Genomic DNA, 144179 nt, shown 5'->3' with positions numbered 1-144179 from the left:
AAACCCATTCTCTTTACATTATCATTTTTGCTCTTTCTTTTTGTGGGAGTTGTAAACCGCCTCACACCACACATAGCCCTTTATCTTCCTATTTTCGTCGCCCTCTTTCTGCCCTGACCCAATGCCTGAACACTTAACTGTGTGTTGCTGATGAAGTTTGACAAGGTGCTAACACACAAGGAAATGTTTTCAAGGGAAAAAAAACGGTGATATGCTGCCATGGAGAGACATTTTTGTCTGTCTGAAACGCAGAGACCATTTTAGCCCACCACTAGGTAAGTGGATTAATTTCCAGGACAGCCAGATGAGGCCAGATGTACCAGAGAACTCCAGTTGGAATTCTCCTAGGTCTCGTCTGCATGCATTGAAATTCAGCCATTGCTTATGAATAAAAAGGGAAGGTAAGTCTAGTACTCCTTTTATTCATTCTACCATATCTCACATTATATACACACATACATATATATATATATATATATATATATATATATATATATATATATATATATATATATATATATATATATATATATATGTAATTGTCTCCAAAACTAATGCTGGTTTTAGTTGACTTTTTCCTCTTGAAGCCAGGATAACCACGTGCTGATAGCAGAAGGCTTTGCTCATGGGTCTAAATGACAGATTTGTAGCTTACAATAAAACTGCCTGCAGGTTTATTACTGCGCTGTCATGCGTTTCAAAAGCTACAGTAGAGTGAACCTGAGCAATGCCCCAGCCACCATTTGCCATATTTACCTGATGATAAATGTCAGGTCTCTGTTGAGTTTCAGCAAGAGAGCAGATAATGGCAAGTAAAAGAGCTTGGGTGTAACAGCATCACCAACAGTCTGACTCCCTGTGACCCATCACATTTTTTATAACGTGAAAAGATTATACATGACATCTACAACCACTCCTATGACAAGAGCTAAAGGAGAACATCTTCCTTCCATTCTTGTGTACTTGTGATCTTCAGAAGAGTTATCAGGATGGGCCCTTTTTGTACTTGCCTTAAATTTGAAGACTTAAGAGTCATAGCTTAAGCCTGTCTGCCAGTGATGGCTCCACAGATGTTCACTAGGATTCTGATGATGGTTTCAGAGGGGCTATATTTTCCTTAGTTTTTGTGCCAAGGAATGTTAACCCTTCTAAGCAAACAGGATGCTGTAAGGGCTGTCCTTTAAAAACAGTAACAAAAGCAAAATGTCTTAGCTATCAGGATGCTCACAGTGAAATCACAGAAGTTAACAACACTGCAAATCCTGCCAACACCAACTCAAATTATCTGAACATTGACTGTCTCTTATGTCTCATTGTGGGTAGCTGCCCAAAGTACCAAGTACCACCAAACTGAAAAAAAAAAATTAAAGACAGCTGCTATTGAAAGAAATACTGCAAAGACTTTTCTAGTGTTTCAGTTTTAAGAAATGACCCCTACATTTTGTGTGTGTGTATTTGTTTGTGTTGTTTGCATGCTTATCACAGGTGCACAAATGCTGCATTTCAGATCCATTACTGCAAAGTTTTTCAGAGAGTCTCAAAGGATTGTCAGTCTCCAATAGCAAAGTAATTCAGTAGTATGATGTCAGTAATCAGTATTAAATCAAGCATTTAAGATTTATATTGCTAAAGCACCCTCTAGTGGGGCAGGGACAGAACAGTTGTTTTTAAGCAGAGATACGATAATAGCTCCACATACTAGAGAATAGACGAGTAAAAGGCTGGATACTGGTGGGATAGGCAAACACACTGAATCTTTAGTTTGCAGAATCACAGAATCATTTAAATTGGAAAAGACCTCCAAGATCACCGAGTCCAGTATTTGACTGATCACCACCATGTCAACCTAGACCAAGGCACTGCCACACTCAGTCATTTCTTGAACACATCCAGGGATAGAGACTCCACCACCTCCCTGGAAGTCAGTTCCAAAGCTTAACAACTCTTTCTGTGAAGAAATTCTTCCTGATGTCCAACCTGCCTCTCCCCTGGTGCAGCTTGTGGCTATGTCCTCTTGCTCTGACAATGTTTGGTCAATGCTCCTGCTATCCATGCAACAGGCGGAAGTCACAATACTGTCTGAGAGGTGGCTATGCAATTTAATTGCACGTAATCACAATAGCATCATTTTATTCAGAGAGCTTTGGAGGTCATCTCATCTAAGCTCCCGCTCAAAGAAAGTTCAAAATGATCAGGTGGTTTGTGACAATTTCCAGCTGAGTTTGGATATATCTCCTCTTCCCAACATATTCCAGTATTTGGCCATCATCATGGTGACAAAAAATTTCCTTGGATCCAAACCAAATTTCTCTTGTTGCAATTTCTCTTTATTGCCTCTCAGCCCACAGCTGTGCACCTCCAAGCATGTCCCATAATTTCTCAGGGTCTTTACAGTGTTGTGATCTTGAAATACTGGAAAAAATATCTGCAGTCACTGAAAGAGCGAAAACTTCTGGGTCAAGGCCTGGCTGAAAATGAGTTGAGGTTTATAGTAAAGAAATTAGTCTTTGTTCACTTGTTCAGGGAAAGAACATTCAAGGCAATTTGTAAAGAAACACAGTAGCTTCAAAGAAGATGACTCATTGTATTTCTCTTTTTAAAGGAAGGAACTGTGAGGTCCTGACTGAGGGTAATCACTTGCTCATGGGTGGGCAGGAGTGGGGACTTCAGAGTGTTTGCACAGCTTTGTGGGCAACAGTTTCCCATCATCAGTACAGTACCTGATGCCTTTAAATAATTAATCTTGAGAGGGAGGAGATGGGTGTGATCAAAAGCAGAAAACAGCTGAGTCTTGGAGAACCAGAAGGTCACCAAAGAGGGTGGTGGACTCCCAACTGGTGGTGATCCCTGCCGATTGCCTGGTCCTGTGTGTTACCTGACTGCAGCAAACAGGTAAAGAGGAGGCACAACGATCTGACCCCTACATTTGAGGGTACACAGCATAGTCTTTGCTATATTTTTGGTGAGAAGGTTGGCCAGCCATGCCATGGCACAACTTTAGGGGCCTAGTTTGTATATTTCTAGGAAATCAGAAGCAGGTCTGCTGATTTCTTTTACTTCCCTGAAACCAGTCTTTGAAGCTGCTGATGTCTGGATAGATGCAGATCCCAGGTGAACAGCTTCTCCAGACCTACCTGAGGCCATGGTCCGTGTCTGTGGATGCAGCACCCACCCTGCCCCTCTGCAGCTTCATTGTCACACTGTGCATGCCTGCTGCCTCCCCTGCAGTGCCCACAGCCTGCCAGCCTTGGGCAGGATGTTTAGAGGAAAGATTAGGCAAAGGGTAATCATGGCTCCTTCAAACTGGGTGGATAAAATTAGGTGTGTATAATTAGTGGTTAGGTGGCTAAAGGAAAGGAGTTTTGTTTGTGAGTGGTCAGTACCTGCCAGCCTTCAAACTCATGGCCTCAGTATTTGTGTGTTTGCCTTTTGGCATCTCAGCATGAAAACACTCACCCAGGCTGGACACAGGGACTGAGCCTCCCCTGGACTTGGGATCCCTGCTGTGTTTTCCATTTTCACCTGCCACTGCTCACCCTACCAAGTTCTGCATTACTGTGACCTTGCTTGGCAGGAGAACCAGAGTCTCTGCAGGTGGCCAGCTGCCAGGGTCATTCATTTTTTCCAATTAGTGGAGAACCAAGGGTCTTACCTCTACCCATGATTTAAAAACAGCACCAGAGCGGAAACCCATGGAGGACATCCAATATCCTGGTTACCATGCCACTTTTGGAAACAAGGAGTGATCTCCTCTGTGCAACAGAAGGCACATCTTTCCCCAGACCTTTTGGAAGAACTCTAGCAATGATGGTTTGAAAAAGGTGGGTGGGGGAGCATGGAGCCCCTGAACCATGGCTGCCTTTGGGCCTCTTCAAGCAGAAGTAGGGAGGCACTGAGCACCTTGTGTAGCTGAACTGTTCAACTTGGTGCACTCACTGCCCCAAGGAACCGCTCTGGGTGCTCCAACAGCCTAAAGACCTGTGTGACTGTGCTCACAGATTATGGTAAAAGATGATCTGTGAAAGCGCATGAAATCATGGTAGACCTCAGGGCACTCAGGAGACTCCCTTTTTCTTCTCTGATGGGTTTCAGGAGTCTTTCTCTAGATTTTTCTCTGACTCTAGCTCTCCTGTTTGGCACCTTTCTGTTACACAATTTGACTTTTCAGATGTCCCCTTTCAAAGCAGTAGTTTGGAACTGGAATTAAAGAGGATGGCAAAAAGCCTTAATCAGAGACTTGGCTTTATAAATAAGACAAGTACTTATTGCACTGTTTAATAATATATTTCTTTTCTATAGCTGCAGTGCTGAGGAGGCAGAGCAGCAGCAGGTAGGACTGTTGTTAATTCTACATATCAGTATAAATTATTAACCTTAAAATGTGTGGAAATGAAATTGCACCTTATTTTAGCATTTATAGCAACATTTTATCAAGTGTGGTTTAAGCCTATATACAATTTCTGACACTAGAGGGAGTACATAATTTATTTTATGAAAATAAACAAGTCTTGTTTTTTGAACAGAAAATATATCAACGGGGAAAAGCAAAAATATTCAAAGAGAACTTTATTCCTTCTCTTCATGTTACACTAAAAAAAAAAAAAAAAAGAAGCTGAGAAGCTGCCTTATCTAAGCAGGTTATGCAACTGTGTCTCTAAAAGCCAGTGTGGGGCAGATAACCAGTCAGCCTGTGCTCAATTTGTGTGTTTGTGTCTATCGAGTCTGAACACATGGGGTGAGTAACTAACCCACGGGATAACACACACACAGACATCTCTGCCCACAGGTTTCTATCTCTGGTGCTGCTGTATTCCCACTGTTCCCCACAAACACCGCAGTGTCTGAACAGCTATGATCTCTCCAGTGCGTTTATCCTCTCAACATTCCTGGGAGGTAGGGAAGAAGTGCTATCCTCTTTTATGGCTTGAAAGTCAGGTGCAGAGATGGTGAAAGATGCGCACAGAGCCTGGTGGGAGGCTGTGGCAGAAATTAAGACCATGGCCTGTCTGTGCACCCTCACTCAGGTTCCCAATTCATCTCTGGGTACAGCAGGTTGTTCAGCTGCAAGGTGCCTTTGCCAGGCTGTTTTTTCCTGACTACAGGTACAAAGGTTGCCCAGTGAACTCTGTGTTGTGTTTATTGTGTAATTGGATAGACGTGTCACCGTGACCCTCTCTCCAGTCCCGGTTAGCAGGAGGTGAGTCAGGCTCAGGCTGACGTGGAGATCATGCCCTTTGCAGGGTGCTGTGGGGAGAAAGCAGCTCCCTCACTCCTGTGGGGGTGAGAGGCCATACAGCAGAGCCCCACTACTGCTGTGACAGTGGCTCTCACATAACCTGAGGCAATTCTTCTTATCCTCATACTAAAATAGTAACAAAATTGAGAGGAATGTACAAATGCAGTAATTCAGAACAGCCTGGATGGTTTTGCAGCCCCAGAGTCTTGGTTATCATATGAGATCAGTCCCTCCCAGCATGTGACAGTGTCTATAACATTACAATGTCATTATCTGTTACAGAGATCTCCTAAAAGTCTCTTTATCACAGGGAGGATTTCTTTTAAGTGGTGGAAAGGTCAGTTCTGAAAATGTTATCACCTTGTTATCACTGTACATGCCAACAACTTCTCAGAGTCCCTTCTGAAGTCTTCCACTGAGCCCTCCTTCAGCCCATCTGGCACTGCACTTGTTAAAACAACAAGTAACTTCAGCAACTCATCCCATTAGGGCTTATTATGCAATGAAATTGCACTGCTTTTAATAGAAGTTCCAATATCTTTAGCAAAGGATTTGGTTTGTTATGGAGTGGTTTGGGGACAGATATTCAAGTGTAAAATACTGTAATGTTTGTAGGTGGCTCTTATCTCCCACCAATCACAGACACCAAATACTAAAGCCTTGGCAATGAAAGGTGCTCTATCACGCTTTGGCCCACCCACAAACACACATGTCCAGGCTAAGAGAGCTCAGTGAATAAAAGCACCAAAATAGATTTTCTTCCCTCTCCCCATTTCTCCTTCAGAGCATTCAGTGCTTCCATCCTTGCTAACGTTTGATTGCTCAGGCTCCAGGGCTTCCTGAGAAAAAATCCTCAGCAGCATTCCACTCCTGGGAAGAACCCTATTTATGCTGAGCTGAGTCTTACTCCCATAAATGTTTTCTAGAACTGGGTAATGATTTGTTACTGAGAAAACAGCCCCTTGGGATCCCGAAAAATCCATATAATGCAGTGCAGCTGCATTTGAAGATTTCTTTTGTTTGCACACACACAACTCACAGAGAGCTTTGTAGGCCTAAGAAAGGCAAGATCTAAGATATGGAGGGGGCACCTATCGTTAAGCATCAGGACCTTCCTGTCTGTTTCGCTCAGATATGAAATATTTCTCTTCCTTTCAACTGCTACCCATTGAAAATACAGGTTTTCTCTCCCTCCTGTGTACATACAGAAAGAACAACAAAAAAAAATCATAAATAGGTGATGAAACAGAGTATTCAGTGTCTACCCAAACACCAGAGCACATAAAATCTATCATCTCCTCAAGTCAAAATTTTACTTGAAATAGGAACCACTATGTGAAGTAAACCATTGTAACCCAGGACCATGGAGGAATTGAGGCCTCATTGACTTCAGCTTTTTCTGCATCTAAACACCCAGATCTTCAGCCCCTCATCTGTCAAATGGGGTTGTTGAGCCTGAGGAAGCAATGGCCCTGGGGACACCTTATAGCACCTTCCAGTACCTAAAGGTGGCTTACAAGAAAGCTGCAGAGGGACTTTTTACAAGGGCCTGTAGTGAAAGGACAAGGGGGAATGGCTTTAAACTGAGAGTGGATATCAGGAGATTAGATCAGGAGATTAAGAGATTAGATATTAGGAAGAAATTCTCAACTGCGAGGCTAATGAGGCAATGGAACAGGTTGCCCAGAGAAGTTGTGGATGACCCATCCCTGGGAGTGTCCAAGGCCAGGTTGGATAGGGCTTGGAACAACTTGATCTGTGGAAGGTGTTGCTGCCCTTTGCTGGGGGTTGGAAACTAAGTGACCTTTAAGGTCCCTTCTGAACCAAACCATTCTATGATTCAAATAGGGGAAATGTCTCTACATGTTGTGAGAATAGACTTATCAAAAGACTGTGAGACTTTTGGGTCAAACGGTGTAGAAAGGGTCACAGAAACAAAACCCAGTTCTTATTAAAAAGAAGCACAGTGGATGGGGGAAGGAATAAAAATCTGAGCAGAGGAACAGAAAGCCTAGGCTAGTTTTAGAAAAAAAATCGAGCAAATAAAAGCGTGGGAAGAGCCAAAGCCTCAGGGACAAAGTGATAAATTTTTTTGTAAAACTGCATGTACAGAATATCATAATGAAAAATACAGCAGCGCTGCCAGGGGACATGGCTGCTTGGAAAGCAGAAGCTGAGAATCCTGGAAGTGAGGAAATAGCACCAGTGTCCCATTTTCATTATTCAAAGGCAGATATGTTTGATTTTAACATTGGTTTAGTACTGTAGAAGCAGAATTTTGCATGGCTTGATGTATTTTCATATGTGATTAGAAATGTGTAAAAGTTTGGTGTTCCGAGGCTGTGGTACGCCTTTGCTGTGCCCATGAAGGCGCATTTATGGCCTCTGGCTGGCAATCCCATATAAAACCACTGCATCTTCCAGCTTTCCCCTTGTTGCAGCAGCTTCCCCCAGTGAAGGAGCCCACCTCCCACTTATACACCTTGCACTGACTTGATCTTCCCCTTAATTTTGTTTAGCTGTTTGCAGGTTCATGTGTCTATAGCTATTGTATCTATGTATCTATGTATCTATGTATCTATCTATCTATCTATCCATCTATCTATCCATCTATCTATCTATCTATCTATCTATCCATCTATCTATGTATCTCTCAGGGTTCCTGGTTTGATTAATCTCTTCTAAATTCTTATTATGTTTTGTGCGTAATTCTGCTGATGAAATTGGTATTTTTATTGGCTCGTACTGCGTTACATGTGTGCACTGACTTTTAAAAAAATCAATTAACTCAAATGGGGGGATGTCAGAATGTTCTAGTCTGTATCACAGCTCAAACAAAGCTGCCAGCCCTGCCAGCAGCTTTCAGTGTTAGAAGCTGAGTAAATGGAATATCTAACTTTTACATTTCCCCCTAGGTACTTGATAAAGGATATCAATGATCCAAAGATATTTAACAGAGACTGATTCCAGACAGCTGTGACTCTTCTCACCATGAGAAATGTAAACATTGAGTGCTTTTTAGACTTGTTGCTGAATTCAGTGCTCACAGGAGGGTTGAAGAGTTAGGGCAGTACCGAGTCAGACCCACAGTGAGGAACACATAACACCAACTCCTTTCTTGGGTCATTGCTGAAGCACTTAGCTTCTTGGCCAAGTGCAACATGCCTGCTATCCTGGTTGGCACCCCTTCAGTAGAAGAGTACATATAAATTTTTAGTGCTTGGAGCACTTAGCATTTAGATTGAAATAGGAGAAAGCAATTTACCTTTGCCTACTATTGCCACATGGTAAAATTACACTGACCTTGACAGCACCTTTTGTTTGCCTGGAGCACTGAATTCAGGGGGACGTTGGCTGCATGATGAACACAAATTAATTGCCATCACAGTTAAAATGAAACACCTGAATGAAAGCTAAGGGAACATCTTTACCTCTAACTGGATTTCTCAAATCAGACTCACAAATGGAGCTCAGTATCTGAGAAGACCCTGGCTTTCAGATAAGATCACTTCAGATAAAAAAAATCCTCTTTCTGGTCGTGGGCTGATCTTCATACAGCATCCAGAAGGACTATTTTGCTCCAGAGGCAGAGCAGCACAGATCTTTTCCTTATATAAATGCAAAAAAAGCGCCAACATATCCAGTGATGTATGGAAATCTGTGTTGTAGAAAGTTAATTTTCAGATAAGAATTTCATTTCCTGTAGTCAGGAACTATTCAATAAGAAGTGAGGGTGAAAGAAATTGAAAGAATTAAAATAATTGCATTAAGCTACTTTCTTCCTCTCCAGATACCCCATTATCTAATCTTTTGCATTTCCAATAAGCAGTGATCAGGCACCTAGTTTGTCCATGGCTGATGTTCTATGGAAAAATTTTAACTAAAAAACAATAAAATAAAACTTCTACCACAAGTTCTTTCAAAATGTGATTCAGTATTTGTGGCTGTGAGAGTCATTTGGTTTTTATGGAAAGGGGTGATGAAAATGTGTGTATCACATCTGAATTAACCCCCTAACAGGTGGACTTTTGCAGACGAAAATCAACCCACCCAAGTTGTTAGCCAAAGATTTTTGCCTGAAAGCTGATATTTCCAAGTTGCCCTTCTAGTAGAAGGAACAAAAAAAAAAAAAAAAAAAAAAGGGAAAAACAAAACAAAAAAAAGCCTGAAGTAGCCTCACCAAGGAAGAAAAGCCCAAGCAGATATTGTGGTCAATAGAACCATGAATGGTAGGATCACTCCTGGTTTCTGTCTTGGTTTGTCGGAATGGGGGTAAAAGCCTGAAGTATGAAGGAGCTTCACCAAGGGAAAAAGCAAGAGCAACTCTTGGAAGATCATCGAATCGTTAAAGTTGGAAAATAATGTTGAGATCATCAAGTCCAACCATCAACCTAGCATTACCACCATGCTCATCATTAAATTATGTTCTCAGGTGTGATTTCTGCATGTTCTTTGAACACTTCCAGGGATGGTGACTCCATCACTTCCCTGGATAGCCTGTTCCAATAAATTACAAACCTTTTCAAAAAAAAAAAAAAAAAAAAAATTCCAGATATCTAGTCTAAACCTCCTCTGGCACAGCCTGAGGTAATTTCCTCTCATCCTGTCACTTGTTACCTGGAGAAGAGGCTGATCCCCACCTGGATCTTCACCCGCATTACAGGTCATTGTAGAGAGTAACAAGGTCTCCTTGAGCCTTCTTCAGCTGCTGCCCATAAGGCCTGTGCTCCAGACCCTTCCCCAGCTCTGTTGCCCTTCTCTGGACAAGCTCCAGCACCTCAATGTCTTTCTTGCAGTGAAAGGCCCAGAACTGAACATGAGATTCAAGGTGTGTCCTCACCAGTGCCACGTGCAGGGGGACAATCACTGCCTTGGTCCTGCTGGCCGCTGTTGGTGATCCAGGCCAGGATGCCATTGGCCTTCCTGGCCACATGGGCACACCCTGGCTCTTGTTCAGCTGCTGTCAACTAACACCCCCAGATCCCTTTCCCCAGGCAGCTTTCCAGCCTCCCTGCCCCCAGCCTGTAGCGCTGCTTGGGGCTGTTGTGACTAAAGTGCAGGACTTGGCACTTTGAGATACTGCTGTGTTTTTACTATTCAGGGAAAGAGAAGAATGCACACACTTTCTCACTGAAAGAATGATTTTCTTCTTTCCAGTCATTTAGAACTATGAATGCACTCCTAAGGAGGAGGAATGACAGGAACATTAAAACTAAAGAATGATTTAAGAAAAACATAACTTTCGGAAGGACAATTTTGGCATTACTAAGTTTATAACATGCTTTTAAATGTAAAAATGGTTAATGAGAAGTTCTCCCTTCTCACTCTATGGAGAGGCATAAAGGAGGTGTACTGTGAAAAAATCCTCAGGAAGTTAGAGTCAGATCAACATACAACCTGCTAGATTTGCATGAGCTAAAGGTTGTAGGTTTTCCCCATCATTTGAAAGAAAGGAGCAATTTTTAACTGAAATTCTAAACAGAGATTCTATCTGGTATACTTTTAAATTTTATTTTAAATGAGAAATCATAACTTTTTAACCAAATAAAAAACAAAAATAAATTACTATTTTCTGGGTTTGTACTCTTAGTTTTATGAAATGTTTCACATTTCCACTGTGAGCTTATATTCCTTCACAAAATGAATGTAACTTTTTATTTTAAAAAAATCCTGTTAAGATACAGAACCTTTAACATTCACCAGCACTTCCAGCAGCATCCATTGCTCTCTCCTTGGCTAAGGAAATCCCCATCTAGGAGACTCTCTTCAACCTTAGGAGCAAGAGCTCTTCTGCCCCCTCTGCCAGGCTTCTAGGGAGAAGAAAGGTAAACAGCCACCTCTGATCCATTGGACATGAAGGGATAAGAGGCTGCTATGGGTTCACAGAAAGTTGGTTCTGCTGTCACAAAGCCTCTTACTCAGCCCACTTGATTATTTACATGAAAAGAGAAAGCTGCAACAGAAGAGAGTTCAAGGATACTTAGCTCAGGAGCTGGCTGCCATAGTGGTTATCATTTAACCTTTTGCAGGAGGATTGCAGTTGATCACCTGCCCACAAATGTGAGGGAACCTAAATCTGGAATTTGTGAATTCATCTGTTGTGTTTTGACAGGAGGGAGGCTTTTGGCAGACAGTGGAAATAAACTCTCTCTCCAGGGCTCAGAGCCATGTTGCAAGTGCTGGAGAGTATTTATGCCCTCTCATCCACTCTTCAGAGAGACTGCAGTTCAACCAGCTGAAGGGCTCTGAAACAGAAGTATTGCTGAGCAAGAGGAAAAAGTCCATCCACCCAATGGACAGAACTGCCAAATATTTTTTTGCTCAGAGAAGTTATGGACATAGGCGCTTCTCAGGTACTTTGGGAAGATGTAGACACAAAACGTCAAAAACTGATGTTAGATCTATTCTAATCCTTGATGCCACCAGTTTTGTTTCTTTCATGGGAAGATTCTATCCTGCTGGAGAAAAAAAACCTAACATAAAAATCAAAGTACTTTTCAGTTTAATTAAATCTGTGAGATACACCCTTAGTACCTGTACCTGTACTGTACCTGTACCTGTACTGATACAGAGCACTATCACTGATGAGGGAACATCAAAAGCTTGCCAAGCTTAGGTCAGCTAGATAAGTATCTCAAGCACAGCTGCTAATCTGAATCACTTAACTAGTTTTAACCACTGGGGATTGAAAATGAAGGTCAGTATTTTATACAAACAGGCATTCCCACATGATTTACCATACTTTTTTCTTCCATGAAGAACAAAAATTCCCATTTCAGCATCTGTTTCCATTAAAATATGAATAATACCTTAAAAAAAAAAAAAAAAAGGAGAGAGAAAGGTTTGGCTCCATTTAAGTTTAAGTTCTAAATAAACTCTTTCTAGGGTGTGGAGCTCTGATGTCCTCAGGAGTTGTTACAGAGAGATATAAGATAGTGCCAATAAAGAACTTCAAGTGTTTAAACTGCACTCTCTATAAGCCCAAAGAGAAACAAAGTGGGAAGGTGGGGTGGATTCAAAAGGCTAAGGCTGGGATTGGCCTAGCTGGCCTTAGAACAAGATATCTAAAGAAAATGTTTAATGGTGGAGTTTGAGTAGCTGGTCTGGGCCCCTTAAAGGGCCTTAAGGCTGTATGCAAGCAAACATTATCTGTTGCTGTTTTAAATCTTCTGATGGGATGAGCACCCTGTGGATTGGGCTGCAACCAATGGGCTGGTTTTCAAGGCTTAATGCTTGCCAGCAGCTCTGGGCAAGGCCAGTTCAGCTTGCTGTAAGGAAAGGTTTCTTTACACTTGACAACAGTATGTTATTCCTGGGTTTATTACATGTTTATTCTCCAGGCTCAGCAGACCCTGGATGGACTTGTTGTGTCCCTGGGTGAGAAGGACCACTCTGTACTCCCAGGCATTTAACTGCTTGCAGAAGAGAGGCACCCCCAAGCCAACACCCACCTGGAGGAAGTTGCCTGCAGCTCACAGCATCAGGCAGGGGGCTGGGGAAGGGAAGGCTGGGGAAGTGCACAGACAATGTTCTCCAGGCAGAATTTGACATTTCAGGAACTCTACAGAGCAGCTGCTCCCTTCTTTTTGTTGTGCTTGCCCAACAGAGCCCCATCTCTCTCTCCTCTGGCTTTATACCCAGAGCCATCCTTTCTGCATGGCAGTGGGAGAGATGGACAGGGATGTCCAGGTGCAGTTGTGTGACTGTGTGCGTGTGGTGTTATGGTCCTGCTGGTGTGGGTGCTCACACAGGAACACCCAGCCTAGGATGGGAATAAACGCCCTGGTTGTGTACATAGCTGACTGCACAAAAACACACAAATGATCACTCCCACTCAAGCCAAAAACTGAGCTAGCTCAGGATAAACTTTCTGTAGGATGCCTAGTGAAGAATAAGAGCAGGATGAAAATACAAGGCATTTCCTCCAGATACCCAGAACTGTACTTTCACAATTTTAAGCTATTTTCTGTCAGGATCTTCCTGGGATAGATGTGTTTTTTGTATTCACTAGCTTCCAAAGGCTTTCCCATCTGTGTGTCTCCAACGTCCACTCCAACTTGGAGTGGCCAGGGAGCCACTCCAACTTCTAGTGGCTCCATGTAGGTCGGTATTAACACCACTCCCCCCACACACATCCCTTTTATTGGAGAAGACAGGCAGTTACTGTTTCTGAGCATCCTCACCACACTCTTCATACTGTATACTTCTTTCACTGAATTGTCTCTCTTCCAGACTGAAACATTCTGTCCTGGTAAAGTCATTGCCTATACTGAAGCTTTCTGTATCCAATCAGATATTGAAGCTGCTTGTACTTTTTACTTTACTCTGAACTTTCTTTGGTTTTGCTATGCCATTTTTGAGATTAAAAGACCATGAGTTTGCACACTAGCATAATGTTCTTCCTTCTTTTATTCTTTATTCCTATCCTACTATGCCCTAATACTGTATATAAGGTTGATTTTTTGACCCCTATTGAGTGCTGATCTGGCATATTCATAGATCTGCAAAATAGGTCCCAAGATCTTGCTCCTGATGGCTGATAGTCGTCTCACAGCATGCCATTTTGGCTGTGAAACTAGGACTGCTTTTTCTACTCTACATATCCCTTTATATTTATCTACTCTGCATCACATCTACCATGTTACTGTCTTGTCACTAAGTCTCATTAAAGTACTACTAAAACCTTACTCCTAAAGTCAGCCCTCGTCCTTAACAATATAAGTATTTTGCTACTGTCAACAAACTTTCTCCTCTGTTCACTGCCTTTTCCGTGTTGCTTATGAGTACCCTGATTGCAATTGTTGCACTATACAGCGCTGCAGAATTACTCTGGTCCCCTCCTCTACTAACTATCTTTTAAATATCTTTCTATTATGCAGTGATTTTCATTCTCTTGACAAGGAAGTCTTTGGACTCCCTCAAAAGCCTGTAGTGGGGGATCAAGAAACAAATTTGCTGAAAGCGTTTAGATATCCAAGTAGACTGTATCAACTGTATTGCTCTTATCTGTATGTACATCGATCTCATCAAACAACTCCAATCTGTAAAAATGGAAAAGGTCATGCTGACTCTTTCCAAGCAAATCAAATTTATTGAAGTGTCAATGAATTTTGTTCTTCATTATATTTTCTACTAATTTGCCTAGCGCCAAGATTTCAGACTTCCAGGTCTGTTCTTTCTCATATCTCCCCCATCTCCCCTGGAACCTTTTCTAAAAAAAGTTGGCCAGACACTTGATATTTGATAACAATTCTTTGGATATCAAGGGAATGTTAAGCATAGAGTTAGAGGCTTCTACTCAGTCATTTAGTTATTTCATCCTTGAGGTCTGTTGAAGCTTCTGGGTGATATCATCTGGGTTTTGGCAACCTGTTGCTCTTCATTTTGTTTCACTGTTCCCAGACCTGGTTCCTGGGCACAGCCATTTCAGACAAACTTGGTAGTAGAGTCACTCCATCCCAAAATGGTTTCTGATGTGAGAATCTAAAGGATTTGTTTAGTTTCTCTAATAGCTGTATTTTCTCTGAATGCTTCCTTCAAACTCTGGTGCTCAATGGGCTCTGCTGATTTGCTGGCAAGGTTCCTGATCCTGATGTTCAGGAAAAAGAGATTTATTGCTAGTTTTGATTCCTTTTGCTAGAAACTCATCAAACCCCTTTTTGGCTGTCAAATTGTCATTGTACATGTAATCTTCCAGAGTGTCAGTTACTTTCTAATTTATTCATTTGGATCCAACTTCAGCTGTTTGAAGGATTTGCAGTTATTCTTCTAATAACCTCCCTTATCTCACCATTTTCAAAGCTACCATGTACTGCCCATTTCCAAGCCTACTTGATGAAAAATGTGCACTGGCCTTGTGCTTTCAGCAGAGCATCCTTTAGCAGATTTCATGTCTTCAGGAAATAATTAATTTTCTTTGTTGTTGCATTTTGTTTCTTTTAAACAAAATTCCTCATTTACATAAGTTTGTCCTCCAAGCCAACTCCATAATTACCTGTTTTCTGATCAATATCCTTAAGCAGTTCCTCCACGCAATAGTTATTAACTGTTTCATATTACATCCTTGCACAATATCTGGACCATTTGCATGAAAATTATTGAAATCTGGTGTTTATTACTGCCCTTCCTGCCTCTCTGGCATCTTGGAATTCCCCCATATTCTGCAGCTGATGTCAACATCCTGGTACAGAGGCAGTATCGTACACAATGTTCTTCCCCCACTATAGTGGTAACACCATATTAGGTCTGTAATTTCAATCCCCACAAATTTTATGTTTCATATTGATGAGGTAATTTGTTAATTTTATTGATTCTAGCAAGGCTTACTCTATATGCTGAATATTTGGTATTAGAGAATCCTACTTACCATTCTCTTTCCACTGTATTTCTGATGCCTGTTATGTTGATGCCTTCACTTTGAATACACATGCCTGTTCTTTTACCTTATTTCTTAATTAGGCATTAAATGTTCTGTCTTTCTGCCTCTCTTTCCCTGGCAGATGTGGGTTCCAGGAGCATTTCAGAGACAGCTTCCATAGCAATCCTGGTTGTCAGTACCTCAGAGCTTCAGTTTCACCTCTAGAACCTTGCATCTCCTCTCTCCCACTCTCCCTTCTCATTGCCTTTCATTTCCTACAGTACTGCTGTCCACGTGGACCACAACCATCTGGTGCTCTGCCACACTTCTTAGGAGCTGGTCAAGGCTCCTCATTATGTCCTCTCCCTTAACGCTGGATGCTATGTCCACACAGAATCTTTGTTTCCCTAAACAGATTTTCTTGTCTGGATGATCCCACTGAACTTCTCTGGCTTTATCCAAGCACTGTGTTGCATCTCCTGTGACCACAGGTGCAGGTGCTGTTTGCACAGTATTCCAACAGCTGCAGAAATAAATGGAGCCAAGTGCATCCCAGGCCAGAGACTTAGCTGCACCCGGGGAGCTTTCAGGAGCCTGCAGGTACTTCAGTGTGGATCTGTCAGTTCAGCATCTCAACATAACTGGGCAGCTCTGACCCCTGAGGGGTTATTCAGGTGTAGAAAATAAAGCAGTTGCATAGGAATTTGCAGGATTTGGGTCTGGATGTGTGAATTTAAGGCAAGGCTTTGCCTTCCTCTCTTCTGTTAATTGAGCAGAACAACTCCAGCAGCTCAAATAAACATGTGGGATTTTAATAAAATGCACAATTACAGAGCTGATTATTGGGATGCTAGCAAATACCATGTAAATCTTTTCACACATTTCTCTGACTCAGTATTTTTCCCTCATTCAGTTTTCTCTGGCAGAGGGACGGGATGTCTAGGCAGGCTGATCATAACAGAAACATTACTAAGAGGGACTGAATGCTTTGCGTAAATTTTCACATGCAATCTCTGTGTAGAAGAGGGGGAGAGACATAAGGAAGTAGTAGTCAGTTTTGTTAGCTCCTTTGCTTTATCTTACATGGATGTCTTGGGTTATGTAATCAAAAAAATGTTTATTCTATTCCATCTGTTGAAACCAGTTGGGGAGGTATTTTTTTTATCTCTTGTAACTCCAGGGGGGAGGGGTGGGTACCTTCTGGTAATGGGCCAGCTGTTAAAACCAGGTGGAGTAATGTTCCTTATCTCTTCCATGACCCATCTTCCTTCCAGGGGCATATCTTCTGTTAATGGGCCATTAAGGTTTACCAACGACATGAAATATTACATCACCCCATTGTGAGATGCTCCACCCCGTGGGGGGAGCCAACCAGTTACTACCTTGATAAAAACTGAGATGTAGGAAAACCAGACATCCTGGTTTTCAACTGGATTCCCAAAGGAAAACCAGACCCATCTCATCATTACTGGACCCTTTCTACAGGACTATCTCTACTCCAACAGAATCACATCTGCCACCCCAGGAGGGTTTACTTTGGACTGCTTCCAACACCTTGACCAACAGGGTGTCAGGCTGTATCTGACTCTGTCAGGGTTTCTAGGATTTTTGTTTGTTTTGTTTGCTTGTTTTTTGTGCTACTACATTTGTATTCTTAATATTCCTAGTAAAGAACTCTTATTCCTATTCCCAAATCTTTGCCTGAAAGCCTTTAATTGCAAAATTATCATAATTTGGAAAGGGGGAGGTGGTTTACATTCTCCATTCCAAGGGAAACTCCAGCTTTACCTGGCAGATACCTGTCTTCCCAAACCAAGACAATGGAGATGCTCATACTGGTAACCTGTGAAATCAGTTTTAAACATGAACTACCAGGCGAGGTGTTGATCCTGAGAGCTGTTGTAATTTGTGTTCATTTAATTAGCTCCGTGTTGGTGTTGTCCTGTGTACACTGCTGGCCAAGCCACGTAATCTCCTCTGTAGGGATGCCGAAGCACTCCTAAGTCCTGTGATGAGATTGCGCAGAAAGCATTAACCTTCTTGTTTGACCCTTTTATTTGCACTCCCCCCAGGCTTTCATTCATCTCCACTGCTAGATCAATTAAAAAAGGAGGGAAAAAAAAAACAAAACATTTCCATTGGCTAGTCTGCCGGCACTTATGTCTGACATGAGAATAAATGCTTATAAATGCACAAGAGCTCCAATACTATGAGTTATATTTTAAAGACAGTGTTCAGAGTTTAGCAGCCTGATTCCCACTGACATTAATGGAAGGCATGAGGCTAAATCATAGTGCATTGCTTTCAGATCTGACCCCAGAAGACATTTCCTGATGGGAAGGGGCACGGCCTGAGAAATAAAAGTTTACAAAACCAGAGAGCTGAAATAATTGGATAAGAACTAGGACACATAGGTGCAAAGCTGAGTGAATTATGATTCTGATAAACTTGCGTGTAAGCAATCAATCCCTAAGATGAGCGGAGAAAAGAGAGAGTTTAATCACAGTGGCAACATTTATGTATTTTTGCTCAGTGGAAAATGTTATAGGCTTGACCTCATTTTTATTTACCAGATCTGAAGATGCTGATGTCCTCTTGACAGCGAACACTGAGTGACAGCCGGCAGAGCCTACAAGCTGCAGAGCACACAACCTCCCAGCAGGTGGCTCGGGCAGAGCAAACCAGGCCGGGACTTCGGTGAAAAAGAACCTAAAATAGCTGCAAAAGAGTATCAGACGGTTCATTCATGGCTTATTGATGCCACAGATCTTAGTTACATTTCATGGTCTGAGGCATAAAGCAAAAGATCTTTCCCAATCCTGAATCCTGCATCATAATTTCATGATGGTTCAGTTTAAACAACAAAAGTTGTTTAAAATTATTAAGATTTTTTGTCTTTTATGATTTCGAATCAGCAGTGTGATGCCAGTTTACACAGCTGGGCATCTAGTCTGCAAGGTTTGGAAGATGAATTTGGCCTCCACTTGGGGAGTGGTGAGTGGGAATGAATTCCACGGAAAGAACAGGCCGCAGAGGATGGATTTTTGTGGCATGCACATCAGTGAAACAAAAGGCATTAGCACACACCTACTGCAGGAGATCTCATGAACTGACACGAGGACAGTTCTTTCAGGCTGACAGCAACATTTTCAAATTGCTGTTGGAAACTATTAGCTCAAGTTTCTCAAGTTCCTTAAGTTCCGCTCCTGTGTCACTTGGAAGGTTTTTAAAATAGAACGCCTTAGGTTTAGGGAGGCAGCCTGATGGAAGAGTGAGACATTAAAAGCAGGCAGGAGACTGGTTTTAGAAAACAAACACAAAATCTTTTCTTCCTTCTGTTCTTCCCACAAAATTTTCTGAAATACTATATTGTTTTGATAATTTGTAATTTACTGCAAACCACAAGAAGCATTGCCAGCATAAAGCAAGCAAAATCCTAGGATTCAAAATATGAGCAAGTCACCATAAAAGTGATGGAGCCAAGAAGAAAAATTGCATTTTGGAAAAGCAACAAAAGAATAATGAAGACCAGACCTAGACTGCTAACATTTGTGACACTGGTGTACAAAGAAAAAGTATCATCAATTGTATAAGTCAGGAAGCAAACAAGAAGTATTCAGAGAAGGACGTACAGAAGAATAGTCAAAATGGTAGTGTTTCTCTCTTCCAGCCTGAATAACAAATGTGACAATGTTCAGCAATACTGAAATCCTGAAACACCCCAGCAATCCTGGGAAAGAGCAGTGCCTTGTACAAGCTCTGCATCAGAGGGAAAGCTGCATGCCACGAAGTGGGCAAAATGCCTGCCAGTTCATAAAACAAACAGTTGTTGCAGAGTTGAATGGTATGAGCCGGAAAATGAAGCTGTTTGATGAGCTTCCTCTTCAGCAAGGGCCCATGCCGCTATGCCCTTCTCTAGTTAGGTGCTTAGGTGGGAACACGCACAGGGTTCATCCATGGTTTCACCTGACAGAATAACTGAGCTTCAAGGACAATGGTACTCACACTTAAAGAAGAATGTACCCTGTCAACTGTGGGAATGTTTAGTAGAATATAAAAATATCCTCTCAAGCTGCAGCCACACAGGCTTGATCCCTATAATTATGGGTAATGGAATGGCTGTGGATCCTGCTTTATGTTTAGTAGTCAGAATCAGGGCATTAATGTTTTTAGACAAAGATAGGATCTGACTTCTCTTCCCAGAGTGGCTCCTCATTCCTCTCAACTGAGCAACCATACCATTCATAGTCATATACTGTATTTCATCTCCAAAATATTGCCCTTGGTCTTGCTTATTTCTATGTGAAAACTGCTTGCAGTCTCCTAACAGCGCCCCAAAATTTCCTACCCTATTTGCAAGTGTGCTCTGGAAAGAGGCACTGCCACAGCAAATGTAAAAAGGGTCAAGGCAGAGCTGAAAAGCAAAAGCGACATACCTAATCAAAAGGGAGACCTCTCTGGTCATAAGCTGTTTGTGGAGCCTCTGCCAAATCCAAGAGCAGTGTGTGATTTGACCTCTTATGTTAATAGCCTTAGCATTTCCAGCCTTTTTCTGACACTTGTCTCTGGTACATCTGCTGTAAGTGGTTATCTATTTAAATGAGCATTTTTTACTTGGAGTGGATTTGGTTTCGTTCTTATATAAAAAAAGTAGCTCTTTCAAAACAACCAGGAAAAAACTCAGGAAAAAAAACCTCTGTGTGGCAGGAGTCCCAAAATTCATCTCTGAAAACACACAGAGCTGCACTCTTTTGAAAGTGCCAGTTCTGTGAAATCCTTGGCAGTCCCTGCAGGGCACCAAGTGCCCTCAGTTCTCAGGATAGTACTTGCAATTTAAAGCTGCTCAGGAGGCTGCAGGATGAAGCTACTAGTGCTAAAAGATATGCCCCACTTCTTGCCCATGCACATACCCAACATGTCAGTACTGCAGTCATTTAAAGAATTACAGGCTTTCACAGAAGGCATGATCTTATATGCTTGGGATTAAATCTGGTGCTTAGCCTTATTTTTCAAACAGAAAGATAACACACATCCATAGTAAAACAGATTAGCAGAGCAAATATGGGGTTTCTAAAATAAGTGACAATGTAAAGCAACAATAAAGCAATGCAGAGCTCACTGGTGGTTTTCCTGCTTCTACAGTGACACCAACCGAGAAATTGCATCTGGTGATGACATCTGTGTATGTTCAGTGGTTATTTATTCCACTGAAGAAAAATTAGCGGTGTAGTCATTCTGAAAATACTTTCTTACCGAGCATGAAGATGTTGCCTTGCTTTCTAGGGATGAAGAACTCAATTTTGCAGGGGCTGAGTGACCTCCTTTCTCCAAGAATTTATCTGATGGCAGCTGAGGATGCTTGGCACATCACAGAAATGCACTTCACTTCCAAGGAGAGAAATCCTGACTCTTTTGAAGTTGATGGGAGTTCTGCCATCAATCTGGCTAAGATTTCTTCCATGGTCTGTAAAACAGATCTATCTGCTGTCTGCATGTGTATTCTTTGACACTCTGCTGGCCTTGCCTACTGTTATGGTGTGTATGAAACCATAGGTCATTTCTTGGACATTACCAACATTTTACAATGATAACAAAGAACTCTTTTTTTTCCTGGGACCTCCTAAAATATACAAACATCCAACAAGCCAAAGCTCATCTTCCATTCACAACCCCCTCTGAAGTGTGGAAAAATGAGGAGGAGAATGTTTGTGATGATTTAGGCAGCTGCTGGCCAGCTCTGATGTGCCTTGCAGAAGGATTGGCCCAGTTGTAGAAAGGATCACATTCATCTGAATATGTATAAACATAAACAGTGCTCAGAAGCTACCACCCATTTTCATATCCTGCCATCCCCCTTCCACATATTGAATTAGTGCATTTATAATGGCATCTCTGTTCATTTAATAAATTTAAATTTCAATTACAGACCACTAACAATTAGTCATACAGACTAGATATGACAGATGGGCCTCATCCATGGTTGATTACACTAAAAAATGTTATGTGAGTCTATTTTTAAAATACTATCATTCTAATATCCTTGCTGCATGCAAATAGCTGAGAAATTCAAAATATATTAACGAGAAATTTGGCTTCCTGACAATATTGCAATTTGCACAGAATATGAAGTTTATATTATAAAAGGGTTTGTTATTGTTTCCTATTATCTCGGATTCTTTAGTAAAAATTATGGAAACGTTTGTGTAGCACAGCGTGATAATTTTGTTAGTCTTATTTCTTTACATGGGCTTGATTTAAAACATCAAACCAGAAAATGTGTCCAAGATAGACAAATACTTGCATGGAATATGGCAGGAGTGTGCCTGAATCGTGCGAGAGGTTTTATGTTTGCCTTTGACTCCCTTGGATATCTGATATTTTAAAATTCAGCCTTGAATGGACAGCTATTAAAAATATATATGTGCTGATGAAAACAAAGGCTCCTCCCTCCCTTCCTCCCCTCCAGCATGAAATGAGTAAGTTGCATATGTTGTTGCCTTTGAAATACTCATGTAGACTCATGTAAACTAAATAAATGGAGGATTTTATATTCCCTCAGAAGGACTTTAACTAAGATTTAGATAGTCAATAATATTTGTATACTCTATCCATATTTTTTAGCCTCTGAGACTCCCGTCTAGTCAAACAGAGGGGGGAAAGTGATCACAAAAATGTTACATAGAGGAGCACGGTTGAATGGCACTAGTCTTCTGATTTCTATTCTCATGTCCTTTCAACCCTATTCACAAATGCTTCTTTTTGTAGATGGCTAGCAAACTGAATTATAATCCGTGCTAGGAGGAATGATTCTCACAGAAAGCAATCTTTCTCTTAAAAAAGCACGTTTTTTAAAAAGATATTTATTTGCTTTTCTTGAAACAATTTAAGGAAAAAAATCCTGTGTTAAAGACAAAAAGGTAGAAGAAAGTCCTATTGAGGAACACTAATGAGAAAATCAGGAAAGACCGTATCAGGTAACACAAAACAACCCGAGAACCACTGACCTTAAAAGATTTAAGTTACAATCAGAAAAAATTATGGAGAAAGGGCAATTTTAAGCTGAGATGTAAAAATAACTTAATTCAATTGTACCCTGTGTTACATATTTATGGCACAAACCTTTGTCCTTTTCATTAATTTGTACCAGTCACACTAAACCTTTTGTATCTGGAGAGCCAGTTTGTCATTGATAGTCTCTGATGGCTGTGAAAGATGAAATGGAGATAGAATACAAATATCAGACCAGAACTTCAGTTTTACAATATATATAGCACTTCTGCAACTCCAGAGTAATAGAAAGGGCCATAAAGCAATTTAAATGATCTTCTGAGGAGCCTTTCCATCCCAGCAGAACCCTGGGTGACAGCTCCTGCCACAGAGCAGCTGGGTGAGGAGGAGGCAGCACGGTGTAAATGTTACTTCAGGCCAGTGACCCCTTGCTGTTCAACAGCCCCCTTAGCTGTGACCACAGCTGAGCTGTTCCTGGAGTCGGTATCTTGAGGGTATCCCTTGGGAACACCAAAAGAAAAGAATCAAGAGACAGTGGAAAGTCCCTCTCTCTGTTCTCTCCGTGCATCTGGTACTGTGCCGAGTGCAGCTTAGCTACAGGGTTGGTGACAGGCCAGTGTGTGTAACCCTATTCAGAAAAAAATCATGGTTGGTAATTCTGTTAAATCACTTTATCCCTGAGTAAAGCAAACATCAGAGCAGATTTTTGTATTCTTATTTTTACAGTTTTCTTGCTTGGCTGACAAAATAAATAAAATTTATATGCCTGTCTGTCCATCTGAGTCTATGTGGGTTTTCATGTTTAAGCTGGCTGCATTCCCTGGAGTAAATGCCACGTTGCCATTAATCACTATGTGATGATGTGCACTAAAAACAGTGTCTGTGTATGTGGCAAGAGAAGAGCTGCATACCACTCTGGAATGATATGCTGAATTCACTTATTTGCATGGCTTGCAAAAACCTCTTTTTCATGAGCGGAAAAAAAGCAGTGTATGAAGGGAGCTCCAGGAGTGTTCCCAGGGCAATGTTTAACCCATGATTTGCTCAAAATCCCTCCGAAGTCCTTCATTCTGCATCAGCAGAAGAATCTGTGCTATTGCATTACTGATTGCAAATTTTAACAAGTTAGAACCAGGGCTCCATGGGCGAAGGTTAAGCCCTAGTAAATGCTGAGGCAGCTTCGGGGCTGACACGCTCCAGTTAGCTGGAGGTCCAGTGCTGTGCTGAGTTCTTGGTGAATAGCTCTCAGCCATTTCAAAGGGCAGAAATCATCGCTCTCACTGCAAAGGGCACAAAGCACCCAGCTAAGGGGTCAGCTGCTCCTGGTTCCTCGACGCCTCTTGGCTAACCCAGGTTCAGAGAAGGGTTCCTTTTTCCAGTCTGAAATGCTATATTCCATATCCAACCTTGAGAAATGCCTGCCTGCTTGCACTCTATTTGATGTCAGACACGTGGACCAGCTGTCCTTGCCTGGGAGGAGGCCCTCATGCCCAGGAAGCCAGTGAGGTTGGGATGCCCTGTGTGTTGTCATCCTGTCACCCCTGTGGGGCACCCGGGGTTCTGTGATGCTGCTTGGGTGATCTGAGGAAATCCCAGGGGCTCCACACCACAACTGTTTCTCTCATGTCTTGGTGCAGAGTTTGGAGCGATTTAACATGATTCTAGATGTAAAAGCTCCTGTTACCATTCTCCACTGGACAGATTTGTGCATGTTAAATTAGCCAATCTACAGAATACTGATTTGCACCGAAAAAGTAAGATGATAAAATGACTGAGGACAAAATCATTGTAATGTTCTTAAGCAGTGCTGAACTGGTTATAACGCATAAAATACTTGCTTCAGCTTGCAATTATAAGAGAGACAGAAAGCAGCGCTACATACATGTTTGAAGTCTGAAAAAGTGATGAAACACAAAGTTTATTTTCTAGTTTCAATCCAAATACACCAGCATGAAAGAAGATACAGAACTCATGCTGCTTTTTGCTGCAGACCATTGTTATTCCTGTGGGCGAGATATGGGAGATATATGATATTTATATAATTTTAAACTATAGACTCTCCCTCAGCCTGTATCCTGTGGGGCTGCAGGATGGATCTTTTAAGGGATTCTTCTTTCACGCTTCTGCTCTGTCTTTCTACTCTTCCTCGCAGTGCAACCCTGTGGGGAGCACACAATCCAACTCAGGTTTTTTTTTTTTTTCTGTGGCAGCTCTGCAGAAGCAAAGAGGAGGCCTTGGGAGAGTTAATTCTGTGTCAAGCAGCATTAGCTGTAGCTCTGATTTCCAGTTGGAAATCCCTGGGGTTGACTGAGGACAGTGCTACAGACAAGAGTTGGTCTCCTGATCTCCCTCCCGCCTCACTGATTATGCCAGGCCCACTGAAATACCTTGGGGCATCTTCTTTTTTATCCAGATGATGGAGGGACAGTGCAATGGAGGAATGATGGTCCCTGCCATTGCCCCAGATAATGTCAAGCCTCCATCCCTCCCACTCCAAGTCAGAGGGAACAGTTTAATGCTGAGGCTCGTAGTACAGTGCTTCTGGAAAAAAAAGTCACTTTTTTTTTCTTTCACATACTTTTTCTAGCTGTCATAGTTTAACCCAAGCTGGCAACTAAACATCATACAACCACTCACTCACTCACTCCCCCTTCCCAGCAGGATGGGGCAAAGACACAAAAGAGTAAATGTGAGGAAACCCTTGGGTAGAGATAAAGACGGTTTAATGGGACAGAGTGAAAGGGAAGAATAATTATGATGATAATAATGATGATAATGATGATGATCATAATAGTAATTATAACGATAATGATGGTGATGACGATGATGATAGCAACAATAGCAAAAATATCAGAATAATTAGGTTATACAAAACAAGTGATGCACAGGGCTATTGCTCACCACCCACAGACCAATGCCCAGCTAGTTCCTGACCAGCTTTCTCCCACAGTTTTTAGGCTGAGCATGTTGTCATATGGTATGGAATATTCCTTTGGCCAGTTTGGGTTGGATGTCTCAGCTGTGTCCCCTTCCAACCTCTTGTCACTTCTGAGTGACAGAGTATGAGAAGCTGAAAAGTCCTTGACTGAGTATAAACACCACCTAGCAACAACTGAAACCATCAGTGTGCCATCTGTGGGTGCTGACACCCTGGTTAGGGAGAAAATCCTAGGCATCAGGCAGCAGAACCTGTGGGAATGCTTACTCTCCCACACTGGCCTATGATTGTGAGGAGGAATCAGAAACAATCCTTGGAAGGTGAAAGACCATTAGCAGGTGGTGTTTTTCTAACTTGTTGTTTACTTGTAAAAAACGGTCGAGGGGTGTTTGTCTGAAATGACCAACCAGATTCACTGTGCCAAAACACTGTATAAAAAGGATGTGCCTTTTAATAAACTTTGCTTTAAGCCCTCCAAGATGATTTGGAATATATCGTCATTGCAGCCGTCCTGAATAATAACGATAGTCATCAACATTATTTTCATACTAAATTCCAGACACTATACCAGCTACTAGGGAGAAAATTAACTGTATCCCAACCAAAACCAGAACACTAATATTTCTTTGGGTCTTTTCAACATTACTAAATATATTGATATGTGAGAAAATCGGAACAGAAATTTTTCCCTCTATGAAGCTTTGTGTCTGGTACTGCATGAGTTGTAAACTCCCTCCTTCCCAATGAAGCTGCATGGCTGCATTAAGCTTTTTCCTCCTGCGGCTCTCTTCTGTTAAAATAGGCACTCCTAAAGAACTATTCCAGCTGAAAAAACCTGAACAATGTTTGCCACAGAAGCAGACAGGAATACAGACATTTCTCTTCAGTCCACTCTGGGGAAGCTGCAGGGCTTTCCAAGCCCTTTCTCTGACCCAGCCTCCGTGAGTTTTACCGCTTTGAGAGCCTGTAGCTCTTGAAGCTCTCACTCACTGATGACAAAAGACATTTCATGGTCACCTGATAACCTTGTTTTTATATGTACATTGCTTTTAAAAGTGATTGACGGTTCAAGCTCAATCCAACGTTTTTAACAGCAGCCTCTTATGATTACTCTAACCACTCTGTTAAATCCCAGGCTTTTCTTAAATCCTGGGAATTGACAGCAATCTAAATACATGAATATTAACCTCGGGTCACTAGGGCTTAAGTTTTTGCAAATGTACAAGTCTTGCATTAATACATTGTTAATTTTACTGATAAATGGCAGCAAAATGTAATCCAATTCTGTTTCATTGCAGTTATTTTTCTTCTGGTCGGGTATGGAGCTTACACAATACAAAAAATACCATTTATAACCCTAGTTTTATTAATGCAAAGTGGGGCACCCCTGTGTCCTAAAAATATGGTGTCTTTTGTATGGTAGGAATTTCTCTACAGAAATGGATAATTTTTTTTCTGAGAAAAAGTGGACACACTCTCTGTTGGAATAACTCTGGTGGAGTCATATAGTGAGGAAACTACTAACATTTTTTTCTCTGAAGGTCATTATCCCCCCCGACCACAGAAATGCATTTCTGACACTTATTCCTTCTATTGTGCCAAGAATGGCCAATGGTTTTGAACCATAGTGATCGTGAGGTAAAATTTATGAGATACTCAGGACAGTCTTTAAAACGCTGAAGTTCTCTTTCTACCTGTTTAGCAAGAAACATTTTCTATCTCTCAGGACAGGAATACAAAGAGATTGAAGTAAACATTGCAGTTTTGATTTTAATATCAAATTAATTGTGAAATTGCTGGTTTTCATTCCCTCCCAGTTATCTTGTTGTGTAGACATGGAAGTTTACAATGTGATATTGAATTTTATTTCCTCCTATAGTAAAATCTATTTCTCAGTTATCTCAGCAATGTACAATTCTATGGGAAAGATTTGTGATCTACATTGGGGACATAAACAGAGCTCTGTCGTGTGCATTTCTTGCTATGTGATAGAAATGGGCAATTAAGTTGCCCTGACAATACCCAGGTGCTTCTTTTCAGGAGCAGAAAATTCTATTCTTCCAGGAACTACTCAGTTTACCTTTCATCAAATGAGAAGGATTTTCACTTTAATTCTCTATTTTAAAATTCACACAGGATTTGTCCTGCAAATGTCAGGTGCTTGATAACAAAAGCACATATTTACTCTGAAGCCAGAAGAAGCTCATATTTTACATAAGACTTGGAATTTCAAGAAAACTGTGATTCCTCTTTGACTGAGCTCTAAGTCAGCTGGTTAATAGTGTTTATATTTGTAAATGGTTTGGTATTTCCATTAATTTATTTTGATCCTGGCTGTGTGTACATGGGAAGTATCACTGCCAGAGTTCAGAGACAATGTATTGTGTTATTCGGATTTCTTTCTTCTGGGTGACCAGAGGAGCATGGCTGGATGTGCCCTTTTGAGTAACACTTTTTTTTTAGTTGTGTACCTTACTTCACTGGCATCATGCCCTACCAGCTGATCATCAGGCCACTCACTAATGTTCTCATTTGATTGGCAAACGTAAAAAAAATTCTGAACAAGCAGTTAAAGCAAATATTGTCAAAAGCAGCCTCTGACCTTGGGGTACAGGTGAATGCAATTTTGGGAACAGGAGTATCAGTGTGGAAAAGCTGCTCTTTAGGCACTGGAGCACGGGCAGTTGGAATCTCCCCACCAACTTCTTGCTATCTCCATAGGTGCAGCTTGAATTAAACAACCCCTCTGTCTACTACAACTGTTGATAAACAAATAAGTGAGAGTTGAATCGGGACCACAACACCACCCAGACTTGTTCAGCTGCAGATACAGATGCCAGAGTCTCAGTCTCAAGCTGATGCTCCTCATATGCACACACTCACACACTTTCTTATTAATGGAAGCTAGGAAGAAATATTCTATATGATTATATATTCAATTGCATATAAGCTGCCATTCATCAGCTGGTTGACTCATTGTCTTTGTTTCAAAATCCTTGCTTGCACTCTGCTACAGCTATTAGGGATTGTCAACAAACTCAATTAAAGCTTCAGATTTGGCATACTTACACTTTCATTTCCTCATTAGAATATTTTCCTTGACAGGAATGTAAACTTAAAGGAAATTTCAAAGAGATTTATAGAGTTCTTAAGGTTTTATTTAACAGCTTAAACTAATAACTTGTGTATGAATCTCCATTTCTCTGTAGACAATTACAATTGCTTGAAAAAAAAAATAGAGCATTAATCTACTACCACCATAATCAATTTCATTTGCATGTTTAGTATTTACTGGAAATTTTGGATTCATTAACATTAAATGATAAAAGTTCTCTTGCTTGTTAGAGTTAGGTCCATGTTCTTTGAGGTGCTTATCACCTTTTTTGAAGTGCTGAGGGCTCTGATGTTCAGAAATGATTCAGCAGTAGAAGCACACCGCCTACAATGCAGTTAGACTTTTAGTTTAAAAAAATGCTTTTAAATTAAATGTAGAGCCACCCTCAACTTTCTATTTAGAATTTGACTTGGGGCTCTTAATGGGTTTGCACATTGCTGTGAATGTAGCCAAATGACTCTATTAATGAATTTAATTCTATTTATGATTCCTGTACATCTAAACTCTAGACTAAATTATTTACATCTTCATACACTTTTCAGCACAGAATTGTTTTTTAAGGTCCCTGAACTATCACACCAGGAAATTAGACTAGTTCTACCAGCTCTACAGTGTGTAACACCAGTCTAATTCAACTGAGTAGCAGATCAGAGAAAGACATTTAACAGCAAGCTGCGTTGTTCCTTTCTCTAGAGAACCGTGCAGTGAATTGGCATGTTCCTAGGCATCCATTGAAAGAGGCATTTTTTAAACATTGTGATCTGGAGTTGAGAGTGTTAAGGAGTGTGATGCTACTTAAATCTATCTGTGATAAGGAAAAGAAAGTGAAATTTTGATAGAGGTCTCCTGGGTACCTTTTGTTTTGCAAACTTAAATTGTTGCATAAGAGTCCAGATTTGTGAGCTCTTCTGTTTCACTCAAATCCTGCACAGTGATTTTAGCGGCCTTTATAAAGGTCATCAAACCCCTTCACATAAATTAATCTGCTCAAAAGTGAGACATGTTACAGATATTTGCATGTTGTACCCTCAGTAGCAGAAGAATTTTAAATGTACTATTTTTAATGATAAACGATTAAATGGTTAAATTTAATGTTTGCATTGGGTTATCTGGTGAAAGTCAGTGATGTGCACAGATGGCAAATACATGCAAATATCCATGTTTGGTATGAAAAATGGGGGAATGCTGCTGCAGTCAAGTCAAAAGCAGATAACCTCCAGCTATATCACTGGTGAATCCCGATTCCACTGAACTCAGTAGCAAAACTCCCATTGCTCTCACCAGAGGCAGCACTTTAGTGACCCTGCTGTAATAGCAAATTTATGTAGCACAGGGATCAAGCATTTGAAAATAACATGGAGTGTCGGAGCAATCTTCTGAAACAGACTGATTAAAATCAGGCAGATCAGTATATTCCCTGCCTCTTAAATCAGTCTGATTTTAATCAGCTGCTTTTGGGAGTTGTTCTGAGGATTTTTCTGTACATGTATAAGTGCTTTGTGGACTTTGGCCCCTATACCAAAGACGATGAAACACAATGAGTTTTATGAAGAGGCAGAAGAATAATACTACTCTTCCATTGACTTTGGGAGAAGGAGAAATGACAATTTATAGAAAAAAAAATGTAAGCATCCTTAATAGCCACATAGCATATCAGCTGAAAAATGTGACCCTGGCTGCACTGCATGCTTTTCAGCTTTATTTTACTGCTTATTATGGTGTAAGAATTAAAACTAATATAAGTCCATAAACTCCATCAGCATAAAAATGTAATTTGAATAGTACAGTCTATAGCAATAAGACTTGTTTATTTAAACTAACAGAAGAGGTACAGGAGGTAGCACATTTTCAGAAGCTAAGCCAGCCCCATTCCCCTTACTACAGAGTGGGCATGAATCTCTCAAAGATCAGTGGCAGAGCAAGCACAAACAAGCAAATAAATACTTGGAAAGGAAACAGACTGAGCATCCAAACCAAAAGGAACGCTATTGTTCTCCACAGGAGTGCTTTTACTCTTATCTGTGCTACATAACCAACCTAAAACTCTTCAGCTAGCAAATAGTCACAGCTTTAGAGGGACTTGGATGGCTTAGGGGATTGCTTTTGGGATACAGAAGCTTTCATCTCTACGTCATTGCTTCTGGCTTTCATCCAAAGGGGGTAGTGATCAAAAGCTGCTGTATGATGAGCCTTTCAATACTGTGCATGAAACAGGCTGAGGGTGTTGTGTCTGCTGACCTGCCCCCACAGTCCCCAGCTGAGATCCCCATCAGCCCTTGCTTGTGACACAGGCTTGGGGTCCCCAGGGACCTGGGGTTCCTGTCCCCACCACCTCTCCAATAAGGATTTGTGTGCCCCTTATAAAGAGGGTTGCACCCCACAGGGTTCAAGGCACAGGGGTACTAGAGCAGGGTGTGCACCAGCACACAGCATTGCTGCCAGTCCAGTCTGAAAAGGGCATGAGGAAGGACATCGTGAGGAAACACACGTCCAGATGGATGTGGCTTCAGGCAGCAGCATGTAGAAGGCTGTCCTTCCTCTCGCAAGTGCAAGCAGTAGCATCAGTCTCACTTCTCATTAGGCAGAAATTGCAAAGAGGGAAGGGGAGGAGAGAGAACACAAACCATTCTGGTTAATGCTAGCACTAACTGCAATTGTGGCTGAACTCCTGGCAGCCCTCAGTAACGAGGTTTTTGTATGAGATGGTGGGTTTTAGAAGCTACACAACATTTTCTAAATCAGATGCAATAGTCTCAGCTTTTTTTTTTTTTTTTTTCCTTGTGTTACAAAGGAGATTTGAGAGCAGACCTGCCTGCTAGGTTCTTCAGGCTGTGTGGAAACAAAATGTAGCTTGGGAAGATAATGCAAAGTACGAAGGACTAGGCTGGGCTGGACAAGGAAACTGAGTTACTCTGATCAAAAAAAAGGTGAAATTCCTGGTGTGATCACCCATAAAACTTACTGCTGGCAACCGTGAAATTGCTGCTATATCAACAGACATCAGAGACACAAATACATGCTTTTAAAAGGGGTTACTATTTTAAGTACCAGAAAGTCTTGAAAAAAAAATAAATGATTGACTTTGCTTTCTATTATAGACTATTATTGGTTAGATCTTGAGAAAACTTAATTTTACAATGAACAGAGTCGTCTGCAAAAAAAAAGGTGCAGGTTTTAGTAAATCATCATTGTTTACATGGGTTAAAAAAATGGTTCTCAGAATTATGATCTTATGAAATGACAGAAATGTTTGGTATTAATTACCTCATGAAGAAGATGTAATTTATGCTAATGAAATCTACTACGTATGAATGCATTTGTTACAAGCTGTCACCCACTAATACGGATGAACAAGAAGTGGAAGAGAAAAATCACCTGAATTACTGCCACTAAATAGGTACAAGAATTCCATGCAGGCCAATGGTTTTTAAGTCTCACATAGAATTCATATGACTGATGAAACTGATATATGGGGAGAAGACAGTTCCTTCTCGACTAGAAAAGTATGTGAGGACACACTGCCTCTGAGGATTATGAGACACAGAAAAACAGAGCAGGAGTTAACCATAAGAGCTGGAAAGGAGTCATGCAAAATAGCAGGCAGTCATGCAAAACAGCAACTTTCAGGTGGCAGATGCTTCCCTCTCCCAGTTGGAAAACACAGTGTTGAGGGATGTGCTTGCATCAGACATGGAACTAAAATTGAAGCATCCCCAGGGGGTCAGGCAGCTGCACAAACCCAGCCCCTTCATTCGTGTCCTTGCTCCTGGTGTATGTGCCTCAGAGCCTCACCAATGGGCTTGCGGTGTGCACCTGGTTTGCAAGACCACATCATCCACTACATTCTACCTGTCAAACAGGGCGTATTGCTTCTCTTCCCATGACATTTTAGCTCTGCTAGAAAGGGCAGAATGGTGGCAAGAACTTGGCTCTTCACCTTTACAAGCTGGTGTGTGCACATAATCACTTGACTCAAGGAGCTGAGACTTTGGGAAAAGAACCAAATGTTTATGTGCCCTGTGATAAAACTGTGAGATTCAGCCGCAATGCTGCTTGGAGTGCCAGGAGCTGGTGGGTTGGGCACAACTAGGTTTCTATTGACGCAGATTAGTGTAATTAAGATGACAAGTTTCATATAACCCCAAATTTAAGCTTCTAACCCGGAACTCCCTCAAACCCCTTGTGAAGTTATGCTAAGGAAAGGGGAGTATGGAGCTGCTGGGCCGGCTCCAAGAGGAATTCTCCTGGGAGACAGATTTTGTGGCAGAGCCAATGTACACAGAGCAATGTACAGGAGTGAAATCAGCCTCATAGATTTTTTTATTTGCTTGGATATCCTCCTGACAGTGGATGGAAATGCACTGCTTTTCAGACACCCGTGGCTCTTGGTGCTCCAGTTAAAACTTCTCACATGAAAACAGCAGATGGAAATGTCTGATTGTCATCAAATGGTACAGTCATGGGTGGGAACTAGCCACAGCCTGCAGAGTGGCTTTGGGAAGTGGCTCTGCTCAAGAAAAGGCTCTCGGCTGCAGGTCCTGTCCAGGGGGCTCAGGACATGGAAAAGCTTAGCATCAAAGAATTCTGCTTGGAGTGGAGCTGGATAGCTCTTGAATTATAAATGCATTAAAAATGCCAAGCATTTTTCAGAATCGTGTTTCAGAATTTTTCAATCTATCAGCAGAGCAGAAGAGGTGAAGAAAGATTTTGCAAGGTGTAGGGTAAAACAGAGCAGAGAGTAATAAAATACTACTTGTAAACGAGCCCAGTTGGAAAGAGAGGCTCTTTATGACAGCTTGCTGAGGCTGTAGTGTTTTGCAAAACTGTGTGATAAACTCCAAATAGCTTCTCTGCAAATCTCTGGAGGCAGAACTGAGCTAAGGCTGGCTGCTGTTGCTGCCACAGCTTTCAATGAATGAGCTCGAAATGGACCCTCTAGTGACAGCTCTGTCAAAGAATAACAATCAGATGCTCTCAACAACAACAACTTCAACATATATATTTTTGTAAGTATAAATGAACCTTAATGTGCTGGCTTCAAACAAAATGAAATGCTCAAAGTTTTTAAGATGTGTGGTTGGACTGTGAACAAAATAAAAACGTACTGCATTTCCCCCCCTATTTAGATTGCAAAGCACGATTCTCACTAGAATTGTGATGAGAATAGAATACAAAAATAGTTGGTGTTGGTGGGGGAAAAGACTGGAAAGGTAGCTCTGCCATCACCTTCAGGAGGAAAATGTCAGGGGCGTCACCCTCACCCAATAGTTCAGGTGAACTGACTTCAGATGGGAGGGCCTGAGTGATTTTGCAAGCTCATAGCTTTGACAAGCAGAATGAAAATCATGTAACAGGGGACACACTTCAAGCTTCAAAAATGAATCACCTAGAAATGGGCTTAATCAGAGTCCAATTAAGTCAAATGATTACCTCATGATATGATTGATGTCTCTACGAACACCTGATTTCATAGCACCAATAAACCCTGCATTTGGAGACTGCATTGTGTCTTCTTTCCCAGCAAAATAAACCAGGAGTGTCTGCCTCTGAAAAGCACAAGGAGCTTTTCAGGAATGGCGTGTGGTGCAGGTGAGGTGAATGTCCACACTGAGTTACGCTGAGTAAAATAAGGAATGTACTGCAAGTGACAGTCACTTTTGCCTGTGTGACTGTCTGGAGGACTGCCCTACCACCAAAGCACTGGGAGCTCTCTCACAGCCACGATGCAAGAGTTAACATTTCTGTGGTGGAGGCAAGGTATCCTTTTTGGATTCTGCTCAGGTGTAGCTGCTTGTGCTGTCTCAAGGAGCTACCGCTATTGGCAAAGGAAAATTAAAACAAATCTGGCTTGGCTAATAAAGGCTATGAGTATTAATGGCTTTCCTCAAATTGCCAGGAAGTTTCAATCTCTGATGTGATAAAGACAGATTATGTACAGACCGGTCTTATCATGCTATTTTTAAATTTTGGTATGCTAGAAATTGCAGTCATTTGCCCATGTCTTTTGGCAGGGACTGTAAGGGTCACAGTAAGAACGTGATTGTTATTTTCAAGAGAGGAAAGAACAATTCTTAGGCATTAAGGTTATTAGTTTGGACAGCAATAAAAACAACACCACTTCACAGACCCAGGTCTCAGAAGTGCTGAACATTCACAGATCAGTAAAATCAATAGCCTCTACTCAGGATTACTTAAATCTAGAACATACCAACATTCAGTGCAATTTAATACTGGTTACCTATTTGCTTTTAATGATTGTATGTATTTTGACAGAACTGTCAAAATATGTTGTTACAAATAGGAAATTCCTAACAGTGCCACACAGTGAAAAATAATCCACCCATACAAGGAAAATTATATTAACAAATGCTGCTAAGAGCAAACATATTTACAAACCAAAGCTGAGCAACAAACACATATACCAGATGTTACTGAGATATAGATAGTCTGAATTGCTCAGCTGAAGTAGCTGAAATTCTGCAGACGACTTTTTTTAGAACATGTATTGCATGATGGATATCCTAGTTCTTGAGCAAGTTGTCATGGAAGTCGGAACACAGCAGTTTTGACGTTGTCTTTAAGATTCAGTGGTAAATAAAAGTTCAACAACTCCAGATAAATTTTCTCCTTCTTCCACATTTGCAGGTAAGAAAGACTCTTCAGTCATACAGATAATAAAATGGAAATGTTGGAAGACACTTCACACTATCAAATAGCCACTTTTCATCAAGAGGCAGGATTTTCTATGAAGTGACAGAGGAGGGCCCTTCTTCCCCTTTTTTTCAGTCCAAGACTAACAAGCTGTTTCCCTTGCCTAAACCCTCTTATCTTTTCCACAGATCCCATGTTTCACAGCAGTTGAACTAGTTGCAAGGCGCACCCACACAGTCATTTTCATTTATTGTTGCTGCACTTGTGCTCCCTGACATTCCCTGCTTACCTACAGTTGTCAGCAATTTTGTCTCATCCTCTGCCTCCAGCTTGGAGGAAGCATCCTGGTTTCCTGGCAGTGAAACCCAAGCACAGAAGCAAGACCAAGCTTTGCTCTCACAGTCCATCCAGCTCCATCAAGCTCAAGGCATTTGGCTCTGGAGGCTCAGCTCTGAAGTGGCACAGCCATTTGCATGGCCTGTATCAGGCAACTTCTACAAATCCTCCTTGCTCAGCTTTTCTGCTTATGGGCTGTTTCTGAGACTATCTCAATATTTCTTGTTGATGCTTCTTTCAATTCTTTGATACCCAAAATGAAAAATAACATTTTTTATTAGAAACAGTGAAAGCAGAGAAACTGAGTCCCCAGACAATTCCTGTAGCATGTAAGGTTTTATTTCTATGACAGGAAGTGTTACTTCAGACCAGCATAAATGTCTCACATGTGCTCAGCAGCTGGGAGCCTGCTGATCTGTCCCTCGACATTGTACACCTCAGTGAACCTGTACAACTCTTCCAGGCTTTTCACTTAACCAGAAAACAACTAAAACTGTAAATTTTTATGATTGCATTCCATATGAGCTGGCAAGGAGTCAGCATCAGTTTGTCTACATCAGCAATACATCCAGAACCATTGTTTTTTTGCATGCATCAAATGTTGTCTTGTTGTATATAAAGGTCCCATCAAAGCAAATAGTGATATTTCTCACAGAAAAGACCTGGTTTTTATTTGTGAGGGAAAAGTTTCTTGTTCAGATGAGTTCACAACTATTTCTACTGTTCTCCTTTGGCAAATCAATGAAATTCAGTACATTTGAAGAATGCTCCTGTCATGAATCAAGCACCACTCCAGGAAGACAGGCATCCCTAGGGATGCCCCTTCCTTGCTGAGCAGAGATTGCCAGCAGAAAGTCACTGTCCCCTGATCACTAGGATGCACAGCATGGAGACAGGGAAGGTGGAAGGTGCAGCAGGTGCTGTGGAGCTGATACAAGTTAACCACTGGAGTTATAACAATCCCTGAGAGTGTCTATGAAAAGCTGTATTTAAAAGAGGATCACTTGTAAAAACTGGGACAAGGCTGACATTGGGGGATACTGGGATGTGTTAACTAAGAACAGAGATGTCAAGGAGGTCAGCTGGCAGCTTTCTTCTCTGACCCCACTGCACAGATACAGAGGTGGTTTTGGATAACTTGCCAGCTAGGTAATATAAGCTGTCACTATTGAAAATACACTAATATTTCTGCTGTAGCTTATCATAAGGTGTTTCTTCAAGGATTCGGCAATGTCCAAACTGAAATGCACCAAAAGAGCAGAAGACCTCAGTGCTGCTGATTTCCCACCCTTGAGCCACAGGGGTCTAAGGGTGGAGAACTGAGGCAGTACTGACACCATTAGCAAATTCTGAAGAAGCTGGGTTGTTTCTTACCCAATTCCCAGCACTGTTGCCTGCCAGCCTTAGCGGGGAGAGCTGCTCAGTGGGGAGTGACTCAGCCATGCTGCTTGGAGCGGCGAGCACAGGCACTCAAGTTCATCGTGCCAATTGGCTTCACACAGTTGTGCAGTGCCTGGTGGGCTCAGCTTTCTTCAGGCCCGCATCTGATGTGCAGCTTCCCATGCCCCTTTGCACTACCACAAAGGTGCTTGAGGTCATTTGTCTCCTGGTTTATCTGCACCACACACTTCTTGTCAGCTTCCAATACACTCAAGTGAGTTCTTCGCATTGCATTCGCTCTGCAAACACTTCGCATGTTACTGGTTGCCACTGCTGCTGACAGGACATGTGATACTACAGCTGGGACTCAGGATAGTTTTCTCTCTGCCTAACAGTGCCACCAGCAGCTGTTAGAGTCCTGCAAGGAAAGGGGAGACTGTGGTGTGGAGTATGTCTCTATAGGTCAAGGTTAAAGGGCACTGCATGCATACATTGTAGTCTCTATGTTCTCAAGCTGTGCTTTTTTCCAGATACCTCAGCCATCTCTTGCCCTGCCTGCTCCTTGTTTCTCTTTTAGAGTCAACAATTCCCTTGAGACTGTATCACAGGAAATGTGCCTCCTTAAGCATCTGTCCTGCCTTCCATGCTCCCTTGCCCAGTACAATATATACTGGGCTTTAAAGTCCTCTAAGTGTCCTGTCCTAAACCTTACAATAACATTTCCATGTCAAGGAGAGCTACTGCAATCTGGCAGTTTCCTTCTCCCTGTGCCCTACATCTGGCCAGGCTTTTCTTTCCACTCTGAGGTACCCCTGTAGTGTAAGTGCAAGCTCCTTGTGTGGAGCCTGCACGTAGTCATCAGAAATCCAATAGAAGCAGATTGCAAGACACCCCAGCTGGGGGCTGGAATGAATGATAAGAAAGCCTTTAAGAATCCAGACAGCATTCAGCTTCAACAGGCTGAATATATTCATTCCCTTAGGAGCATTATAAAATATGGCCAGTCTTGGCTTGCAGTAAGAACACAAGTAATTAGGAAATCTAGTGCCCATAGGTACATTACATGCCAGCAGAGAAAATGGCAGCAGCAGCAAGATGTAACCAATGCAGGCTAACTAGGCTCTCACTGGAGTCCAGAGAATATAATGAATCACTGTGTGTTTGGAGCTGATATAGATCAGCCCCTGGAACTGATATAGATCAGCCCTTTCCACCCAGGCATCCAGGAAACACATTTAATTTTTTGGCCTAATTTAGCACAAAAACATATTCTGGTTTATAGCAGAACAACTTGATTAATAGAATGTAAGTAAGATCTTTTCCTCCTACCCCCTAACACACCCATGCAGACAGCACTCCAAAATACATTCCTTGAGGTTTCTTATCTGCAAGCAGATGTCATTCTGAAGTGAACATGTCAGGCATCCTCATCCTTCTGAGCAAAGCAAAAGATGGCTGGCTGTCACATTCATATCTCCAGGAGCTCAGTTTACAATTCAAACACTCAAACAAACACCCTCACTACATTAGAGCAGTATTGTTACTAAGACTGGGAGGACCCATTGCCCTGTCAAGCTGTACCCACCCAAGAATTGCTTCCCATATACCCATGTGTGCTCTTCCATGCACTGCCTGACTGAAGAAAAGCTGGGCAAAGGCAGATGGGAAGATGCTTCTGTGTTTCTGCACTTGCTGCTTTTACTCCTCAGGGAGGCAGCTGAGGCAGGAGAGCATCCAGCAGGTAAGTGCATGGGAGAGACAGGGGAATACAGTTGTCAGACTGTGGCTACGGGTGCTCCCGAGAGGCTTCTCACCCAAATGCTAACCTGCCATCTCCATTCCCTGAGGTCTGATGAGCTCAAAACTCACAGCTGTATCCTCATCGCTGTTTTGTGCCTCAGGAAAGCAAGTTGTAATTCTGTGGAAGTATTGGTGATAAATCTGCCCCATTACTCCCATTTGCTCTGGTGGTCCTGATGCTTCTTGGCCAGTAGGGCTCAGAAATGCCGTCTCACCAGAGCTCTGCCAGCAGGAGTGGGGAGAGGGACTGTCAGCACGAGCACCCAGTCTGGCAAAGAGCACACTCTGTAACAGATGACTACGGGTTCTTTTACTCTGATAATCATAGTAATACATTTTATTTATATAGTACCTATTTGCATGGCAATAGGCGCAATATGTGTGTTTCAGTGAAATGAGACATGACAGCAAACAGATTAAAAACTACGATTCATCTTGAAATGAGGGAAAACAATCAAATGAATCACAGAGCCAAGCAATGGTAAATCATTCTTAAAACAGCATAATAGCAAAACAAATGAAAAATACAGTGTACAATACTTTTTCTTTGTCTGCTGGCAAATACTGAGTGACATTGCCAAGCTTATTCAGAAACAGAGCCCGGTTCACCATTAAATTTCATGGAAACCCTTAAAGAGGGAATTATGTAAGTGCAACTTCAGCTGTGCATTAGCTATGTGCTAACCCCAGTATACACATGGGTTTGGACCCCTGCAAAAGCTATTATTTTCTAATCCTTGCATTGTTCATCATGTCACAAGAATAAGGAAATGTGTTTTCCCAAACTTTAAGCCCCCTCAAAATTAACGGATTTAAAATTGAAAAATAATAGAGAAGAGCCTATTAATATTCAAACTCCATTTTCTCATATGGAATTCTTGAGCTTCCTCAGCCCTAATTAGTTTTTCTGAGGCTGTCAGTTGCAGGCAATTTCAACACTCTAGTCATCTCTTCTGCTTTCTCCTCCCATGTCCTCACCCATATTCATTATTCCTATCCTCCTCTTGCCAGGGTGTCAAGCCTTCTCCATGTTCATTTCTCCTAATGACTCATCTTCCTGTAAGGCACCAAAAAAAGGACACAACAATCTGTGTACAAATCTGAGATTCTTAACTTCAGGACATGGAAGAATCTGATTTTTTTTTTCCAGTGGAAGGGTCATTCATCTAATGCCCCATAGGGTGCTGGCCTGCAGGACCAGAGCAAGAGAAACTCTTCATTCATTCAAATTTGTAACAATTTGACTTCAGCTGCTCTGTGCTGATCACTTCAGAAGAAAGACAGGCTTTTCCTTAGATTTTGCATCTTTAGATTTGTATGTTCCTGCTTATTATGTTTGTCTACTGACAAAGCTCTTCCCAACTTATTATGAGACATAAATATTTCAAATAAGCAGTGGAGTACAGGAGTAGAAATCCTCCTGGCAGGTCACTGGATCTACCACATATTAAAGAGTAGCAGACCAAGAAACATTTCCGCCAATTTAGAAAAGACATATTAGAACTCAAATTAGCAAAGCTGCCCTTTCCTGGGCTTGTAAGTGTATACATCTGGATGTCATGAAAATGTGTTAACACATGGACAGCTTTTTACCGTTAGCAGCTGTCCAGCTACGGTTTAATCATGCTGCATAAAGCTGATGGCAAAACTCTCCTTGACTTCATGTGTCAAAATGTTTAGTTCTGATTTTAGTGTATATTCTCCAATTCCTTAGAAAGAAGAGAAAATATCAGCATGATTCAGGATATTTTAGGAAAACAATGCAAGTGCCTTAAGCCCCTGGGTGCCCTCTGTTCCTTGCCACTCCACTGCTGTTAAATCAGGTTCTGACATAACAATCAATGGAAATATGTGGAAGCCAATAAATAATGTGCGTAATTAAGCTGAGGCATTGAAATGTCTGTCTTTCCTGAACTTGGCCCAGAGAGTGGGAGGCTGTGCTCTGTGATAAGCACTGTGCTCTGTGATAAACACCTGAGCTCCTAAAGTCAGTGTGGGGGCAGAGACAGCTTGCTAGGAAAGGATTTGCAGCAGTAAACAGAGAGCAGGGAGGCACTGATGGGAAATGCTCTGGCCATACACCAGTCTTTCTCACCACACGCTTGCCCAAGTGTCTCTAGCTGTTTTACAGGGACATGAGCAGCACCTGGAATTTTCCATTAAAACAAGACAGAGGCACCAGGAAGAAAACAATTTGTGGAGAGGAAAGTCTCAGTCGAAAGAACCCAGCTAAAAAAGCTCACTGGAAACTTATCCATGTGAGTTCTCAGACAGGATGTAGGAAGAATTTAATGATCACTTTCAGCAAAGCTGAATCCAAGCCCAAGCTGGCTGAGCTCAGGGGTGCAGTCGTAGAGCTGTCAGTTGGTACCTGTTTGCTCTGGGGCAGATCTACATGTCATCTGCAGATGTTTGTGTGGACCAAGGACCTGCAAACTGTCAAATGCAAGTAGAAGATATTGGCAGTGCTTCTGCACAAACATGATTGCAATGCTTCTCCCTCTCCAGCCCTATAAGCACTGTGATGTTTCCATCTTATCTGAGGAGAGTACATTGCTCTGGTGCAATCGCATTTTTTTCCAGTGTTTTGCAAGCCCAATAGACCCATTTCCTGACAATGTTCAGCAGACCCCCAATTTTGAAAATATTTTTGAAGAATCCTGTAAGAAATACGGTGTGAATAAGGTGGAATCTTAGTTTAAGCATTCTGTTGTGTGATTGTTTTCCAGCATTTTTCAGCACAAAAGCACTCACCATCTGCCTGTAAGCTCCTGCTGAGCCTCAAAGGGTTGTGCTTTGAGGTGTCCTTCAGTAAGGGGCTGCCGTGCTAAAGCAAGGGTTAACTGCTTAAAAGATCAACTGAAGCAAGACACAATTCAAGCTAACCTAATGATCATGCCTGGGTCAAAACCATCATATGTTGCAGGGCTGAAAAAGTAAAAGGAAGAGCATAGTGTATAGAGTGTATTTATAATTCCTCTTTTTGAGTGACATTAATTAACTTGCCAACTGGACTAACTCACAATGAATCAACATCCTGCAGAATTGCAATGTTCCACCCAAAGTGGGAATATACTTTGCTACTGAGCTGTCAAACACATATTTATAAAACACCATGATGCTGGAAAGTGGTTCTGCAGTGTGAAACAGTGCAGATATGAGCTATACATCTCAGCTGCAGTATCATTTTTTTTTACTCATTTGGTTCTTTTTACATAGTCCACTTTTTGCCTTTATATTTGTCTTTCAAAAAGTAGTAAGACACAACAAAAAACACATATTAGAAAAGATTGTGAGGGACATCTTGGTATATGTTTTTTGTCACAGTAATGCTATTTGGTGCTACTGAAATATATAGAGAATAAGTAATGTTACTACTCAAATATGCTGTCTTAGGATACCATAATAGAGAATTAAAAGTTAATATTTTGATCACAAGACTCATTCCACATTTTTCTATTAAAACAACAGAAACATTTTGAAAAATTTCAACAGGCTAATTTGAAAATTAAATATAGGCATTGATCATTCTGTACTTTGCCCATTTTCTATTACCTGAATCTACATATATACTTGTTTAATTGGAATGTCTGTCTTAATCACCAGTAGTTTGATTCCTGAAAGAGAACAGTCAATTGTGTGTTATTAAGATTCAGATTATTTTGGAATGAGCAAGATAATTACAGGCCAGTCCTGCCTTCAGTTTCCTATCACAATTTAAAAGTGTTAATTCTGATTTCCATCAATGCAAAGCAGTTTAAAAAATTTGGAGCAAAATACTTCTTAAATAGGAAAGAATTTTTTTTAGAGCAGATACATTTTACATAAAATATTTCTGGTAGAAATTAATTTCCTGATCCTGAAAAATGGATGGAGTTTGAATCTCCTACTGAATTTAATGAAAGCTGATGGAAATTTTGTGCCTCTGAGTCTATGACTCCATGGATTAGGCCACTAGCATAAGAATTAGAAGGGGAAGACAAGGTGTAGAATCTTTTGGATGCTGTTCATCTCATCATCTACCTTGAATATTTCCAGTTTTCAAGACTCTGTAAGAGGTATGCTAAAATCAGAAGGATTAGAACCATGTTTTGGCTGCCAAATTTATTAGTGAAATTTGATAAAAGACATTTGAAACACAGTAAAAACTATTGCAAGTTATCAATAAAAAAGGCAAGAAACAGATAATGTCCATATGCCATGTTCTTCTTGTCTCAAAAGCTGCTAAGTGCTCTTCTTTCCTTCTTAGGGTAGTTTTCAGCTCTCTAGAGTATAAATGAAGCATTCTCTTGCTGAGAACAGTGTACTATTTTGTCAATTAATAACATCTGTAAACACCCACATTTAATGACAACTGCAATTCATTTTCAGCTTCAAAACAGAATTTGTGATTTTCACTGGGAGAACAATGACAAGAATGTGAAGATGATGAAAAATGCAATCTATTTTGCCCATACATTTTTAATAAATGAAGCACATATTAGAGTGAGCTATTTTTAAAGCTTTTTTGTCTGTGATGTTAAAGTGTGTAGGTACAAAATCCATCAAGATAATACATTAATGTTTAACAGTTAGCACATCAAACTCTGTTCTGAATAAACAGAGATGCTCTTTTACTAACTTGATTCTATTCTCTCCAACATTTCTTTATACTGTCAGAACTTATTTACTTCACTCTATTTTTGAAGCACTAATGTAATCTTTTTTTAATGCACTAGAAAACTCAAAAGCCTTGCCATACTTTTAAGTTATCACAGCATACAAGTTTGGGATAATTTATTGTTATATGCTCATTCAGATCTGATAAAGTACTAAACACAAACATGAACATGTGAAAGTTCATACACTAAACAAAAAAAAGGTATGAGACCAATAGAGTAACAGGCACATTTAGAACATTGCTAAATTAATGTGCTCTGGCTTAATAGTTTTCCCCTTCTTTCCAGTATCCAGAGCAGTTGTGGCAATGTAATTCTGAACTCTGATGAGACTGAATTGACTGAATCATGACTGGACGAGGAAAGCTCAGTGCATTGGAATTGCTATCATTGTTAGATATCCACAGAGAGGACACTTGAGAAGCTTTGTGAGGTGTTAATAGGCAGTAGTTCTTAGTTCTGCCCCTTCTGAAAAAGAGCCAAAGAGCTCAAGGAGAAGGCCTTTTTTGAGGCAGCAGAAGCTCTTGGTGAGAACTGCATCAGCTGACTCAGCAACTCTGAGCAACTCTGTTACTTACTTCCTGTCATCTGGGAAGAAGGAGAATACCTCAACGGCAAAGCTCCATGGAAAGTCTGGAGAGACCTTACCTATCCACCTGTCTATCCATATGTCTCTCTATCCCTAGCTCATGGCTAAAGTATTTATGTAGTAGTCTAGCTGGTTTATTATGGGAGATAGAGGTTGCAATGGCAGTCATTCAGATGCCAAGTAGGCATATGAACTCCACCAGATGACATCAAGTATGTAAGACATCTGTGTAGAAATGACAGTGAAGATGAAGGAAGACCTAGAAGAGGCTGGCACCTTCTGGAGAGACAGCTGGACACCATGCAGGCTGCCTGCAGTGTCAAAAATGTCTTAGTTTAGGCAAGATTCCTACCTCCTATGACTCACAACTTACCATGAAGTTCTGTGTCATCAGGGAGAAATGCCACAATTTGCCAGTTCTCCCAACATGTATGGAACACAGTGTTCTCACCCATTTTTTAGGCCAAAAACAGCCAATATGTTCTCAGTGAAATGCGGTTTGTTTCACTGCATAATATACTGCAGAAAGACACAAGATGCCATGTTGTAATGACCTAATAAAATGTACCTACTGTGCTTCAAAAAGCTCCAGACTGGGAAACATCAGATACCCAAAACTGTACTAATGGTCAAGTAACACATACCTTATTGTGTGCTATTCCTATAGTAATTTGGTTCTGTCATATTTATCAATAAACATCCATTTTAATGAAATCTATTTCAGTGAGTTCATACTCCTATTTATGGAAAAAATAGATTACTATAAAAGGAGAGGGCTTCTAGTACACTCTATAATGATATTTTAAAGCTGTCATTTTTATATAATACGCTGAAAATGTAAGGGTATGATAATCAGAAATCATATTTACTGGGCTAAGATTTCTAAACTAGAAATCAAACTCAAGTGTTTAGTTTAGATGATTGCAAATTTGCACTCGGTGATTAATACAGCACTAAAAAGGTAGGATTTTCTGAACATTCCTTTTTCCTTATGCAGAAGTAAAAAGGTCATGCCACAGAAGATAAATGTACAAAACCATATGCTCCCTTCTGCTTCTCTGAGTGGAAGAGAGAAGACAGCTGCATATTGTGTCAACAGGGTGGATCCCCAGTAGGGACTGACAGCTCTGTGTTGCCTTTTGGTTCAAGGCAGAAACATTTCTCTTACTCTGGAAGGGCTAATTTATGCCATATTCCCTATGATGATTTGACATCCCTTTCTTTCTAAAGTTGGTCTTACCCCTGAGACTGTTAAAGGGCACAGGAAAGGGCTGTGTTTGCTTTAAAGTGCAGAGGTCAGCCTTCACCATTGGGAAAAAAATGTGAACCTTGGATGGATTCAAACTTCTAAGAACTTATTTCAGGTTTTTTTAAGAGCTGATACCTGCATTTGGCATTTGGCATTGTAAGCCTGATTTTGCATTTAATTAAATGCAATTAATTTCCAGCTTGAGGAACGAGCATATTAGCTGTCATACAACCTCAACCACTGGCTTTACCAGTAGTAGGGTGTGTATACATGAAATCTTGTGAGCAATGGTACTGGTGATTTGAGGGTGGATGCATCTGTAGAATGGTTGTACCCGGCCTTGCCATAAGTCACTATTGTCCTGCCTTTGAGCCCTGTCTGGGCATTCTTCAGACACAGATAGGAATCTAGATGAGATATAAATTCAGAAACCTGAAACAACAATTAGATTGTGATTAGAAGAAATCACATGGCCTTGTGACCTGGCCAAACCCTGTATACGCCACCTTCAAAAATTCAGCCTAGAGCTGAATACTTTCTTTACTTCTTCTCTTATATTTTTTCTTAAACAGCTGTGCACTGTTGAATATCAATGGCATCCTCTTTCCTTCTCCCTTCCCCCCTCCAGACTCCAGTGTTTGACTAATAGACAAACAGATAGTATCGCTGTAAAACATGTATGAGTTTATAAAGTAATTTGGTCCTGAGTAGGTTGAAGTCCAATACACTACTAGGTTGCAGGCAGCTACCACTATTATTTACCTTTGTTTTGAGTAATCTTATACCTGGGAAACTACTGCTGCCAACTTCCAATTTTGATTGAAGACTTATTTAATTTTCGTTTGCTTTGGGGTTTTTCCTTTAATGAGTAGAAACCAGATAGAAGTGCTATTAAAAATCCATGGCAGTCTGTTAACAGAAAAAACCCAAGATTTTTACCCTTGTCTGACAGAAGTAACTGAGCTGTGTATTCCAGGTATTGCTGCTTCTAAATTTTGCTTAAACAAGAGTCCTGAACTTCACACCATTTGATTTTTAGTAAAATATTAAAGAAATAGAGAAGAAGCCCTGTGATGTGTGCACAGATTTTTGAAAGGCATAAAATTGCTCCAGAACACCTAGGAGGAGGTCTGCTAAAATACAAAGTCAAAATAAAAATGAAGACCCTGTATGTATGTAATGTTGCTAAAAACTAGAAACCATAATTTACTACTTTTGCTAGTTTTATTCGTGGAAGTGCGTAGGGGCCAACAAGAAGTGGAATTTTAAGAGATTAGGCAATGTGCAGACACAGAATGGAGCTAATCCTTCCTTTATGGATCTTAAATGTAAATAGATGAGTCTGAAAAACAAGAAGGGAAAGAGTTAATAAACACTGTAAAAAATATAGTACTTTTACATATTACAGCTTCTTTAAAATATTTACTTTGTACAGAAGATCATAGAAGATATTTTAATAATCCAGTGCAATGTAAAACACTGCATAAATACAACTTCCATTTGGTTTATAAATTATTCTTTATAAATGACAGAAAACTAGGAATGCAAAGGACCAAACAGCCAAACATCAAACAGTCCTTGTCCCTGTTCTCAAGGCAAGATGAACCATATCTGTGAGGGTCTGGAGGTTTTCAAAGATCGATGACCGATGATGATGGAAATTCTGCTATATTTCCTAGGTAATGTGCAAAAACAAGATCTTGCATGAAAGAGTTTGGCCAATGAACAGAAAATCAACCCTGCCAACAGCTTTTGTCCTGTGAGAAAAATAAAGTAACTAGCCTGTACCTCCTCTTTGGCAGGTGCTGCCCCATGTTAGTCAGCTTGCTCTCAGTTGCCTCCTCTGCCAGAAACTTGTCTGAGGCAAAGGAAATGAGAGCTTTTTCTGTAGCTCCCACAGACAGATTTGTATTGTACAACTCCATACATCTGTATTCGAACCAGCCCCATTCACCAAAATAAGTTGCACAAAGCAGTGCAGGAGGCCATATTTTCCCTTGGCTTTCCAAAATGCACTCCACAGCAAAAATGGTGTTTTGACTGGATGTAAAACTCAGAACAAAAGGATACCATTAGTCCTACAGGACAACTTTTCTCAAATGATAAACAATTTTGTGAAAGAAATTAACTGCTGGAACAAAAATTACAAATCTGGGGTCTGTTTAGACCATGCAGTATAAGTAATTAGTCTTTAAATGGAGATATTGTGTTACATGTGCCTACAGTCAATTATTTTTTTAAAGCCTGGTTTGCTGTCGTGGCCATAATTAGATTTCTTTCAAATACTTTTAGGACTTTTAGGATTGGGTCAATTCTTAAAATTACATGTTACAGTCTTACAAGCATTTGAAAATTAAAGAGGAAAAGGAAGTTATGTAAGATCAATACTGGCAGAACAATTCCTGAAGTGTTCTTCCCATGGTATCATATTTGTCATAAGAATTTGATCCATAATTATGGTTGTAAGTAAAATGAGTCCTTTCTAAAAAGCAAAATACCTAATCAGCAGTTATTTTTCTCTTTGTTCTCCTTTCCAATCCCTGTACCTTTTAAAACCACCTCATATTTTGTTCTTCAGTACTTGGTCTTTATTTCCTCATTCAGACAGCAAAGCATCTTCTGATGCTGCTGTCATCTTTGCCAGACTGAGCTGTGGGTTCCTTTAAATGAATTTGCTATGGCAGATAGCAGGGAACAGGCAGCAGTGCTTCCTACTGACACTGTTTATCTTCTACTAGATTTTCACTGGAGACACAATTTTTTTGCTGGCATCCCATTGAGCTGGAGACATGAATGGCAATGTATTTTGTCTTGAGAAGATTTGCAGCCAAAGGGTTTGGGGAAGAAGCTGTCTTTTGTAGCCAGAGCTACAACAACAATTTAGGGAAGAGGACTTCTCAGTAGAAGCTGCTAATTTAAAGTTCATTTCTGTGTTGTAAGGGATGGTTCTTTCTGCACTCAGCTGACTATTAATTAATTTGGCCTTGAAGCATGAGGATACAGTGTCTCTCTGGCAACACTTTCTGTAAAGAGAACACTGTTAGGAAATGAGCTGAGTCTACTCATGTAGGCTGCTGAGCTGTGGCTTTTCTGATATGGTTAGGTTCACAAATGATTTGATTCCCTGGAGTTTATTTGAAGTTTTTAATTAAAATCCTCTCTATTGGTACTCTGATTTTATTGAATGTGACAAAAATTTCTTGGGACTACTTGATTTTTCTTTAAACTACAGTCCCTTTACAGCTATCACATAGTGTAAAATAATTTTAAGTGTGTGTAAATGACATAATTTTAGCAATGTAAAGAAAACCTTTGGGAAAATGAGAATATCGGTATTCTGTTTTTCTGGAATTTCATCTTTGTGTGCCTGGACTGAAGACAAGATGGTGATATAGGAGAATTTCTACATTTTCTTTCAAGAAATTATTTTCAGATATGAGTATCTTGCCAAGACATCTCATGAGCATTATTTTCACAATCTTGTCATTCTTCTCTTTCACTTTGGGGGCCCCCTTCTCTGGGAAGGAGGCTATGGAAAGGGAAAAAGCCAAGACATTTTCTGGTGGCCAAAAAAGACTCCAAGTATGCAAGCTTTCTTCCTAAACAGGGCAACCAAAAGTGCACAGTTAGTGGGGCCAGGAGGAGAGCAAACAGTGGGGGAACATGGAACTACAGCCAGCTTGTTACTGCATAGCTGGGCAGTTGTGGCTTGGATTCTGGTCCACGCTCCCAGTATAATTTAAGATTTTTCATTATATTGAATAAGCCGTACATACCAGAACTTTATTCACTGTAGAAACAGTTCCTGTGAACTCACTGAGTCACTCTATCATTGAGTAATTCAGATAGCAAGGGAAGTCAGGGGATCTCTAGCTCAACCTAATGGTCCAAGAAAGCACAACTGTGAGAGCACACTGTTGCTCCAGGCTTTGTCCACCTGAGTCCAAGGACGGAGAATGTATGACTTATTTTGGCAAACATTTCTACTGCTTCCTGTTATGAAACAGGTTTTATTTGTCTGCAGACTGAATTCTCGGTTTCATTTATATCTGTTTTTTCTTATCCTTGAGTCATGCACCACTGAGAAGCCTGGCTCCATCTCCCCAGTAACCTCCTTGCAGGCACTGCCAGACTAGTGTCATGTGCCTCTCAAAGCTATCCCTTCTCCAGAATGAGCAAGCCCAGTTCCCTCAGCTTCTCCTTACTGGCCAAGTGCTCCAGCCTCCAACCATCTTGGTGGCCCTCTGCTGAACTTGGTTCTTTTCATTCAATGTCTTTCCCATAGTGGGGGTCCCAAACCCCCCTAAGTGGGTGCAATATTTAAATGTGGTCTAACAAAAGTAATGGGGCAATAATATACTGACTTTCCTCCTAAATTAATAAAGCCTTGTTTTTTGTTGATCTTTTTTGCTGTCAGAGGACACCCCTGGCTCATGTTCAGCTTGCTGTCTACCAGAACCCCCCGGGCCTTTTCAGAACACCTGATGCCCAACTACGCAGACACATTTTCCCTCAGCCTGAATCCGTGCAAGTAGTTGGTCTACCTCTGATGCAGGACTTGACATTTGTCTTTGCTGAGTTCTGTGAGGTTTGTGTTGGCCCATTCCATCAGCATGCAAAGGTCTTCATGGAGGGCAGCCCTCCCAGTCAGCATTTTACCTGTACCTCAGCCTACTCTCATGTGTAAATCCATTGAGCAACCATCACTCTGACATATCCTCCAGGTCATTGTTAATGATGTGAAACAGGACATGTTCCAGAACAGACCCTTGTGGTGCTCCACTTGTTTTTCTTTCTACTGTCCTCATGGTCCACTAACCACTGCCCTCTTGACCTGACCATCCAACCCACCTGGTTTTCTGCTCATCTAGACTGAAACCCGTGAACTCGGGTAAGAGGACATTGTCACAGTCAGTGTCAGAATTCTTGATGTAGTCTATTGAGGTTTTTTCTGCCTTGCTTATGTTTTGACATCCACAAATACAGCCATTTTACCATAAAAATTTTTCAGACTGGTTAGACATGATTTACTTTTTGTAAATCTATGCTGACTGGTTTTGGTCACCTTCTCCATGTGCTTAGAAATATGTTCCAAGAGGACTTGCTCCAGGACTTCCCCAGTTACCTTAATGAGTCTGACCCTCCAGTAGTTTACCAAATCCTCCAGCTGGACTTTTCTGAAGATGGGTGCAAATTTGTCTTTTTTTCTGTTGTCAAGGGCCTTCTTTGATCTCTGTTACTTTACAAACATTGCAGAGAGCAGCCTTGTAAAGACACCAGCCAGCCCACTCAGCTCTTTTAGGTTCAAACCTTCTGGGTTGCATGAGCTGAGTTCTTGCAAGTAATCTCTGTCATGATTTATATCTACTGCTGGTACTTCTCCTTCTCCTTCCACAGAAGGCTGGGAGACCTTGCTAGTGAAGAATGAAAGAAAAAAGGCATTAAGCACCTAAAACAGCTGTGTCTGTCATCACTAAATCACCCCAGCTATTCAGTAACAGAACATTGTCATTGTTCAGCTCTGTGGATTATTTGTGCCTAACTGTATTCAGGAGGATACTGTAGGCAGTAGATTCTTTAGTGAACTTGTTACTGAGACTCAAGGAGGAAACAAAAATTTTATTTTGATTCAATTTCATTTAGTTGAACCTTCTACAGCTCATGGCCACACATTCTAGTGAAAGAAAGGGGTTGGATATTCTTTATATGAGAAAGACAAGCACTTTTGGACCTGTGAAGAGTCTTGAAATGGTCTTCACGTAAGCTCTTCTTATGTTTTTAGATTTCCTCTTCATTTAGCCCAAATTTCAAAATGGGGATGAGGTTGTGTTTTGGTGGATTTTTTCCCTGCTCTGAACAATGTGTGGGCTGAGAGTTGAGAATGCATATGGGTTGTGCACAGGGAAAAAGTATAGGTCACCTGAAAATAATTAGCACTTCTGAAATAACTGTCTTTGTGTTTGAGGTATAGCTCACAAAAAGAGACTTGTTTTCATAATACGGGCTTTTAAAGAATGTTGTTCTGCTGTCATGCTTCCTCCACCTCATAAGGAAAAAAACCACCAACTCATAAAGAGTATCACATTCACAAAAAGAACATAAACTTTTCAGAAAAAAAAGCTAAATATTTTCAATTGCATTTAATATAATTTTTCTGGTGCACACACTGATGGAAAATAAAATACATGTCTAAACACAGAACACCTACAACAATATGTTCAGGCAATTTAAGAAAATGAAGGGTACTTCCCAAACTAAATATTCAAAAACTATGTCATTTAAGCTCCTAGCTAAAAACTCACCGTCATTTGGGACTACATCTTTCTGCCTACACTGCTGCAAAGATGCAAATTCTGTAACGTTGCTGACCTAATGAGAGAGAAATGCGCACTTGCAAGCTGCAACAGCTTAATCAATGCGATTCCCCTGTCCAGTCAGTGACAACTATTTTTGAATTGGGCTAACAGTTACAGGTGGAAGAGTTTTTGACACATTTCTGACAGTAATGTACTTAGGTAATCACGTTCCAGGGATTAAAAAAAAACCCAACAAACCCAAGAACTATAAATCTAAAACTCTGTCAGTGTAGAGGAGCAGAAGTGACACAAGAAAATAATTCTCTTTTCTCTGTTGGGTCAAGTACAGCCTCTGTTCTCTGATAATGGCAAAAGCTTGTTGCTTTAGAAGGCTGTACCTCTGCTCCCCAATAATAACCTTGCTAATTGTATAGTGCTGTATACAGTGGAAAGATTTTTCCTGACCCCGCAGGGAACAAGGGCTGTGAAGCATGAGATTTGATTAGCCTTATTATCTTAGCCTGCCCAGTTACCAATGTTGTAAGCTGCCATGAAATTATCCACCCCTTTTAAAATTAAAGCCATACTATTTGTCTTCATTATCTCCTTCTATGGAGTTGAATTCCACATGCAAACAGACCTCAGTGATGAAAATAGCACAGGAATTACACATGTAGCCTTTTAACTCTGTAGGTACTGTTTTCCTTTATTCTTTCATACCACTTTTTCATGCAAATTAACATTCTCCTAAATGTTGTGGGTTTGATCACCTGCTCCTGAAGGAAAACTGGTTTTATTTTACTGTCAATATTTGTAATTATCTATGAGATCTTTTAATGAGTTACTCTGGAGCAACTCATAGCTTGGAAAATGGGGTAATTTCTTAGAAATTTTGCTGTATTTGCTGGATTTTTTTTTTTTAATGTTCTATGATGTCTTGCATACAGAAATGAAAACAAACTACACACAAAAAAACAATAAATGAAAATAGTAATGATAATTAAAATCCCCTAGCTCATTTCTTTGGCACAAAAAACTTACTAAAATATTTTGGATGGTATATCAATGGATACATAAACAAGTTATCATCATAAGATCTCCAAATAGTGATAATACAGCAAAGAAACTGACACTTCATTGTCTTAATTTTTTCAGGTTATGAAGACAGCGTATTTTGGTAGTTATCAAATAAAGAAGTCTAAAGTTAGATCTGTCTTTAGACTGATCATAATAAATTATTATCCAAGTTAGACACTGGTTAACAGAAGTGTGCAGAACACTGGACTTGCTGAGTTTGCCAGCAATCAGCTTAAAATCTCCTTTAAAAATAGTACACCATCTCCAAGTCCTTCACTCAACACCAGTTTGCCACAAGTATGGAAAGGGAAATGACCTCAAAGAAGCACCTCCTCTGTGGGTACAACTATTCATTTTGTCATTAAAACAGCCATCAGAACAGTGATAGAGAATTTGGAATTCAGACCCAGAGTTCTGCAGAGAATAAGACAAAGAAGATTTTGGCACAGTTGACACTAGCCAGCAGATACTCCCTCCATTATTGTGGCAGTGTTGGTGGTAATTATAGGTTTTGTTTCCCATGTGTTCATCCAGAACTATAACAGGACTGAAAACCACATCCTCCTTTCCCCATTCTGTATACTGGAATGTCTGCTCCTCTAACTGCTCTAACATCAGGGTAGGAGCCCTAGCAAAACCAGAAGACCCTGGAGAAAGACCTCTACCTTGTTACTTGTAGCATCAGCAGAGAACTTTCAGAAAGTTAGCCACCCTGGTCCCTGCAGTTTTACAAAAAGGAGCAGAAGACTTCATAGCAAAAGTGCTCAAGTGAGATCTGTATCATCAAAGACTGAGTTCAAAGCTCTGTGGAGTCATAAACTCCAGTTCTAGTGAATGCAAATCAATCACTGTAAAAATATAAGGGCTGGGGCTGCCCTAACAGACAGTCCTTACGCTGCCTGAATCCCGTGGCTAGACAGAGACTGTGATAATCCCTGGCATAAAGAAACTCGGTTTTGGCACTCTTCTAACCTATGCCTGGCTGACCATGATCACTAGCCAGAAATTGCTGGGACATAAGTCAGCCCTGGCCAGGTCCTGTCTTCTCTGCCACAAACTGGGAACAGGGAGAGGCTTGGCTGAAGTGCAGTAATTGCCCATTAAATGGATAAAAGAGATTTACGGTCGTTTTTGCACTGCGGGAATGGTTCAAAACTCTCAGATTGAGCAGCACCAGCAGGGTCCTAAGGACCATCCTTGCACGGGCACGGGGGATTTCTGCTGTGAGCAGCATGCGAACACAAGTAGCAAAAAGCCCAAAGGATATGATAATTCCTGACAGAGGGTAAACATCAATTTCTAAGTTCTTCTCTAAAACAATACATCTCCATTTCTTCCTTGACCCTAATGGATCAAATGGATTAAACAGTGAGCAAAAAATGGTGTGTGAGCATTTGGGACACATTCCCTAGAGGGCTTTAATAGCCAAATAGCAGCTGCAGAGGCCAGAATGGAAGACGCTCAAAAGACTGTGGAGCAGTCAAAGTACTTCATGTTTAGATATTTCTGTTGCGGCCAAAAATGAGCTCTTGTATTTCAAAGGTTTGGATTCAAGCTTCGAGCTGAACTGTTAGTAGGAACCTCTAAGTTTTGCAGTGAAGCAATTTTCTTTCATTGGCCACGAAGGTAAAGTCAGGGTATCATGAAAGATGTCAGCATAAATTGCTACAAGCCTTTCTCCTTAAGAGAATAATGTTTAATTTTCACAAATGCTGAAACTGTAAGAGAAGAAGTCAACAAGATGTTGAGTTGTGAAATACAGGATGAGATGGCACTTATGCGTTTTGTGGCTCTGGTTCAACTAGAACATCACCAAAAAATAAATAACAAGCAAAGGAGAGAAAATGATCTAAAGTTATTTTTTGGGGAGTGAGGATTTTTTATGCCTGTCAGTTTTTCCATCATAGCTACTGGAGCTCAAACACCGAAAGGGTGGCATAAGTCATTATGTTGCTTAGAATCACTCATGCCATTTTAAGTTTCCTTTCAGTTTAACAAGGAAAAGATAACTGCTTGTGAAGCAATTTACCAAAAATATGTTCAATTTGGACTTTTTTACTGAGAAATTGCAGGAGGGCTGTAAGCTTTTTGGACCTGGGGATGTGTAATTCCACATGCCTATGAAGCTCTCAGCACAGGGTAGCTACTGTAATTTGAAGAGTAAGTAAAAATAATTCCTAAAGGAATTTTACATGCTGTTTTCCTAAGATGAGGTGCACAGGATCTCATTTACTTGATGCAACTTTATTGGACAATCTGAGAGGTTTTTCACCTGCTGGCTGCTGTTCCACAGTTTCTGTAATTATGCCCATCATAAATATCAGCTGCTTTATTTTGATATTGTTGGTGGCACAGCAATCAGTTTCGTCGTTATCTGGTAGGAAAGCAGAATCTGACCCCATTAACAGGAAAATGGGTAACTAGTGGATTTTCTGCTAGAACTCTGCCCCCTCATAGCTCTGACTTTCCCTTTTCCTCAATGGCTCCCAAAGAAAAAGCCAGTGTGAATTGCAGACAGCTTGCTATGAAGGTTTACCTTATGTCACACCGGGCTACCAGGCATTCTTAAAACAACGTAATTATGCAGATTGCAGTTAAAGTGTATGCTTGGATTCAAAAATTTCCAGCAAAGTCGGTATGAGGAGGAATAAGTGAATGAAAACAAGCTGAGCAATGACAGATTGTTTTGGATATGAGCATTTTGTTTCTGGAGCACATTTTACCCTTAGGTGAAAATCAAAAAAAATCTAGCTTTAGTTAGGGAGAATTCTGCATGGAGGACTGGCCGTGTGCAACCCAAATTTCCCTAAGTTCATGAGTATCCAAAGGTGAGAGCCTCCCCTGAAACAAAAAGTGAGAGCTGCTCTATATAATCATTGTTCAAAACAAACGAAATGTTTAAACAGTGACCAGAAGTGCGGGGAAATAGCTTTCCCCAGTGTTACTTCCATTTAAGTGGTCTTGCAGGTTATTGGCATCAGGGCAAACTCCCTATTTTCCCTTTCCCTTCTGAAATGTGTGACTTCTCTGCAGCATTTCTCGCACTCGGCGACTGAGCAGGCAGCGCCACGTATCCCCCTCCGGACTGGGACCGGGGAGAGCCCGAAGCCCGTTCCGGGAGTACCGGCGGGGACACGGCGAGGGGGCACGGGCACGCCCGCACACGGGCCCGCTCTCTCCCTCCTCGCTCGGCGGCGCTCACCACCCACGGCGGCCCTCACGGACGCGTGCTTTGACACGAACACGCGCGTGTCCCCACGCGGCCCCGCGCCGCCCCCCCGCGCCGCCGCACAGACACGCGCTCTCACACAGGCACACGCAGCCCGTGACACGCGGGCACACAGGCGCTCGCACACGCACCCTGTGACACGCGCAGTCACGCGCACTCCCACACACTCGCTCTCTCGCTCTCGCCGCCTCACACTCTCACACTCTCACACTCTCACACTCGCTCACTCGCTCGCTCGCTCAAGCGGGGGAAGGGGGGGGGGGGCGAGGCAAAGCCGCGCGCGCTCCCCCCGGGCGGGAGCGGGAGAGGCGCTCGCGCGCCACTGCCGCGGAGGCCGCGCGCGCGCTCGCCGGGGGTGGGCGGGGCGGAGGAGCGGCGGCGGGAGCGCGTGCCACAGCCACGCCGGCGGCGCGCGCCGAGGCGGGCGCAGAGCGGCGGCGGCACCTCCGGCTCGCGCCGTCCCTCCGGCAGCCCCGCGCGCCCGAGATCGTCCATGGGGCCGAGCGGCGCCCGCTGAGGGAGGAGGGGACGGGGAGCGGCGAGAGTCGGTGCCGGCCGGTGAGTTCCCGTACCGGCGGGGAGATCGCGTGCGCGACGAGGGGGAGGGAGGGAGGGAGTGAGGGAGGGAGGGAGTGTTCGCCTGCCCGGCTGCTCGGTTTTCCCGTCCCTCCCAGCCGGCGGGGACATGGTGGTGGGAGGCGGGGTCCCGCAGCCAACCCGGCCGAGCCTTTCGAGCCGGCGGCGGGAGCGGAGGCGCCCCGTGTGCGTGTGGCGTGAGGCGGGAAGAGCCGTCCGCAGGTAGCGGGGCTGGGCGGGCCTGCAGGGGAGCGAACATGGCAGCGCCGGAGTCCGGGAAGAGGGATTTTTGCCCCCAGAGCGGGGATTAACCCTCCTCCTCCCGCCTCCGGATGCGTCCCCGGGAGACTCGCGCTTCATCTGCCGCTCCGGATTATCCACCCGCCCACCCCCCTTCCCCCACTCCTTTTCCCGGTATTTTCTCTCCTCCTGGAGATTATCAGGTTTCCCGCCCCTCCCTCTCCGGGATCCTCCACCTCCCCGCTCCGAGGCGATTATCTCCCCCCTTCTTTGCCGGATTATCCCCTCCGGTTCGCTGTCCCTGTCCCTCCCTCCGCGTTTATGCTCCTCCGCAGCCTCGCCTCTCGGGGATTATCTCCTCTCCCTTTGGGGTGATTTTTCCTCTCCTGGTCTCTTGCCCCGGCATTTCCCTGCCTATTTTCTACCCGAGAAAGTCAACCCTCCCCTTCCGTCTGCTTCTGACTGGGGAAAGGGGCGAAAATGTGGTTGTGATCAGGTGGGCAGGAGTTTCCAGCAGCGCTGTCATCTCGGTCGTTGTGCGAGTACTACAGGCAAGTGGGTGTAGGTGGAGGAGAGGAGGCACCAGGGATGGATGTGCGGAGCTCGGAGCGGAGTTCAGCCTGTGGCGTTGTGCTCTCTATGCAGGAAGATATCTGCACCCTTCCCGCGATGTGACATCTGATGGAGATGAGGGAGAGCCGACCTGGATCGGTGCTTTAAAAGAACGGTGCATGGTGCATGGCCGGGTGGTAGAGATGCACGGGAAAAAGAGCCAGCAGCCTCTGAGTTTCTTTGAGGAAGGTGCAATGTACAGTAGTAGCGTTGTAGGTGGGAAGGTGCTTGGATGACATTGCTGCTGTCCGGGGGTCAAAGCTGGCTTAGATTGCTTCTGACTTGGCTTGAAAGGCAGCTGGCTTAGGCTGTTGCTCGGTGTTGAGGAGGAAGCAGACTGGTATATTTTGCTGAAGCTCTGATGCTGATGGGGTTCATTACTGGCAACTTGTGTGTGTGCCTGAAACAGAGGGGGAAGGTTTATCCCGTGGGTTTGGCTCCTGTGTAGGTTCCACCAGTCTCTTCTTCTGCCACCTGGGTTCCCTGCCCGTGAGTTTGCTGGGGGAGAGGTGCAGATCTTCTGGCCGTCTTGCAGCACAAGGCCCAGGATTAGATCCATTCAACTTCTTCCACTTGGCTTTGAGAGGAGCAGAGGCTGCAAGAAATTGAACAGAGACTGGGCAGCTATAAATAGATGTCGGACTAGAGGAGGCTTTGAAATCTTAGCATGCTGCTTCTGAACATATAGTGTCTGCTAAACTGGTTGGGTTGACACTAGCATCCTAATGTTTCCTTTTATTTCTGCTGAGGTGGTTGGCTTTTAACAGTTTGACACGAGGCTGGACCATACATCTGCCAAAAAATTATTTGGAAAGGACGTAGAGAAAATTCTCATTTAGCTAAAGTGCTGACAATTGGAGTCTAGTTTAAGCTCGTTTAAATGGGATTTTTAAAGGACCCTTCAGAGAAATCTTTAGTTTCCTCTTCCCTCCCTTGAAATGCTTGGAATTGATGATCTTGTGTCCTTAATTTGTTCTCAAAGTATTGCACTAGATAGATTACCTAAGATCTATGTTGCTGTGAAAAATCTGCAGTACTGAGGTGTGGTATCACAACGCTGGTAGCATTGCTAGGTTTTTACTTTGTTGTTTAGGTTTTGGAGTTTTTTGTTTATTTGCTTGTTTTTTTAATGTAATCTTTGACATCTAACCAAAAGGGTGTGCATTCAGATCTGAAGCAAATGCAAGCACCCAGAATTCAAGGAATTATGGATCACTGCTCTTTCAGCTTGTCTTGTTGAGATCTAATTAATATGGAAATTATTGACAAATATACTGTACTAGCTCTGTGGAATGGTATCTGTTATGCTGCTCTATTAGCGGGCCAACTGCATACTCTAAGTCTAAAATGATTGAAAAGCTGTTGCAACATATGTGCAGTTGGACCTTTTTTGAACTACCTCCTCCTTGTGCCTTTTTTTTCTTTAAAAAAATAGTGAAAGCTATTAAATCATTCTATAATTTCTTTTTTCTTTTTTCTTTTTTTTTTTAATAAAAGAAAAATAAGAAAGGAAGTAATGAAAATGTGCCTGAATAATATGAAAGAGTCTTAACAAAGGCTAATAGGGTGAATATCTGCAAGAGCTCTGACTTTTAGGACATTCCTTATTTAGAGCATAAAATTTTAATCTGATCTTTATTTTCCTTTTTTTTTTTTTTTTTTTTTTTTTTTTTTTGTTTTGTTTTGTTTTTGTTTTTGAATTTGCATGTATGTAAACCTCAGGGAGGTAGAAAAAAACCAGAAATCTTGGCAGTATGTATGACCAGTTTGGGGATTTTTAGTTGATATTTAACCATAGTAAAAGCAGGAAAACCAAGTAATCAATCACATAATTTGACTTTAAGTTGTTACGAGTGTGATCAGAGCATTGTCCTCAAACACTGGGTATCTTCGGTCAGCATCGAGCTCTAGCTTGCTGTTAAGTCCATGTCTTTGGTATTTCTCTGTGCCGGAACAGAGGTCAGTGATCTGGAGAAAACTTCATAGTACTAAAATGATATGCAAAAGACTCTTTAGTGTGAGTCTCTTTGTACAGTGACTCAGTCCCTGAATTCTTGTGTTGTTCTAAACGTATTTGTTTGTAGAAACTGTAGCTTGAATGCCATTTTCTGAAAGTTCAGTGTCCTTCTTTAAACCCATACTTTCTGCAAAGTGATTTAAAGTTCTCACTGGGTGTGACTGTCCCGGGCTTGTGAGTGCCCTTTGATCCTCTGTGCAGGATCTGTGAATCTTTTCTCGCGCTGAAGAAGAAGTGGGAGGAATTTCTTTTTGCTTAAGAGACAGGTATGCACTTGGGATTGTGAATGTCTCCATGCAGATGTGGCAGGAATAATACTCTCAAGATGTGACAGGATGAAAAGCTCACATATGTTAAAATAAAATGTTAAAATAAAATGCCCCGTCATGTTCTGTGCTTAAACTGAAAATGGATAAAACCTGGAAGGGTTGGCCTTGCACATGTGTAAAAACCTGAATTTTTAGCAGCATCCTGCAGCTGGAGTGGTACAGACACTATTTGGCTTATTTGTGGGGGGATATGACATAGAATATGATGGTGGGGTTAAGAGCAAGTCTGTGAGAGGGAAAAGTGGTTTCACTGTCCCCCACAAGAGAAGAAGCTCCTGGAGGCTGCTGGAGAAGAGTGAGTTCAGTTCAGTGTGACATGCAGGGGACAGGCTGAAATACAGATGTGCTGCTCATAGATACTCGTAGAGGGCTCCTGTGATTCCATGGGCATTATAAGCAGCTGCAGTTGGATCTCAGGTTATACTATAGCAAACTTGCAGTACAGCAAAGCATGGGGATGGTAATGTGCTATCCTGTGGCTTCAAATTGCTTTTTTTTCAGAATTAAGCAAGCCTGAGTTATATAGTTATAGCTGATGTCACTCTTACAAGGATGATAGAGACCGAAAAAAAAAAAGATAGAGAGGTTAGGACAGGGTTTTTTTCCATATGTAAACATTTACACTCCTATTTTGGGTTAATTAGAGTCTTTGAAGTTACAGTAATTTCACAACCTTTGATAAATAATAAAAACAAGAATTGAAAAATGGAATGTCTACTCTTATCATCATGTTTTAATTATTTTCAAGGTCTGTGGCTTAAAAGAAAAAGGTGTTTCATACTACCAGTGTTTCATATTAGCAACCATTCCATGCGTTTTACACATCAGTTATTGAAAGAACTCATTCTAGTGTCCAGGTCTCATGAAACCATGGTGGAAATTAGAAAGATTCTGAAATTAGATGACATTTCAGATTTTACTAGCAACAAATGTTATTTAGTAAATTACCTCTACATGTCTTTTAAGAATATTGACTAGTTCTACATTCTGACAAGGAACTGTTTGAGAGTAAGGACTCAGTGAAATCCATGTTTACTGCAGAGAATGACAGTGGTTTCTATGAACTTGTTTTGGGGGGAGAGGGACACAAAACATGACACATGACACACACGAATTCTTTGTATCTTACACAAAAACATTGCTCCTCTTGCAGCTTCTGCTTACCCAGATCCCAAAGGATCAAATTACTGTTTCAGTTAAATTCACTTTTCCAGTAGGTGGAGACACAACTGTTGATTTCAGATAAGCTTAAGGCTTTACATTATGATTGCAAACATTTTGTCAAGATACTGTTGAAATAATGAAAATTAGGATGCAAGAAAAAGTTCAGATTTTTATTTTAAGATCGTTTACTTAAGCCTCTTACTGAAAGAGTCTGGCATTCAAATATTGCTTCTGTAATAAGAGTGGCTTTTCAAATAGTTTGGATTTAATTTTCTCATTATCTCCACCCACTGGTCAAATATGCATTAATGAAAAGTTTAAGTGATACCTTTTCAAATATCCAAACACAGGATGGAGGAAAGTAGATTGAGGGTAAATGGACTGAGGGTAAAAAGATTGGATAAACTTTTTTGTCAAAGCCAGTAACACAAGGTAGGGGAGCCCTCAAGTAAATCAGCAGGAGAATAAAAGAAAGATTTATCAGCCATTCTGACTGTGTTATTCCATTCCATGATAAATTTTTAAAAATATTTGATTCTATGTTCATTCATTAATTGTTCAGAAATCTGACTGCAGTGATCATCTCAGAGGTTTTGTATGTAAAATATATCAACAACTTTTAATGTGATGTTGATTTATTTTTTAACAAGTCATGGGCCAATTGGTAAGTCAGCCTTTACGTGTCGTATTAAAATTCCACCCCATGCCTTTCCTGATGCTCTGTTGAAGTTTACAGAGGTCTTTTTGGCAAGATGGAACTTCTTATGCAGCAGAAGTTCTCAGACGGGGGAAGACAGACTGTATTCTAGCAAATGAAGTGAAAGAAAAGTTTATTTCTCCTCTCCAGGCTATTCTGACTTGCTCTATTGTGAGCTGTTATGCCGTAGCAAAGGACAAGGGTGCTGCACAGAAATTGCTTGAACATGATTAATTTTGCTGGAGTCATACTGCTGCTTACAGCTTCTCACACATTCTTCAGATCATTAGAAGGAGCTGTAATTAACAACTGAAAGTTCAGTTCACGCATTCTTCAGTAAAGAACATGCAGGCAGGGAGAAGTTGGTAAGTGAAACTTAATGTTCATGGAGTGTGTGACAGGAGGGAATTCAGTCATCTGAATTCAAATCAGGCAGACAGTCAGTGCCTCTTCTCAGATCTACTGGCTTACACTAAATTTGGTACTAAACAGCAAAATGGGATGAGCAGTGCTTAATTCTGGTCACTTCTGACCATTGAAGCTTCCTTATACAGATTTAATCTTTGCAGTATTTTAAGAAATTCCAGGAGCTTGTTGCTTGATGTAGTTAGCGTTTGTCTTACACGATCTTCCCTGAGGACAAGCTCTGGGTGTACATTGCTATGTGTGGTATTTAAAGCAGTGTTCAACTGAGGCTTCCTCTCAAGCGAAACACTGGTTTCGGCTTTATGAATTTTGTTTCATTCTTTCATAGCTTTATCCACTTACTTCATGGATAAAGTTCAACCTGGGTGTAAGCCTGTTGTGTGAGAAGAGTTGTCCATCATTAGCTCTGTGATAATCTCACAGGTGTCTTGTCACAAGAGGGATCAAATGGACACCCTGCCTTTGAGTCCCTGTGCTTTGGGAAGCAAGATGAACTGGTGTAACTTGTGTCGCTGGGTTTTAATCAGCCCTTGGGTAACGTTACCTCGTGGCAGAGCGGCGATGGCTGCGCTTGAATTGCTCCGCTTGATGGTTGAGAACCCTCACGGCTGCTTCATGGTCCCGCTGCTGGAGGGCACAAATAAGGTTAATTATAAGGTTTGGGCAGTTTTGAGGACTGGCCATAAATACACAAAGAGAAAGGGGTATGAGAGCACCGAAGAGTTGAATTGTCTCTTGAGTTTGACACATAATTTGATAAGAAAATAAATCCATCCATCCGTCCTTTGTATTCCACACACACACCACTGGCTCCAAATAGATAAGTCTTAGGGATCCAGCCATTGTTAGAAATCGTGCTATTGGAGTGCTCGATGAACTGGGTGTGTACACTGGCGAGAAGGTAAGAGGCTTTGACTGTTGTTAAAAAGGGGCAGGAAAGGGTTTTGTATTTAATGATTTCCGAGTTCCGAGTGCGGAGCCCGAGCGCGCCGGGTCGGCTGGGAAAGGCGGCTCAAGCGCGCCCTCCAGTGGCCACAGCGGGACAGCGGCGCCGGGATGGGCCCGGGGCCGCCGGGGCACCGCACCGGGCAAGTGACAGAAGGCAGGGATGCCTGCTTGCTCAGCTGAGTACACTGATAAATAACCTGGTGCTTCTTAACAAATAAGTGGCTAAATTCGTTAAAAAAAAAAAAAAAAATTGCTGTTGCCAAAAATTGATTCACTTAGAAGTCTTGCTCTTGTAGTTGGATGAAAAAAATGATTCTCCCATCCAGCAGTCTGTTAGCTGGGGAGATTGGTGCAGTCTCTGCTGGGACTGTTTGTGCTGTGGTCGGGAAGCAGGCAGGTTTATTGCTGAACAGAATTTATTAGCTATGAATTGAAGCGTGCACATTTAACTGTGTCAAATCTTGGCAAACAGCTCTGCAAACAGCACATACTGACTAAACAGCAGCAGAAAGAAATGTGTAATTCTTACCAAGTTTAGTACATAGTTCTCCATCTTCCATCGGGTCCCATGCTGTTTAGGAAAGCAGCGGGGGCCTTCAGAAGGAAGAACTTCATTGGTACTAATGAATAGGAGATGGAAAAGAGAAGGGTGGACTGCTCAGCAGGTGGACTTGTCATAAAGTGGAAGGTCTGAAGGGGCATTTTTGTAATTTGAAATTTCTGAGATAACTGCTTCATAGATGATTTTAAGTTTCTGGTATTGTTTTACTTTGTCTCTTTTTAACTGTTCAAACCATGAAATTCTGGCTCTTGGTAGAGTTCTCTTGTAGACAAGACCGAAGTTAGGCCTTGTTTGACCACACTCAACTGTTTTGAGGGTTTTGTATGACAGTGAGACTGTCAGAATGGTACTGTTAGGTCTTGCTATTACTGGAGTCCTGTTAAACTAAGACATTTAAATAAGTTTGAGCTCGTAAGAATGTAGTGTTTGGTTGGGTTTTTTAAAGTAATTATATTTGTAAGGCACTAGATAAAAAACTACATAGAGAAACATTCAGTGAAACTATTAAGAATCCTTTCTTTAGAATTGTAAGAATTAGTTAAATTACAAATTTGTCAAAAAATGCTTGTGTAATAAGTTTGAGAACAATCTGCAACTTAGCTTAGAATGTATGGGCCGTATAGGGAAAAGTGCCACTGTGTGTGTGCTCATGGGACATCTGGTGTGACACAGTTATACCTGTTACACTTACCTGTTTACCCCTTCTGATGAAGGCCATTACACAGAATGTGTGCTTTTGTGCATAAAGCTCTTTTCTCATTATGGATGTCACTATAAAGCTCTTACACATTTCAAATAATAATAAAAAAAATAAAATCCCTTGGGCTTCCCTACCCCAGGCATAAATGATTTTACTTTACAAATATAATTACTGTACTTCCAGGAGGTAATCTCTCTGGACAGCGATAGACTAGTTTGAATTAGATTACTCTGTTTTTTCCTCCAGGGTGAGTTAATACATTGAGTTTTATTTTTCTGTAATTACTTCAAAATTTAGACCACTTTTAATGCTTATTATGCTTCCTTGTAACTAGACTGGGAAAGTTAAGAATACTTGCATTTGAAAGGTTAACATTAACTTTTTTTTTCACCCATAACTTTATTTCCTTCAGGTAGGTATCTGTTCTGCTCCTCAGCTTCACACAGCTCATGCTCTATTTGGTTAGTCTCAGTTGTAGAGTTCCTTAATTTGGAAATACTGGAAATATTTACTTAATAAGCAGAGAGTAAGCACACTTAAATCTTTCAGCTGTGACATTTAACCAAGCCTAGCTAGAGCAATGTTTTTGTTAAATCTGTATTTCCAGAGTTCTGGGTTTGAAATGTTTCCAATAGTTTGGCAGTAAGCTTCATGAATAAAGCAAGTTACTACTTTTACCTCTGTTACAAAATCTTTGGACAGAAAGCCAGTCAGTGTGAAATAAACAGAGGAGCAGAGTTAGTCAGGGGAGATAGTCAGGAAAATGTTTTTCCTATTTTCTTCATGAACTTCAGCAGAAAGGGCAAATCTCTGGGTAGATGTTTGTGAACCACGATTGGATGCAAATGCATTTATATAAATGACCTGTTTGTATTTGGATTTTACTTTAAGAAGCAGCAATGCACTTTAGCAGTAGATCAGAGAAGACTACAGAGATTAATTTGTAAATTAGCCTTATAATAATATGGTGCTCTTTTGAAATAGAAGAAAATCTTTGGTGTTTTGAGGTCTCAGAGTATGACTTCCTGTTAGTGTTGAATACAAACTAGCCAGGATATCTGTGGAGGCAGTAATTTTAGTTCTACAGTTGGCATCTGGTATCAAAGTGCAGGAGTATTATGTACTAATGCAAAAGTAAATACAATGTTAAAGGGTAAAACTTGTTACTTGTGTTGTCAGTGAAGTCCTGCAGCCCAGCTACATAACTCATAAATCCATTGCAAACCTGGAAGTACTTGGGTCCCATGGAATACAGTAGCTTTTCAAATAATAAGAACTATCATTGGGTCAGACTGAAGGTCCATCCAGCTCCTTCTAACATGCAGTACAGCGTTTGAAACCATGCAGAATCTATCAGGAGTTCCTATTGATGTTATTTCTGAGCAGATTTTCAAGAAGACAGAAGACATGGATGTTTCTTGATGAGAAGAAGCTGGGGCCAGAAAAAATCGTGTCTGGGAAGCCTTAAATTCAGCTTCCAGATAGGGATAAAGAAGCATAACGTGGTCCCCAAGTGCTTAGACATCATTATCCAAAAACTGGTGAAGAATTCATTGTGCTTATGTGCAACAGCAGCAGAATCCAAAATTTCATGCGTTATTCATGACTAAAATAACATCTTATATAATTGCCCTGGGCCTGCAAATTAGCAGCTTCCAAAAAGACTTGATAGCTTTGCAGAGGGGATTGAAAACTGAGACAGCAGAATGACTGATAATGCTAAAGGCCTGAGACTTGAAGGTGTCCAGGAAGTCCATCCCTGAGCAGAGAACAGATTACACATTTGCCATTTTTCTTCTTTCTCTGCTCTTCTGCAAGTCATTAGTGAGCCAATATCCATGAGAGAATGCATGTTCCTGAAATGGCAGGCACATGGTAGCAGCTGTGGGTGTGGCTATCTGTAAGAAAAAGATTCCTTCTTTTTAATACTGCACTGAAGAAAGACCCTGCATCAGGAACTTTCTCTTGTTTGATGTGATCTTGCTCTGTGTTAGGACATTGCTCATTTGAACTGGACAGGGTTGTTGCCAGTGATGGATGGGAAGTCATAGTCTGTCTTTTAAATGCCCTTTAAAAATATCTGTATTTTATTTTGTTTGTATGTGTGCACATGACTGCATACATGTATGGTAACATACAGAAAAACTAGAAATTTTTAATAAATTGTAGATTTATATATATATATATGTGTTAAGATGTGTGTGGATGTATATATATGCATACATGTGTATCTTAAAATAAAGAATGCTTGTCTGTAAACAGAAAGCCCAGCATCCATAAACCGCCTAGGAAAGCATAAAAGCAAAGTAAGCATACATAATGTTTTCCCAAGGTAATCTCCCAGAATCTGGCTAATATTTAACCTGAAGATAATTTTAAATTAAATTAGGTTGTGGATTGTTTATGTAATTTGTGTTGGCTGCTTTTACCATTCAAGACACTTCTATTTCAAAATTGGTCTCAACTTCTTAATGGACTAGTATTCATACATAAATTGCTGGAGTGCACTGGAGATCTGTTTGATTAAACATGAGAAACTCTTATCCTTGGATTGGATTACTGTTTAGTTTCTTTAAATAATTGACAATGGATTTTGGCTGAAGTGCTTGATAACTGAGATGTGATATGTGCAGCACTGGAGCCTTCTGTGAAGATTGAACCACTATTAGTTCCTGTTTTGGTAACAGAGCTAGTGGCAAGTTTGCAGCAGATTAATGATTACCCATAATTTGGTTTAGGAAGCATGTCAGACTGACCAGGATACCCACAGGTTGTTCTCTTGTGGGCCATTGCTCCGTTCTGCCTAATGATGTGTCCAGGTGAAAGAGCAGGAATAGATGTTTAGCCTCCAAACACTGGAGCTTGTCTGCCTCTTTACATTTTTACCCGCTCTCCAAAAATCTCGCTGCTCCATGTGACATGTTCCCTCTGATCCTGGCTTCCACACCGGCACCTTATATAAGGTGGGCCTAAGCCTTGGCTAGGTGTGGTGTGGTTTTAAAGGTTCTTCTGCCTTCTGTGTGGGGTTGTAATAAACACAGATAAAGTGTGTTGGGATTAAAGGAAGAACATTCCAATAGTTTGAATTTTGGGGTGTTTGGTTACTGAGTCCTTTGAAGTTACATGTCTGGGCTGATAAAAGGTGGTGGTCTGAAGCCAAGGGGAAGAATTCTCCATTAGCAATAGAAATGCTCTTTCAAGTTTGCCTGACAGTCTGGGGTATCCTGTGCCTGGAAGCATGTTCAGCTGATCTGTGGAAGTGCATAGGTAATAAGGAAACGTCACTGTCTCAATTGCTGTGATTAAAAAGCTCCTTCCTAACGTCTCCCTTCACATTGTCCTGTATCTATCTATACACAGAATTGGGAGCAAGCTGAAGCAGCTGGCTCATCTTTCCCTCACTCACTTCAGTCATTCTACATGTAGCTAGCAGTTTTTTAGATCAGTATCACTTGGAAAACACTTTCAGTTTTACAGCAATAAACAATGACTTTAAAGCTTCTAGGTTCAGTCTTGTGATGTGAGGCACGAGAATGAAGTCAGGCATTCTAGATCGTCCTGTGTTAACAGTGAACTGGAGATTTGTTTTCAAGTGAAATCAGCTTGATATGAGAGCTTAGAATCCAAGCAATGATTTCCATACAGAATAAAGACTTAGTGTTACAGAAATAGTTTCTACTACCTGCTGGAAGTGTGGTGTCAAGGATTGAGAGATGTAAAGAGGTCTTTCCCCTTTACTTTCCAGGCTGTCATAATCTTGTCACTCACTGGTAAAAGTCACAGTTCTCATGTTTGATCCTTTCCTTGGTAAAGGAGGCAGTAACGAAGCAATGTGCCAATACAGTTCTCTAAAAAGATTTTAAAAAATACTTTTTCAAGTGACTTTCGTGTTATCTTTTAATAGAAAGTGTGATCATTGACAAACCCTCAGTTTGGCCTGAGTGGAATGTGGAAGCTCTCAGGCTTGACAGAAGTTGGGAAGCATATAAAAATAAGAGCATTTCCATTACCAAGAGCTTGGTCTAGGCTTTTATAGGTGCTCTTTCTTCTTTGGAGAAGAGATTTTGATAGTGGTAGGTAAAACAAATAATTATGTGAGGGGTTTTTTAATTTATTAAGTAATAATGCAACAGAAATGGAACAGATATAACACAACACAGGTGGAGTTCAGAAAAAATTGACTGACCTTTCTTATCCCGAGTTGCACCAAGAGGGCAGGTTCTCCTCTAATTATTGATACATCTTGCTCAGAGAAGTGACAAAGGTTTATCTAACTTCTACTCTCAAAACCTTGAAAGTGAGGCTTGACCAGGCTTGTGTTTTCTCTTGCTGAAGAAATAGATCCTTAGGAAAAAAAATTAAGAAAGTGCAGCATGAATATGCTTCTTGGATAGAAATAGGAGGAAAAAAAGGAGCAAAATTTACCAGCTGTACATGGAATATTGTCTTTCCAAGTGATGCCCAAAAATACTCTTGTGCATCTGAGGATGTTGAATGCATCATAAAGCTCAGCTAATATTATCTGGAATTGCTCTACTTAGTTATCTGTGACAAAAATTAGAATCCTGCTAAAGATCCTGTTCTGTAGTTTTTAGAGTCCATTGGCAGCTTCTGCATGCGTTAAAAGGATGAAGAAAGGCAAAAGAAGTGAAGAGTCATAAGGAGACTTTTGAGATCTTGGCCATCCTATTTTAATTTGGAATTTAAACATGTCAGAAAGATCTCTGAATTGTCCATACCACAGTTTGCTTTTATTCAAGCTGCTCATTCGTTTTTTTTCAGCTAAGCTGCCATTTTGGTTTTAGTCTCTACTCTGATTCTTAAGCATTTGGGTGTACTTAGGGAACAGGAGGAGTGTTTTCTGGTGTGAACAGAAAGGGGCCTGGAATAGAAAGATGGTGGAAAAACCTTGAGTCTATATGAACCTAATGGATTAATCAAGAGTTATACTGTGGGACATTTCACAGTTTGTACTTAAGGAAGTATATGCAAATACCTCTTGTCAGCCTGTTTTGAGGGGATCTGAACATATAAACCTCTGAATGAGTCTTTCATTCAAGTAGGTCACTTCCTTCCTTTTTGTTCCTTTTTTTTAACATAATTCCCAAATCAACTTTAACAGATGCTTTAATTTTGAAGTCACTGGGGCTGGTTGCCTGCTTGCAGCTAAACTTACACTTAAATCCTTTTCAGTAATATTTTAGCAAATTCTACTTCTCTGGAATATTGTCTAACTAACTTTTTTAAAGGCAGCAGGCTGAAAGAGGGGCACAGTGAGGGACTCAGCATGGGGAACCTCTCTTTCTCATCAATGGAGAAGCATCATGTCAACTTCCAGGAGAAGTGCCAGTCTGTGTACATGGAGACAGGTGGAGCAGGTGACATTGAAACACTACCCCTTCCAGCACACTGTAAGTGCCATGTGGGTAGTGCTAGACTGTGTACAGAAATGGCAGACAAGGTGTGGTTTCCTGGGCCATCAGCTGGAATATGTAAGACATTTCACATTGTTTTTCTTCTCCTACTGAGCTACTCCTTTTGCTGTATGTTCCTTTTGTTTTCATCATAATGTGTTGCCTACTTTCCAGCCATTTTTTCCCTTTTATTCGATAAACTTTCAAACAATTAATTATTTAATAGGTGTTCAGCACTTTTCACTCTCAAACAAAATTTTACTTTTGTGTCTGTGTTGGAGAGATGACCAACTTCTCTCTGTATGGTAGGGTATTTGGCTAAATGATTTGAACTCTGATGTTGGGGTATGTGGGCAGGCCTGTGTTCTGATGGCTGCAAAAACCCCATGAGAGATAATCTGACACTAAGATGATCTTGAATTTGTGCATCTTGGCGGTGATTAAACTCACTGGAATATATTTTCTACCCCTCCCAAGATATAATCCGACAAAAGTCTTCAAAGGATTAAAGTCAGCAAGTTTTTATAGAGGATTATTTGCACATGGTGTTGGAAGTGCTGTGGCTGTGAATTTGTTTGGGAGGCTGTTTTGTTATGTCTGTGTCTTTTATGGAATCTTGAAAGTCACAGGACATTGTGTATTGCATGGCATTGCTCTGCTGTTAGCACAGTAGATTCAAGTAAAAATGTTTGGCAAAAGCAGTCGTGTCTGGGGTGCAGTTGCAGTGATATTTCCACGCTTCAAATTTATGGGGGGGTCTTGCAGCTCTGCTGCATGAAGCAGATTTGTGCTGCACTGTAAACTTCTCATTTTATCAGTTTTTGCATTGTTTTTCTGTATCTGCCATACAGAAAAATCCATATTCACCTGTCATTGGAAATCCCCAGAACTGAAAAATAAGACTAGTAGAATTAATACTTATTTATTCATTTTATTAAGTCTTGAACTTAAGATACTCCTCCTGATAATTTCAAATGAGAGCTCTGATGTGTGCAGATAAAGTACTGTGTGAGTGTTCCTTTCTCACAGAAAGGTACCTTTTCAGGTTCAGGGTGTCTCTCTGGAAAAAGAACTGCCTGCAGAGTGAAGGACTTTATTTAAAGAATTAGGAAAACTAATGAACAGTGTAAGGCTTTGGTAAAAATCCTTCAGGAGAAGGGTTCTACAGTATCCTGTTGGTATTTAGCATGGATAAGAAGCTTTTTCTGTTGATGTTTAAGTTTCTGATTGGCACACAAGACCAGGATATTGCAGATCTTCCTGATGTCCTCTGGTTTAACTTGTTTGACATGCTAACAATTCATTTATTAAGCACAGGAAGATCACAGTTTTGAGCACATGTGAAATTTATGTAACTCTGTAGTGAGTTTCAAGTACTTAGAGTGTGTATCAAAAAATTATCATGAGACTCTTTAATTCTCTACCCTTTCAGCCATAATTTAATCCTATGTTGAGCCAATATAATGCATGCCTGATTGAATCTTTATCCTTCATAGCCCTTGATGTCCATTGTTCTGGACAGAGGCATGGTAATTAATTTGTGAAAAGATTTTTTTCAATACAGAGACTTGGCTTCTTTTTTGATCTACTGGCAGGGGCTCATTCAAAGCAGTCCCTCTGGTATTAAAAAACAAGTGTTGATTCCTTCTGTGTGAAAGTTGGCTTGTCTGGGTCTGAAAACTTACACTGAGAAGTGATGTGGTATTTAAATCCTGACACTGTCTTTGGAAAAACAGAGCCTCTGCCAGATTTTCTGCAGCTGAGAAAGCTTCTTTCACGTTGCAAATGCTTCAGTCATTGAACACAAATTCCTTCTTACAGGATCAAATGTGATTGCTATAAAACCATGGCAAGTTACTGTGCAGGAATACTCAGTGCCATCAGTAAGCTTGATTTATGGAAAGGATGCTAATGAAAATAAAAAGGTCCCTTTCCAAGCAATATGGTGTTAGTACTGCTGAGGTTTCTTCCAAACTGAGTATTCCAAAGGAAGTTTTGGCACAATGATCTGATGTTTCTAAAGGATGTCTCAATGTGCAAACTCATGTCAGTAGGTTGGACCAGCAATTCAGTAAGTGCTTGCCAGGCTGCTGGGCTGGTGCCTTCTTTAGTGTGCCACTAAAAAAGATCTGTCCAGGGACAGGTGTTTGGGAGTCTACCTGCATGTGGTTTACTGTATTAGATATGTTTCTTCAAGCTGTTTTCCCTTCCTGACTGGTCTAAAAAGCAAGCTGAAGTCCAGCATGTGTCCTTGCAGCCCAGGAGTCCGTCCTTACAACTTTGCACACGTGTGTAGCTGACTCTTAGGATGCACGTAGCTGATGTATCAGGATCTGTTGGCTTAGGGAAGTGCAGGCCTGGGCTGCTGCAAAGTGTCAGCTGCTCTTTGAATAGAGACCGGAAACCAGGTTCTGTCCTCAGTCTTGGACTTTTCCTCTACCACTTGACAAGTGGAATGTGTGCAGGTCTTCTGGGGGCCTTGTTTAGAGGGTTTCTGAGAAGTTGAAACAGAATCAAAATTCCACTTGGATGTTGGGCACATCTTCGAGAAAAGCGTAGTGAAAAGTGAAAGAAATGGCGATGATTATTCAAAAAATAAGGAAACAGGTTGATTTTTTTCTGCAAATAGGGAATTTATACTTCTAGAAATGCATTCCTAGACTTTGCTCTGTTTCAGACTTTTCAAAATCCTAAGGAAAAATGGGGCCATTTAACTTCAGTGTCAAGTTTGTAGGAGACAGTGACTACCCATCTATTTCTTACTACCTCTTGTGTTGTATAACCTGTCTGCTGAGATAGGACTAGGTTTGTTTTAATGACATTCATAAGTACTGGCAACAATGTAGTTTTGACCTTGTAACACCCAGAAAGTTATGGAAAAAGACATTTTTGCCTTTTCAAGTTTTCTTGGGAACTTGAAGGTAATTTAATGTTAAATCATTCCGCAATCTTAAGACTAGTTGTGTCCAAAGAACCAATTTATCGATACGGGGTTACATTGATCTTTTTTTGTATTGTTCTCAGGCGCAGTACTCTTCAGGGAAAGAGGAATTCATTGGGGAGTAAGATAGGCAGAAAGAGCCATGGATGGGACTGACTGCTCTGAGAATTTATTTGGTGTGATGAGACAGTCCTCTCAACTGCCATGCTGAAGGTGCTTGGCAAAGCAATTACTCTTTTCCAGGTCAGGACCTGGACTTCATAAAACCTTCTTGGGGAAAGGCTGATACATGGAATTATTATTTATCTATTGCAGTGAAATTCCAAAGCTGGGCGCAGAGACTCATGACCCCTAACCTACCATTTCAGGTGGTACATCGGAGGACTTCAATAGGCTGTTTTGGGAATCCTCTCCTTTTCTGTGGATAGCATTAGAAGTGGTTCTGGCTACTGATACCCAGATAGCTGGGCCTTAAAATTTGCAGATTTGAATGATTTTATAGTCAAAACGCAACAAGGGTTGAACTAGTACTTGCTCGTATACTCGTACTCTTCTCTTTCTGAGACTCCCTAAGCACTGTGGGAAGCAACAGAGCAAAGGAGTTGAGTGAAGCTAAGATAATGTGGCTTTTACTGTTTCAGCAGAAATAGGTTTGAAGAGAGTTAGTGTATTGAGGGAGTGTATGAACTGCTTTTAAGAAACAGCCATCGCAGTTTAAAGTTGAGAAGGACATTATTTTACAACGTTTTGGTTTTTTTCCCCGCTGTAGGCTTTCTCATGGCTCAGATGCAGTCAAAAAGCCAAGCTCCATCATGGTCTCATTTTTAAAAGAGAAGCCATTATAAAAGATGATGTCATATCAGTAAAAGTTGTCGTTTCAAACATCAGTGCTTTTAGATTTACAGCAATTTGCCTGTCTCAGAAAATGAGAAAAGCCTTGACAGATATTATTCTTCACTGAGTTTTGTAGTGGTGTGAACTATTCAAGAAGAAAAGTTCAGCTCTCTTTGCATTTGCCAGTGCTTCTTTGGAAAAAAAACCTCACAAAAATAAAAAACCACCTCCCTCCCCCCAAAGAAAAACCAAAAAAACCCCACCACCAAACAAAAAACAAGCCAAAACATTTGAACAGAAAAATGTGCAAAATTTACTTAAAAGCTCTTTGGTCTTGCTTGAGTTGGAGTGGTAGAGTACGTGACTGAAAACTGAGAAGTTCTTTGCAAAACCTAATGAAACCCAGCTTGGTATTCTGAGGAAATGGAGTAGAAAATTTCAAACATGTCAGTATGCATCACATACAGTTCTGAAGATACCCTTTGCTGTTTCGCTGCCTGTGCCCACCTTATACAACATAGAACACTGTCATTCAGGGTTTACAGCAATAACTTGGAAATTGACTTTAAAGTGAAGGTGGCAAACATTCAAAGAGAGCATTCAAAGTGACAGTTTCCTTAAAAACATGTAATTTTTAATCCAAGCTGCCCCAAGACAATTAAAAATATTTTTTTCTTGATGTTATTGTGCCTAGATATTCTAAAATTGAAATTTGATTTCCCACTTTCCAATAAACACTTGAAATCATGAATAAATCCTGATAACATAGTGTGGGGAAATAGTCCAGGAGGTAAAACACATGACTAAGGGCAGTGTGACTTACTCCATAAAGTTTTTCAGTTCCCTTCAAAATACAAGTGTCAAGCTGATCTTTTTACTCCTTTTCCAGGGTTCTTGAACATACCCTTCAAAGGACTAAAGGAGCGTAACTGTTGAGGGTGGTGAATAGGCAATTGTGTAAATCTTGACTGCATTGAATTGAAAGAAAGGCTTAGAATGGAGTCTTTTCACTAGGGAAGCCACAGAGATGTGTTTTTGAGCATTCTTGAAGATCAAGTAAGCCCTTAATGTGCCATATTTTGCCATTTCTTTATTAAAACACAACGGTTTTGTGGGGTATTTTTCACTGTTTAGAAACATAAACAGTGTTATTCAGCAAACAAATTTGACAAAGCCATTTTCTATCTACTACATCACTATTAACATTCCAACTGTGTTTTGGAAATTTTCTTTGTGGGTGAAGCTTTGACTGTGTCCTTAAAATAAGCAAGAACTGTGTCATATGACAAAGGTAGTTTTTTTTTATTTTCCTGTTGCAAGTCACCCTGAACTAGAACATCATTAATTTAGTGAATTGCTTTTACTGCTTCCTAATAAGTTTGTTTGGGCAGAAATGAGGGTTTGTGCATGAGAGAGATTAGTTTAGTGGACGTGAGAGCATTAGAGTTTAGGGATGAACTTCAAGTGAATTTTTTTGGAAAATGTACTAGGTGATCAGGTAAAATTGAAAACTGAGGTCCTGGGACAGAGATAATTTCATTTAAATGGTACAAAGTTTGCAGATTCACTCCTGTCCTAAATTTTTTGCCTTCAGGCTGGGATGCAGCAGAAAATTAAGTGAAATTAAGCAGATGCTGAATTAACTGAACACTTCCCTGTGGAAGTGTTTCATGGTGGGTCGTTTCCTTTCTATAGGAAAATGGGCTAGATATAATAATAGTGTAATTAAATATCTTTTTCCTTTTTTATTAAGGAATATGTTGACATAGTCTAAGTATTTTCTAAAGTGCTTTAACTTATTTTGTGCTCCAAAAAGCTGTCTTGCTTTTCTGTTTTCTGCATACAATTTTATTGAGCAATTTTCAAATGCTTGTGTAGCATCCATAGTGGCACCTCAAAAATATTTTTAGGCCTGCACTGGTACAGTTCTAATTTAAATACTCCAGTGTTTTAGCTTGGGAGGGATAATTCAATAAATACTTCACAGTGGCAGAGACCTGAAACAGTGCATGCATGAACTGTTAGCATATGGGTGTGATTGTTAAAAGGGCAGAGGTGGTGTTTTTAAAGTGGCTGCATCATAATGGAGCAATCAGAGTTTGAAAGTGCTGAGGTTGAATGCTTTCATTTAAAAAAGCATTCTGGTGTTGTTATAATTCTGAAAATATATTATGATACGGTGTTATTTCACTTGATATCAAAACTCTTTGTCATAAAATTCTTAATTGTTAGAATTCCTCAGTGTCTCCTGCACTTATAAGTATAAAAGGAAGTCATATTTAAAGCAGCAGTATTATCTGGATAATATGTGGTTTCTGGTGCATTTCGTTGTCTAAGCATTTTCACTAAAGCAAAAGAAGACCAAAAAGAAAGTGCCCAAAACTATTTTGAAACCTAGAGTAAAGCAGTGGGACAAAATATACATGTAGTATTTTCACTGAAGAGGACATTTTGTTCAGTCACAAGTTTTAATTTTGGAGGAGAGTGAAGTTTGAAGTGGTCCTTTGTACTGTTTTGTGACAGAGCAATAGACTGAGCTGACAGTGTGACGTCAGAAGGTCAAAATAGATCTCATTATCTCTCTGTGTCACTAGAGAGGGAGGTATTAGTGGTGTCCTGCAAGGCACTCATGAGACTCTAGTCTGATATATTTTTCACACTTCTGTCTGTATTGAAAAAGGATGCAGACTGGAAGAGGTACAGGGCAGTTCTGCCAGGCTTGCTTCTTTTCCAGTTGGTATAGGAGAGAAGAAGCCTTCTGAAGGGCAGAAAATTGCCTTTTTGCATTAGAGTAATGAAAACTGAGACATTGTTTGCTAGATGTAAAAAAAATTGAATTTTTTTACAAAATCAGGGCCCAGAAAGAATTGTTTAATCTAGATTTCCTATTAACCAAGACTAAGGAATTGCCCAGGGATCTGAAGTGTAGATGGTTTTTAATGATCTCTTCCTGATACTCTGTTAGGTGATCAGGTGCTTTCAGACACAAGGATGCAACACCCCTGAGATGGACACTGCAGTGGAACCAGCATCAGCTCTGGTAATCAGATTCATCCTGGGTCTCTGGAGGTGCAGTGTTGTTACTTTGCTACACAGTGGAACATCTGATTTTGTTTATTAAAAGTACCTTGTCTTTTTTGCAGACGTGCACAGACCACGCTCCAGAACAGCTCTGTAACTAGTGTTCTGAACCATGACATTTACACTGACTGTAGAGTAGGTTACAATCCTTGTGAATTTTAGCTTGCTTTGTGAAAATGCCTGCCCACTGTTCCTAGATGAAAATGCAAATGGTTGGAAAAAGATGCTGATGGCCAAGCGTGGACCAGTTGCTGTTGGGGTGCCTGGTCTCAGAAGTGGGGCACAAGATGCAGCTTGCCTGATCCACTATGACAGTGTTGACTGGAGACCAGCAATAAGATGAAAACGTGTTCTGGGAGTGGAAGTCTTCTTTCCCTTTGGAAGCATGTTCATTATTTTCACTTCAGGTCTTAATTTTTTTTACTTGTGTGAAGAAGAGATCTAATTGAGGAAGCAATCTTAATTGATTTCCAGCTGCCCCAAGGCTGAATATGTGAATGGGATAAAACTGTGGATGGTTCTGCATGGTTTCCCCTCAAATGTTTCACCAAGAAAAGTGGTACAGTAAACCCATTCTTATATTTGTTTGGGTTTGTTTGTCTGTTACACATAACTTCTTCCTGTGCTATATAACTGTCCTCTTTACTTAGGTTAGCATTTTTTCAATCCTGCTTTCTTCAGGCTCTGTCTTACTGCAACAGATAAATAATACTGAATCCTGAAATGCAGATACAAAGCTTTGATTCATTTGGAAGAGTGCACATTAGAGAAAGCAATACTTCAAAAGCTGTACCTAAGTTGTTGCATCTCTTTTGCTGGCATTTTCGAATTCATAAAAACTGGCATTAATTACCAGAGGTACTGCAGAGAATGCAGGTATCTTCATCCTGCTACTGTTTGCAAAATACCAGGGAGAATGATGGATGTGTGCAATAAGCTCAGCCTGTTGTATAACTTGAATGGAGTGCAGGATACATACATTCTGAAACTTGAATGGAGTGCAGGATACATTCTGAAATTCTGTTGAATTTCTGCTATAACTTTTGAGTACAAAGTAATATCTTAGACTGCCTATCCGCTGAATGTTTTGCCTTCATTTAGAAACTTGTTTTAATATATTCTCCAGCACCTGAACTACTAAAGTAGTTGAAGAACTAAGGGTAGTACAGTCTGTATTCACCAAAATTGACATTTCTCCTGGGGCATGTCCTAGTATTCATTTAGAGTACAGTAGTCTTTACATGACATCAATGTATGCTTTCCTAATATCCGTAGCTAAAAAGTAAAAACATAAAAAAGCCCTTTAAAATTCAGCCTTTTCAAAAACTTCTTATTGCCTTGCTTGTACATGCTCTGGTTTGTGCTGTATGGTGCTTGAAGATTGTTTTTTCTGGTCTGGTGTGTGCATGTATGTCCTTCCTCAGTTAATCATTTCTGTGCCTGAAGCTTGCATCATTCTTCTTCGAATTAAAAAAGGTCAGAAAACTTGGTAATATGTAGCACTTATATAGGCTTGTCTTCAAAGCATCGAGCTTAGTGAGCATCAAGTTAAGTTAATTGCCTTTGTACTTTATAAAATATTTTTCTTGGCAATCCTTTAAGAAAGAGAAGTCTGACTTACTTTCCTTAATACTAGATTTTAGTGTATCTGTCCTCAATATCTTGTTGTTGGTCATGATATATGTATTTTAATAAGACAGCCTTTTAATTCTGCTGGTTTGGGAGTTTTGATTTTTTTTTCCCTTTTTATCTTTGCTGGAGATAACTTTTAAATAGTGCTTTTTGTCTTTTTTCAAAAGATGCAGCTGTGAGGTCCATCTGTTCGTCAGAAAATTTGTGCTTCATCTTTTTTTAGACAAACTTCGCAGCCTGAAAGAAGTATGTCTGCAGTGTTCAAGCTGGGAAAGGGTTGTTGGCTCTTCCCCATAGCTTTTGTGACCTTCACAGCCATGAAAAATGGGCATGAAAGATATAGTTGAGCCAGGTTTGATAAGGGTAGGGACTGCTTTAGCTTCTATTTATAGCTGTATTAAAATAGCTCCATCTTGGCTTGCTAGTAGACTTGGAGAAAATGAAGTAAAAAAATTAATAAACTTTTCTCAGCACTTACGTTATTTCTTTTCAGTGTGCAAAAATTCAGTGGGCAGAATTTGAATATCCAGAGGAACATTGATTCTTATCAATTAGGCTTTTCCTTCTTCCTTTAAAAATTCATTGCCATATGTGATTCTGCAGTCAGTGAAGTGTTCATGCTGCAGACAACAGCTTTCTTCATTAATCAATCTTACTGCCTTTTTAGAGGAGATGTGCCGTGTTTACTGCCTGAGGAAGAGGTCCCGTTTAGAAAAGGCACCTGAGTGTTGGAATGCTGCCCAGGAATGTCTGAGTTAAGGTGTCTGTCCAGGGCTGGCCCAGCACTCCTGTTTGGCAGTGTGTCCAATAGGAGTTGCAGAGTGTGTGGGTGGGTGGGTGTTTAAAGGCTCCTGTGGCGTCTGGAGTCGGTGGCTGACCTGGGGAGGAGCATGGGGCTGAACTGCAGAGCCCCACCACTGCTGCAGTGCTCATCCTGCTCAGTGCGGGTAGCAGCTGGCTGTGAAAAAACAAACACGGTGTTCTATGTGCTCACTGCACAGTGCTTCCCCAGAGACTTCTATCTTAAAATATGGCTTCTGAAACTTGCTCTAGCAGTAGTAAGACCGCTTTGTCAGTCTGTCATATATTCTTGGTCAATATAGCCTGTTTATGAATGAACTTGGGAAATATTCTCAGAATGTTGACTTGTTCTTGTACTCCTTTTCTCTGTTCTAGACTGCCAAGAATGCTATAATTTGTGACTGGGGAGAGAAGTGGCCAACACAAAATAACTTTTTTTTTTCCTTTGCCTTTTTTACTTAGGCATAATGATCATTACTTAAAAAATCTTAAACACAAATGGGAAAAAGTTACAGAGTTGTCATTGGTTAAGGGCTGGTGAAGTTACAAATTAATCTTATTTTATTTGAGCTTATTGTGTGTCTTGTGAAACTTCAATATACCCCTCTGGAAAGGTTTTAAATCACACAAGAAATTATTTCTGAAGTTTATGTATGTGACAGGATTTTAATCTAACTTTCTAGACTTTGTGTGGAGTACCTGCCTCTCCAGTAGTCCTTGAGGTATTTATTATAACTTTCTACCCAGATGAGTAGGCCATGTGGAAATAAATATGCATGTTTATTTAAATATATTATACATAATTTTATTTTCATTCCTGTTATTTTGTAAGCTTGGAGACTAATAAAATGAAATGGAGCTAAAAAAATCAGTGCAAGGTATTCACTCTGAAAAGCTTTAATTTTCCCTAGTGAGTGACACATTTGTCTTCTGTCTGCAAATCTGGAAAATTTATTTAAATGTATGCTTCCTCCTTCCTCTACATAGAATTAATGTAGACAAGAATTAGGTACTGAAAGAAAGAATAAAATCAAATTTGGTAGAAGAATCACAGCTGAGAACTTGACGGAAACCTGTCTTTTTCTTACAATTACAAGAAGAAAAGAGTTATCAGGGTATCTTTTACGTCTGTTTGATCTGAACTTACTATTGTAAGGTACAGTGTGTAGATTAAACCTTTGAAACATTGTTTGGTTTTCTGAAGAACTCTGTGGGAATTAGGAGGATTTAATTCTGGTTAGTAAATTTTGCTTGAGGAAGAGGGATTTCTATATTCCTATGCCTCAGGATGTGTGCTGTTTGCCACAGAGCTCAATTAACATCCCTTTGCCCCCTTTTCCTTTTTGCAGTGGGGTTCAAATGACAAACTAGTTTCACTGAATGTGGGGTCATATGTATAGTAGGAATGAATTGTTCAGTGCTTGTACACAGCAGACCAGTATGTTCCTGCTGAGTCTTGCTCGAGGCTTTAAACTTGCTGCAGTTATGAAGATGTTCTTTGAAAATTGACTGTGGAAATTAATTCTGTGTGTATTCCCTGTCACGAAAGCTGGGGGCTGCAGTGAAGAGGGGCCTGTTGTAATCTCATTTTCTTTTAGGGGTCCTAGCTCAGACTCAGTTCTGTTGTCACCCTTCCCTAAAAATCCCTTTATTCCAGCACCTTGCCTCAATTGAGCATCTGTTTCTGCTGCCAGGTTCCTCCTGGTGTGTCTGGAGGCTGTTGTCCATGTCTTTCTTGTAATATGCTTGTGTTTCTAGGTGGTTTTCTTACCCGTTACAGTCAGCCATGCCTGTCTCATGGTGTCCTCACAAAAGCAAATCCTCATGTGTTGTGATGAGATTTTAAAGTTTTCCCTAGAAGGAAGGGTCTTTGAATGTAGAAACAGGCTTGTCTTCAGAGCGTGAGGGAGGTGAATGGTGGAGCTCTCAAAGTCAGTATGTTCTTATTATTTTCCTGTAAAAGAGGGGACAAGAGAGGGAAGAGAGACCCAATTAGTTTTCCACTGAAGTAAAAGCACACACTTCCTTTTTATTGTACACCAAAGAGCCCAACAATAAGGAGCACTTCTGACAACCTGGTTTATGCAGTTTATTCATGTAGTCCTTAGTTCTTCAGTATGCCTGACTTAAATGTAAGTTCTACAGGGCTTTCTACCCCCCAGTGAGTAACTTCTATCAACGTTTCAAGGGCAGATTCATCACAAAAGAGATGTGCGGCTCCAAAGGCAGGTTTTCATGGGATATTTAGATTTAGTAGTCTCAAAACTCCTCAGTTCCATCTGTTTCTTGTTTGGTAGGACCTGATCTTTTAAGTAAAACTTTCTTACATAAGTACTTTCATCTTCAGCTTTCATTCCTGCTGCTCAAGAATAAGACAAGATACTTTTCTAAAAGTGCTAAGGTGGCTTTACCCCTGGAAAGAAAAAAGTGAAATTGTTTAAAAGAGTGCTACTTGACATTCCGTGTGTATCTACATTATTCTGAAAGATCGTTATAATTAGGCCTGGAAACAAAGTATCTCCTGTTGTTTGTTGTCTAATAGAGTATTTCTTTCCCTAGAAATGAATAAACAAAAGCCTCTTGAATAGATACAGAAGAAGTTCCATAATACATTTCCCAAAGTGTCTTCCCCTCCTCACACCTCTGCCCTTAGTCTTTAGATAAACCAAATTGTTTGTAAGTGCATGTGTGAATATCTAGGCATATGTAGTCAGTATATTGCTTAGACTTTCAAAGCTATTTTCACATGTGAGCAAATACCAGCCTTTCACATTAAACAGGAACTATATTTGAAAGTGGCCCATGACTTGTATAATACACATAAAACACTGAGGTTAAAATGCTTTGTCTAGTCCATCAAAAAAGTACCCATGTATTTGTGGTCTGTTCTTTTTAGATAAATTTATTGCATATTCTGTTTAAATTTAAACAGACATAACTCCTGTTGGAGAATGCTCTTGATGATTTTTGGCAAATAACATTTGATCACGTTCTGATTTTTTTGCCAGGTGAGTGTAAAGCAGTGAAACATGGTGAAGCATATAAATGTTCCTGTGCCTACCATGTGCTAGGTAACAGCTGCAAAGACTGTTGAAGCTTAACCTTTCTCTCATGATAAAATCTCTTAACATTGTCTGTCATTAAAATAAAGGGGTACTTAAAGGTGTTATTTTTTAAATTAACTTACTAAGAAAGATATTCCCTTTAAGATGGGGAACTATCTACGCTGTCGCAATATTGAGCCTCACATTGTGTTCAAACATAAACACTACAGGATGAGTAAAGGTGCCTTATCCTGCCTTTTTGGTTTGCTTTCTAATACTGAGGCACCACTATTTATGGATAAGAAAACTCTTGCCATTATGGTTGTGCCATGAGAGAAGGCGACCAACACACAACTGTAGGAAGCTGTTCCTGAGAACAACTGGTTTTGGTTTTGATGACCTGGAACTCAAATCTGCCTTTGTGAATTTTTTGAACTCTGCATGTTGATAAAGCTGGCTGCTGTTTTCTAAGAATGCTGAAATATACTTAAGTAGTTCTGATGCTGGATGTTATGAAAATCTTTATTAAATACAGTATTATTTTGAAAATACTCTGACTACTTGCATGAAGACATTCTTCTGAAGCTTAATATTGCTCTTAACATTTTCTTGTTGATAAAATTTTTATGTAGGGACTATATTTTTAAATTTGATCTAGGGCAGAATTCTGAAAGGCTTAAGTAAGAAACAGGATATTATCGTGGAGATAATGTGAAGAATGTGTTTATTATAGATGTTTTTGTCACCATCAGGTGATGGAATTGCAGCTGGTACTTGAGATGCTTACTTTCACTTCAAGGAAGCTTTGCTTTTTCTCTGATTATTTATAGGAGAAAAAGTGCTAACCTGAAATCCCTTAAAAAGAATTTACATGACTGTTAAAAATGTAAAGAAAGCTTATTATTTTAACACTTGCATTATTATGCAGCACCTATGACGTAAATTGACCAGAAACATCTGCCCACTTCTGCAGATATTACAGCTTGCGTGACTACATTAAAAGTCACGAGTCTGAAACTGGGAATTGAGAAAATGTGAAAGAAGGCAGTTGCATCTGCAGCTGAACTAGTCAGGATGTAGGACATACCTTGTCTGGGGAAGCTGTGGACTGTTTACACGATAATTTCTTGACTTTATGTAATGTGTGATTGCTGACAGGATTTTACCTGTTACAAGGTAGAAATAATGCTGCTTCAAAGTCTGAAAACATAAAGTGTCATTTTCCCTCCTACTCATGGTTTCACAGAAAATTCACTTTTTTTGAAACAAAAAGTCTAGTTAAAACATTTAAAATGATGCAGGGCTTTTGACATGCACTGCTGTAATTTAAATGTGGCACATGAGTTGATTTGCTTGTTGAAAAGTCAGTTTCACTTAACAGAAAGAATGGCCAAGATTTTTTTTCTTCAGATGGAATTTTCTAGGAAGAGCTGGAATCAGAAGGTAGGTGTTGAGAAATGCAGTTTGTTCTGTTACTGTGCAGTTTCATAATAGCTGTCATTATAAAGCAGCGAGGAAAGTTAAGGGTAAATTCCTGTGTGGGAGAAGGGGCATATAAGCTTTTCTAATTCTCTTGATATATACTACTCTGCAACATGCAGAGCATTGCAGAACACTGTGGTTATTCCAAGGCTTTTGAATTGTTGGGGATCTCAGCAGGAGATTTTGTTAGTACACCTCTGTGTGTGTGTCTGAGCATGCATATATAACTTGGCAGGAGTTTAAAAGAATAAAGTTAAGGACAAGAACAAATTCTCTTCAGTCACCTCGATGACTTCAGGAGACCAGACAGCTGGGATGGTGACATTTCCTGACATTTCCTTGGGCAGCATTGTTCATTCTCAGCCAAGAGCAATTCCCTCAGCAAGTCTGAGGGTACTGGGCAGGCACAAGTCATTTCTCCTTGCAGGATGTACTTCCATTGCAGTGTGTGTGCGACCAGGTCGGTGTTATCATCTGCACCATGTGCACTTAGTGCCAGAGGGCAGAGGGTCAGGGCTGGCTGCAAAGGACTGCTGGGGGTGGACACAAGTGTCCTCACAGTAAGAGCTGCCTTGGAAGCAGATTTTTGGTTAAAAAAAAAAATTGGTTTGGAACTATGTGTTTGTTTTTAAATCAGTGAATCTGCCTCTACAAGCACTGTAAAACTCGTGGGTTGCTGTATGTATGTATATATGAGGGCTGGAAACTTCTTCTGAAAAAAGATGAAATAAAAGGAGTACTGAATGAGTTGCTTTTATTGTATTTGGGAGATTATGCATACCTTATACATAGTTTATAATTGTTTTTTCAATGCTTAGTAGCAAATCTTGGAAGGAATGTGCTGGGCCTGGATTCAATTGGAAGTTCTTTTTCTGTTCCGTCCCTTTGCTCTCAGTAGATGTATTTGACTGCTTAACATCTTTAAAATTAACGTTGTGGTGTTTCCCAGAGCTTTTGCTCCTTATGGAAGCCTGTTTTGGTCAGTATTTACTTTTTGTTTTTGTTTTGTCAGCAGCCATGCAGCAGGTCTTAGACAACCTTACTGATCTGCCGACATCGACAGGCGCTGAAGAAATAGACCTGATTTTTCTTAAAGGAATTATGGAAAACCCTATCGTAAGATCACTTGCTAAGGTATTTAAATTTGCTGCTTAGAGTGGAATCTGGAAATGTTTTAACTCTTACATTATTGTGTCAACACTGAGTGTGGATTGAGGTATCAACAGCACATTGTTGGTGCATCTTATTAAAAGACTTGAAGGCGAGCTTGAAAGTGAAGAGTTGATATAGTTAATTTCTGTGCATGCTGGTTAATTGTTACATAGAAAAATCTAGAGGAAGGTGAAAAATTCAGAGACTAAAGAAATAATGTGGTTGCATTATTTATGAAGAAAAAAAATCATACTATTTGAAATTAGAAGCAGTTGATTTTAATGTAGTCTTGTAACCACTGTTGTGTACGAAACCCATATGCCTTCTGACTTAGAGCGTTTTTGCCAGAGATGAAAAGTGAGAGCAGTCACCTTCATTATCCCATGGCATAAAAAACTTTTCATCTTTAGCTCAAAACTACTTTCTGATATGCCAGGAAAATATTCTCTCCATGCCCTTTCCTGGATCTCAGCCTAATGCTTTTACTTTTGATTGTCAGCTCTCTAAAACATGGATTATCCTTGGGTTACAAAAATCTTTTATGTATGGGTGGTAGCAATCAATTCTAAATATGTAAGGTGATATTTGCAAAACAAAAATCTTTGGATTCTGTAATTAAAATGTAGCTGGTCTTACCAGTAGGAAATGCAGTCAAATATTGTACATCATTTATATTCGTTCTTAATCTTACTTCATATAAATAAGCTCCATTCATGAGGAAAACTCAGTTAACTTAAATACAGCTGTCTCTTTAATAGGAATAGACATCTGAAAGCAGTGCCCTCTGGGCAGGTATGAAATCGTCTGTAAAGCTAAGGGATTGTTGGCCAGGGATTTTGTTCAGTATAAAAATCTGGAAAGGAAGACTTCTCATGAGAATTTATGTAAGAATTTACTTCTGTTTTGCTGTTCAAAAAATTGGTTTGAAGTTGAAGACAAGGCACAGTAATAGTAAAAGCATTTTTTTACTGACGATGGAAACAACTTAAAGTATCTGCTGCATAGGTCATCTTCAATATTTATCATGAAGAAAAATTTTCATTGGAAAGCTTTTCTTTCTTTTCAAGAATTAGTGCTTTAATGACCAATAAAAATTAGGTGAAATTTAATGACTAGCAGATGTAAAAAAAAAAATGCTTGTAGTGGAAACAGATTCTTAACTGTCCGTGCTTTATCTAGAATACTTAAAGGTTTTAATTGTGTTCACATGGTGTGACTGCACTCGTATTTTCTTTGTAATTATTTTGGAAAAATCCTCAGTCTTAACCAGCAGTGCTAAATAAGGATAAGATCAGAACACATTTGGTGAAGCATGTGTAATTCACATATATATCTATTTGTCCCTAAAAATACATAAACGTGCTTTTCAATTAGAAGAGCTGGTTTTACCAGAATTAGCATTTCTGAGATGGTTACATTATTTAAGCAGAATCATTTCAAAGCAGGCAAGAAATGCAAAAGCTTTTTCATTTTATTTTATTAGCCAGTGTTTAAGACTAATCATTGTGTAAAGTATGCCAAAAAGGACAACAAGATACTTAGGGAAATGTGCCACAAGCTCGATAAACTTATTTTCTCCTTTTGGTCCTTAAATAAATGAAGGCAAACAATAAGCACAGTAGTTGGTTTATAGTATTTTGCAGTGCAGTTTGGCTGATCTTTTAAAACTGGGTTACATTAATTTCACACTTTTCCTGTATAGAATAAAGGCAATAAGGTAGAAATTACAAATTTTTTGGGGATAGGGTTCTTTCACTGGTTCTTTCCTCTCTTCAGTAGGTGGTAGAGGAAAGGAAAGCTAACTGTTACCATTGTAAAATGTTTGTTTTCCTGTCACTGATGTTTATAGAATCATAGAGTAGTTTTGGTTGGAAGTGGCCTTTAAAGGTCACCTTGTCTAACCCCCTTGCAATGAGCAGGGACATCTTCAACTGTACCTGGTTGCTCAGGGGCCCGTCCAGCCTGGCCTTGGTTGTTTCCAGGGATGGAGTGTCTACAACCTTTCTGGGCAACCTACTGCAGTGTTTCACCTCACCCATCCTAAAATTTTTCTTCCTTATACCTAGTCTCAGTCTACCCACTTTTAGTTTAAAATCATTATGTCCATCCTATTGCTAAAAGCTCAAAGTTTGTTCCCGTCTTCTTGTAGGCCCCCTTCAAGTATTGAAAGACTTAAGGTCTTCCCAGAGTCTTCTTTTCTTCAGACTTAATAATCCCAGCTCCATCTCTTTCTTGTGCTGATGTTTGTATTCTATACTAACCAGTCTTTAGAATTAATATGCTTTTTGGAAAACAGTTGTTGAACTTGGAACAAGCATGAATTGTCTGCAGTTTTGCTACTGAACTATGGTGTCAAAATTCTCGTCTCCTGGATTCTTAACTATTCTTTTGAACCTCAAAACTTTATGTTCTTCCTGCTGTCACCCCATTGCTTTTAGCATTGTAGCACATCCTACAGCAGATCAGGTGAATGCCCAGCCCAGGCCAGGGAAACATCTCGGGAGTAATCTATAAGCATTTAGTCCAGTATTTAAGATGTCAAATTGTTGGAGGTAAAGGCCTCACTATTTGAACATTTGGCAGGTATGATAAACACTGAATGCACAGAAAGGCTCAATTCAGTATCAATGTTTCTGAAATGTTCAGTTGAAATGAAAAGAAAAATCGCAGTATCCAAGTTAGGTATTCCTTTTTGTTTGCTTTCTAACTTCTTCCTACCATTCCATATCTTCTTACTCCTCAACATACTACAGGATCAGAGATTCTTCACTGATAAAACTTTTATGTTCCCCAGTATATACATGTCCTTGATTTTGGAGTAAAGGGTGAGGATGTTTGTATTATCACTCAGTGCTAGTGGTGTTTTTTTGAAAACAATGAGTGAGAAAAAAGGTAACCCATATTCTCTAATATTATAAAGGTTTTGAGTTGGGTTATGTTTAAAAATCACTAGATTAGTGTTTTTTCTTGCTGTAAAAGAAGGATATTGTTTACTGTATGTATTCTGTACAAAATAGCATTCCCTTATAAAGGAGAATGTGTGTAGGTGTCGAGCTTCCTATAACTTTGTTGTCACAGTCCTTTGGTTTGTGTGTGTTGGTGTTGGAGAATTTTTGAAATGCTTTCATGTTAAGTTAACCTTTCCAGAGTTTGGTCATCAGGCCTGCAGAAGTAGCATTTTATAGACATAAAGTACAATTTAATGCTCAGATGACTTCAGGAAGCAAAGTTTTCTGCTTTTAGCAAAATTTTATTTTATTATCTGTTTTAAAGCACTAATAAAATGGCAGAAGTGCTCACACACCTTCAGATTCTATCTTTGGGAAGTATATATAGATGACTCTAAATTATACCTGTTATTTTTTATTTTTATACGCCCAAGTAATTGCTCCTTTGTAAATTTCTTGTTGCTACAGTGTTGAAAATAACTTTTAATTGAGAATCTGAGTTATTTTTGGCCTCTTCTTATTCCCTAATTCTATGATAGAGCAGTATCTCTAATAAATAAGTGAAGCATTCAGAGATGCTTCTCTTCCTGCTCAAAGCACCTACCTTTCAATGAATTTCAGTATCTGCAGAGTTCAGGAAAGGATTATGTCTGCAGGAATAGCTCTAGAAATAGATGAAATGTTATCAAAGAATCACAGGGTGTTGGAGGCTGCAAGGGACCTCTGGAGGCCATCTGGTCCAACTCTCCCTACTCAAGCAGCACCACCTGGAGGTGGTTGCCCAGGACCACATCCAGACAACTTTTGAGTATGTCCAAGAAGGGAAACTCCCATCTTCTCTGGGCAACTTGTGCCAGTGCTCAGTCACCCTCACTGTGGAAATAGTGTTTCCTGATGTTCAGACAGAGCTTCCTGAGTTTCATTATTTATGCCCACTGCCTGCTGTCCTGTCACCAGTCACCACTGCACACAGGCTGTCTCTGTCCTCTTTGCACAGTGTACCTTTCATATCCATTGATAAGATTGCCCTGAGCCTTCTCTTTTCCAGGCAAAACAGTCCCAGTTTGATCAGCCTTTCCTCAAATGTGAGGTGCTCCAGACCCTTCATCATATTTGTGGCCCTTCACTGAGCTCTTTCCAGAATGTCCAGAGTGTGACCTCACCAGTGCTGAGCAACACTCACTCTTCATGCAGCCCAGGATACTGCTAGCTACCTTTGACTCCAACTTTTCTTTAGCATTTCCTTCAGTAAGGCAGAATTTTCTGTAGAATGTGCTGTTCAAATAGTGTTTGAATGGGAGGAGTCTGAGGTGTTTTCTTGCAGACTCTGAAAAGATCCCATAGTTCCTTTTTTGCCCTTCTTCTAGAAGATGTACTTGTCCAGGGTTCCAAAGCAGGAAAGGTCCTCCTGAGGTGCTGTACTGTTGATAGAGCAGTGCTTGGTGTATATACCACAGAGAGGAGGAGGAGGACTTAAAAGCCTCTCTGGTATGTGCTGCTCATAAGGTTTGTTGAGTCCTGTAGTTGAGCATGCAGTATCCTTCAGCAGTTAAATCAGGTTATCCTGTATATAATTTTTCTGGCTTTTCTGCTGAAGATTGCACTGAGAAATTACTTGAAAAGTTTATAAATTTGAACCACTTGAAAGTTAATTACATTATAGTCTCCTGTATTTAATCTTACAGGCTCATGAGCGACTGGAAGATTCTAAACTTGAGGCTGTTAGTGACAACAACCTGGAGCTGGTGAATGAAATTCTTGAAGACATCAGTCCTTTAGTAAATAAGGATGAAAATGTTGCAGAATTGGTTGGAATACTCAAGGAGCCTCATTTTCAGGTGCCACCTTTTTACTGTATGTTACCAACTTACTGTACCAGTGTTCACATGCAGATGTAGGAATAATAATGAAACAAAACCTGAACTATAGCAAACTGTAATATGTAGGATTTTACTCGAAATAAAAGGTAAATCACAAGCCATGTTACAAATAAGCATGATTTCATTCTCTGAGATATTTTCAAAAATACCTTTACTTGCTTTATTAAGTTCTGCTGGAATTTCTGTTATAAATCTTGGACAACCTTTTACTTCCTGTATGACTGGAATTTCCATAAAAATTCCCTGAAGGTTTGCTTCATCCTAACATTTCCACGTGATGTCCGTTCCTGATCATGAGCATTGTGCATTTCAGTTCAGCTGTTGACATTCATGCTCATGTGTAAGACGTACGGTTTGTAGAGTGAATTAATGTGATTCTTCTGTGATCTGATCTGCACTGCAGCTGAAGCTTGAGACTCTGCATCCCTCTCACTGTTGCTCTTGTTAAGTGAAGTGTTGACATATGCTTGTCAAAAGCAGATGTTTTTCCATTTTGCTGTTTCTATGACCAGCTTCTGTACTGAGCCTCAATGATCAAGGTTTGAAAATCCTTTGTAGATTCTGGCCTTTCCAGGTAAGAGTTCAGTGGACTTTAGTACTTCAGTGGGCTACTCCTAAGCTAAAGGTATTCTGCAGGAGAACATGAACAGACTTTTGCCACAGTGTAAGTGGACTTCTTTTGGCAGGCAGGTATGAAGTCACAGGCATTTTGGGGATAGATGAGTTTAAACACACTTTTTCCCCAGGTTTTCTGTTACATGTTAGACAAACATAGCAGTGAGATATATTACTGTTTAACGTGGATAAACACTGGAAATGCTGTTGGCTGCATTGCGTTCTGTTGGAGAAGGGATCACTTCAAGAATTCAGCTTTTGGGGCAGTAGCTCTTTTGGGTACTGACAATTCCTCTGCCTCTTCTGTGTTGGCCTCCCTTGTGCTTTTACTTGTCCAGAAAGACATCATAGCTAAGTGATCAAAAACTATGATTCGGAGAATTCCTGGTGCATAAACCTGCAAATCAGTCTTTGTTATCATAAAAGAAATTGGTACTTGAAAAGGACTGGATGAGTTTGGAGGAATTGATAGTTAAAGTGCAAAAGGATTAGAACTGAGGGCCAACTGGTGCACTGACAGACCTGACAATGATCCATTGTGTTAGACAGAGAAAATAAAGTTGAAAGTCAAAGAGGATGGTGAATCAAAAGATGAAAAGGGCATAACAGTTGAAGTGCTGCACTTTGAAAGGCAAGGTAGCAATGTTCTCTGGAGAGAGATGGCAAAGGCCAGAGAGCAGCTTGGGAAAAGAATCTTTGGGGTGGAAACTGGTAGTGGCCTGTAGGGGACAGATCAAATTAGAATTTTTGGGTGAATAAGACTCAAATAAGAATTACTGGGTGAATAGCCAACACTAAGGCAAACCCAGCATTTATTCCTGTTCAGTGGTCAGATCTACAGAGAGGCAGAATGTGATGTTGGTGTCAGATACTTCATTAGTTCAGGCAACTTAAATACGTGATGTAAAAGTTACAAAATAGCTGGTGAAGTAGAGTGTCAGTATTTATTCTCTTTCTCCTACCATTTTTGTTGCTTGATATATAAGGAGCAGACATGAAACTGCATGTATGCTACCTTAATTTACCGTTTTGCTCCGATTTTTTGTTAGTGCTTCCTCATTGCATGTTAAAGGTCCATTTAGCAAACATCTCTTCTGTTTTCCTTCCCTGTCCCAGCAGTCGGTGTTTAGTGAAGGCTGTAAGGCTAGAACAAGCCAGCAGTGATACCTTCCAAAATGTGTGGTAAAGATTTAGTGATTTGTTGCTCAGACTTCTGAGTGAGAAGAAGTGTCATCCACCTGTGGTTCTCTTCTATGAGTTTATTCAGTTGTTTTTTTAACCCATGTGCAAATCTGTCATTCATAGCATCCCCCATCTGAGTGGAGACTGTGCTCATTTGGGTTTGAGACTGTCTCCTGTCAATTTCATTTAATATTCCTGTCTTCTTGTGCAGGAAAAAAGTGAACAGTTTTTCTTAATCAGCTTTTCCATGTTACTTGTGATTTGAGAGACCCCATTGTGTCTGTCTGTGTCAAGTAAATAAAATGAAGGGAAGCAAAGCTGTATACAGCATGGGTTTCTGAAGTGGTGTTGTAATTTCCATTTCCTACTCATGGCCTAAAAGTTTCTAATATTTGGTTTGCCTGTTTAACAGCTGATGAATAGAACAGAAAAAAATCAGTTAGAAGGGACATACAGTGATCATCCAGTCCAGCTGCCTGACCAATTCAGAGCTGACTGAAAATTAAAGCCTGTTATTAAGGGTGTTGTCCAAATGCCTGTTAAACACTGACAGACATGGGGCATCAACCACCTCTTCAGGAGCCTCTTCCAGTGTTTGACCACCCTGTCAATAGAGAAAAGGTTCCTCTAGGCTCAGGGAGAGTAGAGGTGAATTGCTTGTTAGGCTCAGTTTGGTTTTGTAATGTTTACATCTTCGAGATACCATTTCTGAGTCTGTCAGTTAATATATTAAACTAGGATTGTGTTTTCCCTTGCAGTCTGTGTTGAATTTCATTTGCCTTGTTCTCAGTCTATTGCTCATGTGGTGCCTCTGCAGGTTACAGTCAGTTGTTTTAGTCCTTGAATAGTTCATCAGCATCAACAAACTGTCATCTCACTTCTCACCCGCATTTCCTAGGTCATTTACCTGACATGTCAGTATATTGACAGGTGTACAACTGAGCCCAGATGCCTGTGGAAATCAACCTGATTTACATGAACTCTGAAAACTAAAAGCACTATATTACTGGCACCAATTTTCCTGTCTTCTGACCAATATTTTCTTCCACTTGAAAGCCTTACTCCTTATCCTGTTATAGTTTTGTTTCTTTAAAATACTCCTACCAAAGGCCTTATGGAAATATATTAACAGCTCTAACTGCCTTGTTGCCGTGCTTGGTGACTCTTCCAAGGAATCTGACTGGATTTGAGAAGCGTGACTTCCTTTATTAAAGCATGTTGATGCTTTCCCATGATCTGTTTTGTCCAATCATCCTAGGTTTTATGGAAACTTCTGATTTGTTTGGTATCAGTAACACACTTACTGTTTTGCAGTTTGTTGACTCTCCCTTGGAACCCAGTTTAAATAGTCATGTCATGATTATTGCTTATATGCTGCTTCTTTCCCTGTAGTGTTGGGTGAGTCATGGGCATGTAAGAAAAATACAGTGCAGCTTTGCTGCAAAATTTGGATTGTACAGAAAGGACAAAAAATTGTGAAAGGAAGAGAAAGTAGATGGTTAAGATAGTTAAGTTAAGTTAAGTACTGCCCTGGAGAACTGGCCCATTCATTGCTCTATCAGAGTTGGTATTACTTTTAAAAAAAGTCTGAAGAAGCTTTAACTTGTATTTTTGAAATTTATTTTCTATGTGCCTGTTGTGAGGCATTCAGTCTCATTTGCAGAAGCAATGAGCAGTTTTGGCTGCTGTGTATGGGCAAAAGCACCTATCTGCTTACTTCTTTGAAGTTCATCTGCTGTGATTCAATTCTGAAGCCAAAAATTAGGGAGAATTTTCAGCCCTTAATTTTGTACTTCCATTACCCATGTGAAGGCAAGCAAGAAAATCAGCTGAGGCCAAATAACTATTTTTTTATTTAAGTGATATCATAGTTATGACCACTCTAGAAAAACTTCTAGGACAAATTACAAACCAAAACATGGATAAATCTTTTTTAAGGCTTGGGAAAACTATATGTCTCCTTCTCCAAAAAGGAAACAGAAAATTACCTAAATGCTCAAGAAATAAGTGCTCTCATTTCTGCCTCATTTGGTGCAAGGAGACATATTCCAAATTCTGCATGAACGGAAAAAGGAAAAATACAATGTCAATCACATTTATAGAAAATGTCATTTGCATCCTTTCTCCAGTTCAGTAAAAGCGCAAACAGCTCAACCTGACTGTTTAAAAGTTTCATGGACACTACTGTGTAATTGATTTAGAGGCTGACTTTATTTTTACAAATGGTGCCAGTTTATCACAGCATCACCTTACAGTTGTAACCTTCCTTGGCATACAGTTATAAAATGTGATATACAAGACATCAATGCAGTAGTTTGTTTGAATGTATCATTTAGTGCTAACAGGATTTCAGGTTTTCTACGCGTTTTTTGTAGAAGAGCATTGGCATGGCTATATTATTATTCCCTCTCCTCTTTTCTCCTTTCATTTCCTTTTTCTTTTTTTCATCCCTTCCACTTTTTACCTTTTTTAGTTTTAACTGAACTTTTCAGAGGTCAAAGTGTGAAAGTTCTAATGAGTTTCACAGTATTGATGGCTGGCCAGTGGGTCAGTATGTGTTGGAGAGCCAGCTGGCACATGCAGCACATGGAAAAGGCTGTAGCAAATCTTAGCAGACAGTAGCTGGAGAGCAGAAGACAGGAGTGGTAAGAGAGGTTGCCTTGAGGAAAGAAGAAGCAGTTAAAAAATTTCACACTGTTGGAGTGGTTAAACATGCAGAAGAATCACTTCTGCTTCCTCTTCAATGGAATAGTTTGTTCTGTCACTTTCACCTTCCAAGCATTAGCCATAGCATTTATCCTAAATAGATTCTGCTGGTAATAAAATACTTAATCTGAAAAGCAACCAGTGTTATCTTCTAATAGTTAGGTTTATAAGGGCTAATCATACCTTTAAAATGTTTCATTTAGAAAAAGTAATCTTAAATTGCCTCCTAGACAAATATTAATGTATAGGGTTATTTTCCCTACATATTCCTGTATTCTCCCCTGCTCTCCTGATTTTTCTGAGGTCATAAATGATTTCCTCACTTTCCCAGAAGACCCTTTAAAATGTGTTCTTTTCACATAAACATTCGGGGCCTCTAGTCCATATATTAAGTCTGATATTTAAACAAGGTTAGCACACATTTAGTGCATAAAAGAGGAAAGGAAATATTTTAGATCCTTCTAAGCCTAAAGTGTTAGGAAAGGAGTCCTGAATTTAATATAGAGTCATTCTACTCTTGTGTATTCCCTCCCACCACAGCCCCCAGTTTTGTAGCCTAATTGTTCTTTGGGATCAGAATTGGGAAAATAGTTACCATGTTATTTGGGGCAGTGCTTCATAAGATGTTTAGATTGTCTTGAGAATTTTTTTAGGCAAAACAAGTGTTGAGTTTGAACTTGGCTTCAGCACTGTAGTGAGCCTTGAATGCTCCTCTGTTTACTGAAGTTTTAATTACGATTAAAATATTTTTTTTACCTGTCAAATTTATGCAGCCACAGAAAACTACTGTAAAGAGATCAGTATCTTCTAAGTTTATGGATTTTTTGACAGTGTTTTGCATAAAGAGACCATACTGTCTGTCACAGCACTGTGTATCTGTTGTGTGTTTACCTCTTGTGATTTGCAGCAGTTCTTCTAAATGCCTTTTTCTGACAATGTTGGCATTTTTTCATGAGAACTTTACTACAGCTGTCCAGTCTTGGATAGTCAGCTGATCCTGTTTACAGGAGGAAATTTTGTATGGAGCAAACTTTGAACTGTTTTATGGTTGTTGATCAGTCCATGTTGTTTTGCAGACTTTGGCAGTGGTTTTATAAGTGTTCCAGCACCAGTATGGAAAGGTCAGATTCCAGCGGAGCTCTGGAGTTGCAGGAGCACGGGATATCACTTTTTCCTCTATCGCAAGAAAGAAACAAGAGAAGTTCATGTAACTGTATTTCTCAGTCCACTCAGCCATGTTCCCAAATAAGAAAGTAACCTAGCGACATAAAATGTTGCGGAGTAGTCCAGCAGCGGTACAGACGCAAGGCCCCCGTTGCCAGGTGCCTGTACTTAAATGTTCTTCAGGACTGGAGGTCATGACCTGGCTGGAAACAGTGTCATAAAACTGGTACAGATTCTTGAGTTTCAGAACTGAGAGTTAAGTGTGGGACAGTAATAAGTTAACTATGCCTTAAGGAAACCAATGAACTACTTTTCTTAAAGAAACCACTTTAGAGTTGTGGGCAGAAACCACTTTAGAGTTGTGGGCAGTCCCTGATAGTCCTTGCGTGACTCAGGCATTGTGTAAATAGTAGGAAGAAGATCCTTTGACTGAGAGGTGGTTAAGTAGCAGAGCAGTTGTGTGAATTCATGCTTATCCATAAAACTGAGTGGTTAAAGAGGATCAGAATGTGGAATGAGATCAGATTTAAGAACTGAAGAATTTTATGAAGCATGTTAATACAAAAAGGATGACACAGGGTGTTATCTTAGTAGGCTTTTTGGACTGTGGATCAGGTTATAATCCATAAATTGCATTGCCATGAAAGGGCAGAGAGCTGTACAAGCAGCTGTGTGAGGCTTTATGAGAAATAGGGTGGGTTGTAGTCAGAAACTTCAGGGACAGTTTGTTCTAGCATGTGACCAGAAGAAAACTGGAAGTTTCATACTGTTGTATCTACCTGGTTTTGTGAGTGCTAATCTGTAAAAATGCATAGCTGATGCAAATTAGTTTCATTTTGGAAATGTGGAAGATCCAAAAACACGTTGCTTGCAAACATTGGCAGAGATCTATTCTCCTGGTTTCTGGATAGGGTGGGTCTTGGATAGTGAAGAATTAGAAATTGCTACCATCTGACAGCTGCTTGATTTAAATAAATGATTGTTTTTCCTATTTAATTTGATTTGGTTTGTGTCCACAGTATCAGAGCAGCCACAATAAGCAGCTGTCTTTACAGTCTTAATGGAAGGGGCAAAATCGGTGAATTAATACTTCCTTCTAACCTCAAGTTGAAATATCAGCAGGTTCATCGTGTAATGGGCAGATTAAAATGATTGTTCAGGTTTGTGACACTTTGAGGGCTTGCATGCTGAGCTTAGCACTAACCTAATGTGGTTGCACAGCCTTTAGCTTAGAGGTGGCTTACAGAAGGGTGGAGCAGACTGCATAGCAATTCATTACTCTTACCTGCTCACCTGCTCTGCTTTCTGGTAGCTCGCTGTCTTCCTCTGGCATGTGCATGTCTGTATCAGTGACAGTCCCATGGTGTCTTCTCTTTTTAGCTTCTTATGTGACACAGTCAGTAATCTGCCTTAAAACTGTATCTGACCAGTCACTGTTGGAAACAAAGCTGTGTAGCTGGAGGCCCAGTAGGCATCTCTTCTGCTTGCTGCTTCTCTCTCTGTATCCATCAGTGTGACTCCCTGTGCTGCTCTACCTTGGACTACTGTGTATGATGGCTGTAGGGTGTCCCTTTTTCGTCTCATAGAATCACAGAATCTTTTGGGTTGGAAAGGACCTTAAAGATCATCTTGTTCCAGATCCCCCACCACGGGCAGGCTCACCTTACACTAGAAGGTGACAGAAAGACAGAAAGTCTCCACTGTCTTAATGCACAAGTTTGATCTTGGTTTACCTGTATGTATTGTCTTAAACATTTTTCTTTATCTTAATATATCTTTTATGAGAAAATTATGCCTAAATTACATTGTCTTCCAAACATGATTATATTCATTTGGATCTCCTCCTCCTACCTTGTATTTATGTATGTGGACTGGTGAAAATACCATTAACTCTAAGGTCTGAGCTCTTGTCTTCATAAAGGAAATCCTGTCAGCTTGGATTCATTTGGTGCTAGAATTCTGCCTTGGCTTTATGCAGGCGGGAAGCACTCATTCTGCAGATGGCTAGAAATCATTGCATACCTGTCATTATCCAAATTACTGTGAAGGAAAATTTTATTGCATTAAACACAAGTATCTAATGATGAGTTATCTTCATTTTTTGCAGTGGGTTGTTCATTTACTGTAACCATTTGCTCAGATACTATCTCATTAGGTGGAAGACTATTTTAGGTACTCCTTTTTCTGTCTTATTCCCTTGTAACATCACACTTTCCTCCCCAGTTTAGTTACGTTTCTCCTATATTTCCTTAAGAAGCAGCTTTTTTATTTACAGGATAGCATATTTGCCAAGGCAATAGCCTTATCAGTTCCTGTGAGCACTTGTGTCCATTCTTGCTTTATTTCACGTGAAGTAAGAGTATTATAACCTAGTCCCAAAAGGACAGATTCAGTGGTTATTCAGCACTAAATCCTTTCACAAACAGTTATTTCATGACTTTAAAAAAGACTTTTTTTCTGTTCCTTTGCAGTCACTCTTGGAAGCACATGATATTGTGGCTTCAAAATGTTATGATTCCCCTCCTTCTAGCCCAGAAGTCAATAATTCTTCAGTGAACAACCAGGTTGTTCCGGTAGATGCAATTCGTATCCTTGGAATTCACAAAAGAGCAGGAGAACCACTGGTAAGTAAATGAGAATGAGTGTGTCTTTAAAGTGCTAGTGAAAACATTTGCACGTACCTGATTTCTTGCATTATGTTTTAATTATTTCCATTATGTTGTGTAATTTAGTGGGTGATAAGCTCACTATTGAGAGGTTGAAATAGGAAGATACTTTCATGTACTCCGTCCCATTCTCTCCAAGAAGTAATGGGATAGTGATTAGGCAGTCACTGGACTGAATGATCTGCTGGCCTAACTGACTAACACAACATCTGTTTGGTCCTGATACAAGATGACAGGATTGCATGCAAGCAAGAACAAGTCATTTGGTAATCGTATGAAAACCTTGTGTGAAAGCACTTCTGTGTCACCTGATGCTTTCTGTATCAGGAGCTCTTAACACTGTAATAGCTCTAACTGTCTGTTTTCATTGGAGTGGGTGGAATATCCCACGGCTATGTATTGTGCTTGAGATAATGGTAAAATTAAACTGAAATTCAGGCAGTGGTACACTGGGTGTCATGTACCTCTTTCAGGGAGTCACATTTAGAGTGGAGAATAACGATCTGGTAATAGCCCGAATTCTCCATGGAGGAATGATCGATCGGCAAGGTCTTCTGCATGTGGGTGACATTATTAAAGAGGTGAACGGCCACGAGGTTGGAAACAATCCAAAAGAATTGCAAGAACTGCTGAAAAATATCAGTGGAAGTGTCACTTTGAAAATTCTCCCCAGCTACAGAGACACTGTAATTCCTCAACAGGTCAGTAGCACGTTTCTGATGATTCTGTGTAAAGAACTTCAGCTTAGTACTTTATTGTGTAAGATTCTTTTAAGATTCTGGATTAGGCGTATTTTCTAGACATGCTTCTGTTTTGTGAATATAATGCTAGGAGGAACAGTAAAATGTAGATACCTATATTTACCTTTAATTACATTTTAGAAATGGGTTTATTTACCTAATATGCCTGGCTAAAAAACTCGAATTAGTGTCTAAAATTATTAGGCATTTGTATGCTACAAATAAAGCATGCTTCTTTGACCTTAATTGACCTCTGATGACCTGACCACAGTCACACTTTATGCAGTGAAGTGTGCATGTTTATAACATGACTGGTGTTGAAATAATCAGTTTCCTAGAATTCAGAAACTTATTTAATTCAACAGATGAGCTTGAACTCGCTGACTTCAATGGGAACTTGGATGGTGGCTATTCCTTATCCTCCTGTTGTTGCTGTAGGCTGTCAATTTCTCCATGGCAGAAGTGACTTCCTGAGCTAAATCAGTGCCTTTGAAACACTGTATAAGATGTTCTTCTTATAGGTAGTGGGTCTTAATGCCTGTGACTATAACCGGCACTGTTATACTTCCGCTGAGTAGAGGCTGAGGGAATGTGCTGTACTGAGGCAGCTGCAGGGCTTCCTTTGCTCCCCAGCCTGGTACAAAGAGAATCAAAGCTGTTTTCAGTTCAGTCATGCAACCTGCTCTTTCTTGCCCTGCGTCAAATTGGAGTCTTAAGCAGTTGCAACTCCTGCTACTTTTAAAACATTGAGTTCATGGCAAAAATAATTCTTAAGATTCCACAAGCCTTGAATACAGTGCCTCACATTCCAAAAATTTTTGTATTTTTAAGTAATTAAAAGTCAGAATTCTAATTGAGTTATATATATGCTGAAATGCAAAAATGAGCATTTTGTAATACCATGTTCAAATGGAACATTTATTTTTTTTTTATCATGAAGCTACTTCAGCCAAAGTTTCCACCATACATTATTCTGTCCCAGTTGGCATATATATAACTTTTTACCCTCTAGATTGTATTTTACATGCCAAATGCAACTTGGATCATGTCAAGCCTTTTATGCTGTAGGTAAAGACACTACTTCAGTTTGACCGATAGGTTAGTCAGAATGTATTTTATAATGCTTAAGCTTTGTTAATTTTCACACATTTCAGGTTTTTGTGAAGTGTCACTTTGATTATAATCCATATAATGACAACCTCATCCCATGCAAAGAAGCAGGTTTGAAATTTTCTAAAGGAGAAATTCTTCAGATTGTAAACCGGGAAGATCCGAATTGGTGGCAGGTTGGTAAAAAGATTAAAATAAGTAAAATAAAGAACGGAAAAGCATCAGTAGTTGCCTTAATAATAAACCCTTTAAATTATGATCTCCTTCCATTTAACAGTAGATACCTGGAAAAAACATGTACATGGCAATCCAATTTCAAGCTAATATAAAGATATGAAGTTGAAACAGCAAAGAGAATGTTTTAAATTGTATACGTAACACTCATTTTACTGTTAGTGCTGTTTATTTGATTTTGTTCTTGTATCATAAGCCTGGATATTCCCAAATCAGTTGAAGGTGGACAATTTCTAGAAAAAAAGTCTTAGTTTGACTGTAATTGTGGTAAGCCTTCCCTGACAGCAACTGTGGAAGAAGTGGACTCCTTCCTGAGTGCTCAGAGTTGAGGAGAGGGAAATTAATATTGTGGGTTTGAAGGGGGTGAGGATAGCTGTTTAGAGAGGCTGTATGTTTTATTTCTATAGTAGTGGTCAGTGTCTGTGAGCTGTATCATGCATGCTCATAGTCACAGTGTTTGGCACTATTTCAAATATTAACAGTTCATCCTGGTTTAAGGTGGTATTTCTACATTCAGTCCTTCAGCAAAAATGTAATCCAGTGCTTATGCTATGTTTATTGTTTCCAAGACACTATGCACAGAATTAAACATTATCAGTGCCTCTGAAAATGGGACAAGTGAACCTTTAAGACCCTTTTCTCAACCAAGATCCTCAAAACTGGCATTTGAGGATGAGAAAAAAGTTTTGCATTATTAATTTCCCTTTCTACCTCTACATTGCTCACCCTTTGCAAGGTAACAAGCAGAAGAGAACCAGACACTACCTGAGACTAAGATATATGACTTCTTTAAAATCAACAGAAATATTCTAATATATATCAACAGCTGCTGAATTTTGTTGCTTCTCGGTGACAGTAATGACAGAAAGAAAGACAATAAAAAGTGTGAGGAAAGGCTGAACATTTATTGCTGCCAACTTAATTAGATTCAGAAGTAGACACTCCAAAACTCTGGAGGAGTTTGATGTTTCTCTCCCATGCTGACTTCTGTATTGCCTTTCAGACTTTCCAGTTTAACTTGTGGGAGTCCAGGAGAAATAAATCTTTAACACTCAATCCAGCAAAATTGAAATGTATTAAATCAGTATAGTGTATTGCTACACAGATCATGCCCCAGGAAAAGGTTTAGTTTTTCATCATGCTTTCTAGAAATGCTAGACTGTTGATGAAAACTTCATACTGTAAAAAAATCAGTTGGTCATATATAAAAGCATACAAGTTGGAAAGCAAGCATCTCCTGTTAGCAAAAGAAGGATTTATTGCAAGCAAAAGATTTATGGAGAGTTGAACATTTCATAACTGTGTTTGTGTGTGTTAAGCTTGCTGAGAATTGAGCTTGCTATGAAATTATTTTATAGAGAATTTTAGCCAATTCATTACTTGGAATACTTAGGTTACTAAGATTTTAAATCTGTAGTCGCTTAGTGCAAAAAGCTTGAAGGCATGATTAGGGATGCGTTACTGGCATTCACTGGGAAATGACAGTTGATAAACTGCACTGGAACCTGTGTGGAGCAGCTCAAGAATACAAAATAAGTATACTCTATGCTGGAAAATCATGAGTTTTGTCACTGAGACTTCAATGTCTGGAGCCAGAGAATTCCACTTGGGAATTTTATGCCAATAAAAGTTTTATGGCTGCAGGACCTTACTAATGTAATGAGAAACAATAATGAAACTTGCATCTATTTTACTTAAGTTTTCTGAATTTTAATACTCAATAGCAAGACACTGTTCCTGTAAAGGAGAATTTTAATATTTACATCTGACTTTGAATTTCTAAGTCTCAGTAGTAAATGTATCAACACTCACCACTGAGAAACTGGCAGTGAGGACATCAGTTAACAACGTGTTGATGAGAAAAACTCCTCTTGCAAGTTAAATACAATCTTTTTTTTTTTTTTTTTTTTCCCCCAGGCTAGTCATGTCAAAGAAGGAGGAAGTGCAGGTCTAATTCCTAGCCAGTTCCTGGAAGAGAAGAGAAAGGCTTTTGTTAGGAGGGACTGGGACAACTCAGGTGAGGCTTTGTGTATTTCAGGAGTAGATTTTGCTCTGATTCCATTCATTTTGCTTTTCCTTCATAACTAATAGAAAAACCGCTGTGTGAGATTACACAGATTCCTGTGAAATGCTGAATTTTATGTTTTGGCTTTGACTGAAGGACAAAGGGTGAAGTCTCTGTTTAGTGTTCAAAGATACACGAATCAGTTTTGCCACCTGGTGAGGAAAAGCTGAATGAGGTGGGACAGGCAGCGTGCACTTTTAAAAATTTTTTTCTATGGTATGTACTAAAAGTTAATAAGCTAAACATGAATTTTTCAGCTGCTTTCTTTTCTTTTTCTAAAAAGAATATTTTTTTTCTCTGTATTCAGTTCTTTCTGTACCATTTGATGGGTTTGTAAATAAATGTAATTTCTTGCCCTAGGATATATATTCTATTTTATAGATATATATTTTATATATTCTAATTCTAGAATAGTCCTTATAAATTTATTAATCTAAAATTTCATCTATTCATGTAAGCTTTTGAAATCAACAGCAATTGTGACTTCATCTAGTTTTTTTATTTTTAGGGCCTTTTTGTGGAACAATAAGCAGCAAAAAAAAGAAAAAGATGATGTATCTCACTACAAGAAATGCAGGTATCTCTTAATATTACATGAATGTCAAAGTTCTTTAGGCTTCAAAACTTGTGGAGTATAGTGTATCCAAAGCTAAAGATTTGCAGTAAAATATTTGATTATAAGTTCGATAGATTAGCTAGTTTTTATGGTTTAAAAGCAACAGTGACCAGTGCAGACATGACTGTGCTGAATTCAACATTTGGTGGGTGGAAATCAGAGAAAAACTGGGTATTAAGAGAAAACAGTGAAATATTTGTTGCCAGTGGGCTGAGGGGATATGATTTTTCCTTTCTGTTGAGCGTTGGTGAGGCCACACCTAAGTATGCCTCCCCAGTGCAAGAGAGATGTGGACATACAAATGTGTTGAAGGGACTGGAGCATCTCAGCCATGAGAAAAAGTTAAGACAGCTGGGAATGATCAATGTGAAGAAGAGGAGGCTCAGGGACAGATCTCACCAATGGGTACAAATATCTGAAGGGAGGGTGCAAAGAGGATGGAGCTGTGTGGGCTCTTTGCAGAGTAGCCCAGTGACAGGGCAAGAGCCAACAAGCAACACAGGCTCTGAACGGTGGAAAGCACCTTTTCCACTGTGAGGGTGACGGAGCACTGGCACAGGTTGTCCAGAGAGGTTGTGGAGTTGTCCTTGGAGATACTCAACAAGTGTCTGGATGTGGTCCTAGGCATTGGAAGTTCACTAATTGTTAGTCTTGGTTTTTCCCTTCCGATCAAACACAGACTTGCTCCTTGGAAGTAAAAGTGAGAACCTGACCCTATGCTGTCCATGGAGGAATAACTATTCTATTCCCAAACCAATTTAAAGCAAGAAGTCTTGTATCAGGCTTACTGCCCTCTGAGTACTGTTTATATTCACATGGGGTCTGTTGATAAACAGCAGGACTATTTAACTTATTTTCTTGCAGCCCTGAGTGTGTATTAAAGTTTTTTGTACGTTTCTCAATGTAGAATTTGATCGCCATGAAATCCAGATATATGAGGAAGTAGCCAAAATGCCTCCTTTTCAGAGGAAAACCCTGGTCTTGATCGGGGCCCAAGGAGTGGGCCGAAGGAGTTTGAAGAACAGGTTTATTGTTCTGAATCCTACTAGATTTGGAACTACAGTGCCATGTAAGTTGTCAGCATTCCTATGGTAATATCACACTTTGATTAACTGGAAAGTACCTGATGTTAATCCTTGTGAGTCAGTGTAGGAGTGATTTTGTCAGAGCTTCAAAATTGTATGGAGTGGGAAAACAAAAGGCTCTTCCTGTTTTCAAACAACTGAACTAACATATGACCATGAAAATATTTGTAACTAGAACATAAATGTTACTGATGCTGCAGAAAACCAGTTCTTGTCTGTACAGTATTTCAGTCTGGGTTTCCTCAGTGTCAGTCACTATCCATTACTGAGGGGATTCCATAAGTTCCCAGTAGCCTTCTGTAATGAACAGCCAGTGGAGTTTCTCAGGTCTGCCTTCTAGTTTTCCACCTGTGGACTAGGCATTATAAATTTTTGGTTTAGTATTAAAAATGTGGGGAAAAGCTGCAAACTTCCAATAAAACTGAAGTAAGTGTTTGTGATCTCCAAGATTTGTATAACTATTCAGTATTTTAATATATCTAGCCTTAAGCACATGGTCTTTCATTTTTCCCCTATAGACAGCAGAAAAAATCTTTTACCTGGAGCATGTTATTTTCTTTCAGATACTTTGCTCATCCACCTTTGTTTTTTTACCTCCTCCCTCCTGTTTGACTGCTGACCAGAGAAGCCCCTTTTAGCTACATTATTATTCTCCTGCCACGTGCTTTTCAGGATTTCAAAACGAGTCTGTTCCCTTCTGTTCCTGGTGGGCAAGAGATAGATCTGATAATAGTAGAAGGAGGGACAGGTCTGAAAGATGAATTATGCAAGATGAGAGAAGCAGTGTCTCTCATTTGCTGAATCTCTAGCATCAAAAGTGGCCAGGGCACTTAGAATTGGTTTGTGGACCTGATAACAAGATAGACTTTTCAGTGTTACTTTTTAAAGAAATCTTCTCCTGGGAATTTCATTATTTTATATTGGCAAAATAGTAAGTGGTTTTTTATTGCTTCTAAAGTTCTTACTCTATTTCAAAAAAGCCTTCAGAATTACTTACTTCTCTAAAATGCTATATAGATGCTTGAATATGTGAAAGTAATGCAACACAGTTGTTGAACATTCTTCAAAAGCATAAAAGTAAATTTTTCCCAGTCTGATAGTCTAATCATGCACATGCAATGTGCAGTTGATTGTATATAGAACCTCTTCTCTACTTTGAATTTTAAGTGGGATGATCAGTAAACTTAGTTGGTCTTTGATTAGAAGAAAATTCTCCAGGTTATTCATAAACAAATCTGTGTGGGATGTATTTTAAGAGGTGGGAAATGGGTGAAATTTGTGTAGGATGTGTTTTGGGAGATAGGAAATGGGTGAAATTGATCCATTGTGCTATGCATGTTCTTGGTGTTGAGTTCTAATCCAGCACGTGGTGGTGTGGTTTTTCTTCAGTGTGTATAACTGAACTGTTAAATCATCTCCTAGCTGTAAAAGGTTAAAGCTTACTCTCCAAAATTAATTGCAAACTGATATATGATTCTTTTTAATGTACTGTATTAACCTCTATAGTTTTAATCTTTCCATAGAATCGTGACTAAAACCAGGTGTTCTAGTAATATATTTATTCTTAACAGCTTCGGATAATCATTTCTCCTGGCACTTGTGTTTTCTGTAAGATTGAAGGATAGGAATTATTGGGAAGGGAAAGATTGTTTTCCACTTGTCTCAATGAGTTGCACCAAGTGATGATAGTATTACCAAAGGAATGCATGACTGTTACGTTTAATATGTTCTAGAGTTCAAATCTATTTAAATATAAGCAGTGGGTAGTTAATATGGTGATAGGACAGCAAAGCCAATAATAATCTGATGTTATTTTTATTTTACTTTTTTTCAATTTCAGTTTAACTTTTTTTGCTTAAGTAATGTCTGTACTACACGGTGTAGCCTATACCCAAGATAGTTGATAATGATGTACTCAAATAGTGGCTTTAATCTTTCTACAGGGAATTTACCTTGCTTTAAGAGGGAAGTTGTCCTGAAAAGCAGCATTAGCTGGCCTCCACTAAGATTCTGCTACAGGGGCTGGGCTGCTTCTGATACTTAAACTAATTTTCTTTATAGCTAGCTCAGGTAATTCTACCCTGAACAACAGGGCAAATAGAGAGCAAAGGTTTTGGGGGTGGGATGGGGCAGATCTTCTTGTGCTCAGCTATTTTCACAAGTACATTTGGTATTTGAGAGTTAAACTTCCATTTGATTTCCAAGTCACTTAAATAAATATTTATTAAGTGAATAATTAAAAAGATGACATGAATGAGTACTGTATATGGTGTGAAGGAGTAAGACAAAGGAAGTAGGCAAATGTGTGGGAAAGCAACATATAGGAAGGAATATCAATAAAGGGAACAAGAGGGGCTGTGCTCAGTTTTAAAATTTATCTAGAATAATGAATAAACCTGTACATGGAGCAATCACAATTGTAAACAATGTGTTTTACAGTCTCCATAACTTACTAGGCAGTCCAGTCTCATATTTACATTCCAAATATAAAACGAAAACATTCAATTTATATTTTAACTTTTTTGTTCAGTTACTTCACGAAAGCCAAGGGATGATGAAAAAGATGGGCAAGCATACAGATTTGTGTCACGGGCCGAAATGGAGACGGATATTAAAGCCGGCAGATACTTAGAGCATGGGGAATATGAAGGAAATCTTTATGGCACCAAAATTGATTCCATCCTTGAAGTTGTTCAGACAGGAAGGACCTGCATCTTGGACGTAAATCCACAGGTATATGATTTGTAATGTTATTATTATAACAAGTGTGGGATTATAATGTTGAAGAGGTGAAGAGAGAGGCCTTCAAATTTGAAGGCTTCCTATCTGGTTTGAAGGTTACAATTATCACCAGGATTCTTGTGTTTGTGACACTTACATGGAATGAGTTAGAAGGATGGAAAAAACCCAACTTAAATTCTGCATGAAAGAGGAGTCTTGCAGAGTAGTAAATAATCTTTTAAGCCAAGGAAAGAACATTTCCTGGGCATTTCAAAAGGCAGTGCAGGTATTTCTAAAATAGAAATAAGAATCTTCCCTTAGTGTTGCTGCCCATTGTAACAGATGAGTTTTGTGGTGTCCCTTAAGTAACAGAGAGATGTGGTGAGTCATTCTCAAACTTTGGTGGTTTTTTTTTCCTTTTTCTTTGCTTTTAGGCCCTAAAAATACTGAGGACTTCAGAATTCATGCCCTATGTGGTGTTTATTGCTGCTCCAGAGTTGGAGACTTTGCGAGCTATGCACAAGGCTGTGGTAGATGCTGGGATTACAACCAAACTTCTCACTGTAAGCAGATAATTCATTTCGTTTGCTTTGAACAAATTGTTCTTAGGTTTTTTACAGATTCTTCACCATTCATTTTAGATGGGGTTTGTTCTGAAATGAATGTCTCTAAGAAAAGTTAGGCAAGACTTTTGCTGATTACCTAGTAGAAGTTAATCAAATACTATAAGGAAGATTGCTTCTTTCTTAGAGATAGACCTCTTACAGAGTAAGTGTTGATTACAAAAATGACTTGTAACGTGTACCTTGGGAACTGTCACCTTTGATTATTTGCAGCAAATGGTAGATATTTCATGGTGGCAATTGTTCCTATATGCAGATGTCTTTCCTTGACTTTCCCATCTCCCTCCCCACCCAAATTTTTGTTCCTGTTTGTCTTAATAGTACATGCATGTTTCAAAAATGGAATCTGCAATGCTTGGGAAAGATACTGCAGCTTGTGTCATAAAAGGAAATAGCAAAAACCCCCACTAACCAACAAACCCAACAAAAAACTCCCCAAAATAAAACACAAAAAACTCCCAAGAATGCAGGTAGTCCTTGTATTTCACTGCTGCAGCAGCATGTGCTGCACTGCGAATGGCTGAGAGCTGCCAGAATAAGAAGTGCTGAACATCTTCCTCTGAAGTTCCTTGGATTTGTCATATAAAGTGAAGCGGCATGTTTTGTTCATTAGATCTTCCCTCCTCTTCTGAGACACTATGTGTTGCAGAGGTAAATAAGACGTTTCCTCCAATGCAGGAAAGTATAAATACTCTGTGTGGATATGAACTTTCCCAGCTGCAGGAGCAAAGGGACAAGAGTCAGATCGAACAGTTCAACTTCCCCAAGAAAAGCCATGTTTTGCTGATGGCTCATAATGATAGCACTGCAGCTTCTTAGGAATATCTTGAATAAATGCTGACAGGGCATTCAAAGATATAAAATGGAGAGGGGGGGTGGATTAGTATTTCTACTAAATGAGCATATGATTTTTAGTCATGGGTTCTGGTTATTATGCATTCTAGTATCTCTGTAGATGCTCAGTCATTCCTGTTTCCTGCTCCAAATGAACCCTGAATTTTATGGTGCATATGCAAGAAGGCAAGGTTAAAACTGTCCAGATAAGTATAAAAATAATTTCCTGCACTTCCTAATAGTTGATTCCCTAAGGGACATCCTTGCCTCATATTACTTCCTAGGAATAATAAAGAGCGTCATTAAATTTCAAATATGCATTTATGTGTCTTCACAGATTCTGCATCACATCCCTGCACATCTATATAGAGTGTGATTTGCTATTTCATATTCTTGTGCACCCTGAACAAATGAAAAACAAATGTCATTTAAAGTATTATGGTTTGCTTGTTAGTGGACCTGGCTGTATTATTTCTAGCATCCTAACCCATTCCATTACAAAAAGTCTGACTCTTGTGGTCATACATTTACTTGTTTCCTCCATTCACTGTGAAGGAAAGGTTATTGACAAACTTAGTTTTCCATTTTGGCTTTTGTATTGACAGCTGTATCAGGACTTGAAAATACTGAAATAAATAGTGAAATAAATACTGTAAAGGGGGACAAATCTCATAACTGCTTACAAAAAAAATTGCTGTTGTGCAAAAATGGAGAAGAATTTTAAAAGAATGTAGGACTAGCAAAACACAAAAACATGCTCAGAGGCACTTTATAAAGGCTTCATAATGTAGGAATATAAATTTCCCGCATATTTTGCAGCTCATTTCAGGACTACAGTAATGCAGCAGTAGTTTACAAATGAGGGACTGGTGTCAGGTGAGCTAGGCTGAAATGTTGTCTCTAAGAGTCATAAGGTATTCTAGAGCCTTATTCTGCTAGAAATGGCCTTTATTTCGTACTCATTTAAAATCTTGGATTTTTTTGTGCCAGCTGTGGAAATAAAAGCGGCACAAATAAATTTGCAAAACTGACTCAGTCATTTCTAAAGCATTAGTTTTATTCTGGTTGGATCATCCGTTGCCCGTACAAAGCGATTAACTACTCATTGTGCACCCCAGCCCAACTTCACGTGCTTCAGTTGATTCTCTTCAAAATTGCAAGATTGGCAAACCTTTGCTTGCTATATTTAACGTTATTGACACAGCTCAGAAACTTTTTCAGCCCTTTCAATGTATTTAAGCTAAATTTCTGTACGAATTGATAATAAGTGAAAACTTTCCTTATTTTTAAAATATATTCGGTATCTACCTTTAAATAGTTGCAGTATGTACTGGAGAGATTTTCTTCTGCATCTCTAAGGATTTGCTAAATCTTTGTCTTTAAATCTTTCGTAAGATTTAGATTCACTAATCCTTAAAAATCTCTTGCACAGGACACAGATCTGAAGAAAACGGTGGATGAGAGCGCGCGGATCCAGCGAGCCTACAACCACTACTTTGACCTGACCATTGTCAACGACAACCTGGACAAAGCCTTTGAGAAGCTGCAGACGGCCATCGAGAGGCTGAGGCTGGAGCCACAGTGGGTCCCAATCAGCTGGGTCTATTGAGCTGTTCCACTGAGAGCTTAAGTAACAAATAAAGGCAGCAGCAGCAAATGTGACGTGTAGATACTGATGATAACCTACAGCACCTGTGCATTTTTACTCTGTGTATATTCAAAAGTACACTGTTCTGAATTTTTATAAAAATGTTGAAGAGAAAGTGTACTTAAATATGTAATTTATTTTAATTTTTCTAACTTTTTACAGATAACCTTTCTATTCATATCACATGAAGGAAATGCGTTTAAGCATTTTTCTATGTTTTGATTTAGTACCTTTGCCTTTTTCATCTAAGAAACTTTCATTCACTTCAACATCTACATCTTGGTCTTACATTTTCACTGTGATTAAAAAAAGGATACTTGAAACAATTTTTGTAAAATTTGTTAATGTCAGTGTTTAACTGATCAAAAGTCTATAGCTCTTATTAGGAAAGAACACTAATTTCTTTGGGGGTTTTTTTCTTCTTTAAAAAAGAATAATTCCATGGGAGCAGAATTTTAAATATTAAAAGCAGTAACAAAAACACAGGTCCATTGCTCCAGCTGCTTTCAGCTTAATGTTGGTGCATTCCTGATGTCTCACAAGTTCTTGATATCTCTTGATTTAGATAACTTTTGTGTAGGTTCCCTTATATCTGTCTCCTAAAATAACATAGAGCAATACCTTGCAAGCTGCTTATTAGGCTTTCTTGGGTGCCAACCTGTTAGCCCGTTACAGTTGAAGTACTGACATTAGAAAGTCATATGCAAGGTAATTCAGTGCAATTTGAATAATGGTGAAGTAGCTTGAGAGAGAACCTGATAATGTGGAGCCTTTTCGGTGACACCTAATGTTTAAGACTATTTATTCACACTTGTGAAAACACATTGCTTAACAAAAAAAAAGAAAAAGGCATTTTCTTTTCTTAGGACATTGTTCTGTATTTGTATAGTGATCTGTGGCTTCATTTCCTGCGATGTCTAGCTGGGTTCTAAATTATCATTTAAATATTTGTGTATGATCAACTGCTGTATTTTATGAGTGTTGTGTAATGGCATTTCTGTGCTTTTTCTTACATTGTTTTTAATTGCATTTTTCATTAGATAGCTTGTGAATTGGAAGCTTACTGCTAAAAAGCAATGTTGTTTATAAGTTTTTTTCGTTTACAGTGTATTTCTTTTTTAGTGACAATTCTCCCCTCAATAGGCCCATTGATAAAAATTGTATTAGGTTCAGGTTCGTTGATCAAAACTTAAGCTGATGTGGATTTCTACTTAATGAGAATAGAAGGAAAATACAGCTTGTTGCTCAGATGATCTCTTTTTGTGGCCATGTTTTATGTAACACTCAGCTGTTGTATATAGTCACCTTCACCATCACATACCAGGTTGGGTGTCTAAACTGAAGTCATCTGTTTAATTCCTCTTCCATCTGGTGACAGGCACCTGGCTTCTGGATTATTTTTCAACAACAAAGTGTGACCCAGAATGCTATCAAAAGGCATCTTCCTCAGAACTATTTCTGGAGGAATAGAGGCTTAGACACTGTAAAACGGCATTGCTTCCTGGGGCTCTCAAAAGACTTCTGTGTGCACAAGGAAAGGGAAAAGTGGAGTGGATGCAGTAGAGGAAAACTGTATTTAAAAAAAACTTCAAAACACCCATATACAACAGATGGTTTTTACACAGCCTGTAAAGTTGGTTGTTGTGGGGGAAGAGGGGCAGAGGAGACTTGAAATCCCAGTGTGTGTGGAAAATGTTAGTTGAACTAGTGTATGGCACAGGAGCTCTTTGTGGCTCTTAATACTGAGATTTCAGTCTTTCAGAGGGAATATGAAATGCTCTAAGGAAAATTTGTACCATTGCTTTTCTTTATTGTTATACTTTCCAGGATGTGTTTTCTCTGGTTTTGTTTAAGTTTGGCAGAGCTCTTAAATGTGGCACCAGCATGGAACTTGTAGTTTTTCTTTCCCAGGAGACAAATTCTGTCATCTATTGTTCAGAGGCTGCTTTGAGAAGTGGATGAAGTGTTGTGTGTAGCAACAAATGATAGCAGGGCTGTTGCTTGGCTATTTCAGTGGTTTGCTTTTGGCACTGTGTGCTGAACATGACTGAACTGTGTTTGTGTACTGTGCCATGGGAGACCTCCATATGCTGTAAATAAGATGTGCTGTCTGGACAGATAAGATGCCTTTTCATTATGAGTTAGAAATATACTCTTATTTGTGATGCCAAAAGTGGGCTGAGTTCACTCTTCCCCAATGAATGGAACGAGAAGATTCTTCAGTTCACTCACTACAGTACTTCATATTGGAAACATGACTTATTTTCATCTTTTTTCCATAAATTTACTGAGCCAAACAGGTGAAACACTGCCACCAGGGTTCAGTGACGAAAGCCTCTCTGCTCGTTCTGTTTCCATCTGAGGGAGAGTACTGGCAAGAGAGTCTCTCTAGTCAGCAAACTCCAGAATAGCCACATACTTACTGAGGCCTAAAGCTTCAGTGTTTGCTACAGGTTCACACAGTGTGCTTAGATCAGGGAGTGGAGTGTTGTGACTGAATTTTGGGTGGTGGTGGTGATGGTGTATATGGCAGTGAGCAATTCTGCAGTGCAGTTCTGAAAGCAGCAAGAGAAGGGGACTTACTTGGGTTGGCACAAAGATAGTGTGGAAGTATCTGCAGGTCTGATTTGGATGTCTCCGTGCCAGGTTGGGAGGGAAAACAACCCAAACTCCAACACCACACCCCTGCATCTGTTGCTCTAATCTTGAGGGTTCACATTGGAGTGTTTAATGGTGAGAGGGGGAGAGATGATGCTTTGTTTCTTTGTGGTACTTTCGGGTTTTGGCACAGTCAGATAGTCATCAGATACTCTGTTTAGTTTGTCCCCACCTGGTAGAATGACTGGAATAACATTTACTATCCTTTAAAAAGAATCTTCTTGGAGGTTCTTGAAATGCTGGTGTTGTTTCGGTCACATCCCCAGCAGTGACAGTCCCCTGCCTGCCAGGGCATGCTGCCATCAGCTGTGGGACATGGACCTGTACATTGTGCAGTTAGGGGAGAAAGACACTATGAAAGGCTTATTTTGAACAAGTGAAAACATTTCACAGAACGCCCGTTCGGAGGGAGTATGTTGGAGGAGTTAAAATAACTGGGATTTCATGTTACCTCATTCTGTACTAAACATTCATTTTCCAGATACTAACATTGACTGTTAAAGATTACAATAGGTGTGTCTGAGCAAGGTGAAGATGCTGCTAAATGTTTAAGATATGTGGTATGTATCACAAGATAAATATTTAAGTAGTTTAGAAAAGTAAATTATCAAATAGTTGTCTGTGTATATGTATGTATGTGGATGGTAAAACAAAAAATGCTCATGTTGGTTATCACATTACTAAGCTACTACGACTTAATCCAGAAATGTACCTGCATGTGAGACTTTAGAACTGGTACACTTCTCTACCTGGTTTATTGTGTTTACTAATGTATATTTTTTTAAATATACAGATATTTCAATCTAAAAAAAAATCTATATTTATCTGTAATTTCTATCTGTTTCGGACAGTGCATGAGGTGCTGTAAAATTCTGTACATATAGAGACTTATAGAAGAAACACTGTAGTTGCCCTATGACTGAAAAGTTATACATAGAAGTACAGTCAGTATGCCAAGACCTGTAAGTAATTCCCCTGAATTCACCAAAAATTCACTTAAGCACGCACCAGTCTCAATTCTCCTGTAAATACTGTGGTGCATTGTGTACCCAGGTGATGACCTTGCTGTCTCTTAAATGTTACAGCAGGTCTGCTTTAGGTTCTGCATCATGTGACAAGATGCAGTCCAAGTTTAGTGGGATAATTATAATGGAATACATCATCTTTCATAAATTTATAAAGGTCTTTCAAAATGTTCTGTGAATCTACAATGAAGGTAAACATAGAGCAGAATCACAGATCTTTGTAGGCAAGGAAAATGGAGTTCATAACCAATGTGACTTGTGCCGTATTCTCGGCTCAGGGCAGCTCTGTGTTCTTAGTTGTACAAAAGCTTTTTGAAGCAGGGTGGCAGATCAGCTCATTGCTTTTGAATTAGTGTTTATATAAACTGTCACATCTTGGCTGAGCTCAAATTGTGACTTTTTTCCCTCATCCTCTCTACTCACTGCATCTTCTAAAATCATACCTGAAGTGACTTGCTTACAAATTGCCTGCAGCTCAGTGCTCAGGAAATCACCTAGGTTTGGTTTTGTTTTCTGAAGAGGGTGATTCAGCTAAGAAATAGGAAACTTCTTTCTCTTTGAAACACAGAAGATCCCTGGCTAGGTACCCCCTTGAGCCCAACTGGCCTCTGCTATGCTCAAGGACCAGTGGAGAGCAGTCAAGCAGAGCACTCTGGAGATCAGGAACTGGGTTCTTACTTGTCCTTACGCATGAGCCAACATTGTGACCATAAACTCCCTTTACCTATCCCCTGGTTTCCCATCCGGGCTTCCTGTAGCTTGCTTCTCAGCTCACACTGAACCTTGAGGCCATGTCCCAGTGCATGGACAGTGCCTCCTGCAGCAGCTGCCCCATGGCCCATTGTGTCTGTGGGTGCAGCTCTCAGACAACCAACAGCTGGAGCTCTGTTGCGTGTCCTGCACATCTGTACAGGCTGTTTGCTTCATGCAGGGTTTCCTGCCTCACCCAAATTCCTAAGACTTCAAGTAGCACATAGTTATTGCCAAACTTCAGGATGCTACGTTTGCAGAAGTGGTGAGATCATTTTATTGGTGTCTGTGTGGTGGGTACTGGATGGAAGACTCCTAGTCTGCTGGGCCTCTTGCCTTAAATACCCCTCAGCTCCCAGCACCCTCCTCTCCCTGCAATAAAAACCTCTCCTGGGCCACTGAAAGGGTTTCTATCCTTAAGGGTACTTTGATTTACTTTCTCTGGTGGACTGTTGTGACTGACAGTGCTGAAGTGAAGTCCTGGCCCCTGTTTTTTTTTTCCCCCGGGTTTCTTCTTTTTTGGCCTGTACTCCGTAGTTTTCACATATGTTTAACAGGCTTGCTGATCGGAATTGTCTGGAATTCTCAACTTGTGTCTTAGAGAGGAAATAGTAGTTAACATCAATATTTAGGACTGGTATAACCTACTGGTTTTAGGCCCAAGAGAGATCCTAAAAATAAAAATAGAAAACACTTGTAAAATAACCAGTTCTGGTTATTTTTACAGGCAGCTTTGGTTTCTAATCATATTAAAAGCATGCTTGTGCCCACACACACAAACACCCATATATATAAATAAAACTTGGGGTAAATGCTGCAAGTAATTCAGACAGCGTCTACTAATTTACCGGAATTCTCCACAGTGGGTGGGATACTATTCCACAGTCACATTGTCAACTGCTGAATTCTCAGTTCATTTCCTGATACTGCAGCTGGGGTTTACTGGTACAGGCTTAAAAACAAACCCTGGCTTGGTGAAGGCTGTTAGGCAGTTTCACCTACAAATGGAATTTATTCAGCAGGGGTTCAGCAATATTTATATTTTATAGAATATATGACACTTGAAGTAAATTAATTTTTTCTCGGTGTTTGGAACTGTTTTTTATGCTCACTGGGTATGGAGTTCGTTTTGCTGCTAGGACAATGGTCAGGTAACAGTTAAAGTATTCCTGGAAACACTTTCTCCCATTTAGCCTTTTCCTTTTTATGTCACTAGCTCCATGCTAATGCTTTTCTGTGCAACTCTGGTGGTTCCCATGGCTGAGCCAATTGTTGGTTACTCCACAAGCAGCCAACACTTACCTGAAAACAGTACAGCCTCTTCCAAAAACCCAAAAACTGTCACCTGACCTCTCACATGATCCATAGCATAAAGCAAAATGAACGGCGCTGCTTTGTACAGGCAAAAAAAGGTTTTGACTGATTTTTGTTGGCTTAAGTCTTGTACACAATTATGTATGGAGATAACTGTTTAAATATTTTTTTCCCCCTAGGAAAATGCATGTTGAGCATCCCTTCTCCACTCCCTATATGTTGCCCATGTGTAACATTTGTGCACTGTGCTGTAGGGAGGGGAACTGCTTCTGTGGGGTTAAAAATACAAGAAAGTTTGCTGCTCTCCAACCCCACACCAGGCTAAGAACTGTAGGATCTTGGTTTTGTTTGGGTTTAAATGTGTATTAGAACACTGTTGCTGTGCATTTCCTTACCTTGCTTCTTCTCTCAACTGGTTTTGCCAGTTGGAAACTCTCATGATTTTCTGTTTTGTGTTCTTTTTAATTTCTTCAGTATATTAAATTAACCTGGATTTGAATTTGTAAAACTTTCAAAACTGTTCTCCTATAAAAAATAGTTTCTTTAGCTGAAAACTTCCTACAAGAAAAATCTTAACTATTAGCTTAATTTTTTAATGTAAAACTGGAAATTATTTAGTACCTAACTGTTTGAATACAGTACTGTAGAGCAGGCCTAGGATATGGGACTTCTTAGCATTGTGACTTCATACTGATAAAGTCAGCTACTGTGTGGGATGTTTTTAAATTGTGACTTGTTTTCTAAGACCCCCCCCACCTTGTCTTTTTCACAGCTAATATTTTCACAAAAAACACAGCCAAACATAAAAATGTTAATGTACAAATGATGAAATTCTGTTAATTCCCAACAAAATATTTTTGTATATAATAAAGATTTAATATTGAAAAAATGTAATCGGCTTTTTTTCTGATTTTTCTTTTGGTCATAATCTGCATTTGAGCCACATAACGTATCAAAGACCAGTCTTTGCATCCACCTTTTATCTTTCGGTCTCAGTGCCTCACCTGTATTAAAACAGCTTTTCAGCTGGCCTTGCCTATCTCGATGTTCACGAATGTGCCAAATCCCCATTCCATGCACAGGGAGACCTTGGGGGCTCTTCAGCCACCCTGGGAATATTGTCATTGCTGAATCTGGGCACCTGATGTTCTGAGCACTGCAGCACAAAGGGACTCCTTCTCCTGGGCCCACACTGGAATGGACCAGTGGACAAAGCCCAGGGGACTCGGACTGAGCAGCTGGAAGGAGGCGAGTGCTGGCCACTGGCAGTGAGGCAGGGCCTGCTGGCCTCTGAAGGTAGCAGGGAGCACATACTCCTTGGAAGGCTGCTGGCCTCCTCCTGCATTACAAAGGTATGGATTCTCCAACCTTCCTCCTGGGGAGCCAAAGGGAAGCTGTATTTTGGGGAGGTTAAGTCAGGGTGTGAAATCAAACCTTTTATGAAGCAAGCTTCAGCCTCCTGTGAAGCCCCCTACAGGCCTTTTACCACCTCCTTTCCTAGGGAAGACCACCTCCAAGCCTGAAAAAACATTTTCCATGTGAGGCCAGCCTGGAGTTGCTTGTTTGTCGAAGATGTAGTCCCCAAAAGAAAAACAATGGAAATTGCATGCATAATTTATTCTATTGTTTTGACATAGCATTTAATTGAAAGTTTTGGAAAACTCGTTACAGAAGCAACTTTTAGTAGCAATGGGCAAAAGATGACTTACACACCACTCCCAGAACAGGAGTTCCATGCTTCCAGCCTCCTAAAGGATCTTTCCTTCTCCACCAGCACAAAGTTCAGGCAACACCATCAGCTCCACTGAACTAATGAGATGCAGAAATGCCCACATCCCAGTGTGCTGAGCTATCCTGAGCTCAGGGAATGGAAAGGCACCACGGTGCTTTTCTGCAAAGTCCATGTCCTCAAGGAAAGCTGAACTGACGTGACTTTTTAAAGGCTTCTTAGACAATCTGCTCAAGGCCATGTGGGAATAGAGCAGGAAACTGAGCAGAACTCCTACCCACCAGCTATGCTTCAGGGCTAGGTTACTGATCACCCCCCACAGGTGCTTGCTTGTTCGTCTCTCAGCCATCTCATGATCTCATCTGTAAGCACTGATAATCCACCTACTTGGAACATCATCTTCCTAAGCCCACATTTACAGTGATCTCTGCTGCATTTCTGTTCAATCCATGATTACAAAAAATGGTGATGAAAAAACAGCATTAGGAAAGCACACAGTGCTTTACCAATAGTTGGCAGTTAGTCAAAGAAACAAGCAAAATATCTGCACTGAAAATGTCATATGGGTAAAATGATCATTTTTGTGGTGTGCAGCAGGGGACCCTTCATGTGCACACACCAAAAGGCATTGCCATACCTCAAAGTTCAGAATGCAGTTTAAACAGCTGAAACCTGCTGACATGAGTAAGAACATAGCAGAAAACAGAAATGCTGTACAGAGGTATAAATCCCTGAAGTGGTCTTGCTGGTAGAAAAAGAGGCTTTGTTATTTCCCACAGTGTGCAGTTCACATCCGTAAAAGCCAAACAATAATTAATAAGAGAATCTAATCAAATACCTTTTTAAGAGCCCTCCATTGCACTTGCTCCAGAGTGAAGGCATTCTGCACATCCAGGCTTAAAGGAGCAAAACAGTTGCTGCATTGCAGAACCCTGGATATCCAGGGCCTGCCTGTTTGCTTGCTTACAAAAAGCAGTTTGTACTTTGCTGTTTTCTCCTGTGCATATTAATGCAAGCAATCCAGCTTTCACTGCCCTGCAGATCTGACACCTACCAGAGCAGCTATGTTCAATTTATCTTCTATGGCTCTCTTTTTTAATTTCTTCCCTTCGTCCCTTATTTATGTATTTTCCACTGAAACCGCAGTGTCCCCTGGTCGCCCTAATTCCTGGCTGTGCTGCCCTAAGTACCAACAGAACAGTTCTACTGCTGATCCCAAACACACCAAAATTACAGAGCTACAGAAGAAACAACAGGCTAGAGCAAAAACTGGATAGTCAGTACAGCTCCTATACATTCCCACCTAAAGCATGAAATCCATACAGTGCAACATAAAGAACAAGTGGGAAGAATCTCGGCTCTTGCATAGTTACAGCTTTTACAGAAGACTCTGCCATTTCCAGATTAATGTTTGATGAAGCAAACAGCCTTTGCACCACCTCAAATCTTCCTCTGTCAGCGAGAGTGGCCACCAAAGGACTGCTCAGCGCCACAGTGCCATCAGCTGAAGCGACGTTAGGCTGTATTCATGAGAGAGAGCAAAAGACAGAGACATTAAAACAATTTCCAAGCACTGCTGTTCCTGCCATTGCACAGCTCAGTTCTTTCATACAAAACCACCAGAGAGCTGACAAGGCAGCAGCAAAAGGTCAAGATTCCCTTTACTATTAGCCCTGACAAGTACGACGTACTGATCCAGAACCAAAGCTCCATGGCACGCTTTAAGGAGAAATATCTCTCCTACTGTGTCATTCCCTGAGTTCAACTTCTCTCACTGCACATCATGCTTCCCTATCACTCTGAGCAAACAGAAGAACTCCCCTTGCCCTTATGTATTTAAAAGATTTTACTGCTGGTTTTGTAAGTGACTTAAAAAAGCTTAAAAAAAATCACAGAATCATTGAATGTTTTGGGTTGGAAGGGACTTTAAAAGATCATTCAGTTCCCAATCCCCCTGCCACAGGCAAAGACAATTTTCACTAGACCAGATTATTCAAAGCACCATCCAACCTGGCCTTGAACACCTCCAGGGATGGGGCATCAACAGCTTCTCTGAGCAACCTGTTCCAGTGCCTCACTACCCTCACAGTAAAGAGTTTCTTCCCAGTATCTGATCTGAACCTACCCTCCTTCAGTTTGAAACCAGTCCTCCTTGTCCTGTCACTACATGCTCTTGTAAAAAGTCTCCATCTTTTTTGTAAGCTTCCTCAGGTACTGGGAGGCTGCAATTAGGTCACTCTGAAGTTCTCTTCTCCAGGCTGAGCAAATCCAATTCTGTTATTCTTTCCTCACAGGAGAGGTGCTCCGTTACTCTAATGCCCTGCACCATTCCTTCAGCAGTTTCAATAAATGGCCTCAGAGTTTTGAGACTTCAGGGTCTGCCAAGGCTCAAGCACTGTTCCTATCAAAGCGAAATTTGTTTCCCAAGGAGAGATGACTACTGTTGCTGAAACTTTAAAACAGTGAGACTATTAGAAAAATAAAACCGAAGCTCAAGTTACAATTTTCTTTTGCTCACAAGCCATGAAATCTCCCAAATACAGCAATGTTCAGAAGTTAGGTATCCACCTGCAGCAAATTACGTGCTTTATTTGCCATGTCAGACTCTGATCTTGGCTAAGCACTGCCTACAGCTGAAATTCCCACTGGAGCTTGACATCTCCTCCTTTACTGAGGTGAAAATATGGCTGAGGACACAGCCACTCCTGCTGCTGTGCCCACGAGCCACAGTCCCATCTCCAGTACTCACCAAACAACACAAGGCCGGAACAACGTGAAGATCACAGCAGGCACGCAGCAGGATAAGCGTGTCATCAGGCAGCTCTGTGAAGGACACAGTCACAGGCAAAGATCATTTCCAGTGAACCCTGCAGCAGGCTGGCTGCTGCAACAGGAGCTTTATCAGGGAGCTAACAGGTCCTCCTCAGCTGGATGTTTGGAAGAGGCTGATCCAGCCCCTTCCTGCTGGCAGAATAGAATGGGATGGGCAAAGGGTTTGACTACCTCTGTCCTTGAGAAAAGGCTTGTAGAGAAGTGGGTTTCCTCCCCATTATCCTTGCCTCCTCCCTAAGTATCTCTTCAGTGTTTAACTCTGAGTCTGCAGGCTGGATGAATGACTTAGACCTTGAATAAACCAAGAACTTACGCTCCCAAAATCTATACGAGATGCCAACTTCTGCAAAGCACCACTTGAGAGGAATGGCACAGCTGAGACTGCCTTGGGGCTGGGAGATGGACTAACTGACCCCTGTGGTGCCCTTCAACTCTCTAACAAAAAGGCTGTAATTCCTACCGCAAGCAACAGGCATGAAACAACTTTTGAACACAGATCCAGCTACACTTGCCTGAACTTTAGCAGCAGACATTATGTCCAAAGTCAGGTAATAATGAAACACACTCAATTAACTGTGCCCTGCTGTTAATGGCATCTGACAATTGTTACCACATCAGCAGGTTTCTGGTTTCTATTTCTTTTCTCTCTCCACAAATGAATTAAGCTCTCCCACCTGGGTCCGGTGCATATATGGATGCACACTGACATTTTGCTGCACAGTGCCATAATTTACACTGGACTTCCCTTCGTTATCTTAATGTCAGGGAAATCTTTATATACAAGAGAGAAGAGAAAAATCCAGGGAAGTCTGTCTTGGACTTTGCAGGTAACTTTTAATTAACACTGTGATGCCAACTAGATTGTGAGGATGGCATTTGTTTGACATTTATGTTTAATCTCCTGTTTCAGCAGCTGCAACACAACCCTCTAATTGCAGTGTCTCTGCGTTAAACTCATTTTTGCTAAATTTAGTTTGCACTTGAACAATATATGCTGTTACACAGGAGACAACACCTAATTTGTAATTCTCAGCCTTTAGGCGGGAAAGATTCTGGCATGCAATAAGTACAGAAATTAGCTTGCCAAACTACAAGTGCTCACACTCAGCAGAAGCAAAGTTGAGCAGTCTTGGGGGAATGTGTAATTTGCACACAAAATCTGTCAGTGATTGAGGGCTGAATTTAATTCACAGCCAGGAATGCTAAGCATAGTATACCAAACTCATAAAAAGGGAACAGAACAATTTATGTTCGTGCAGCTCACCAACTGCTCAAAGAAAGCCATAAAAGCTTTAACATGGAGGGAGCTTCTGAAGGGAAAATAAAATTTAAAAAAGGGCTTTTTACAACATACCAGATATAGCACTGATAAGAAGATGAGCAGCTGAGAAAAGTTCTTCATCCTGAGGCTGATATTTCTGCAACAACAGCTCACTCTGTAAACTGCACCCTAAGAGCTGCAAGAAGTCAAGGAGGTCTCTTTGTTGTTCAAGTTTTAACTCCTCCAGATCTGGCTTGTCTCCTGTGCAGATATCATCGAACTGAAAGCAAAAGAATAAGTAAAACTTCTTGAAAAGAGAAAAATTCAAGCAAAAGAGAATTCTAAGGACTATTCTGAAATTACTTTCAGGAAGCAATCCAAAGGTTCTTCATCTTACCATGTCCCCCAGGGCAGTCACCATTTCTTCATGGAGCAGGAGTTCACAAAGGGTTTTATATAAAGCTCTTTGCTTGTCTTCCGGAAGCTTCACAAATGGCTGGAACTGGGTCTTCAACCGTGACAGATCTTTCTCAAGAAAGCGGCAGAAAATAAAACTAGGTATTTCTACATTAATGTCAGTAAAAACAGGTAATATTTTGCTATGTGTTTCATAAGCTCATTTATCACCACACCTTGACATCCTGATTTCCACCGGCACAAGTTAAAATGCAAGGCTTGAACAGATCTGATTTTATTTCCTAAGCAGCCAATGAAACCTCAATGAAAACATTAGCAAACGAGAACAGTTACCAAGAATCAACATTTTGATGTACGGGATTTTTAATATTTTAAAAGTCAATACTTCAATGTTAACCAACTAACTATATCTTAAGTCTCCCGCTTCAAAGTTTATCTCCAGAGAATGTTCATTTATATGGCAGAATGAAGAGCACTCATTAAGTACAAGGGAGTGTTCTGCATTCATTTTCTCGCAATTCAACAACGATACTGAAATTAAATCTTTTGTGACATAAAATTACCACTTTACTAAAAAAAATGAAGCTTTGAAATCAATAATGCCAACTAGAATGTTGGAATGGGTTCTTTTTTTTCCACATTCCAAAATTGTGGGCATACAAGTGTTCTCAAATTTGTTTAAATTTTCTTTGATGTCACTCCAATCAAGAAACATGTTCTGTTTAAAGATGTCCTTTATAACTAAAAAATTACTTCACTGAGGGAAAAAAAAGCCCAGCCACAGGCAGATTATTTTGTTTACCTGATGCAATTGTAAGAATTTGTCTATACAAATAACAGAAAATAAAATTTTCAAATTTTATTTTCATATTCTTTAGTAAAACCAATTTTTTTTAGCTTTTTCATTTTTCAAGAGACAGCGGAGGTTAAATTATTTAAAGAAATCTCTGAGCCTTTTAAGCAAGAAAAGCAAATAGGCATGTCAAGCTAAAACAAAAAATAGAACAGTGGCATACCATTCCTTCAAAAGTGTTTTTTATATATTGTTTATTCAGCAGCCATTAACCAAGGGTGAAACTTATAGACGAGAAGTGATATTCATCAGTAGAACCAGCTGTGAGAACTCTACCAAGAACTGACGAAAAGCACCATGTGTTCTGAGGCCTTGACAGGTTTTCCCTTTTTTCATTGCACCAGTAACATTCCTGCCTCTTCTTTCCACATTCCTACAAATAAAAACTTGTACCTGGGCCATTATACCAATTGGTAAACTTCCATTTAAGCCACGTTTTGATTTTCTCAGTTATAAAGCTTCTCAGAAAATAATGAGGCTAAGTGAAGGCAAGGGAGATGTCTATTTTTGAGACTTAACCTGTAACTGAGAACCTTTATTGAGAGTATTTTTCAAATGATGAGAAACTATTGTCAGTGACCCTTTCCGAACAAAACCATGTATCACCACTAAACTTGCAGAGGTTATCTGGAACGTGAAAGTGCTGTCATAAACATCTGACTTTGTAAAACGATATTTATGACAGATGGATTCAGAATGTTCACAGGAAAGAGCCCACTGCATACACTTACTGCAAACTGATTTTTTGTATTCTTTCGGTGCATTCGCTCAAGAGTTCCTGGTAAGAGCTATTAAAATGAACTAACAAGATTTCTTACTTACTATTGTACCAAATTATTTCTGCCTATCAGGTTATTTAATTCACTGTAATATAATCATGCAAAGCATTTATGGTAATACCTTGTTTCAATATACTTATAGAAGCATCACTGGGAACGAGGTTTTTAGCCCCAGAGTACATCTCATTATCAACAGCATCTGGCTGATAGAGGAACGATGCATCTCTGAATTGAACTGAATGCGGAGAAGCTGAGCCCTCTGTGCCTTCTTTTTCAAAACCTCCTTGCTGTTCATCTAGCAGACAGAACTCTGTAATTAGAAATTCAATCAAAAACAATAATTAATAAAATACACAAGCAATTACTGAATGAGATGACAGCTTGTATTTTCTAGTGTTCCCGTGTGTCATTTCTCCATGTCTTGTCTCTTCCAGATGGAGAGAGAATGCCAGTGGTTGCTGTGCATGTGAATTATTGAGCATTCCTGCAGCCCTGATGTTTGGTACAGTGCGTACAGACAGAAGACCTGTGGTGCAGCTGCCTCCTACAGAATGTGACACCAGCTCCTGTGAACTAAATTAATATAGACAGAAAATAACATGAAAACTTCCCGCTGACACTGTAAACCAGAATGCTGCATACAGGAGATGCAGGTAGGAATTCTTGATGTTGAGTCACAGAATATGCTGAGTTGGAAGGAGCCCTCAAGGATCATCATGTCCAACTTCTGGCCCTGCACAGCACCATCCCCAAGAATCACATCCTGTGCCTCAGAGTGTTGTCCAAATGTTTCTTGAGCTCTGTCAGGTTGGTTCAGTAACCCCTTCCCTGAGGAGCCCATTCCAGTTCCCAACCACCATTGGGTTGAAGAACCTTTTCCTCATACCCAACCTAAACCTCCCCTGACTCAGCTTCAGGCTATTCCTTGTTGCTGATCCCCACAGAATGCCTGCCCCTCCTTTTCCCTTCACAAGGAAGTTGTAACTGCAATGAGGTCTGCCCTCAGCCTCCTCCAGGCTGAACAGACCAAGTGACCTCAGCTGCTCCTCACACGGCTTCATCTCAAGGCCCTTCACCATCTTTATTGCCCCCTTTGCCTCTCCAACAGTTTAATAACTTTCTTACATTGGGGCCCCCAGGACCCGAGGTGAGGCTGCTCCAGAGCAGAGCAGAGCAGAGCTGAGCAGAACAATCCCCTCCCTTGCCCAGCTGGCCATGCTGTGCCTGACGCCCCCCAGGACAGGGTTGTCTGTATCATGTTTAACTTGCCATCAACCCGGACCCCCAGGTCCCTTTCCACAGCACTGCTCTCCAGCTTCTCATTCCTCAGTCTGTACATTTTCTACCCACTTAGAGTTGTGCTGTAATGCAGGCAACAGGATCCACTCATGAAAGAGACACATGAAAGTTCTCTCAGAGATTTTTAAAAATTCTTGAGAGTCCTTAACAGAGCTTCTGTTAGTCATGGCACTGACAGACTCCTCTTTCTCAGCCAAGCCACAGGTCCATCCTCAAGGCCTCCAGGTAAATGGACAACAGGAGGCTTCTAAGAGTCTCCAAAGGACATCACCCATGGATGTTTCCTAACAGAATCATTCTGCAATAACTGTCTCTCTTCAGTAACTTCACAGAGCAAATAACATGCCCCGGCTGGATTGCCCTTTCTGCCTCATCTTCATGACAAGCACTGGCCAACCTCACCCCAACAGGACTGTCCTTGTCCTGCCATCCCAGTGCCCCCAGCCTGATGAAGTTCAGAGCTTCCTGGAAGGCACAGGGAGCCTTCATGAGAGTTATGCTGAGAAATCTGGAGCACCAAGTTCTGTGCTCATGTGTCCAACACTGTGCCTTTAAGATGCAGAATACAGCCAAAGCCCTATGCATATTCTGATCCCCTTCTGCAAGGTTTGAGTGTGTACCCATGGCACTCTGCAGCTGGTCTGAAGAGAACACAGGCAGGCTAGCAAGAGAAACTCAATTTTAAAGTAATACCTGACAGCATAGGGAAAAAAAAATATAACTCATCAAGCACAGTGCTCACATGTACCAGGCACAAAACCTAAATATAACCTTTCTGCAGTTGTAAGAGTCTGTCTGACTAAATTAAGGACATTCAAAGCAGATGAGAAAGCATGGAGAGCACTCCATCAGCAAAAAGCTTTTTCAAAGGGAAAGTAGACAAAGAAATCCCTACCACAGAGAAAGAAAGACGACAGACCTTTACGCTTGCATAACCCTTCATGGAGAAGAAGGAACTACAGAGGAGCAGAAAGCGATTAACACAAGCTAAGAACTTCCTGAAACAACAAGAGCCGTGGACAGCAGGTGAGGCACCTCAAGGCCAACTCAGTCATGTTACTGTCGTTGAAAATAACAAGGCTTTCACATGGACCCTGAGGAGGAAGACTGTGCTAATAAACTGCCTCCCCTCCTGAGGCAAAATGATGCTAATAAGGGAAATCAAACTTTGCAGATGATGTTGTTAAATCTTGTAACAGGACTCAATTCACAGGAAAACACAGGACTCAAATTTCTGTATTAAGAGGACTGTTAATTAATTCTGTATTGAATTCTATTACATTCAGCGATGACAAACCTCCAGTTAGAGCTTGTTAGTTACTCAGAAATGTTAACAAAAAATGCAAGAAAACCAGAGATGATCAATGAAAACAATCAAAGAGACTCCTTTATGTGGAAAAGTGGATATATTGGGACTGTTTAATTTACAGACATTTAAGAAAAAGCAAACCACACACATATCGCAATGAACAGAACAAAGGAAATCAACTGGGTGCTTTTATATCCCCTGCCTTGTAAAGCACGAACAAGAGGCATTTCAGTGAAACTTTAGAGACACAAAACTGCAAAGCCTTAAGCAGAAACAGCTTTTACATGGAATAGAAAATTAGCCTGTAGAAATCAAACAGAATGACTACAGGAAAGCACAATGGTAAATGGATCAGAAAAGGATTAGATCAGTCTTTTTTTAAAATTTATTTCATTTACTTATAAAAATACCCAAATATGTCCAGTCACATTAGTCAGAACATTTAAAAGAAAATTTATATACTATTCTTCCTAACAGAATAACTCAGGTACTGGCAGGGGCAAAGAAAGAGAAACAGTAAAAAGCTTACATGCATCTTACTCCGTAATTATCTGTGAAGAGAATCCCATCAGGCTACACCTGCTACTGGTCACTTTCAGTCTCACCTGACTACAGAAAAGGACTACATTAGTCTTTGGATTTAACTTCAAAGGCTATTTCTATTTCCATAAACAGACACTGATCCCTGCTGCTCAGACATTAACAAGTTGAAGTTTAGGCTCCACCATACTTATTCTCGCAGGCAAAGCCCTAATTTTGTTGTCAGTTTCTCCCCTTTACATTCTCAGTGACACTCAGGTAAGGGAAAATAGCACAAATTTGAAAAGAAAAGAGGCAGGACATAGATTAAGATAAAACATGCAACAAGTTGTGTTAGTTTTGAAGCTTAAAAGACGTTAATACTAAATATGAAAAAAAAAAGTGGAAAAAGAAGCAGAAAAGGAAAAAGAGCAGAGCAATACAGATCATTAACAAGACCCATGTATTCTTAGCTAGCAGGACATCATAATTTCATGTAGAAATCATCTAAGTAGGCTATCAGCTATATAGCTATGTAGTCAGACAGCCTTAATTGCACCTCATTACTCTGAATTACAGTTCTATTATAACCATGACATCAACATCCTCTGCTACTATCTCTGTGTTCAGTCTACATCAGAGCAATTCTACTTTCCAGAAACTTTTTACAGGTTACATAATATTTACTTCTATTCCTGAGCCTACAGACTTCCTTAATATCAGAAGGACTACGATGGAGAGTTAATCTTCTGCACTTCTCATCCAAGTAAAGCACATCCTGCATTCAAATCTCAACTGTACTACCATTATTTCTACAATGTATCTCCTGTTTCTCTCCACATCGGCCCTTCCCAACTTCCAGCTCTACTATCTGATTTTATTCCTCTTTGCATAACATGCCCTGAAAGCTCCTGTAGGTCCGTGAGTTTAAATGAGAATAGACAAGAAAGAAAAACCCAAGTGATTGTGCAGACCAGAGATACAGCACACCCCAAAGCCAATTTCAACTTTTTTTTTTTTTTTAACCTGAAAAGTATTTGACCTGACATAAGTAAAGCATGACTGGAAAACATGACAAGGGCATTTCTGCAACCACTCTGAGGGCAATCTTTAAATGAAAGTGTAAGCTAGAGAAGTTTAAATTCCAGTCCTGTATGGATGATTCTGTTCTTAACATGACTGTTGTCTAAACATTCCTGGTTGACAGCTGATTTACATTCAGGTCACTCTCTGAAACAGGTGAAAGGAATAGCCCAGCCCAACAGCCAGCTGGCTGGAAGCTAAATTGCAGCAAAAGACCTGGACAATAAATCCAAGAGGATCAGCAGCATGCCCTTGCAGTTATTGAAGTTTGCTCCCATATTTGCCCTAAACCAGAACAGCTGCATGCTGGGCTGTACTGACAAGACTGTAGCTGGTGAATTGGTGGAACTGGATTTTCAATTTGGGAAAGTGTATTCAGAGTGCTGTGTCCAATTTTGGACTCTTGAGCACAATCCCCACGATCACAGACTGGAGCAATCTAGCAAACAACAGGTATTAAGGAAAAAAAGTTCACCACCATGGTGGTCAAACATGGTAACAGGCTGCCGAGAGGAGTGATGGAATCCCTGTCTCTGAAGATAAATCAAAACTGTGTAATAGACAAGGATATGAGCAATCTGATCTAACTCTGAATTTACATCAAAGTTCAAAAGTTGGCCCTGCCTTGAGCAGAGGCTTGAGCTACAGGATCTCCTGTGGTTCCCTGAAACCTAAGTCATTCTGAGTTTACCGTGCATTCAAGCAAGTGAAAAAGCATTATTAAATCAGAGTTTTAAAATTACTATATCAACATATCTAGCACAAATAACTATCAAGGGAAAGGACCCCATACAACACAATCACCTTCACGGCACAGGGGAAACATAAAAATCATTGTCTGACAAACAGCTTTGTCCAAAGCTGAACTGTGTGTCACAAAACCCAAGCTTTTCACTTACCAAACTGGCCATTCTGCTTTATAAACAGTTCAATTACGCCGTAGGCAATAGTGGTTGCAGGAGGAATTTCAAGGATCACACTGGAATCCTTCACCAGACTTCCACTTTCACTTACTGAAACCTACAAGACAGATTTATTCACCATTTATCTGATTCAGCTACTGCATAGCTTAAACATGTAATTAAGGTGGAAAATACAGAGGGAGAATATGCTTTGTTCTCCATGACGTCTCATCAAAGCACACACTATACCTGGCATCTGAGAAAGGAATTAAATGAAGAGTGAGGTAGAAACACAATGCCAAGGGCAGCTCTCACACTCTTAGCTACCCTGTCCTAGCACAAAGTACAGCTCCAGGCACAGCTTTTGCTACACATGAAGCTCCATGTCACTAGGAAATGGGCACCCACTTCAGTGTCCTGCTTTGCCCAATTCTACCGTGACTTTTCTTTTGCCAAGCTGGAGGCTGGTACCAGGAAGGTGGCACTTGCAAAGAGGGTTGTTATACTGCAACGCCTGGATTCCTCCAACTGGAGAAACATTGTACACAGAAGTTATTCATTTCCAGCTTTTTAAAAAAAAAATGCAATGAATGAGTGTGCTTTGACTTTGGTAATTCCTTTCCAATTCAAAGGCAATTTTTCAGATAGCCTCATAATGCAGTTAATCTCTATTCCCATGATTGAAAACAAATCGTTTCCCAATAAATGGGGAAACTCAGTAGACACTGCAACCATTTGTGATGAATGATTACTTGGCTTTCCAAATAAATTTGATTCAGCAATGCATTTTGCTATTCAACTTGCAATGAATTGCTTTAGGTTTGCTTCATGTTCTGCTGTAGGCAGGAATCCACAGTTTGATAGCATTGATGGAAACTACATTCCAGACTCATACAAAAATATGGCATCTTTTGCCAGAAAGGCAATGGAAAAAACACTTCACCGTACAGAATTTTCACAACCAACACTGCAGTTTGTTCAGCACATTAAGAAAACACGAAAAATACTCTGAAGTCCATTTGGAGAAATCATTCCTTCCCAGATAATGTGTAAATGTTCTATTCCCTGCAGATTTTTAGTAACTTTTACCTGTACTGTTTTTGCAGTGCACCCCATCATACCACCGACCTTTTCCTCTGTCTGGATATGTTCGGATATGGTACACCTCTGAGTTGTGATTATCTTTTCTCTCAAGATGCACAGCACTTCACGTTTTCTTTCTATTACTTGTTGCAGTAAACTACTGTTTAGATCTATTGTTCTGAAAAAGAAAATACACCATACACAATACTGTAATTGTGAAAAAAACCCCAAAACAATAACCACCACATTATCTTAATTGCTTGAAAAAGCTTTTATTGTAAAACTGACAATAGTTTCTGTAGGAGCAGCCTCCTCAAAATTATGATGTCCTCTTTTGTTATTTGGCAGCAGTAAATATCAGTATTCCACAGTAAGTCCTCATATACATATTGAATTCTTGATTCCCTAATCTGAGCAAAAATGGAAGTTGTGCAGATACTTTCTAAGCAAACAAAAAACCAAGAGGGAACTAAAGGCAACTTTAAGCTTCCTGGGTAATACAAAACCAACCAGGTCAGGCTCTTGGACACTGGACTGAATCCTCTCCTACCGTGAGCTTGCACTGACATTACCATGGCCATGGCAGGGGGTGCTGGCTGGGGGACACAATGACAGCAATGCCTCAGTGCCAACCCTCACTGCTTGCTATGGATCTGTTTCAGGGCTCATTTAAACCCCAACAGGCTGAGTGGGATCAGCACTGACCAAGTATTTCAAAGGGCCAAATGAGAAAACACAGATGATTTCATTGATTTTGAGAGTGGGGATTACTGAAAAAATCCCACCTGCTTCAAAGTCCTGTGTTATTCACTGATATAGACTCAAAATTTAAGATTGGTGACCAGGACTGCCACAGTCGAAAGGAAAACTAACTGTGGGGGAGAGCTCAAAACTCTAGCCCAGGCACCAACTTAATAAGCCATCCTTACTTCACAGCATGATTCAGCATCTGTTTAAATGCTGCTGGAAACAATTCTAGCACTAGGTTCTTCTTAGAATGGGCAGAAGACAGAAAGTGAATTCCCAAAACAATACAGGAGGGTTTTTTTCGAAGAAAATGTTACAAAATCCAGTACCTTGTCTTTTGGGGTGTTAACAGGTTTTCTGGTAACAGTTAAAGCAACTTCTTAATTGATTAAAATGTGTCAATTGTATGATACTTTTGCAAAATATTCACTGGAGGTCCTCAGATGAGATGTTTTATTTTTCATGAATAGGTAATCTAGCAAAACTGTTGGAAGATTAAAGGACTGCTATCCCTGACTCGAATTATTCAGTCTTTTCTCCTCCCTTTTACTGTAAATGGTTATTCATGGACCTAAATGGCAATTTCCCAAAAATGTGACAGAATGACATGTCTGACTCCAATTCATTTAAACTGAGATATCTCCACTTTTAATTAAAAAGTTTTAGATTTATTAGATTCTGGAGTTTTGAATTTATGCAGTCTGTATAAGTCTGAAGTCAGCTGGGGTTTTTATTGAATTAAAAATATCCTCAGGCAATTTTTGATCTTTAGAGAGTTACACGCTTATATGAAAGTTCAATCAGTTGGAATGAACTGTCTGAAAACCTTAAAGTTGATTGTTTAGACAAGGGAAAGAAAATACCTCTGAAGCAATGCAGCAGCCACTAGAAAAGCATCCCCAAACATTCCTGATATTATTAATGTAACTTTTTTTCCTTTGGTGCAAAGTCATGCTTTATGCTTGGAATGCAATGAACCTTTGGATTAAGCAAAAATTGAAGGAATGTCAGGCAACCACAAACATCACCGTTCTCAGACGTGTCTGCCAAGCCAGAGCCATTAGTTACAGTCTATCAAGGCTATCATATACTTCACAATAATTATTTATGCTTCTAAAGTGGTGTGCTACGCATCTTGAAAATACAAATTAATGCACTAAGTACTTGCAGTTTTAACATTTGACCTAGGGAGCCACCGGGGAAAAAAATACAGTGAAGAAGCAGAAAAGAAATTTGCCATTTGCTTTCATAAGTATTTTTTGATCGTTTAAGAGGATGACAAACTTGCCAAATATCCCCAAAATTCAGAGGAAAAAACCCTCTCAAACAATCAAAGGTAGAAAAATACCTACTTAATAAAGTTTTGCTATTTCTGAATAAGTGTTAATTGAAGAAGCATATAGAATATGACCTAACCCTATGCAAATGAATTACCAAAATAATTCAAGAGACTTTTTCTTCCATCTGCTTCTACAGCATTCTGCCTGAGGCAGGACTGGCTCAGACCCTGGCATGCTCCTGGCTTTGAGGTCCAGATGCAGAAGTAGTAGCAGAGTGGCAGAGCAGAAGAGTCAGAAGACGTCGTTAACTTGCAGAGAGGGGCAGTGAACAGATCCTGGAGGCAACACTGGAGGAGCTGCTGCACCACTGAGGGCTGTGCAGTGACAACTGACACACAGGGACAGAGCTATCTGCTGCAGCAGCACTCCCCAGGCAGTGCTACCTGGGATCCCCTGCACAGAGATCAATGTGAGCCAGAGATGGCCACTGCCACAGCCCCAAGGTTCAAACGACTTCAGTGGGATGTGTCCCACTGTAAAGCCATCAGAAATATTCCCTCTGCCCAGTAAGTTTAGTGAGCTTCAAATTCAGAGCTTTCAAGCACACAGTCCTACTCACAGCTACAGAAACCTCTTCTTCTAGGATAGCACAGTTAAGTGCTCTCCTCTAGACTTCTGGCACTGAACATCATAAAACATAAAACTCTAGGGCTGCACGTGGGCACATCATGAGTTATTACTAGGGCACAGCTTGTTGAAGGCAAAATATTCTGCAATTCAAACAGGAGATTACATGAGGTAAGCAAGTATCCAGCTTATCTAAATTGTCATTGACAGCAGTCATCAAGAGCAAACCACAAGGTTAAAGTTTGACAATCAGAGCAAGGACTCAAGTATTGCAGGGCAATGGCCACTGAGTCTATGACTGTATTTTTGCAAGAACTGAACTTACTGGCCAGCACAACACTGAATAAAAGAAAATATCTGAATAACACAAGATGGCTGTGTTAAATCCCTGAGAATATATGCATGCAAGGCACATTAATTGCACTGCATTTTTTTATTTTAAAGGTCATGTTTCAGAGTTTTTACTTCTGTTCTACAACCATGGCTCTTACCATCTCCTTCACTCTGTACTGTACAAGAGCCCCCACTAACCCTGTGACATTTGCACTACATCACCATCACCCGTCCCACTCCAAGCATCTGAGCTGAAGCACTCAAAAAATAACATTACAGAAAATATAATGAGATGTTGGTTTGCCAAGTCCCATTGTCAACACACAGAGTATAAGCCTGTATAAATAAAATTATTTTAAAGATACAAATTATGGGGTTTTGCTTGATTGTTTGTTCTGCTCAAACACCCTTCCTGAAGTCAACGATTTCCTATGCTGAAAGCTTTTCAGGTGAAACATATACATAAAATAATTTCTTTGATCTCACTCCACATTTAACTAGATTAAGCACTTATATTCTCCTATAATGCAAAAGATTTCTTTCAGCTTCATTCAGTAGTTTTCTCCTCTCATTAGGAAAGCAGTAGACAATAGAGCCACAAAGGCAATTTGCTGCAGACTGGAGTCAAAAAAGAAGAGAGAAAGGCAGAAACCAAATAAAGACAAGAAAAAACAGACAACACCTGGCAACATAGCAGGCTCTCACAGTTAAAGTAGAGAGCACGAGCCTGCTCTAAACACTGAGGAGTGTTTCCTTTAGGCACAGAATTTGACCTAATTTCCCACAAAGGAGAGGCCATAGGACCATTTCTCCATCAAATCCTGTCTGTCTCAGTAACCCAGCCACAAATCCTCAAAGCAAGGTGCTCATCAATTTCCTATAAATACCAAGAAGAATGGGTATTGCTGTGAGTACTCTCCATCCTCACATTGAAATGAGCACTACTGCCTGTCTGCACAAATTTTCACTGGTTCAAACTGCTTACAAGTGAAAAACCTTTTCAATCCTGTACTGGGCAATGTAACATCAATACATCTCCTCTCCCAACTGCAAAGACATAGGCAGCTTGTACTCACAGCCTCTTCATTTATTATGTGCAATAGTCTAATGTCTTCCATACAAATACTGCCCGTTGCAAGTGAGAGCCTTCACCCAGCTTTGTTCCTGCTCTAATAGAGACCTCTAGATGAGCGTCAGAGACTAAAATCTACTAGAGCTCACTCTGACATTTTCCATCCAAGCACAGATGCATATTTCTTTTGTTAATCCATTTCAAATATAACCTCTCTGACCTACTTCTTACAGAACACAGCATCTGCAAGAGCCTATTGATTGCATTTCACTATTTTCCCTACAGAACCTGACACACACTTCACAGAACATCTTCCCTAAGAACACCAGAGATTCCTCAGACTGCAAGTGACAGGTAGTTTCTCTATTTTCTATCTGACATGCTCCTTATTTTTTAAGCCACAGGCACACACAATTGCTTTTATTCAATCCTGTCTCACAACACTTTGTGACTTCGTATTACCTCACGTAGCAGCTCATGTAGAAAACTGAATGGTTTTCTCATCATGCTCATAAATGCTCAAGGAGTTTTAAACAACAAATCACAAAATGGTCTGAATTTCCACAGTATTCAGATTAAGAATAGATATTTATTTTTGTCTCAGTATGGACAATAATATGCAGTTTCATTAATTCAACTAAAGTGCAATGTACAACAGTATGAAAGTATCTTTCAGCCATGCCAGAGCATGCTGCTAAAAACACAACTCTTTTCCTAATATGCTAATCACAGCGTTAGGAATCATTCACACGAAATGATAGAAGTATGACAGGCAATTTTTTCTGCAGCTGATGTGAACTGACTGACTGCTACCATGGTCCTCTCAGATCTTCTCTTTAAATCACCTTCCATGATTTTCAGAGAAATGGTAAAAACAAACAGGCAAATCTGTTAATATATGAGAAGTACAGAGATTATAATATCCTCATAATCCTTTTTACTGGAGGGAAGAAGACAGAACAGTTGAGGATGGACAGTCATCTGGTCTAACCTCCCTGCTTTGGCAGGGCCACCTAGAGTAGTCTGCCCAGGATCACATCTTCAAGGTGGGGAACTCCGCAGCCTTCTCAGGCAACCCGTGCTCAGTCAACCTCACAGTGTAAGAGTTTCCTGATGTCCAGACAAAGCTTCCTGTGACTCAAATTGTGCCTATTGCTTTCTGCTCTTTCTGGTCTCTGGGCACCACCGAAAAGTGGCTCATCCAGCCCATACTTCAGCTTCTGTAAGAGGAAACCTTATGGCAGACAGTCTGAAAGCCTTAAAAAAGATGATGGAATATACTCTCAATCCATAGCAACCCAAATGAGCTAAAGGCACAGGACTCTGCCCCAAAACATGTATGTATCAGTATGTTACAGTGCTCTGTGAACTAGCAAGCACTATGTAATACAAAATCAAAAATAATGTAAAGGGAAATATGCCAAGTTTGTGTACCTAAAACTATCATTTAACTTTATTTCAGGTATTGTATATTATGTTAATAAGTGTGCTCTGCATTTACAATGTCACTGCTTCTGCAAACCAGGAAGCATCTCATCCCACATCCTTCAGCTGTCACCCTTTTTCAAAAACATGAGCCAATGCAGCACCTGCAATCTAATTAAAAGATCAGTAGGATTCTCCTTCAGAAGGTTCACCTAAGAAGCGACAGGAAACCAACTTGCTGCCACTGAGTACTTTCAGCTTGCTCAACTCTGAAGACTCACATGACTTAGCTTAAAAGGCACATCAGCTCTGACTTTTTAGAGTTTACTGCTACTAATCTGCAACTGTGACTTAATCAGCCTAACAGAAGAACATTTTAAAAATGCAGCTTAATTAGGTTATATATGTAAAAATAATAAATGAAGCAATGATTGATCAAACAAGCACAAGCACCACGAGTCGTTAAATGACATCAAGAACATTTTGCTGCCTCACATTTCACAAGGCCTGACAGGTAAACATGCTCTTTTAAGTACTGTAGTTCTTTGCATCCAAAAATCACTAACTTGTAGGCATCAGCACTCCTGAAATCCACATAATACTCATGAATGAGATAAAAGCTTGAAGCTCGGACACAATCAATCATAAATCATAGAATATTTATGAACAAGTAAGTAGAATTTCATCTATAAGGCACTGCCAACCATTTCCAGTGAGCTTCTGCATTACACTGGAGAAAAAAATAAAAATTCTGCTATCCTCATCATTTTCAGTGACCTGGCAGAAGGCAGACTGACTCAGTTTCAATTATACACTGCGCATCATAAGCTTTAATAGGCTATGAGCATCTTTTTTATGAACTAAGACCCAGTGCCTTGCATAAAGTAGCACACACATCAACTTCAGTTACAGTTACACATAGATCAGTGTAGAGCTACTGATTTTCAACAATCAAAAGAAAGTAACATATTTCTGAGTATTTAGTTACAATAAAGGATGGTAACTCCAAGATGTGCTGATTTACTGTGGGAGGATTCCTTTTGTGAACAGAGTAGGTAACTTCAAGTAAAAGCTTACTAATCTTAAATCAAAGTAACTCTAGTTTCTCCATAGGACTCTATCTAGTGCTAGAAACAAGACTAAATCTTGACTGACACTGCTTTCTTGATACTAGATGCACATTAATTTTACAGGCTTGGTATGCACATTTAGCCCAGTACTTTCTGCTTTTAATAAGGCATTCAGTACAAAGAGAGCAAGGTGCCTTATTAGAATAAATTTGTTGACTTATGAATGCCCACAACAAAGAGAACACCAGTCATTTGTTCCCATGAAAATGGAGAATTGATTATTTCTAGAACATCAGTGTATCTAAAGCAATTTTTACATTGCTTCTGACAACTTCTGCACTGATAGCAAAACCTCTCATCTTCAGAGCATCAGCAAAGGCTATTCAAATTCATTACAGCCCCTGCTAGAGTACAATGCTGTCACCAGTGAAGCACCCTCATCTGCCATGAATCGCGACCTGCAATAGAGAGTAGACCCCTGACTTGTCAGCTGGTTGCCAAATAGGCTTTGGCTCGTGACGCTCATGGACATGACATAGATCCCATTTCAGAGTAGGACAGGAAGTGAGGAAGTGTTGTGTATCTTGCAAAATAAAGAATGTGGTTCCCTTCAGTTAATACAGTGTATAACATGAAGCAACAGATCTATGTTTTGCTCAGTGAGTAGAATATGCCTTGACTATGCTTTGCTATTCCTTTAACTTCAAATAATCCTTGCTAGCATGGTCACTCACATACACGAAATTCCAAGGCCTGCTTACAAGAACATTATCAGTACTGAATTCAATTTCCATATTTGATGCCTCAGTAACACAGAGAACTAATTCCTTTTTTTTCCAGATTGTTACCTCAGTACAGTCCCCCAAAAGGAGGATTTGGTTCTTGTCCCAGGTGATAATTCATGCAAGAACATAACATGAAATTACAGAGAGATGTTTTTAAAACAAGGAAAGTCTGACTAACAAGATCTAAAAAAAAAAAAAAAGGAAAATTTCATTTTTGTATATATAATTTATCATGAATATGAAAGCTTACAATAAAAATAATTTTCAAACTGTGGCAACACCACAAAATCAACTGGTCAGTGATCACAGCTGGCCCAAGTCTTTTCAGCTCAGTAATCTCTCCTGGCCACTACAACACCCACATCAGAAACATACCTGTCCTTGACATCTTTCATAAGCTGCTGCAAGTCAATCTCCTGCTTCCTCAGGTTTCCAAATGAGGACTGGTTTTCCACGTAGCCCTTCCCTCCAGCTCCCAGGCTGATCTTCACAAATGATGCTTCAATACTTGCTTGAACAAAATCTTCAAACTTCCCCATATATTTTGCAAAGTCAGACTCCACAATCACTAGGAAAGCAGTAACAGTAATTTCTGTGAAGCGCTGAAACCATCCTTAAGTGATTGGAGGAACAGATACTTACAAAAAATATGACAAGTTAGTGGAGGCAAGGAACAATATGAAGAGGTAAATAATGAAATTTACATCTCTACAACTCTTGCATCTGCTCTCTTCATCCTCTTTGCTCTATTATCTTTTGTACTTTGCCATTTTAGGAAAACATAAGGTGACTGAAGTGCTGAACTCAGACGCGATGAAATATTTATAAAGAATGATTGAAAGTTATTTCAGCTACAAAGAAAAGGACAAAGCAGACCTGCTTGTACAACGGTCCCAGTATTTTGGCAATGTTTTGACACATCTCATCACAGGGCTGCTCCAAAGCTCACCGAAAACCAATGGAAAAAATCTAACTGGTTTAAAACAACTCTGAATTTTATATACCTAAAAAGTAGAGAACTGACTCAGAATCAGCTAATTTTCCAAGCCAGTTACAATTAACATCTTAGGTTAGGGACTTATTATTTTCCTATATGGAATTATATTTCTGGACATGTCCAGAAATATGGGATTCCATTTCAATCATCTTAAAACATGGGTGGGACTGCTACAGTTGGATGAAGAAAAAAGTACAAGGGTCAACCTTTTTTAACAATCTCTTTGTTAAATACAAACAGAATGGGTGGTAAAACTCACTTGGCCTGGCCTGGAAGCATTCCCTGAGCTACTAACACCAACAAGACATTGTTTATTCACTGCTTTTGACCTAGAGCACACTACAGTTTCACACTACTATCACATACAACGCCCTATAATATTCTAGGGATATTCCTATGGCTGCAGACAGCATTGTTACTAAACAGTAGGACTGTACAGCCTTGACAACCTTTGGCACTCAATTTAATACTCTACCCAGGCAAAACTTCTTTTTTTAACCAACATTTATTACTACTAGTTTTAGTTACATAAATGGTCAAGTGAGAAAAGATCTATTCATTTCATTCCCATGGATGGAGGATTCCTTTAGAGCACTCCTTTGAAAGGAGCTCTGTAATAACATAATTGAGAATAATAACAAAAGATATTAGGGATTGTACTGTTTTTATCTGCACTAATAGTGCTTACCTGGTTTTATTGGTTTGTCTTCAGTAAGCACATCACTCAGGGTGACTGTCAAGAAATGATACTTGGGCTTCTGCCAGCACCAGAATCTCCTCTTCTTTGTCACTAAGCTCAAAAGCTGCAGCTTGTCTGACGCATTCAAGTGGGAGACAGGGATCAAGTCACCTCCACTGTCAGTTTCTCTCACAAAATTCTTAGTTGCCTTTGCAAACATCGTGGGGGATCAACTAAAGCCTGAAAGAACACATCTGTTTTCAAACAACTACAGTAGGAAAGTATAAATATTTACATTGTCCTTTCAAGAAGTTCTTCACAGAATTGCTATTAACAAAGAAACACTAGTGTTTTTCACCCCATCTTCTCCACTCTGAGCTGGGAAGGAGTTCAAATCACTTGTCCCAGTGTAAGTTTTCTCAGCAACTAATAAAAGAATTCTTCTTAAGAGGAACATTCACAAGTTGTTAATCTGTTAGGGAGGAAAAACTGACATATCTTACCTGAAATTCTATGAAAAAGCATCTACTAATGAGCACCCCGCAGAGCCCAGCTGCGATGACGAGAACACTGGGGCAATGGCAGAGGATTTCTGCCTCTCCACAGGATCCTTCTTTTATTACCTAACATAAAACTTACTCCACATAAAGAGTAAGTTATAAGGCAATTAGGTATTACTCACACAAATTATCTCGGTCTTTTTAATAGGGAGTAAACACATGGAGGTATAATAACAACTGTTCTAAAAAAAGCACCAAACAGGTGAGCTGGCATCTTCGTTACTAAGTTTTGTTTCTGAACTACACCCCTGGAAAGTTCCAATTAATTTCTGTATTTACGAACTCTCTTTTACCTTCAATGTTTTCCAATTTTCTATTTTTCATTTGCATAACTACAGCTAAACTGAACATACATTATTTGCAACTGTTATTCATATCCCCTACACAACTATATACATTATCTTACTGCTGCTTTGCAATGATTTTAATTAAAAATTACCAGCATTTCTTATCATGTAAGGTTTTCCTTATCCCCAGGAATGTATTTTACTGTATTTACAAGGAACGTTTTGCAGTAAGGGAGACTGGCTAAAGTCACAGAAGAAATGGTAAAAAAGACAATTCATAGGTGCTAAACACACAATTCTAATAAATTATTATTTGATCTTTTTAAAGAATCTAATCTTTCTAGTTTTTCAACTCTGTTACCTGAGCTAATGATATCTGCAGAATTAAATGAGGGTTTTTTTTTTAATTCAGCAGCATTCCTTTAAGTCCCCTGGCTGACACTGACTGGAAAGTTCAAGTAAGATCATAAGACATCTCAGTTGGGTATCCATACTTTCATGATTAATTACCTGTCTTGCTCCACACAGATCTTAGATTTGTCATTTACAAACACAGGCCAGAGTAAGATAGAACAGGCTCCAAACAAAAACTGATATTGCAGTGAGCACTCAGGATTATTGACAGAAAATGGAAACCTGAACACAGATTATTAGTGCTTGGACCACAGGCTCCATTATTTTAGTGTTAGGAAAAAAAAGCCTTTTTGCAGATGCAAACTTTCATTAGTTTCTCCCAAATCTCATTTCAACACACAGATATTCAACTCAGTATGTACCAATTCACGATGAGGTATTTACCTCCTCGTGAATCCTCTACAGCCTAGTCTGCATAACAAATAAAGGGTGTTTTCCAACACCTGCATCAAAAGGATTTGAGCAATGCCTAAGTCACGTAACATTTTACTGAGGTGTCTTCTGGGGCTTTCACTGTAACTGCAGCTGCAGCAAACCCTGCAGCACTACCTCAGCTGTGACCACTGGGAATACTTCCACTGACTTTCTTGTTCTCTGACTTTTTCCTAAACTGAACTCTGATTTTTAGCATTCTTATACGTCTCCACCTTAATTTCCCTGCTTTTAATCTCAGTGAGAACACTTTTAACAGAATAAAGCAATGCAGATCCACTGCAGCAGAAAAGAAAAAAACCCAAATAAAACTTAAAACCAAAACTAGTTTCCTTTATCCACAGGACTTCTTTTGCAAGAGTCTAAAATTCTCACTGCCTGCATCAGCTGCCTTTGCCCAGCATAACCTTCTACAAACATTTCTGTACTCAACTGCTCACTCACCCTGATCCCCTTGCCAGCTCACATGGGCATAGTCTCTGAAAAAAAAAAAAAAGAAAAAAAAAAAAAAAAGAAAAAAAAAAAAAAAAAAAAAGGCCACCAATTTCTGAGTCTATCATAAAAAAATTTGAAAAATCAGGTCCTAATAGTTGGCATTCTAACAAACTCACTAAATCTCATGAGAGGAACCACTGCACCAGCCTGTAAAACTTCCAATTCAGTGTCTTGCCTTCACTCCCTATCACCACTCTACAACAGCAAAAGAACATCCATGGAAGAGGACAGAGCGCTTTTGAGGACTAACAAGACTCACCAGGCAGAAGAGATGGGGCAGTTTTCAACCTCAAAATGATGGCAATGTCTCCCACACTTTGCTGTGCTGGCAACGTCTTTGCAGGGAGCATATTTTGCTGGTGTAGGTGTACCTGCAAATCAAGAATATTCTATCCGAATTCCTGCTTATTTCTCTTTGGATATAGCACCTTTAGCACAAATTTGACAATACCCCCAAATACCTTGTTTCACTACTTCCCAGAACAAAGACACAGAGCATTTATGCCCCTAGCCAACATCAGGGGGTTAATACAGCCACAAGGCGCAATGGCATCCTGACCAAATGGACATGGAGTGGTTACAGACCCAGCATTAAGAAAACTCTGCCTTGGGAGCTTCTTCCTCTGGAAATTTTAAGAGAGCTGTGCTTGGTCTGACAGAAATAAAAGGGAAGGTATCAAGTTGGTAGGAAATGCCTGTCAGAGAGAATTCACTCTTGCAGATTGATAGCTAGGCATGAAAGCAGAAAAGGAAGTAGGAGTACCTTCCTTGTCTATCGAAAAATCTAAAATTAGCCTGAACCCGGGCTAGAGGAGGATTATTTAATGGCAAGGATGAGATCAAATGAAGATAACAAAACCAATGTCACTGTTTACCTAAACAAACAAACCTTATCCTGCTTCTTTCCTTCTCACCCTGCTTCTGTCCCACTCAGTATAGTGGGACATTAAATCCAAAGCAACATTTTATGAGCGTTTGCCTCTGTCAGTACAAAAGAAACCAAACAGCTTCCTGGTATTTCTTACATTCTGTATCTTTCACATAAAATACAATTTTTTTTTTTTCATTTAACATAAAATTACACAGCAGCCTGGACACAGTACGCAGGGAATTCGGTAGCACGGGGACAACTGGATCGCCAAACGCCAGCACACCCCTTGCTACAATCCAAGCTGTAAGGAAATACAATGCCTGAAGGCCAGAGAGGAGCCTGTGTCAGAAGAGCTGTTAGGCATTAACCACTGCGTAGGAGTGGTAACGGCCTTGGAATCCTAAAGGAGCATGAGTCGGGATGGGAAGGGAACTGGAGCATGGAAGTGACGATACGCCTGTTCCATGTTTTATTAAAATACATGAGCGTTACTTTCACCTCCTTTCTAGATAATTAAAATTTAAAAGCAAAAAAGCAACACCCATTAGGGCTAATACACAAAGCCTAGCAGCGCTGCCCACACAATGCATTACAGTCTTTGAACGCACGTGCTCCCCAAAAACGCATCCGAAAGGGTTTAGCCCAGGGTGAAGCCCTCTGTTTGTTCCTCGAAGACTCTGCAGCACGTGCCTCCACACACCGGTGCGGCAGGCTCGGCACCCCGGAGAGATGCGGCGCCTTTCCCTGGCCGTGGGCGCCGTCCTGCAGGGTGCGAGCGCCGCGGGAAGGCCCCGCGCTGCCCCGGCGCCGGGCGCGCCGTCCCGCCCGCCTCTCCGGGAGCGGCTCGGGCAGCGGAGCGTCGCCCCGCCGTGCCACCGCTCCGAGCACCGCACGGGCACCGCGGCCATTCCGCTCCCCGCGGGGCGGGAAGGACGGCGAGGAGCGGCCCTGAGGCCGCAGCGGCTGCTCGTGTCGCGGGGAAGGGCGGAGGGGCAGCGGCTGGAGGAGGCGGGCACGGCCGGGCCCGCTCCCGTACTCACGGCATTCCCGGCGCTCCCCGCCGCTCCCCACCGCCGCCACCGGGGATGCGGCGCACTCCGCCCTCGGGGCGTGACAAGCTCGCCGCGCCCCAGGCGAGGGGCCGCGGGTGAAGCTCAGCCAGCAGCTGCCGCAGCAGCGGGGGCTCCGCGCCGCGGCGGCTCGGCGGGAGGAGCGCAGGCCCCGCCCGGGTGCCCGGACCGTGCGGGCGGGCGAGAGCCGCGCCCGGGGCGCCTCCGCCATGTTGGGGCGCGGGCGGGGGCCTGGGCGCGTCCCTGCGAGCCCTCGGGGCGGCTCCTGCCTCCCTCGCCATCCCGCCCGTCGGCCCGAGCTGCCTGGGGCGGTGGCCGTCCTGCTGTGAGGGCTGGAACGAAGGTGTGCAAGTGTCGCTGTACAGGGCGGCGGTAGCCCGGCACAGCGTCCCCGCGGCAGGTCTCGGTGTGGGGTAGCTCTGTGAGTGGGGCGCTGGAGAATTCCCACTGGGATGGGACAGACCGTTTTGTATGGCTGCACCCTGGCAGATAAGACTGGCAGCTGTCTTTCCCTCCAGCCTGACAGCGATGTTGTGTGACACGAGTGATAAAGACATCTTTGTGACAGCCTCTCAAGCCCGGCTCGGGTCGCCCGTGGTCAGAAGTGCACGGGGCCGGTGCGAAGTCTGCTGGAAGCGACAGCCCTGCCACGATTTTGGCTGCGAGTTTGCAACTGGGTTGGCACTGAGGACCTTGGGAAGCCGCCGTGGACCGAACGGGAGTTCCAAGTCAAGGTGCCCAGTCCAGGGCCCTTGAACAGCAGCACTGTGGAAAATGAGAAGCGTGGGCACCGGAGCCTGGGGCAGGTTCGTGAACCGCAGTGTGAAACACTGAGCGCCGTCACGGTATCTCAGCCTTCTGAAAACAGCACAATGGAAAAAAACTTGGTTGTTCATGATGCCAAAGGAGTGATCCAGTGAGAAACAGGTGAATCTGCAGAAACCCAAAGAGTAGTTTTTTTCACGATAATAAATATCAAATAAATCTTTTTCAAGTGAACCGCGCCGCAGGCTGTGTACTTCCCCTGTAGTTTCAACAGAGAGCTTTTGAGGCTGGGGGTAATGTCACAAATGTCACATCACCAGACCTTAATGGACCAACACTCTGACTTCGGAACAAAGGGAAGGTGAAAGCTTAATGTCTTTAAATGAACAGTCCTGGGTGAAAGGTGTCAGTAAATGCACATACCTAAAAAGTAGATTCCTTTCTTCCATTTAGCTACATGCAGTATCCAAACCTTCCAATGAATTTCAGCTGATTTTAATCCATCACCCCTTTCTGATTTCCCCAGTTGACATCCTTATTGATTCAATGATAAAACAGATCTCCCTTCTGGGGTTGCACCTGCTTACAGAAATGTGAACAAATAGCCAGAATTGAACTAAGTACCTGTATTTGTGATGGTTTAATTTTTATGAACTAATGAAATTCATAGAGCTCCATTCTTAGAGCCCCTGCCTGAGAAAAAGTACCCACACATCCTCAGGAGATCTCTTTTTAGGAGCAGCACTGAGCTGCAGAATTGCTAGCTCCAGTAATAATCTGGCCAGTAATAGCACACGTTTCATAAGCTATCATGTGTTTTTCCAGGGAGTGGCAATGTGTGATCCGTTTCAAATGCAAGAGTCTGCTAAAGCATATTTTGAGAAATCAAGGGAGGAAGTTGCACTGAACCACATTGCTATGGAAATATCCACTGCGGATGGAGGACTTAAATAAAACTAGTGATACTTGCTGGTAATTTTAAGGACACTACCAGCAGTTGTATGCACACCAAACAGAGGGTGCCACACCAGGAATATTTTCATGTTTTT

General features: G+C 40.4%; 2 protein-coding genes across 5 annotated transcripts; one reads left to right on the top strand and one right to left on the bottom strand.

The window, feature by feature from the left end:
* The first annotated feature begins 56395 nt into the window (after nucleotides 1-56395).
* On the top strand, nucleotides 56396-116027 carry PALS2 (protein associated with LIN7 2, MAGUK p55 family member). Of its 2 annotated transcripts, none has more exons than XM_066195643.1 (12): nucleotides 56396-56477; nucleotides 84435-84553; nucleotides 89205-89357; nucleotides 97538-97690; nucleotides 98206-98433; nucleotides 99627-99758; nucleotides 101734-101833; nucleotides 102390-102458; nucleotides 103405-103566; nucleotides 106113-106315; nucleotides 106738-106866; nucleotides 109193-116027. In XM_066195643.1, exons 2-12 carry the CDS (start codon nucleotides 84437-84439, stop codon nucleotides 109367-109369), a joined length of 1623 nt encoding a protein of 540 aa, XP_066051740.1. In that variant the 5' UTR covers nucleotides 56396-56477; nucleotides 84435-84436; the 3' UTR covers nucleotides 109370-116027. The 2 variants fall into 2 exon arrangements, with proteins under 2 accessions (XP_066051740.1, XP_066051733.1); XM_066195636.1 differs by having other exon boundaries at nucleotides 84432-84553.
* A 730-nt stretch (nucleotides 116028-116757) lies between these two features.
* Nucleotides 116758-140771, bottom strand: GSDME (gasdermin E). Of its 3 annotated transcripts, none has more exons than XM_066195618.1 (10): nucleotides 140684-140771; nucleotides 138246-138476; nucleotides 136936-137128; nucleotides 129228-129399; nucleotides 128136-128256; nucleotides 123148-123336; nucleotides 121375-121502; nucleotides 121071-121257; nucleotides 119634-119707; nucleotides 116758-118404 (listed from the first exon to the last, which is right to left on the bottom strand). In XM_066195618.1, exons 2-10 carry the CDS (start codon nucleotides 138454-138456, stop codon nucleotides 118174-118176), a joined length of 1506 nt encoding a protein of 501 aa, XP_066051715.1. In that variant the 5' UTR covers nucleotides 138457-138476; nucleotides 140684-140771; the 3' UTR covers nucleotides 116758-118173. The 3 variants fall into 3 exon arrangements, with proteins under 3 accessions (XP_066051715.1, XP_066051706.1, XP_066051724.1); XM_066195609.1 differs by lacking the exon at nucleotides 140684-140771 and adding an exon at nucleotides 138740-138828; XM_066195627.1 differs by lacking the exon at nucleotides 140684-140771 and adding an exon at nucleotides 138740-138828 and having other exon boundaries at nucleotides 129267-129399.
* Between the last annotated feature and the right edge of the window lie 3408 nt (nucleotides 140772-144179).

The sequence above is a fragment of the Chamaea fasciata genome, unplaced genomic scaffold, assembly GCF_029207755.1.
Source record: "Chamaea fasciata isolate MVZ Bird 193981 ecotype frontalis unplaced genomic scaffold, bChaFas1.0.hap1 SCAF_1, whole genome shotgun sequence".
NCBI classification, from domain to species: Eukaryota; Metazoa; Chordata; class Aves; order Passeriformes; family Sylviidae; genus Chamaea; species Chamaea fasciata.
The sequence above is the reverse complement of the archived record's forward strand: the minus strand, read 5'-3'. Positions and strand labels throughout refer to the sequence as shown.

Bases quoted from the DNA above. Each gene is read 5' to 3' on its own strand.
- PALS2 (XM_066195643.1), top strand. From the start codon at position 84,437: ATGCAGCAGGTCTTAGACAACCTTACTGATCTGCCGACATCGACAGGC. The intron at 97,691-98,205 runs GTAAGTAAATGA...TACCTCTTTCAG, and splicing joins AAAGAGCAGGAGAACCACTG to GGAGTCACATTTAGAGTGGA. The intron at 98,434-99,626 runs GTCAGTAGCACG...CACACATTTCAG, and splicing joins ACACTGTAATTCCTCAACAG to GTTTTTGTGAAGTGTCACTT.
- GSDME (XM_066195618.1), bottom strand. From the start codon at position 138,456: ATGTTTGCAAAGGCAACTAAGAATTTTGTGAGAGAAACTGACAGTGGA. The intron at 129,400-136,935 runs GTATGTTTCTGA...TTTCTTTTTCAG, and splicing joins ATGAAAGATGTCAAGGACAG to AACAATAGATCTAAACAGTA. The intron at 121,258-121,374 runs GTAAGATGAAGA...TTTTGCTTTCAG, and splicing joins TGACTGCCCTGGGGGACATG to TTCGATGATATCTGCACAGG.